The sequence below is a fragment of the Nematostella vectensis genome, chromosome 10 (assembly GCF_932526225.1).
Source record: "Nematostella vectensis chromosome 10, jaNemVect1.1, whole genome shotgun sequence".
Taxonomy (NCBI): Eukaryota; Metazoa; Cnidaria; class Anthozoa; order Actiniaria; family Edwardsiidae; genus Nematostella; species Nematostella vectensis.
In genome coordinates, this window is record NC_064043.1 from 7334763 (window position 1) to 7476019 (window position 141257).

The 141257-nt window shown below is 42.7% G+C and overlaps 11 protein-coding genes and 2 long non-coding RNA genes across 20 annotated transcripts in view; 3 read left to right on the plus strand and 10 right to left on the minus strand.

The window, feature by feature from the left end:
• Positions 1–10548: 10548 nt before the first annotated feature.
• On the minus strand, positions 10549–19199 carry LOC5521917 (papilin). Its single transcript, XM_032367186.2, has 7 exons — positions 16748–19199; positions 14067–14183; positions 13839–13916; positions 12444–12560; positions 11901–12005; positions 11290–11418; positions 10549–10901 (listed from the first exon to the last, which is right to left on the minus strand). Exons 1-7 carry the CDS (start codon positions 16800–16802, stop codon positions 10876–10878), a joined length of 627 nt encoding a protein of 208 aa, XP_032223077.2. The 5' UTR covers positions 16803–19199; the 3' UTR covers positions 10549–10875.
• Positions 19200–19353: 154 nt separating this feature from the next.
• On the minus strand, positions 19354–25312 carry LOC5521916 (tetratricopeptide repeat protein 38). 2 transcript variants are annotated; one of them, XM_001641630.3, is made up of 15 exons: positions 25203–25312; positions 25012–25089; positions 24684–24765; positions 24333–24489; positions 23890–24063; positions 23666–23741; positions 23293–23412; positions 22916–22975; positions 21650–21770; positions 21202–21272; positions 20884–20978; positions 20566–20644; positions 20333–20410; positions 19919–19992; positions 19354–19778 (listed from the first exon to the last, which is right to left on the minus strand). In XM_001641630.3, the coding sequence occupies exons 1-15, from the start codon at positions 25236–25238 to the stop codon at positions 19688–19690; spliced, it is 1392 nt and encodes a 463-aa protein (XP_001641680.2). In that variant the 5' UTR covers positions 25239–25312; the 3' UTR covers positions 19354–19687. The 2 variants fall into 2 exon arrangements, with proteins under 2 accessions (XP_001641680.2, XP_032223076.2); XM_032367185.2 differs by lacking the exon at positions 22916–22975.
• Positions 25313–25429: 117 nt separating this feature from the next.
• On the plus strand, positions 25430–32550 carry LOC5522032 (axoneme-associated protein mst101(2)). 2 transcript variants are annotated; one of them, XM_032367184.2, is made up of 7 exons: positions 25430–25753; positions 26675–26823; positions 27057–27632; positions 29701–29846; positions 30189–30378; positions 31211–31306; positions 31625–32550. In XM_032367184.2, the coding sequence occupies exons 1-7, from the start codon at positions 25692–25694 to the stop codon at positions 32284–32286; spliced, it is 1881 nt and encodes a 626-aa protein (XP_032223075.2). In that variant the 5' UTR covers positions 25430–25691; the 3' UTR covers positions 32287–32550. The 2 variants fall into 2 exon arrangements, with proteins under 2 accessions (XP_032223075.2, XP_032223074.2); XM_032367183.2 differs by having other exon boundaries at positions 25435–25753; positions 29698–29846.
• Positions 32551–33629: 1079 nt separating this feature from the next.
• Positions 33630–40698, minus strand: LOC5522031 (nudix hydrolase 20, chloroplastic). The gene is made up of 8 exons (XM_001641629.3): positions 39913–40698; positions 37923–38179; positions 37592–37655; positions 37076–37206; positions 36024–36142; positions 35548–35680; positions 34579–34675; positions 33630–33723 (listed from the first exon to the last, which is right to left on the minus strand). The coding sequence occupies exons 1-8, from the start codon at positions 40127–40129 to the stop codon at positions 33677–33679; spliced, it is 1065 nt and encodes a 354-aa protein (XP_001641679.3). The 5' UTR covers positions 40130–40698; the 3' UTR covers positions 33630–33676.
• Positions 40699–41453: 755 nt separating this feature from the next.
• LOC5521915 (ATP-dependent translocase ABCB1) lies at positions 41454–65786 on the plus strand. 4 transcript variants are annotated; one of them, XM_048733362.1, is made up of 27 exons: positions 41454–41560; positions 47078–47138; positions 48092–48471; positions 49400–49571; positions 49973–50097; positions 50499–50615; positions 50767–50821; positions 50959–51183; positions 51485–51610; positions 52037–52240; positions 52656–52826; positions 53295–53456; positions 53796–53847; positions 54265–54425; positions 54780–54959; positions 55197–55301; positions 55710–55787; positions 56139–56222; positions 56786–56986; positions 57559–57659; positions 58181–58321; positions 59673–59829; positions 60512–60709; positions 61688–61894; positions 62091–62237; positions 63910–64131; positions 64256–65786. In XM_048733362.1, the coding sequence occupies exons 2-26, from the start codon at positions 47118–47120 to the stop codon at positions 64117–64119; spliced, it is 3780 nt and encodes a 1259-aa protein (XP_048589319.1). In that variant the 5' UTR covers positions 41454–41560; positions 47078–47117; the 3' UTR covers positions 64120–64131; positions 64256–65786. The 4 variants fall into 4 exon arrangements, with proteins under 4 accessions (XP_048589319.1, XP_048589316.1, XP_048589317.1 ...); XM_048733359.1 differs by lacking the exon at positions 41454–41560 and adding an exon at positions 45065–45505; XM_048733360.1 differs by lacking the exon at positions 41454–41560 and adding an exon at positions 45065–45505 and having other exon boundaries at positions 64371–65786.
• Positions 65787–66316: 530 nt separating this feature from the next.
• Positions 66317–95141, minus strand: LOC5521914 (sushi, von Willebrand factor type A, EGF and pentraxin domain-containing protein 1). The gene is made up of 40 exons (XM_032367102.2): positions 94413–95141; positions 93644–93799; positions 92777–92938; positions 92089–92280; positions 91449–91637; positions 88414–88614; positions 87784–88044; positions 86862–87116; positions 86124–86324; positions 84514–84776; positions 84034–84167; positions 83450–83616; positions 82800–82961; positions 82529–82690; positions 82234–82395; positions 81790–81959; positions 81400–81667; positions 81033–81275; positions 80602–80771; positions 79781–79956; positions 78860–79137; positions 77910–78146; positions 76489–76682; positions 75598–75726; positions 74964–75099; positions 74670–74690; positions 74406–74513; positions 73700–73873; positions 73388–73510; positions 72820–72939; positions 72390–72512; positions 72020–72196; positions 71351–71527; positions 70915–71094; positions 70117–70290; positions 69037–69213; positions 68660–68833; positions 67658–67846; positions 67100–67243; positions 66317–66814 (listed from the first exon to the last, which is right to left on the minus strand). The coding sequence occupies exons 1-40, from the start codon at positions 95110–95112 to the stop codon at positions 66459–66461; spliced, it is 7785 nt and encodes a 2594-aa protein (XP_032222993.2). The 5' UTR covers positions 95113–95141; the 3' UTR covers positions 66317–66458.
• Positions 95142–98980: 3839 nt separating this feature from the next.
• Positions 98981–104303, minus strand: LOC5522029 (proton-coupled amino acid transporter 1). 2 transcript variants are annotated; one of them, XM_032367366.2, is made up of 9 exons: positions 103921–104302; positions 103480–103570; positions 102952–103040; positions 102547–102630; positions 101813–101897; positions 101407–101676; positions 101104–101270; positions 100830–100999; positions 98981–99974 (listed from the first exon to the last, which is right to left on the minus strand). In XM_032367366.2, the coding sequence occupies exons 1-9, from the start codon at positions 104139–104141 to the stop codon at positions 99682–99684; spliced, it is 1470 nt and encodes a 489-aa protein (XP_032223257.1). In that variant the 5' UTR covers positions 104142–104302; the 3' UTR covers positions 98981–99681. The 2 variants fall into 2 exon arrangements, with proteins under 2 accessions (XP_032223257.1, XP_032223258.1); XM_032367367.2 differs by lacking the exon at positions 100830–100999 and having other exon boundaries at positions 103921–104303.
• A 465-nt stretch (positions 104304–104768) lies between these two features.
• LOC5522028 (97 kDa heat shock protein) lies at positions 104769–119103 on the plus strand. The gene is made up of 18 exons (XM_001641749.3): positions 104769–105022; positions 105652–105709; positions 106759–106899; positions 108772–108894; positions 109078–109177; positions 109863–109990; positions 111484–111567; positions 111833–111993; positions 112126–112202; positions 112877–113135; positions 113386–113519; positions 114209–114432; positions 114740–114961; positions 115392–115517; positions 115713–115820; positions 117657–117776; positions 118126–118287; positions 118600–119103. Exons 1-18 carry the CDS (start codon positions 104916–104918, stop codon positions 118795–118797), a joined length of 2532 nt encoding a protein of 843 aa, XP_001641799.2. The 5' UTR covers positions 104769–104915; the 3' UTR covers positions 118798–119103.
• Positions 109179–111833, minus strand: LOC125573089. Its single transcript, XR_007313953.1, has 2 exons — positions 111456–111833; positions 109179–110298 (listed from the first exon to the last, which is right to left on the minus strand). It is a non-coding gene; the product is annotated as an uncharacterized LOC125573089 (long non-coding RNA).
• Positions 119104–119498: 395 nt separating the features above from the next.
• Positions 119499–120579, minus strand: LOC116604639. 2 transcript variants are annotated; one of them, XR_007313954.1, is made up of 3 exons: positions 120312–120579; positions 119657–120223; positions 119499–119578 (listed from the first exon to the last, which is right to left on the minus strand). It is a non-coding gene; the product is annotated as an uncharacterized LOC116604639 (long non-coding RNA). The 2 variants fall into 2 exon arrangements; XR_004291159.2 differs by having other exon boundaries at positions 119499–120223.
• A 12921-nt stretch (positions 120580–133500) lies between these two features.
• On the minus strand, positions 133501–134760 carry LOC116604601. The gene has a single exon (XM_032367179.1). The coding sequence runs from the start codon at positions 134758–134760 to the stop codon at positions 133501–133503; it is 1260 nt and encodes a 419-aa protein (XP_032223070.1).
• A 2818-nt stretch (positions 134761–137578) lies between these two features.
• Positions 137579–138838, minus strand: LOC116604600. The gene has a single exon (XM_048733524.1). The coding sequence runs from the start codon at positions 138836–138838 to the stop codon at positions 137579–137581; it is 1260 nt and encodes a 419-aa protein (XP_048589481.1).
• A 218-nt stretch (positions 138839–139056) lies between these two features.
• The window catches only part of LOC116604599, a 4152-nt gene continuing 1951 nt past the window's right edge, over positions 139057–141257 (minus strand). Inside the window, exon 1 of the mRNA XM_032367177.2 lies at positions 139057–141257. This exon is cut by the window's right edge and continues 1951 nt beyond it. Coding sequence (XP_032223068.2) covers positions 139057–141257 — 2201 coding nt within the window.

Consider the following 141257-nt stretch of genomic DNA (forward strand, 5'->3'; position numbering starts at 1 on the left):
GTTTTGTACATGTGAAGGAATATCAGCGAACTGCTTGGGATTTGTTTTCTATAAAAACGCGATAAAATGTGATTGAAAATCAAATTCCAAAAAAGCACGCGCTCGCTATTGCCTAGAGCGCGCGCGTGAAAATAACGAAAACGGAAATGCTTGATATATTTTCCAGACTCTAATTATCATCTGTCCTGTTCTCAGAAATCAAGTATTTACCCACGACCAAAATGCTGATTTATTATTTTTGAAATAAACCCTCGCTCGTTCCTTTCACAGCCATCTTGAACTGAGCAACCAGGCCACACCGCATATATGCGGTGTATTTTCGCGCATGCGCATGCAATAAATACTAGACCCTCTTTCACGCGAGCCAGAATGTCGAGCGCAAAGAGAGTCCCAGGTCTGGACTAGTTCGACGTATAAAGTTAAAAAATACTTTTTTTTCTGTTCGCGCGTTCTTACTTTGGCGCCATTCAATTTTCGACCAATTAGAGAGCGAGGCACCGACACGGAAAAATCCACAAGAATCCCATCGTGACCACGGGAACTTTATCGTATAGCTTACCACTTTCCTATGACTACGGGGCTCCGCTACAAATCATCAAGCAATAAAAAACCTAAAGTATAAAAACAAACTTTACGTTATACTTTCATTTTCTTGAATCCATTGAACCCACAAAAACAAACGAAAACATTTTTTCCCTATTTTGAGTTTCTTAAAACTCATCAAAGTGAGACACTGCTCATTTGTGGTAACATCTTTCATCTCACGCTGCTCTGATAACAACGTAAATTGGCTTGTATTTTTCATAAAAATAAAACAGCTTAGCATTGGGAGAGTGAATTGATTGAGCGCTGTACTTATGCATGTTTGCAAGCGAAACGTGGATTCATGCTAGGACTTTGGATTTGACCTGACGAGAAAATAATTTTCTATTAAATCACCACTGATCTCCAAAATGCTTTCTTTTGAAACTTGTCAGCCTGCGAAGCGCTAAAGGGAAAAGGGGAGGGGTCCGTGGGCAAGAGAAAAACTCTGAGCGAGCGGCCGGGAGAGAAGCCTTCAAGGAGTAAACATTGTGTTTTGAGACCATGGAAATGGACCTTGGGGATCATAATAAAGGTACCTAGTATCTTGTTTCTTAATCTCGTAGTTACATTTATGAGGGTTTTTTTTATTGGTTTTTTGGTACTTCTCACGGCCAGTACAGGCCGGTTGAGGGGTCAATGGGTTTAATATTGATATAAAACGCCGTGTTACCAAATTTAGGACAGTTTCGTATATATTTGGATAAATCAGGCGCGTACACAGGGGGCTGAGGTACACTACACTAAATTACACTAACCTGAAGCGAAGGGAAGTGAAAGAACCACTGGTGACGCACTGTGGACGTGACAGTGCTTACAATGTTTCTTAACAATTTACCCAAGGGGGTACTTAACTTGGAGCCTAGCTCTGTACCTTCTGCACCAGTGGTGGAAATTGAGAAAAAAAAATAATAAAGAAATTGGAAATCCGCTATAAAAAAAGAAATGTAAAAGGTGTTTGTCTCACCATTTTATTTTAGAACAAATGTCAATTTGTTCAATTTGTAAAACAAGCAAAAATCTTTCGTTATTCGCACTAAGACGATTGAGGAAAAAGACAAACTTTAAATCACAACCTATATGGAAACATGCATAACCTAATTGTATCTCTTTTGGGAAATGACCAGTAGGGGCGTAACCTTACGTAACCTGCTACGTCTCTGCCTTAAGTGAAGTTCGGGGGTTAATTGGAGGAAATGAGGAATGAAACTTTCTGAGAACTGTATGTTGTACATAGACCTAGAAGGGGCTTGGTGCTTCTCAAAGGTTATCCAGGCGGGGTTCAGAGTACTAGCGCAGTCACCGGCCACGTATTTTTTTATCTTTTTTTTTTTAGGTCCTTTTAAATCCCTCGAGTAAAGCGAATGCCATCATTTTGTTAAGAGACGCTGCCTCGGGCAATTCCGGATGCCATTTGAAAAAATTTCTTGAATTTCATGGCTTGGCAGTTTTACACAACATGCAGCAAGTCTTTCCCATCCTTTATTTCAATATTTAATTTTGCTCGTAAAAATAAACGAACATGTCAAAAGTTTTAAGTGTACCATCCTTGAATTTGGCAGTTCAGAGTGGTTAGCAGCGAGGTTTTATTCTTCTTAGCCCAAGGTCATGGTATTACTCAAATTAGTGACGTCTGAGTTAAAGAATACTCTTACAAAAGCTATTTTATTATACTTAGACGCTTTTGAATTGATATAGGATCTTTACTAAAAACAAAATTGAATGCAATAAACAAGAAACAAGAAGCTCCTCAGCATTGGTATGAGATTGCAGTACCAAAATGGATTTAAATCCTTCACATACTATTCGGAACACACTTTAGTTTGCTAGGCGCACATAATCGACTCATTGTGAAAATTTAATAAAATAAAGTTTTGATTTAATTGCGCATGTGCTTATGTCCTAGTCATAGCCAAACGCTTGACTAGTGAGGACAGACTTTGATGATTGCCATTGTTCTCTAATCAGAACCAGACTGTTGATCTAATTGAGCTTGTCTAGTGAGAGCCAAACTTTTGATTTGATTACACTTGTGCGCTTGTAAGTCCCAAACATTGGATTGATTGGGCTTGCGAACGAAAGATTTTCACTTGTATTTCGCTAGCTTCTTATTGAGAACCAGCCTTTAAAAAAATTCGTACGGTTCATAATCGGCCAAGATTATCTTGACCTTCTTGGGAATTGAGAGAGGGTAACTCGTTAGATTCGTATACACATCAATTTTGCAATGTTCGTTTTATTGGTCCTACAATCTACAAAATTACTACAAGTTATCGTAAAACTATAAATGTCTATCGCTACAAGCTTTCCTAGTTCCGTTAATCTGTGCCAAGGGTATTGTTCTTGTGGTTGAGACTGATCTGCGTTTTTGATGTGTCTAGGCATTGTGACCATTCCAGCCAATGTCATCATGATCCTTTGGCATGTCAGCGAAATAATGATCTCTGTCATCACTCCGTGGCTTAAAGGCGTCTTCTTGCTTTAAAGGGTTCCTTGGTATGTGGAACCCTCTATTCTCATGGAAGCCTGAAAATAGCGGCACTTGCAATCATCATGATCACTATCATTACGATCATCATGATAATAATCATTATCATTCCTCCTCCTCCTCCTCCTCAGCATCATCATCATCATCTTCCTCATCATAATCATTTTCATAATCAACTTCCTCCTTGTCATAATCATCATCATCATTTTCTTTATCATCATTATCATCTCCATATTATGTCACGAACCATCACCTTCTCCATCGTCCTAATGTTTATATTCATCATTACCATCATTATTGCCATCTTCATGCTATGTGTGCTTAAAGTGGACATAGAAAGTGTTTATAATGAGTTGTGCACACACGATCCTAGATACAAATCCTACTCAAACGGAGATTATTAAGTGAGCATGCAATTTTCACAATCAATCTGATGATGTTGCCCAACATTGCATACAAAAAACAACTAATACTACATGGACAGAGCTAGCAGTACCAGAACTGCAACAGTACTGTTTGATTTTGATGCTGTATGACTTTGCAAAGATTGTATTTCTTTCACCACGGTTAATTAATACTGCTTTTTCAAGGTTAATAATATCAACTGCATATATTGAACACAAGTAAACAATTGAAGAAAAAAAACAACAGAAATCTCAAATGAAAAGTAATTGAATAGTGAAAAGATAAAGTACAAACTATTCCTGTGACAAAACTAAAGCACCATTACTTTTCGTTCGTTAAAAACTCCACGTATCCCAGACTATGCAGTGCAGCTGTCTATATTTAAAATGGGAGTAAAAGGCCTACCCTCTTGTTCCAAGGCGTCCGCGCTGTCTGGTTCTCGTAGCATGTCTTAAACACATTAGAAGGATGGAAGGGAAACCGATTAGAAATAATTTAAAATTAAAAGAAAATAACACTTTGTTTAGCACCACTATTAAAATTTCGTTTCTAAGAGAATTGGAAGCGCTCGCGTAATTCCAAAGTTTATTGTAATTGTGGCTCACAACACCTTATAATACGACAGTGTGAGGTTATTTGACTAAAATAAGGTCACATGAGAGTGGACATCGTACGTACGTTTTTGTCCTTCCACGCAAAGCACCATGATGAGGAGAATTCCCAGGACTGGTAGCAAGGTTGGCGATAACACCTTCATGGCTGCAAACAGAAGTGCGTATTCTTTGAAACTCGCCTAGACGAGGGGCCATTTCTAGCTTATCACCAATTGGCTATAGAAGACTGCATGGACATGAATAGTGCTTAAGGAGCGCCATTATTTCGTAGCTTATAACCAACTGGCTATACCCTACACTAGCTATAGGAAACTAATTTAATTTTATATAGCACTTGCCTACAATGGTTATATTCAACAGTCTTATATCCGCCGGCTATAAATGTTAATATCGTTATATGGATTTCGTATAGCACTTACCTAGAGGATGGAATTGGTATAGCTCTTACCTAGAGGATGGACTTGGTATAGCACTTACCTAGAGGATGGACTTAGTATGGCACTTACCTAGAGGATGGGATTGGTATGGCACTTACCTAGAGGATGGGATTGGTATAGCTCTTACCTAGAGGATGGACTTGGTATAGCACTTACCTAGAGGATGGACTTGGTATAGCTCTTACCTAGAGGATGGACTTGGTATAGCACTTACCTAGAGGATGGACTTGGTATAGCACTTACCTAGAGGATGGACTTGGTATAGCTCTTACCTAGAGGATGGACTTGGTATAGCTCTTACCTAGAGGATGGAATTGGTATAGCTCTTACCTAGAGGATGGACTTGGTATAGCTCTTACCTAGAGGATGGACTTGGTATAGCACTTACCTAGAGGATGGACTTGGTATAGCACTTACCTAGAGGATGGACTTGGTATAGCTCTTACCTAGAGGATGGACTTGGTATAGCTCTTACCTAGAGGATGGAATTGGTATAGCTCTTACCTAGAGGATGGACTTGGTATAGCTCTTACCTAGAGGATGGACTTGGTATAGCTCTTACCTAGAGGATGGACTTGGTAAAGCTCTTACATAGAGGATGGACTTGGTATAGCTCTTACCTGAAGGATGGACTTGGTATAGCTCTTACCTAGAGGATGGACTTGGTATAGCTCTTACCTAGAGGATGGACTTGGTATAGCTCTTACCTAGAGGATGGACTTGGTATAGCACTTACCTAGAGGATGGACTTGGTATAGCTCTTACCTAGAGGATGGACTTGGTATAGCTCTTGACTAGAGGATGGACCTGGTATAGCTCTTACCTAGAGGATGGACTTGGTATAGCTCTTACCTAGAGGATGGACTTGGTATAGCACTTACCTAGAGGATGGACTAGCTCTTACCTAGAGGATGGACTTGGTATAGCTCTTACCTAGAGGATGGACTTGGTATAGCACTTACCTAGAGGATGGACTTGGTATAGCTCTTACCTAGAGGATGGACTTGGTATAGCTCTTACCTAGAGGATGGACTTGGTATAGCTCTTACCTAGAGGATGGACTTGGTATAGCTCTTACCTAGAGGATGGACTTGGTATAGCACTTACCTAGAGGATGGACTTGGTATAGCTCTTACCTAGAGGATGGACTTGGTATAGCACTTACCTAGAGGATGGACTTGGTATAGCACTTACCTAGAGGATGGACTTGGTATAGCACTTACCTAGAGGATGGACTTGGTATAGCTCTTACCTAGAGGATGGACTTGGTATAGCTCTTACCTAGAGGATGGACTTGGTATAGCTCTTACCTAGAGGATGGACTTGGTATAGCTCTTGACTAGAGGATGGACTTGGTATAGCTCTTACCTAGAGGATGGACTTGGTATAGCTCTTACCTAGAGGATGGACTTGTTATAGCTCTTACCTAGAGGATGGACTTGGTATAGCTCTTACCTAGAGGATGGACTTGGTATAGCTCTTACCTAGAGGATGGACTTGGTATAGCTCTTTCCTAGAGGATGGACTTGGTATAGCTCTTACCTAGAGGATGGACTTGGTATAGCTCTTACCTAGAGGATGGACTTGGTATAGCTCTTACCTAGAGGATGGACTTGGTATAGCTCTTACCTAGAGGATGGACTTGGTATAGCTCTTACCTAGAGGATGGACTTGGTATAGCTCTTACCTAGAGGATGGGATTGGTATAGCTCTTACCTAGAGGATGGACTAGCTCTTACCTAGAGGATGGACTTGGTATAGCACTTACCTAGAGGATGGACTTGGTATAGCTCTTACCTAGAGGATGGACTTGGTATAGCTCTTACCTAGAGGATGGACTTGGTATAGCTCTTACCTAGAGGATGGACTTGGTATAGCTCTTACCTAGAGGATGGACTTGGTATAGCTCTTACCTAGAGGATGGACTTGGTATAGCTCTTACCTAGAGGATGGGATTGGTATGGCACTTACCTAGAGGATGGGATTGGTATGGCACTTACCTAGAGGATGGGATTGGTATAGCTCTTACCTAGAGGATGGACTTGGTATAGCTCTTACCTAGAGGATGGAATTGGTATAGCTCTTACCTAGAGGATGGACTTGGTATAGCTCTTGACTAGAGGATAGACTTGGTATAGCTCTTACCTAGAGGATGGACTTGGTATAGCTCTTACCTAGAGGATGGACTTGGTATAGCTCTTACCTAGAGGATGGACTTGGTATAGCACTTACCTAGAGGATGGGATTGGTATAGCACTTACCTAGAGGATGGACTTGGTATAGCTCTTGACTAGAGGATGGACTTGGTATAGCTCTTACCTAGAGGATGGACTTGGTATAGCTCTTACCTAGAGGATAGACTTGGTATAGCACTTACCTAGAGGATGGGATTGGTATAGCTCTTACCTAGAGGATGGACTTGGTATAGCTCTTACCTAGAGGATGGACTTGGTATAGCTCTTACCTAGAGGATGGACTTGGTATAGCTCTTACCTAGAGGATGGACTTGGTATAGCTTTTACCTAGAGGATGGACTTGGTATAGCTCTTACCTAGAGGATGGACTTTCAACGGTAGCTGAGCACCAACTGTCTTAGCGTGTACTAGCTTTTTATAACTATATGGACTTGGTATAGCTCTTACCTAAAGGATGGACTGGGTATAGCTTTTATCTAGAGGATGGACTTTCAACGGTAGCTGAGCACCAACTGGTTCACTGCTCAGCGACTCAACTTATTTATTCAGATCTCAAACCACTTACTGCGAATGAGGAATAAAAAGAGCTCCATGAAAAGTCGTATCATTTTAATTTGTTTGCTCATCACCTGCAAAATGTTGTGTTAAGGTTGATTGTTTAGTTTTGTTTAATAGTGTTGCATTGCTAAATATTTGTATGCCCAATTTAAGATCAACGGGAATGACAATACAGTTTTTAATTGGAAATGAAATTTCTTTTTGCTGACAAATTGTATTCTTATCACAGAGATAAGTTGTAATTGGACTGCTGCTGCGAGGGAGCCCTGGAAACACACGATTTCTTATGATACCTCAGCGGTCTCAGTACGAATTTGAAATAATTTCATTTATTGCAATGGAAAAGTAGCCAATACGGTTATCAATATGCACTAGAGGACTATTGTGGGGCGGTTCCTGTTTAGTGTCTTGGAACACTATGTTGTCTCACTGTGTGAATGTATTTTAATTTTGATTAAAAAAATAACATTTAGAGGTCACCGCAACGAGAGTACTAGAGGCCAATCCTGGGTACGCACCTGTGAATGGGGTTATATACCAGGCCAGCAGGACTTATGAGGCCAAGAATTAATAATTTTAGGACATGTGCGTCAATTAATTTGTGATGCTATAGAGGAGATGGCTATTCTTTAGAATATATACAAATAAAAATAAAAAAGCCTTAATAGCAAATTACCAAAGTACCAGAAGGTGGCTGGGGTGTACTGCCAATGCACTACACTAAAATTACACTAGCCTGAAGCGAAGGGACGAAAAAGAACCACTGGCCCACTGTTGGCGTGACCAACCCCAGTGACAGTGCTTACAATGTTTACTAACAATTCATTCAAGGGGTTACTTGATTTGGACCCTAGCTCAGTACCTTCTGCACCCAGTGGTGGAAATTGAAAAATAAAATAAAATGAATAATAAAGAAATTCGAAATCCGCCATAATAGAAACATAAATGTGCCCCCCCGCCCCCCGCCAATATTTTCAAAAATTATAAGGAAGAAACTCTGAGAACTGTATGTTGTTACATAGACCTAGAAGGGGCTTGATGCTTATCAAAGGGGGTACAGGCGGAGTTCGGACTACTGGCGCATTCACTGGCCACGTAACTTTTTTTTCTTCTTGTTACTCAGAAGAAGTTAAGCGAATGCCATCATTTCATTAAAGAAGAGACGCTGCCTCGGGCAATTCCGGATGCCATTTAAAAAACATTTCTTGCATTTCATGGCTTGGCAGTTTCACACGACATGCAGCAAGTTTTTTTTTATCCTTTTTTTTTCAATATTTAATTGGGTTTTCGCTCGTAAAATTAAACGAACATGTCAAAACTTTTAAATGTACCATTCTTGAATTTGACATTCAGAGTGGGTTGGCAGCGAGGTTTTATTTCTCTTAACCCAAGGTCATGGTATTACTCAAATCAGTGACGTCTAAGTTAAAGAATACTCTTATTTGCGTAATTTCCTGGCTGTAGTTCCTTTTTGTTATGAACATTAGTACAAAAGCTATTAAGCTAACCATTATACCTAGACGCTTTTGAATTAATATAGGATCTTTACTAGAAACAAAATTGAATGCAAGAAACATGCCAAGAGACATTTCACACTACCCCTCAGCATTGTATCATTGTTATGAGATTGCGGTACCAAAATTGATTTAACTCCTTCACATACTAGTTAGAACACACTTTAGTTTGCTAGGCGCACAATGGCCGATCTGTGGGGAACGCCACCTGGTAAATAAAAGCTTTAAAATATAATTGTAGGTTTTGTCGCTTAGATATACAACAGTATTACTTCTATATAACATGTTTAAGGTCTATTATTATATGAGTTATAATGCCATTTTTTTATGGTTTAGTCGCATAACAGAGCCTAGTAGGCTTTTATCAAAGGATTAGGGAGAGTACAACACAAGATAAATCCCGATTTAGCTAAGACGCAAGCGAAATGAATGTTCAGGCTGGTCCTCACTAGAATGCGAATAAAGCAAGCGTTAGCACAGTACAACAGATAAATAAGCAGCTGTGTTCTCACTCAGCTTGCGTTCCAAGAAATACTTTTCTTGCACCTGCGATCGCGTCATGGTGAAAATTTAATAAAATAAAGTTTTGATTTAACTGCGCATGTGCTTATGTCCTAGTCAGAGCCAAACGCTTGACTAGTGAGGACAGACTTTGATGATTGCCCTTAGGGAAGAGGTTTTTTCCCTCTTCTCTCCTTTCGATGGCGCCCGATCACCGAGCGGAGAGGGTTTTCCGCAATAATAACACCGAGTACCGCCTGCAAGCAAGCTAGCATGCAGTCGCGTGCTGTGATTGGATCACCTCTGAGGCAGTATAATCTTAAAACATGTTAACGCGTACCATATTATACGAAGGTTTAAGATGATTTTAAAACGTTTTTCTTTAGCACCAAGTTCCCGCAACAGCAACATCTCTATCCAATTTGAATGTATTGTCACAGTGGTGGATCACAAATTGCTTTTAGAGTGGTGGATCTTCAACCGCTTTTATTGACGAAGAGTATATCGGCGATTCTTTTGTAATTCAGTTAAACACTGCTGTAGCTATGGAATCATTGTGAATTAGCTGGGTTTTTGTCATATATGGACTGCGATAAAACCGTGCAAAAAAGCGTTCAGAAACCATCGACTCTACCAAAAGTTTTTAAACTTCCCATCTTCATTTTTGGAATCAAAGTAATTGTTTAGCAAAATATTTCAAATCTTTTTTGTCACATAATAATCCTGTAATAAATGAATACTACCTAATCTTTCTAATATATTGTCAAATATTTTGTGTACAGCGTTTCTCAAAAACGCAAAACTCAGTAAATATATTCAAAAGACAGGCGTTAAATTCTCCCAACAAAAATAACTTGTTGAGAAATAGATTACGGGAATTCATATATTAGCTAAGTTAGCAAACTAACCTACTAGTAATAGTAAATAAAAGCGGGGGCGAGAAAGTTTATTCTGAAATTTTATAGAATTTTAAAATTTTATAGAAAACACATACTAGTAAACAAAATTTCGGGGCGAGAAAGAAATCTGACAACTCGCCAGGAGATTTGGTTTACTAGTATGTTTTTTCTATAAAATTTTAAAATTCTATAAAATTTCAAAATAATACCACTAAACTTTCTCGTCCCCAATTTCATTTAATACTAGTAAGTTAATTTGCTAACTTAGCTAATATATGAATTTTCTTTTAATATTAAAATATTGATTAAATGCTAGAATCTTCCGTCACCAGAGGACCACCAGCAAAAACACGGATTGCAACTCAAATATACTTTTATTCTTACAATCTTGCATTTGCCTTAAATGGTTCCATAAAGCAATACGATTTTGATTTTAAGTTATGCTTGATTTGCGTACACATTACTAAATCGGTTAATTTTTTATGAAATCGCGTTTTATACTTAAAAAGCAAGTTTTACAATCACTAAGTATTACGAATTAAGGATCTGATCTCATTTTTCGATATGAGTGACCTCTGCAGGTAGACAGGGATAATATTTTTTTTAAATTATTTTCCGCTCTGTCTGTCCTGAAACGTGTAAATCCTTGAGAGATAATTCCTGCATCGCAGCAATCATACTTCTATGCTTTGGGTCCATTCGCTGCCACTAAAAGCACAACAGAATCACAATAAGCGAGGAGAAACGATCGTCAGCTATATCGCCTTTTGAATTCTCGTCCATCTCTTATGATCTCCTATGATCCTGAACCCAGCGACAAACGCCCTTTGCCTATGATAAATAGATAGGTTATCCTCCCCATAACTCTGTCTCATTAGAATACCTCCACCCCTCCCCCCCTTCCCGTATCTGTATTAACCTCCCGTCCCCTCCCCTATGTGTTCCCTTTATCTTGGATAAGAATCCCTCCCCCTTGCCTTTCCTCCATCATATTTGATATTAAAATCCCGCCTCCCTTGTTCTTGTCTATTTTCTCCCCTCCCCCTCCCCCCTTCAAACCCCATCATCCTCCACTTCAAACTCTCCCCAGTCTTACTTGAGCAGAATCCACACGTCTCTGGACAGTAGCCGAGCATAAATCGTCTTATTCCCCATGATCCTGAGCGGCAACCTCCACTGATGTCCTTGAATATTAGGCACGCATTCTTATACACGTCCTCGCACTCTGTCAAGGGAAAATCGATATGCATTTTGAGAATTGATTAAACGAATGTCTTAGAGAAAAATCACTTAGAGATTTTTGTCGAGTGGCAATGTCTGCGCACATGAATAATATAATAATCAAAATTATATGTTATTATATAATAATCAAAATTATATGTTATTATGCGCTTGAAGCTTACATGTGGGGTCTTCCCCAAATAGAACTTTAAATATGCGCGTTATACTTTTTGAATTTCGATTTCTATTTCGCTTTTATTTGCCCTTGATTATATATGACATAATTTTCAGTCTTTTTTATTCGAATGACTAGACGGGGTTCTACTGTATTTTCTAAACAGAGCTGTAGCAGGTCTCAAAATATTGTGGGGCACGATACAAATAATATGGGGGGAGGGGGGTAGCCAAGCTCTGCCCTAAGCTAACTTTAACAAAATACAATAACAAAACGCAAGCTGCAAGCATCACAATCCGAACTTAACTCACTCATGCAGTCCGCTCCATTGGGTTCTAGTGCGACTTTTCCATCCCAGCAGCACCCGTGGGCAGGTCGGCGTCTCAAGCATTCGGTGATTGGCGGAGATTGAGCCTCTAAACATAATAAGTATTACATCATACCTAGTGCCCATCAGCGTCTTTATACGCACTCGCGGGCGAATTTTACATGCTATAGGATATATTTATTGGGAGCAACTGCTCGTTCTTTTTCTCCTGATAAAACCCCTTGCGAAAACCAAATCCCAACGCCCAAGTATACACCTATTTCAAATAAGTTTGAGCTTGAGAACCCATGTGTCGTAACCCGCGGTGGTTCATGGGTAGCGCATAAACGGCTCAATCCTTGTGACTGAAAGATATGTAAACAATGTACAAATGTAAAGTAGAATTCTACCGCTTTTGGAGCCTAGATTTTCATTATATTTACAATTATTTGCTTTTACTTGATACTCATGAAACACTGCGGGTTACGATACACAGTTTCTCCGGGTGCAACCTTATTTGAAATAGGTGTATACTCGCTACACTTACTGCATTGAGCACAACTGAATTTGCAGCCATCCCTATCAAATTTAGAATTGCAGTTCAGCGTTCCTGAGTCGAACTTGTCCCAGCAACTCTGTACATACATGTCGGTGCAGAGAAGAACTAGAAAGGAACAACTAGTATAAATATTCATAATACATTGCTAATAAGTCCGCTTCTTTTTATACTACCCTAGCACCTTAACCCTTAAACACGAGGTTCCGCTATAAAAGGGCAAGCTCTTGCCACCCCCGGGGTCGAGAACAATCAGTTATCAATCAGCCGTCAATGAGTCGACCTGTCAGGACAATTGGCTATGAGCGCTAAATTCAAATTTTATATTCTAATCCAAATCAAATATCTTTCTAAGAGTTGTCCATTTAAAAGGTTCTATTTATAGTAAAACAATGCTATACCAGGCTGTGTGCGCTCTTAAATACGAGCATTTTAATCATAGCGCGAGAATAATTTATCCAGATGCGTTAGATTATGGATATCGCAAAATTTAAACCTGAGTGAACAGCAAATCACTTATGATTTATCAATCACTTAACACAACTGTCTTGTTCCCTGTGCAAAAATAGTTTTATTCCAGCCGACTAGGATCAGAGATAAGCAATTTTACAGGAGGCTTATAATTTGCGACTGCTAGCTTGGCAGTGTTATGATTATAATTGCAAATTCAAGCCCGGGGGTTGGAGAAGTTTTCTCTTTTATAGCGGAAGATGAAACATTCTACTTGGATTATTTACACACATTTGCATTAAATATGGCTCATAGATAATACGAAGTTTGAACATGACAGTCTAAGAAGCATGGGATTCACCCTAAGAATAATTAAGGTATGGTGTCGTAGAAATTATAATTCTATTTTTATTGCGTGGGAAGTCCACTTAAAAGCCTCGAGGAGTTATCTCATAGCGTTTTACGCTTTTTATTTGGCATGCGTATGTTAATAGATTTAGAGGTGTCGTGACTAAATTGTGTTCCAATTAGTAGGGAGGGGAGTGCGCTTGCGTTAAGGGAAGATAGTGCGCATTAGTTAAAGGGAAGATAGTGCGCATGAGTTAAAGGGAACATAGTGCACATGAGTTAAAGGGAAGATAGTGCGCATGAGTTAAAGGGAAGATAGTGCGCATGAGTTAAAGGGAAGATAGTGCGCATGAGTTAAAGGGAAGATAGTGCGCATGAGCTAAAGGGAAGATAGTACGCATGAGTTAAAGGGAAGATAGTGCGCAAGAGTTAAAGGGAAGATAGTGCGCATGAGTTGAAGGGAAGATAGTGCACATGAGTTAAAGGGAAGATAGTGCGCATGAGTTGAAGGGAAGATAGTGCGTATGAGTTAAAGGGAAGATAGGGAGGGTTGTGCGCATGCCTCAAGGGGACGTTAGAGAGACTCACCATCACAACCCTGTCGCTGGGGTCCTAAGGCTCGGGTCTCGCCGTCATTACAACAGCCTTCTCGTGTGAATGCACAGGCTGATAATAAACGAAAGCGTCAGACAGACTGACGGGCAGAAAGACAGGCAGAAAGGGAAAACGACTTCTTGACTCAATAAAACAGACGAACGAACGAGCAAATGGTTAGCAAGACGGACGGAAGGGCATTTTGTACAGTTGTAAACTTACGGGCGGGCTGAACTTTCTTTAAAGGTTTAGGGTCCTGGAAATATCCGAATTGCGAGTCTTCCAACAGTCCCAGGATTTCGTGCTCAGAGTCATAATGGTTTTTGAAGAATGGAACACCTGAAAAATAATTATCAATTAATTACAATGAAATCGTTCGCAAACCCAAATGAACCCTTCGAGCATTGGTACGATTTCGAACATTTGTCATCCATACGAAAATCAAAACAGACACACACACACAAATAGCAAAAACATAAAAAAGTAACAAAAGCAGGAGTTATATTGTACATTGAAATAAGTTCTCCACCCCTGTTGAGTACTCGTTCGGCTATTTTAAGCAACGAATAGAATCGTGTTTTTGATTGCTAGGGGAAACTATCAGCTTTGACGTCATAAATCGATTGTTCTTGACTCTCCCCATCTTGCCGCTATACACAATGGGCAACCTTATTTATCTGGTTTGAGATATCTAGATGCCTATCAAATGGCTAGAAAAAAAGAGGGCAAGCTAACGGCTATAAACACTTTAGAATGCAACCTTGTGTTATCACCTTGTTCCCAGGGTTTCTGGGTAATGTTCAATATGGCGTCGAGTTACTTTTCCTAAAGCAACGTTCTAGACATTGTGTTCTTCTTCGCTTTAACGGTTATATGTTATAAGGGTGGTTTTGTACGCTCCTTTTCAAATTTGTATATCATCTTAAAAAATTTAATGATACCAAGTACAATATGGAATAATTTTCATAACACTACCACACAACGAAAGTGTAGAAATTAGAGAACTTTGCATAATGGAAGACTCCTAGAACCCGTGTGCTAACAAGAAAACATATGATTGAATGCGATTATATCGCGATAAGTTCTTTATTTCACAGAGGCTTATACTACTGGAATCAGTTGTAATTAGCTTTTCAATATTTGAAAGAGAAATAAAAAAATCACGAAAATACTTGTGATGTGTGACAAATATCAACAAATAGGTGCGCGCTACCTTAATTAAATCCGTAAACCTAAAAAGATGTCTGTAAATGACAAACTAAATCAAAGACATTTGATACCACATGGAAGATATTTCCAAACGCAGCCTCCTTCTGTTCCAGGTTTTCTGACGTCACGAGAATTTAAGAGCTTGTTTATGTGTTATCTATAGCAACCTGTTGGTTCTGTAGTTTTTTACTCAGGTAGGTTTATCAAAGGGTAGAAGTTTTGTACATTTACTAAAACAGACGTTTCCAAAACAAAAATAACAGATGATTTCTCAATAGCATACAACGAGTCCCCCTCGCCGAAACACGTTAAAATGGCATATTTTTGTCGTTTGAATATGTTCTGATGCCGAAAATATCAATTTGAACAAAAATTATCTGTTCCTTTTTCCCAGGAGGGACCATTCCTTTTTTCCCAGCCAGCATTGGTTAGGCATTTTAGCACATGAAGAATTACCCGTATATAACCGGATCGGGACGATTTTCTTTCCAAACAGCCGCTCCAGCGCCCCAAAAAATATTCCCAGCACAACTAGTTCGACTCCAAAAATTTGCCAGCAGAACCATTCGGGAGGATTTTTCCCCAGCAACTAAGGGGTCTAACATCTTCCCAGCCAGCAAAAAATAAACGGGCTTTGAAACAGATCCATGACTTCTTATTGATGACATCATATTGAAGTTGTTAAAACTTCAAATCTCCTTTCCAGACATTGTATAGCACACCAGAGACACTCAATTTGATTCAAATATGTGGATGATGTGGATGTACATTCCGCTATAATAGGTATTTAAGTTTAAATCCATCAATTTCCCTTTCGCTAATGTCTTAAATATCCCTCTCTTCCTAATATCCTTAAAGACAAAAATTAAGGGTACCTTTCTCCATCAATGGAGAGTCAGTAATTACAAAGACGTTATGTGCGACATTGATGTCAGAAAATTATCAAATTGACAGACATTCCTTAAATTAAAGATTGTAGATAGCTCAGAACCCCGCGCCTAAAATACAACGAGCGAATGCTTTACCTGTGACTATAGGTATACCTTACCCTGCTAACAGAGGTCTCTTTTCTTGTATTCGCTGGGCTGACGGGCTGGACGTAAAGATAGTCTGACTCCAGCCTGTCAGCCCAGCGAATACAAAGTGAAAGTGACATAGCAGGGTAGGTTATCTTTAATTTAGGTGCTCAAAGATACATAAAGTCCAATGAGCAGTAGTTATGAAAAACCGAAATCTAGGTTTTTTCTATCTTCGGGACATGAGAATTTGTTAGCGTTGTTGTTGTTGTTTTCATTTTCTTGCTGAGTATGAAGTCTGGATGAAGCGTTGAAATTTGTTTACAACCATTAACATAATCAACAAGCCAAGGAAAACAAACTGTATTAAACATACCGAAAATAAACACGTTTATTTACAGCTTATTATTCTATCAACTTAGAATGTTTTAACATTTTTGTGTTTTTTAAATACTTTTTCAGTGGTCATCATACTGTACTCGAAAAGAATTTATTTAAACTCTGAGACAAATATCCCTAGGTATACATGGTATAATTATACTGTATACTGCGGCGTTTAAGAAACACAGCGTAAAATGCACCCGTGTAGGCAATAACAATGAAAACAGTGAAATTTATTTACTGATTTAATATCAAGATAAAACATCAATGAAAAACAATTCTCACTACCCGTCTTACCTTGCACTAGGTGAAACACAAGAAAAAGGCACGTGAAAATGACCTTCCAGACCATTTTGTAGTCTTGCGATTTCTTTCTGTTGTAGTGGTGATAGGGGTTGTTAAATCGCCCTATATATACCCGTTCGTGAGAGGCATTCACCCAACAAGGACTAGGTTTAAGCACACCGTCTGGAAGGCCAAGCCTGTAACCCTGACAGTGCTAGAATTCATGGCATCAGTTTACGTGGTTTACACGCACCTGTTCCAGCTATCTATACTCCTCGTCACTCAACACCTCCACAAAACACGTAAAGGTACTCCCCATAAATGTATTATTCTTTTAACAAGTGTATTCATACTCAAACAAAGCAAGAAGCGTTAGGCTTACCAAAACATTACTTAATGAACGATTAACGCATGTTAATCGCTGCCCAGCTTCTAGAACAGTATTTTAATTAGAACCAAGTACCGGATATTAGTAAATCACCCAATTTTGTAATGGATACGATAAGGGACCGACCATGAGATATTTGACGGGAGGTAACAGATTTTTCTGTTGCTCGATTATATTGTTTTCTCGCAGGGCAATTGGCTTCTATTTTTCTTCTTCAATCTCTGGAATGTCGCTGTGCTTTCTTGCAAAGGACTGCTTGTTCGATCCTTTTTGCTAGATATTGCCAGAATTCATTTTTTGATTTTTGTCACCGACCTTTCGGATATCAAAGGGTCGGTTCCTAAAGGAATACAAAGAATCTAAGACTTGTGAGTTATTCGTGTGGTACTACTTGCAAGTGTCCTGAGGCCCTATTTCTTGCGGACAAATTTGGTCTGAATTATTAACACGACGTTAAAAGGCGGCGCAGTGTCTGTTTGTCAATTAGCACAGTAAGTCTCCTTACACGGGACTGAAGAGTACCAATTTGTATGTTACATGTTAATATATCTGAGCGACAGACTTTAAGAGTGTAAGAGAGCTTTTCGGCGAAGTGAGGCGTTGCTGAAGCTAAGAAGATCAAGTTGGGCGCAATTCGGGCCATACACTGTTTGACATTTCATATCATTTCAAATAGGAGTACTGATAGAATCCGAGACGAGATCTCTAAAAAGATGTCTAAAAAGATATGTGACATGGTTTGAGGCATGTTTGAAGGTCCGGCACAATTCTTCCCTAAGGGCTAAGATACCTGAACTTGAAAAGGTTTGGCAACATTTCAGTGAAACATTAGAGTACTTATGAATACCAGAACTGATAAAGTGTATCATGAACTTATTTTAAATATAATAAGGTGGCAATCTTTTGGGATTTTAACCTGCAGACATTCTATGTTCTAGATAGACCGGAAACTGTGAAAAGAGTTTAGACACGATTTCGTTGTATCCGACACCTCGACAACTCTTGTCGTAAAGTGTAAAATTAGCCTACGGCTTCTCTAAGATGTTCGACGACGTTAAGTCTTAGTGTGTAATTCAGGGCTAAGACATGCCGTAGGCAGGTAGCATACGACTAAATCGTGCTGTCTAAATCAGCATTTAGTCTCCCGCGCAGCGGTCTTTTATGTCGGTCACTGAGAAAAAGGACGGCGATGTAGCCAACTATTAACCATTGTATTTTATACTATTGCCTTATATTTGTTTTTCTTTTTATCGAAGTACAAATCATCCCCACTGTATCGGCTGTTGGGGTTTTAAACTCGTATTCGGTTATCGAGGTAAAAATCACCGCTAGCCCCCTCCACTCCCGCCCCACCCTACAGCCTTTGTGTGGTCGTAACCGATAGAATGACATGGTATACCGCTTGGAACAGTGATTTGGATATCAAAAGAACGCGTTATCGTGTGGTAGATCTGTGCTAGAAGCAAGAGCCAACCGAGGCGAGGATCCACACCCGAACCTACTGACGTAAGCAAGTGAATATTTTAGGTGCAGTGGTTGCACACTGCGCATGTAAAAATACAGAAGACCTGCTTTCGGAAACCTAGGAGTTATAGTGATTCACTTCACTTCACTTTATTTTACTATGCCACCTTGTACGAACAATATAGATGCATAGCGCAGCCTTGGTAAGTTACATAGAACTTATAAGGGCCTCGAAGGAGGGCACATTTCGTGTGTGGTAACTATTGCTTGGTCCAGATTGTTCCAGTGATCCGGTCGTCCTGAGCTTTTTTATGAATATAGGTGAGATGCGGTGTAAGATTATCAGTGAGGACGATTCAAACCTCAGCCTTCTCAGTACTAAAACGGTACTGTATACCCTTTTCTCGTAATGGGTTTATTTTTAAACTATGGTTTGTTTTCTTTATTATTATTGCTATTATTATTGTTGTTGTTGCCATTATTATTAATCATTTTCTTCGATTAATTTCAATTATTCTGCAATCGGTTTGTCATTAAACTAGCATTATAATCATTGCTTTCATTAGTCTTTGAAGAATTAGAGAGATCGCGCGAATAATAATCGTATATGGCAAAGCTTTGAAGATGGATGATTTTTTTCAAAAGTCTTTTTGAACTGCCGCGGGTTCTAATTTCTCGAGGTACACCAAACGTTTTGAATAAATCCACACTATCATGTACTAGCATTAAAAATACCGTCTTTCTAGGGAAAAGATAAATGTCATGATACATTCAAAATTTGTTTATTTATATTTTTATTTTACTTCATATACGCACGATTCGGTGTTGTTGGGTGTAAATGCTATATAATAAAAATCCTTGAAGTCACGCCCGTGATATGAATAGATTTTTTGGAAGAAAGACACGCCGGACAGCCTTTATCTGCGGATATGCGTCGGACCTTAGGGTCTGCGTCGTAAGTTGAATTTGGAGAAGAACTTTAAAAGGAAAATTCTAAAACATCGCAGAGTTGTTCTCCTTGTTGTTTTTCTTTTAAACAATATTTCGGCGGCCAGTACCTTCTTCAGGTTTAAAGTTTTTATATAAATAGAGGCGGACAATCAGCTCAAATACTGTGCCTTCGCCCTGGCCATGAGTCGGTCTGTCATAGGGGCGTTTTCCTTCAATGCTTTTCTTTCGGCGAGAAGACTCCTGACGAAAGGAATGCTAAAGGTCAAATACGTGCACGCATATGCCGTCGTCAACTCAACCCTCAACTTCGCCACCCTCTTAGTCCCACAGTCCATGCTATCTTCGAAACCGGAAATACTACACACTCTTTAGAACCATACCTTGCAAGTAGCTTGTGTTCGTTGCGTGACGACTGTAACGCCGCGTGGATAAGCAACAGGTTGAATACGTCACGCTGAAAACAAAAAAAATAAATCAGAGCTATCATCAAACAAGCGCAATTTGAGTGGTATTTAGAAGAGCAGGAGCTCCTGTGGAAAGTTGCAGTAAATCAAAATAAAGAGCGATGTAATTATAACCCCATTTTCGAGTAAGCTAGAGCAGTATACTACTCAGGTGACCTTCGTCAAGGAAAAAGAAACAAACTTGCCAATCATTATGAAATACTACCCACAATACGATCCTTTCAAAATAAGCATATCTCCAACAAAAAATTGCTAAATTATAAAACGCACTTGCGATTATCGTTTTACATTCGCCCAGTTTCGCAACAAAAGTCAGCTCAGAGGCGTTACCTGTGCATGACTGCCTCCAATGGCGATAAGGCGGTAGCGTATAGGCTTAAGTAACTCCACAGCACCAGGAAAATCACCCTGAAAACATGCAAATGTTAACAGATCTACATTAGAGAAAAATATTTCGACACCATTACTCTACACCTCGCCACTTTACACCATTTAACACTACGCCACCACACACTTAACAACACTCAATACACCCCCTCCCCCCAAGTTACAAGTTACTGTACCTTGTCAGCAAGAACAAGCGCCTCGCAAAGTGTCACGCCGACCTCACGTGACAAAGTGCAATTGTGACTACTTCCCTCACTAGAAACAAAGATAAACAAGTAAATTCGTTATCACGGTGGGAGTGGTGTAGGGCAGAGGCGTTGATGTTGTTGTTCAGGGGTCGCTGCTTGTTTTCCGAGTTGATTTTTGAATAGCTATGGGGATAGTACTGCTGCGATAGATGCTTATAAGGTGAAATGATAATAAGGACGATGACATCAGTAACAATGATAATCATCATCACCATTATCATTCCTAAAAATCCTTCGCTCGTTTACCTCACGTATTCCTGAAGAGACTTCATTAATTTAAGAGTCATTTCTTCATCCTTCGCGCCGAGTGTACACATCAGCATGTGAGCGTCGTTAAAGATCTGTAAGAAACAAGAGCTTGATCATATACGCCTCGCGAGATGATGAAGACGATGTTTGGTAGCAGACATGCCATCAAAGTTCTTTGAACTCTTACAAATTGAAGCAATACAATGAAGGTAGGAGGCATTTTCCCACTTCGCCACCCACTGTCTTTCAAGTGGACCCAGAGTAAGGGCAGGTAGCGGTACCCCGAGCTCAAAAGGATAGATTTGTATTGCTTACCATGTTGTGATCATCTACGTGCGGCGCCCAGAAAGGGAGTAAATCCACCCATCGGTCTCCCACGTTTTGCCCTGCCCATATGAATAACGAAAGTAGATCAAGTTGTAATTTAATAGACCGTTTTCATGATGTTGCGCGCGCATCCCAAAATGCCACAGACTGGCGGGCCACAGCTGATCTAAGATAGTGTACGAAGTGGAGTTTACAGATGAAGATAAATAAAAAAGCTGCCAGAGTGCTTCTTTTGCAGAGTTTTGGCGCTAGAGTATCAAATTCAACTTAGTCCGCATCATTTTGAATCAGCACTGGCCCGCGAAAACGGACTATAGCAGTTGAGGAGGAATAAAAACTAACAGAAGAGAATGAGGTAAGGCATGTTTTTGAGGTATTTTTTTCACTTCTAAAAAGCTATATTATCGCAGGTGTGAAAGGTAAGCAGAGCCATCACCTTCTACTTCCATTCTGTAGAGAAACGAAGAAGCGTCAGTGAGGTCGAGGGTGCTGCCGGGAGTTTTACACCGCTGTGCAAGTTGACTGTCGTAGATATCCCAGGCCGCATCATATTCACCCTGACACAAAAACATGAAACAATAGGTGACTTGCGCTAAGGGATCACATGACCTTTTGGGTGGCAAATTCAAGCCAAAATAAACCAAAAAGTTACTGCGTCCGTCACGCCGGAGAACGATAAAATAAAATAGAATAATGAAATGAAAAAAAAACCCTTTCTGAAAAAAAACTTTGCTTGTAAGCGCTAAATAATTTATCTTTTGTTGCTGTCATTAACTATTATATAAGTCGCTGTTATGTTGCTGCATTAGTTTACCACCCAAAACGTCACGTGATCTTTTAGCGCAAGTATTGTAAAACTCATGTAAAACTCATGGGCAAATCTGCCAATTTAAATCTTAAAAATTATTTATTAAGCTAATCTTTATAATAAAAGCAAATGCCAGGGGACATAAATAGAAAAATTTATGACGAATATTTACAGGAGAGTCAAAAGAGTCGCAACTTTGCTTCTCAATTCACAGGGACCACGTTTTGATTCTGGACCAGGTCAGCTTTCAGGTATCAAGCTCGGCTGTCTAAATTAAAGTGTTAAACCCCGCGTTTCCTAACTCAGACCCGTAGGGGATATAGATAGCCCGCACATATCGCTTTTTTAGTGAATAATTATTATGAAAAAAGTTTACTTCTTAAGCCAATGCAAATGGAAGCTGATAATATTTATACGGCTAAGTGGAAACGCGTTTTCTATTGACAGTTATACTGTATAATTGGATTTTCAATTAGCTAACCATAACAAAATTAATTTGAGTTTTGCCAAGGGACATAAAATGGTACTAAGAAAATGGATTATGCATACCTGTCAACCTCCGAAAATCTCAAGGCTAGAGAGTTTTTTGGGGGGAGGGGTGGGGGTATATTTATTTTTTGGGGGGAGGGGTGGTTTTAACCATTCAGGCGTTTACCGTATACATCCTCGGGGACCCAGGGCGTACTGAGCGGAAACGAGCGGTGAGTGTAACGAGCCAATAAGTGGACGAGCGCGCAGCGGCTCGTGTTTCAAATAGGCAAAATGACGATTTTATAATAGAATAACTTTTCGGAAGCGATAAAAATCGCTAAAACGCGGGAGAGCGGGAGAAGGGGTCCAAAATCTTAAGACTCCTGCCTAATGTGGGAGAGTTGACAGGTATGATTATGGTACCTTTTCAATGTGGTACAAGGCCCAATGCCAGAAGTTGTGCCCTGCCATACCATCCCCTTTCTGACAAAGAGCAGAAAACATATATGTATTTAATGAGCCAATTATCTTTTTTTCACTACCCTGGAATTACATCCCCTGGGTGAGGGTTGGTCCTAAAACCAATACATAAGGCCATCACTATTCTTGAAAACATATAGGTTTACAGCCTTTAAATGTGGTGCCCATTAACAGTTTCTTAGAATTCTATGTGATTTAGTGCTTAAGGTGCAATGCAATCCTTAGGGATGGAAAAAGTAAAATATTGGACAATTCTTTTATAGAAAAGTGACTTGTGGGTCAAAAGGGGAATGTCTGTATTAATTTATGTCAATACTTACCACCCAGTCATTAAGGGTCTTGCTCATAAATGCAATACCCTCGTCCTGGCGACCAGTCATCTCAAGCACATGAGCCCGCGCATGTGTTGCCCAGCAGTCTGTAGGTGCAAGTTCTAACCCCTATGAAAACAAATAGAGGGTTATCCAAAAGCCTAAGAAATAAGAGCCTATGGCATGTTCTTTGAGCATTGTCACTTTGGTCAATGCAGATCTGTAACAGACATTAAATACAGGGCTCTGTCTGAAAAAAGATTCCTAAAACATGTGGGTGGACTATGTGACATACGATACACTTCTAAGGATGGATCTAATGAAAGCATATCAAATCAAAGTTTTGTGAAAAAATGTAGATCATAAGATAATATAACCTTACCCTCAAAGCTTGTTTTTCAGCTTCGTGATAAAAGTTTGTTTCCTCCAGTCCAAAGGCATGCATGCCAAAAAGATACCTATACAGTGTGATAGATAGTACTTAATTATTCAGGAATATGGGGATTATGTTTAGCAGTCCATTGTAGACAGAGAAAAAAACTATTTTGATCAATGGACAGCTTGTTTGACAGAGGGCAAATAAATGGAAAGATGCAATGTTCTTACGGGTAGAGGGGGATGCTTGGTTTCCATCTCGGCAAGACTCTTGCAACAGAATCTCTCATCTCTTTGTGCAGACCAGTAAAGAAGAAAGTCTCTTGGGAGATTTTTATTGCCATCATATCAGTTGGGTATGTAGTGAGTATGTCATCCCAGATTAGACAGGCTTTGACAGGATTCCTGATGGTGACAAACAGAGTCAAACAGAAAAACATTTTTCTCAAGCTGTTTACTAAGCTCCTGATACACTAAAGAAGACACACAGATTTTGAAATTGAAATTTTTACGGTGTTATGCAAAAAGGAACAAGCCTAATGTATTAAAGAAAATGAGAGCTTGTTATTTGGTAATTGATAATATCAACACACACAAGATTTTAAGAGGGAGTGGGTTACCCTCCCCCTAACAAAGTAATTGGCAACTGTCAATCAATCATCAGACATTCATACCCAAGAGAAAGTTCTTTCACAGCTTCAACATGCAGCTTTTCACGAGGAGTAATACTTGTTCTGCAGGCCAGCTCCATCAATTTATCAACTTTTTCTTGAATGACTGGGCTGTTCTTCCCCCATAGTGCCAAGTTCAGGCTTAAAACTTGGCCCATGACTGAGAAAAAAAAAGAAAATCATAGAGATAAAAAGGAGATGGAATTAATAACAGATAGGCACAGGTTTTAGCCATTTAGGGTGTAACCTAAAGATGGTACTGATTTCCTTTTAAAGGCAGAACATCCCCCAGTATTTTAATATTAATAAATTATTTATTTTTATTTTTATAATATACAATTTTCAAACACTTACCAAAATCAGGATCTGCTTCAAGCATGAGATCCAATGCCTTCTGGGGAGTGCCTAATACAGGGTCTACATAATGACCTACCATCTGTTATAAGAAGTTCATGTTATAACTCAAATGATTGGGCAAAAAAGAAAACATTTCTGACCGCCCCACCCCCATGCACACAGTAAATATTGGAATTTTACAGAGGACAAAATGTATGGGAGAAATTGGCATCTGCCCCTAGCATAAACATGGTAATAACTGAGCCCTAACTCCACCCCCCAACAAAATTTTCTAGATACAAACCCAATTCCATAAATCACACTTGTAAGTTTGCTACAATTTTACCTGTGATACTGCAGCATCGTACATCTTAACAGCTTCGTTACTAGGTGTAGTAAAGGGAAGACCTTCATCTTCCCATGCCTGTATGGTTGAAAAAAAGTATAATAACTTACAGGATCTATAACCCAAAAGAAACACCAAATCGCATAAAAAATAAGTTTTAAATGCGTTTAACATCAAGGGTCGTCAAATACCTTTAGATCCCGCCAATGTGAATGAAGATAAGACATTCTTATCGGTCTAAACGCTATGCAACTGGTACAAGACAGTCTGGAGTGACAAATGTGAAATGCGTGACGTTATGTAACGCTTTCGACCCCAGGAACCCCAGTCAAGTATTCTTCTCTCAAAAGGTATTGTGCTGATGTAAGAATTTCTTTATTTTCTTATTATAAGCAGTGAAATGAATCTAAAGCCCCCTCCAGCGTTACTTTTACAATCTTTACTTTGCGAAGAAAAAAGATGGATATACACAGCGCCCTCCGGGTTACCTGTGCTATTGCGATCGCATAGTCTTATGGGATAATATCGGCTCCTTCGCGCCATTTTTTTGATTACGAGAAAGCATTAAGAGCCGCAAGAAGACCATTTGAACAGCGCTTGCTACTAGATTTCACACACCGCGAAACCAAGAGTCTACGTACTTGCTGTACTTGGTCTAGTCTTGAGGAGAAAACTCAAAGATGGATGAGGAAAAAGTGAAGGCGTTTTTGGTGAAGACGATCAAAGGATGCAACGACCCTGAGTAAGTAATAAGTTAAACTGCATTTTTATGATTTTGTAAATGTGTTGAAAATTTTAATCCAAGTCAAGGATACAAATAGTCGTAACATTACATTAGCCGCTCAGCGCAGTAACTCGTCAGAGGGAGTTTTAGGTTAAAATCACAACGAAGACTGGCCGAATGCATTCTGTCTTGCCCCTTTCCCCTCCCCCCCCCCCCCCCCCCCCCCCCCCCCCGCCATCTGCATGACCTAATTCTTCATAAACTAGCATACTGTATTTTGCATCCTTAGAAAGCGGGTGACAGGAAAAAAGGGGACGACTATACTTCCCTGTCACTGTTATTAGTACCATTTCCCGGCTGTTGTTTACCCCAAAACCATTCCCTTCCATAGCAACTCAAAAGGATTAAATTGCCTAAATTCAATTTAAATTTAAAAAATCGAATGCAGTCATGATTGGGTTTGTTTCATTTGGGCAATGAAGCAAAATCATCATATTGTAAACATGTTCAGAAAATCATAATGGTGTTTGTTTGTTTGTGTATGTTTCATTTAATTTGATTTTGATATTTTGACGTTGTTCAATTTTATGTGATCATTTATTGTGGAATAGATGGAATTTATGAATACAAAACAAATAAACTATCAATTGTTTAATTGCAATCATATCTGATTGAATTTACAAATTCTTTAGCATTCAGGCACAATCAAATCCAATCATATGACTGTGTTTGATTTCCAAACATACTAACTAGCTACTAAAGACTTACTCTGCTATGACTAAAATCATGTTCCAACCCAAATCCTGTTTTCCCCTGGCCAAAAAAAATAAGGTTATATCATTTTCCATTCTGGATGACATGCTTGTTATTAGGGTCTAATATTGGATTTTATCAATTTTATCCCTATTGGAAGATATTAATGATTTACTGTATTTGTAGGTCCCTAACAGCCAAGATGCTTCGTAACAAGTATTTGGAGCAACATGACATGAAGAGTTTAGATTCTAAAGAAAACAAGAGATTCAAAATGCTGGCGGCCGATGTATTTGTTGGTCTTATGGAGAACCAGGAAAAACATGCATCTCCAGGTATTATAAATAGTATTAGCCATTAGCAAGGTTCCAATTAGTACCTGGATTATCTTAGCCACTCCATTGTTATTTGCTTTTTTTGTTTGGGTTTTACTTACCAACGAACTTCTGACCAACAGTAATTAAAACTAACTTCTTAAAACTGTGTATGGTGGCCATGGTAGTGAGTTGCTTATAAAAAGTATAATATGTTTGCACTTTAGTGTAAAGATCTTTTTACTTTTCCTCAGATGAGAAAGATGAAATTGAGAATGCTGATGAAATAGAGGAATCAGAAAAAGAATCAGAATCAGAAGGTCCAGCTAGTGATTCTGAGCAACAGGAAAATCTGACAAAAATGCCTGATAGAGAAGCAATTGAGTCTGATTCATCAGAAAGTCTTACTCCTGTGAGAAAAAGACAACCCCAAAAAAGAAAAAAGGTTCAGTCGAAAACAAATAATAAATCAGATAATGAGGAGGAAGATGAGAGGCAAGAAAAGAAAATAAGAAAACAAAAACAAGAAAAGAGAAAAAGGAAAACAGTTAAGGCTGATTTTAATTCATCTGAAGAAGAAGTGAGCAGTCAAAAAACAAAGGCATCTTCTAGAAAGGACCAGAAGAAAATGAATAAACAGATGGCAAATAAAGGAGAAGGTGCAAAGAGTAAAAAGAAAACTATTGAATCAAATTCTTCTGATGAGGAGGGAGGTCAGGTTGCAGAGCTAAGAAAGGGTGCATCAGAACAGTTTTCTAAGAAAAGTGAAGAGAGTGACCAATCAGATGATTCTGGGATTGTGAATGAATCCATCAAACAGAAAGCTAAAGGTATCAACTTTTTTTATGTGCTGATCTTGATGAGAATATAAAAATGAAGCAGGTGATACTTATATTTGATTTTTTTGAATTAGAGGCTTCCTTCAAACATATGTTAATTAATTAAACTATAAAACAAATGGAAAATGGGTGAAGATGGACAAGCAAAAGACATGAGGTCCCACCAAGGCCAACCCAAAACTCCAGATATGCAGTTTACAATAACTGCGTTATACAATGAGACACCACTTTCGAGTGGACGTGGGGGGGTGTAGGTGCCTTTTGCTCATGTCTTTATGCTGTTTTCTATTGCTATAGTCTAAATAAAGATATTGGGTCGAACATTACATACAATATTGACAAGATAACTAGTGCATGGCACTAGATAAACCACAATTTCATACAATCTCAGTGGGTTCCTAGCATGCTGATCTGATTTTCCCTATTTAAGGGTGTACTGACATTAGTGTTGCTCAGTGACGACATTGCTACGCGGGTGGCATTGAGCACGGGCGTACATAACACGGAATTCGCCATTCGCAAGCTTTCTTGAAATAAAAGAAACAAAAATAATATGCACTCAAAGTTCACAAAAAAGGATGTACCTTATTTCCCATTTTTGTAAAAACAAACAAACATTCAGCGTAGATTTTCAAGGCAATGTTTTTAAAGCCCAAGTTTTCAATTTTCACTATATCTACATGCGCTGCAAACACCGGTTGAAGATGCTCGCGCACAAACTGAAAATCTTATTTCAAAGTAGCGCGCGCTGTACCCGAATTTATAGAATACTATTTCAGTTTTGATCATGACATGATGGATAACGTTCATTAGAAGTGTAAATACCACGAAACACCATTGAAATTTGTGTTTAAACTTCATTTCAATTTAATCATCTGATATATCAGCATGTTTGAGCAGGCTGTCTGGGCACGCGCGGGTTTGTTTTACTTCCAGTTATGCATTTTTTTAAAAAAAGTTTAGTATTGTCGCCAAATTATTTCAAAACGTTTTTTTCATTATTCCCTTATTATTGATGTTGAAATCTTCTTTATATAGCCAAGCATGGATTTAGCGTTAATCTAACAGAAACGGAAATTATATGAAGTAATCTAGATTTCAGGACCTTTGAAAAATCGTCAAAAAATAATTCCTGTATCATTTCTAAAACGCATGCTTAGCTTAATACGCCCATCTCTCTAGATTCATAAAACGTATTCAATATTTATTTATAGAGCAAGTTTACTTGAAATAGTTGCTTTTTCTGTATCTATAATGTCACATGATGACGTCACGGGATAATGTTATCAAAAAAAGTCAGCACACTTTTGGTGATCAACTTAGCAAATAAATATCAGACCCTTATTACTTTCTACAAGCATTTTATGCTATATTTAATTTTCCTTAGCAACAGATGTCAGTACACCCTTAAACACTTATATTATAAGGGCAAAATGCATACCTACCTACCTACCCACCCACCTACCTACCTACCTACCTACCTACCTACCTACCTACCTACCTACCTACCTACCTACCTACCTACCTACCTACCTACCTACCTACCTACCTACCTACCTACCTACCTACCTACCTAACTAACTACCTACCTACCTACCTACCTACCTACCTACCTACCTACCTACCTACCTACCTACCTACCTACCTACCTACCTACCTACATACATACATACATACATACATACATACATACATACATACATACATACATACATACATACATACATACATACATACATACATACATACATACATACATACATACATACATACATACATACATACATACATACATACATACATACATACATACATACATACATACATACATACATACATACATACATACATACATACATACATACATACATACATACATACATACATAGTGGTGACTCAATGACACTTTGCCAAAAGTTGCTGTATTGCTGCAAATCACTTATATAGAGGAACCCTTTCCCTTATTTGATGTATATTTTTGATTACTCATTTTGGTCATGCAGTCATTTTGTTTCAAATTCAATGTACAGTATAAAAAAGTGTTGTTTTGTTTTAGAAGTCAAGAAGGATGAAAAGGATAGCAATGATGAAGCTGAAGATGACAGTGATGATGACAATTCTGAAGACGATCAACCCTTAGACAACAAACCAGAATCTCAGGAGGAGAAAGCTGGCCATCATGATAAAAAGATGAAGCAGAAAAAGGTAAGTTAAAACTTAATAAAAGATGTATAGTCTTGAGCATAAAGGGGTCTTTTATTAAAAAGACAAGTACAGAATATAGTTGCAAAAGTTTTGTTTTCTCCCTGCAAATTGATATCCTCCTGCGCAGAGCTTTCTGTGTCGCTGGTTTACTTTGATGTGGAGCAAAGTAAACGAGGGACACAGAAAGCTATGTGCAAGGGGTGAGCAAATGACTGTTTTGTGTTCAAATGTAAATAATGTCAAAAGAGTTGTTGTTCGCCATTCTATTTAAAAATAAAAGAAGATTGAAAGCTAGGCCAGGAACCAAAATATGTAACTTTAGATGTTTTACTTTATCAACAGTCCATAAGACCTGAGGAAAGCAGTAAGTCTCTAAAAGAGAAAGAAGACAAAGCTCTTGAGCATTTAAAAAAATACTGCCGAGCTAGTGGTTTGCGACTCAAGTACGTCAATGTGCTCAGTGGCTGCAAAAGCATTAGTGCCAAGAAGAGAAAGCTAGAGGAGATACTACGTGAAGAGACAGGAATTACAGGTGTAGTATGGTAATTGTTTTCTTATTTGGGGATAAACAGAAGCTAAAGTAATTCAACGGTGTGCACCACTCACTCTATGTTGATTTTTTGCCGGTCCACACACAAAACGTTTTCAACATAATTTAAAAAAAATAAGATTAAAATTTAAGAAAAATGTTTTTTCTTTATTTTTATTTTTTATTTTATTTGAGTTTCTTACAGTATGTCATATGTATTGTAAACCGTCCTTTAGTATTCCGTATCTATAGAATCTTCGTACCGTAAGTGATTAATAAACGCCTGGGGCGTCAATTGAATTTCAATGGTATGAGGGGGGGACGCTCAATAGATAGGAGGCGTTTATTAGAGAGGAGGTTCTTAACAAACTATAAAAATATAACAAACCCAAGTCTATTCTCAGTCCGGATCACGTTAAATTATAGCCTGCATAGCAAGGGTTTCTTGACGTTAAGCAAATCTCACCCAGTAGAAGCCAAACTCAGTTTAATTAAATTTGATTTATATGTCCGAAATTCCTATGTCCTTTGTTCTAAAGCTGGGATGGAGGGGAGTGTTTGGGGATGGAGGGCTTTGGAGGGGGTACGCTCGTTAGAGTGGGGCGTTCATTACAAATTGGTAAGCTAAGGGGGGGCGTTTTTTATATAGGAGGCGTTCTTTAGATAGAGGGCGTTTGTAAGATCATTTACGGCATATAACAGAGGATAACGTAGACTCATGTGTCTTAGATTAAAGTACTGTATCATAGTAGTACAGTACTTCTTCCCCCTAGCCTTTTGTGGCTAATGTTGAGAGGATTCATAATATAATCAAATAAAATAATTTTTTCCGTAGGCAGGATAACTCTGGAGAAGTGTAAGAAGGCGAAAGAGAGTCGAGAAGAGGCTGCAGAACTAGCTGATTTAGATACGTCAAACATCATCACCTCAAGTAAGCAACATCTCTTGGCCCATAGCTAACCGAAGAAATACGGTCAAGTTGGGTTGTAACAAAAATAAGCTTCGTCCAGTGTTTGTTTTGCAATTAGAGTTATCAACACTTGCGCAGCTAGGCGCGCGGATTAGAAAAGCTCGGATTATGAAGGGTTTTATGTCGGTCGTCGGGGTTATTGTTTGTAGAACAACCAAATGCTTTCCGAGACCCAAGATAACATAAACACATGACGCGTAGCATAAACAATGTACTTTCTTTTTATTACAAGCCTCACTTGGCTTGTGTTCTCTTGAACTGACATTGCTCTTTTGGTAGGTTCTGGGCGCAGACCCTCGCGCCGTTGTACCCAGCCCCTCGCGGCTGCCACCACCGGTCCACTCCAGATCCCCTCACCCCGCACATACAAGGAGAAGTTGTTTAGTGGGCTGAAGGGGATCGTGGACAGTGAGGAGAGTGACGAGGATGACAGGGGAACCAAGGTAACTTCACGGAGGGAGGGTGGCGGAGAGGCAAAGAGGAAGCCGAAAAAGCGCATATGTGTGTCCTCAGATGAAGATGATGTAAGTCCAAAAAAGGTGAAAAAGACTAATAAAAAAGATGAAATGATAATGAAGAAAGACAGCGAAGATGATGAAAGGGGCGAGGAAGATAATGATGACAATAATAATGACGATGGTGATGATAATTATAATGTTGATGGTGATGATAAAAATGAAATGGAGGAAGACAACGGTGGGGCAAACGACGGTAAAAGTGAAGAAGATAGCGAAAAAGAAGTTCCCATCAAAACTAAACCTGCTAAAAGTAAGAAAGCCTTCAAGTTGAAGTCGGACGATAGCTCCGAGGACGAAGGGTCATCTGACGACGGTCCACGTGGAAGTAAGTCAAAAAAGCACAGGAAGCGATGTGTGTCTGACAGTGACTCTGAACTGGAAGATAGCCCCGTTGCTCCCAAAAAGAAGAAAAGAAAATTATGAAGTTTATAGCAATTATGCGTTTTAACGTCTTAACTTTTAAATATTGTTGTCATGGATGACAATTGAAATTCTGAGAAAACATTTCTGGGAATTGCTTGATTGTCCCGTCTTGTTAGACGAGTATCTTTAGACGATGCATATATTTGATTAACGTATTTTTATCATTTTCTTTTAAAAAAAGGCATAAGTATAGACATATGTAAATATTTTTTTTTTACATTCTTTATTCGTGTTAAGAAATAATAAACATTGTAATAACTATAACCTGGATTCATAGTCATAGCTTGTAGGCCGCATAGTCTATTCTTTCTTCCCCTTTTAAATATATACACTGCAATTCGAGACCGCTTAGAAACTATGTATTCGAGAATTATTCGCCAATAACGAAGTGGAGAGTGGTGGTTGGACTTTTCTGAATTTTTGTGCAATTCGATTTTACCTACTGTACATATTTTCCCTAAAACGAATATAATCTTTGACGATAGAATAAGCAATGCTCTCACTAACACTTAAAGTATATCGCACTGCGCGCTTCAGATTTACTGCTAGTGCTTCTTGTTGAATATTTTTTATTAATTTTATATATTGTAAAGATGGAAATTTTCGCACTGCAATGAAAATAACGGAAAGAGTGATAAAAAACAGTCCGCCCATGTCTATGGTCGAGAATATTCACGTTAACCCTAAATTTCACCGCTTTACTGTTTGTGCGGTTTCTTCACAAGTACGTTTAGCCTTTATAGTAGGTGTGTAGACTGTCACGTCTAACGACTATTTTGGGCAAGTCGGCCATGTCGGGACTTCACGGAGATTTCGCACGTTGTTTTTGGCTTATGACAAACGTAATTTGAATAAGTTTTTCACGTTTTAAAACTATGTTGACGGATTATTCCGAGTGACTACCATCATGGAAATGAAAATTAAAGCAAGCCACTATAAAAAATAGGGGCCTCAATTCATTTTAATTTTACACTAAAAGGAGGTTAACAGGCCATGTCAATTCGATGATTATGAAACAAAGCTTATAGAATACAATATTATACTAATGACTCAGCAAATGTGCAATCAAAAAGAGTGTTTCTCTTGGTGCTTAGTTCTTTGCTCGATACGTGGGCTGTTAAACTTACAGACTTTCCAAAGTCCCAACATGGTCGCCGCGGTGCGTGTGACTGTTTAGCAACCGCAAAGGGACAGGACAGGTTTTGCCCTAACCTCCCCGCGGTCACTCTTTTTCCCTTTGCACGCTTCCCTATTTCCTCACTATACCTTATCCTAATGCAAGGATTTCACTCCTATCCTTTTACTCGGAGATCCAGCGTTCCCTTTCCAGCGTGATTTTTTTCTCACGGCCAAACAAGAGAACGCTGGATCCTCGAACATGCACTTGCTGCTAATGAGGTCGGTGGGACCACCAGATGAGATCCAGGTAGTGCGGCTCTGTTGAATAGATAAAAAAAGCTCAAACAATTACAACAGAGATCTAAAACCGGATTCATGCGTCGCGCTCTTATCTAGGCAAACGCAATTACTTGGATTTACCAAATGAACACCTCAAAGACTGAGTTAGTTATATTAGGACGCGCGCTGTCGTGGCCACCAAGCCCATTGGCACGCGAGAATAGTAGTTTTGATAAACAGTAACTTAATAGCTATAATACGAGTCGTCCGCCGTATTTGTGCACTAAACACATCTGCTACATGGTGGTTATTTTGCAACTTTCAATGTGGTCACGGTAGCGCGCGTGGCAGTGTAAACTCAGCACAGCGCTGAGAATCGTCGATCATCCACTCCTTTGTTATTGTTCACAATTTAAAAATAAAACGTTTTTTTCTTTTTTTTTTTCTTCAAAATAACAATTCGTGATTGAAGTCTGATAGTTTATTAACCACAATCGCTCACAACCTAATGAGCGCAATTGATTTAGTGCGACCCATGAAATAGGCCTTAGGACTAAGCAACCTTAACAGAAAATGTGGTTATCATAATCAGGAGCGGATCTAGCTTTTCGCTAAAGGGGGGGGGGGGGGGGTTGGCTTAGTCAAAAAGGGGGAGGGGGTAGTTATTTTCTGTTATATATAGCTTTCTGGCAGCCCAAAGGAGGGGGGGGGGGGGTAAACCCCTAAACCCTCCACCTAGATCCGCTACTGATAATCATCATTAACCTGATTTTATAGTTTCTTCATTGCTTTCTGGTGTCCGTGGGGCCACATACCTATCACAGTTATCGATAGGATAATAGCACAGCAAAGCTCACACATCTTTTGAATGAAAATGTCCTCATGTTTACGTACCTGTTTGTGGATTTATCTCACCATGTCGAATCAGGAAATCTAGCACGACCAGCGCGCAGTTCGGTTTGAATTCATTCGTGATTATCTTTTCTTTGACCTACCGAAAAAGAGTTGTAGTATTGCATTATCAATTATCCCTTGTAAAATCATCTTAGGCTAACTTTTTATCTTAGGCTAGCTTTTTTCAGCAGTGTGAAACAGTACATGACATACCACAGGCACCGAAGGCTTTAGCGTCCCGTGCTTACTCTAATGCCTGGTGCACACGAGTGACATAATGACATAGACGCGTGCACCCTTATATTCATATGTTCAAGTGTGAACGCCCAACATAACATAAACATAACGACATAAGAGAAAAATCATTTTTTTTCTTTTTCTTTTATATCATTATGGCCATGTCGGCCTTAAAAGAGTGTGCGCGCCTACGTTGTTATGTCGTCATGTCACTTGTGTGCACTAGGCATACGTAGGTATTTCATGGGTAGCGCCCTAAGGCATCTGATAACCAGGAAGACGCACTTAGTGGAACCCCGTTAATAAGGGCATCTTTTGGGACAAAAAGAACTCATCATTACCGGATTAGCCACATTGTCATCAGTTTACTTCTGGTCGATTACGTAACAATCTCCGATGATTTTTAACGGAAAACTCGAAAAATATTTCAAAATATTGAAAGCAGTGTGTCTATTGGAAGGTTCTTTGAGGATGTGATTGATAAATTAGAGCGGATGGCCTATTAGATATCTTGGATTCTAATAGATTCTTTTGTCTTTTAACAGTTGAGGTTTCCGTTGGACCTACGGAAGTAAACTGGTGACAATGCGGCTTTAAGGGACTTCAGGGTTTTCACTCCATGATGGAAATTCCGTGGGGGATCCTTCGTTGGGGGACCTAAGTATTGGACTTTTTTGGGTCAGAGGTTTTACTCTTGCGCACACAAATTTCCATTTTTCGGAACATGGTTACCTTGTCAATGGGCCAGCAGTAGAAATCGCTCACTTCCCCATCATTCACACTTGGTGTAAAGTCCTCCGGCAGACAAAGATCGTAAATAAATTGCACCCCGGGAAAAAGACCTTTCTCGGTCTCGAACGTAAAACTGCAAGAAGGATATTGCATTAAGATAAAACTATTTCCAAGAAATAACAATGTGGATGTTTATCTCGAAACGCAAATATGTGTATTAAGGACTTCTGAAATTTCTAGCACTGGATTATTTAGGCGGACATACTTTTCATGTTCACTTTTGTAGAGCTAAAAAGGATACTTGAGCTCAAACGATATCCAAAATAGGTAAACTCGAAGAGCTAAGAAATCAAGTACTTTTTTCTCATATCTTCTACCTGTGAATCCTAGTACTAGGTCATCTACGCCCTAAAAGCAAGAAACATGAGGTGTTTTGCCAACCTTATTAAGCTTCCTTTGTGTCCCTATATTCTCACCTAACTGAGCCAACGGGCACCGCGTGGCGCGCAATGTGTTCTGGGACTGATGCCTCTTCTTTACATTCTTTGATCAAGGTTTCTGTGATTGTTGAGCTATATGTAATGCCACCTGCAGCCTGGAAAAGAACATGGAAATTGTCAACATTGCTGATGGTCATAATAATGTCCTAAAGAAAAATATCCCAAGATGGCCTGACCAATCGGATGCGAGCCCGAATGACAAATCTCAACCGAATTTTTGTTTGTGATTAGGGAGATAATTGGCGGCGGCATGATATGGGGGTCGGAGTCGGGAGTAGTACACTCTTTTTTATGAAAACCTTTTTAATAAAAACGTCCAGGCTGAGATTTCGCCAAATTCTAAGAACATGCCGAGGCTCAGATTGCAGAAACATTTAATTTTTTAGTCCTGATGCGTTCTTAAATGCAAAATCAAATTGTGCTTATAGCAACAACCTTATTATTGCTATTGATTATTAGCGTAATTCTCTTTTTGATAATTCATTGAGTATTATATTTTTATATACACTAAAATTTAAGAACATCGTCAAGAACATATTCAGCCTTAGATTGTCCCAAAAATAAGAACGGCCGCTGGTAAATTGGACGTTCTTATAACAAAAGAGTGTATTCAAAGTTAATAGTAATTATTTTTGAAGAAACTGAGGCATTTTGCGCTCAAAAATTCAAAACTTCTCTTGAAAAGTATGCCCCTCTAAACTTGTCAATTTAACTTGGGCCAGTAAGTCCTTTTCATATAAAAATCCAATTTAAATTTGTTTCTGCTTTTCGGAAAACTCCTTACGGCTTTTAGGTGTTTACGTTTTGTAATATTACGTATTATATGTTCACGTATGTTCACGTGTTTACGCTTTGTAATATTACATATTGTGTATGTTAACGTGTTGTAATATTACGTATTGTGTATGTTAACGTGTTGTAATATTACGTATTGTGTATGTTAACGTGTTGTAATATTACGTATTGTGTATGTTAACGTGTTGTGTATATTAACGTGTTGTAATATTCGGTTTTCCTTATGGCGTTACCATCTGGTCCAGCTTGCCAGGCCCGGTCGGTTTGTTGGCGCTCCGCCTCGCTATCCACATGTACAGATCAGAGTTAGCCTTCCTGAAGTAACCATTGATGTGAACTCCGTATTGTGTAACTCCCAATAAACCTGTCACCCAAGAATAACGTTACTACAATTACAGTATTAATGGATATCGTCCAGCAATACTAACGCATTAGCGTCGGTAGAATTGTCACCTCGCCATATTTTAGGGGCATGTAGCCTCCTCCATAGGCGTCTCGAGTGATTTGGAAAAAAGGCTTTTTTTTCGAAATCGGGCTTCATGTGGCGTGTTCAAGAATGAGTGGGTTCTGGTTCAACTTGCCACAGGAACCCAATTCATAAAAATACCGAAAAAGGAAAAAAACTCTCATGCCGCGAAGGTGGCTAAGGGACATGGTCACCTCGGCATCTTCAAGGGACTTAAAGATACGAAGACGGCAACGCGGACTGTTTCAAAGAAATAGCGATGTAAATTGAATTAAATACTCACAGGCGGCCGACCGTTCGATTTTGAAAAATTTTCTTTCGTTGAAAGCTCTTGATACAGCAAATTCCTTGTAAACAAAATAAATTGCAATGTGAAACAGTAGTGAAAATATTTTTTGGGGGAAAGAGGGGTGAAGTATCTTGCCTATATAACGAACGGGACACTTTTTTTTAAACGAAATTATCAAATTGAATTTAATGGCAAATGTGGAGCTGCTTTTAAATGGTGCATGACTTCTTTTGTTTTGAAGATAACATTCTTCTATTACACAGGTCCGTAAAAGCTGCCGTTGTAAAAGTGGTCACGCATTATTTTAACCGATGTTTCCCCTTACCTCTTCCCGCCAACCCCTTAAAGTGACAAACACGTCATTTTTGCGGAACTCTTCCATTACGTCGTTGACGCCTTTCGTCCTCTCCTCGAATGTTTTGAGGCTTGGGGCCAAGGTCACGTGTTCAACAGAGCCGTCGTCATTCATGACGATTGTGAAAACGTCTGGGTGGGATTGAAGGTGTGGCATGACACGTGGTAGAACCGTCCCGACCCGGGTTCCCTCTACCAAAAATGGCTTGCTTTCTGTGTGGGATGAGCCTGAGGCAATAGGGCAAACCATTAAAAAAATTCAGGGACTGTTACTACCAGCGGGTTCTCCACTACCGTAAGCGGGGAAGAATGAATGTCGAAGGGAGGGCGGGCGGTGGCGGATTCGCCGCTTGGCCAATTATTTTAATTCAAAGGATTAAGGATAATTTTTTCAAAAAGTCAAACCCATGACCTGCCGTGCCTCAAACTTGCCGTACCAAAGCAGTACTATCATTTAGAATGATATTGCTAGACAATTTGTGCACATGTTTAAATGTAACCCTATTTAAGTAATTATAATTGTATCGTGTCATCTCGCCCCTCAAACACACCTTTATCTAACCGTGGTCTTTGCCCTTACCTTAGCTGTACAAAGCCGCACCATTATGTGTCTCTACGGGGGTCATGTAGAAATTATCAGAAGATTTCACCACATTAGATTGGTGAGACAACAGACGAAGAACAAGAATACAATGGAACCATGATATAATCTAGCCAGTCCTGTTAGGCCTGTGTTACCTATGTTTGCCACAGGAAACCGACTTACATACTTTCTGCTCTTTGGGATTCCTGTGGAGGAGGCTACCTCTCCCACTTTTCTATACTATATACCTATACTTCCAACGGATTATGTTGCCTAATGAAATTTCAAAATCTGCTGTTTTCAATATTCGCTTTTTTTAGCTTGTTGCAAGCGCCCGCTGTTCTCACTGCGCGCGGGCTCGTTTTATGGAGTGAACTTGTGAAAAGAAAGAGCTGTTTTTAAACGCGTGTCTTTGCCCGCGGTCAAATTTCGAGATATTTTCTAATATAATATGAAAGTTCTTCACCTATTCTTCATCTCAGGATAAGTAAAACAAGTTACTGGATTTTGATGCTAGGGGCACTTTAAAGTCGATCATCGCATGCCTTCCTGAATACCAAGTTTGTCGGCTTCCACCTTAAGCTATGCCCTCGGGCTTCGGGCTTTCATGCTTGGTTTTTTATTAGAACATATTACACAGGGTATCTTAGGTAGTTCAGTGAAGCCACAATTAGAGCAAACAACCTCGATCCAGAGCAAAACAGTTCAAGTGCCCTTCAGGTGAATAATGGTCTTTTGCGGCACTTAGGCTAGACCACGCCCATATTGTTAAAGAGATACTAACTTAATTAAAACGGAAGGCTTATGGTCATAGTAATTCTAGTGTGGCTGTTATTTTGTCTGCGATTTTATTAGGGCTTTAGAATACCATGTCTGTGCTCGCCTCTATGAGGTGTTAATCAGGATAGGACCGCTGTCGGCTTGTTTGCCGCCATCCTAATCTGAAATTTGTTAACCGTATCGACCAAGTGCATGCAATGCCGATAACATTCGGACCAGAACAAGATACGTTCGCATTCTAGCACGACATAGAACAGATATTACCTAACTGAATCACCTTGAAATCATTCTAACAAAATCCTGTCATAATCTAATTACAAATAAAATTATCTTGAGCCACGTCATTTTCTAAGTCAACTAGCAACTGAATGAATTTTTTTTTTTACTGCTGCTACTATTGTCTTCATGGGGAGATGTTGAGAACCTGGGGTGCAATCATTATGACGGGCGTAGTCTATATTCGCAGGGTGCACTACACGTTTTTAAATTCTGAACCAAACGCATAAGACAGAATAGAACCCGATATGGAAATTAATCTAGCTTGTCGAGCTCGAAATGTCGTGACCACATACACGATTAGAAATATGATTAACCTTACCCTCTGTATCATAGAACTTGTTCAATCGAGTACGCAATATATTCAACATGTTTTGGGACCACGAAGACTTATTTTCCATCGAAGGATAAGTTATCTCTCGGAGCAACACAGAATGGGACCCCTTTTCGTCTTGCTTGCTCTCAGGAGACGTCAAACGGGAATTATTATTGTCGACATGGTCTTTTCTTTTAAGGTTCCTCAAGCGTTTTACTTCCATGGTTTGGAAATGGAAGTCTTTCCTATCCAGAGTAGGCGGTCGACAATCTTGTTTTCAAGTGTACCAGTAATTAATGCTTGTGTGGTTTAGCTGGGAATTCAATTCAATATATCTTCTCCTTTGCGGTAATTACGCGAATACGAAAAGTCAATATTTTACCAGCACATTTACCAATCTGTTGCGTTTTTCATAAGCGCGAGCCAATCGAATTGGTGCGATGCTTTGAAAGCAAACAAGAGTTTTCCGTATTTCTTGACCCAAATATCCGACGATTCTTGATTAGATATCACAAATCGGTGACATTTTTCACGTTTACTGATCATCGCATTTTATCATGCATTCGACAAAATGTCGGTTTGCGTTTCTGGTTGATTGGGGCAATCGAACAGACGTTGATAAGACATACAATTACTTTTTGCTGACGTCTTCAAGCGGGAAAATCCAACCGCGTCACTCAACAGGCGATGATACTAGTTTTGACGTGACTAACTCTGTTAACCCAAACTCGGTATAGTTTTGTCTGACGGTTGATAATTTTGTCTGAGGTTGATATTTTTTGAAACATAGAAGTGCATAAACCGTAACATAATACTGAATACTCTACAGAGATCTTTGTGTTCCTCTCCCCCTTCATTACGCAAAGGGGCGAGGGAGAAAAGTAGTGTTGTAGCCAAACTAGTTTTATGCAACTATGTCATCCCCTGTTCATTCAAACAAAGAAAAATAAAGCGTATTATATATCTATTTTTTTATTCTTGTTTTCATTTAGGCCTGATTGCTACTAAATTACATTTTTCAAAAAACAAACTTTTAAGTTCAAAAAGTTGAGTCGTTGAATTTTCTATTCGCTTATGGACAAATCTCTTCCCTTCTTTTTTCCCTTTTATTTTTAGCTGTAATTCATGCCCCAGTTTTCTATGTTAAAAAATGTATAAATTGTCTTCGACTGCCTTTTTTACTTGGGTAGGTGCGAAATCCTAGAAAGTGGACCTAATTTTACTAAAACGTAGGAAGAAACCACCGGACAGCCTCTATCTGCTGGTGTGCGTCGGACCTTGTGGTCTGCGTCGACAGTTGATTAATTAATAAAACCTTTAAAAGAAAAAGTCGACAACAACGCAGAATTAGATGCCGACAATTAGATGCCGACAATTACAATTACAACTACAATTACAATTACAGTTACACAATTAGATGCCGACATTACTAATGACATACAAAAACGAGTCACAGCTTACATTAACCGCACACAGAGGAATAATTAATAAGGACACTAAATCCTACCTCACACCCAAAAACTCTAAACCTGGACGGTTTTACACACTCCCTAAAATACATAAACATGGTAATCCTGGACGCCCTATTATTTCCTCCAACTCCCACCTCACCGAACGCATCTCAGAATTTGTAGACTGCTACCTCCAGCCATTAGTAAGTCAACTTCCATCATACGTTAAAGACACTAACCACTTCTTAAACATTTTATTAACACTCAGCAACCTACCAACAGACTCTCTCCTGGTCACACTCGACGTCTCTAGCCTCTATACTAATATTCCACATAATGATGGCATCAACGCTTGTCACCACTTCCTTCGCACATGTAACACTAACCCCATCCCTGCTGGCACTATTTGTGATTTAATCCGCATGATTCTCCAAATGAACAACTTCTCCTTTAATGACAAACACTACCTCCAGAAGCATGGCACCGCAATGGGCACACGCATGGCACCCTCTTTCGCCTGTCTCTTTCTTGGTTTATTTGAAACCAACGCTTTGCGTGACGCCCCTTACAAACCCCATACGTGGTTAAGATACATCGACGATATTTTTGTTGTATGGACTGAGGGTCTAGACAAATTGAACGCTTTTGTAGATTATCTTAACAATCTACATCCCACCATTAAATTTACAAGCTCCCACTCCTATAACAATGTACCTTTTCTTGACGTTAATGTCTCCCTTGTTAATAGTAAAATAGAAACTGACCTCTACTCCAAACCTACTGACAAACACCAACACCTTCTTTTTTTATCTTGCCATCCTAATCACACCAAAAAGGCCATCCCCTATAGCCTCGCCCTCCGTATTCGCCGCATTTGATCTACAGAAGAAAGCTTTAATAACCGCTGCAATGAACTCTCCAACTACCTCCTCAAGCGTGGCTATAAACCCGCTTTTCTCAAGAGACAAATCCTACGCGTTGCTAACATTTCCCGCATTGACGCCCTACGCCCTAATAATAACAACCACAAAAACTCCCGTCGCATCCCCTTCGTCACTACCTATAACCCTACACTACCTAACATCAACGACATAATCCGTAGAAACTACAACCTTCTATTCTCGTCTAAGCGATGCCATAAGGTTTTCACTGAGCCCCCTCTTGTCGCCTTTCGCCGCTCACCTAACCTCCGCGACATCCTCGTTAAAGCCAGGCTACCTTCCGACCGCTCTCCCACCAACCAACCTCCCGGTGCTTTCCGTTGCGGAAAAAACTGCCTAACCTGCCCCTATATTAGAACCGATGGCCTGACAAGCTACACATTTTTCTCAACAGGTGAAACACGACCTATAACCTCCCACATAACCTGCAATACTAAAAACGTGATTTATAGATTTAATGTAACCGCTGTAACCTTCAATATATTGGGGAAACGAAACGGAAATTAAAAGAACGCTTTAATGACCACCGCAGAACTGTAGACTTCCAATCTCGATCCATACCAACCCACGACGCTGAACACTTCCTAAAACCTTACTACTCCGCTTCTGACATAGAGCTCATACCTATTGAAAAAATAACTCTATCCGCAAAGCAAGAGAAGCCACACTGATAGCTCGCGCTAGCACTCTTGAACCCGGTGGCCTCAACCGGCGTGAAGAAACCGTTTAGCTACTTAGTAATCCACACCACCCTTTACCATCTTCCATAAGTGACTCCTTACTCAATTACTATTTTTACCTTTTGTTAGTTAATAATCAATAAACTTTGTATATATACTAGCTGTAACATGCCATTGTAACTCATCTATAACCTGAAGAAGGCAGGTATTGGCCTGCCGAAATATCATTCTAAAAAACATAAATATGCGTTGTTGTCGACTTTTTCTTTTAAAGGTTTTACTAATTTTACCGGGGGAAAGGGGAGGTAAAAATCTGATCACCCTCAAAAGAATAAAAAGGGATTTATGCCTTTGTAGTATCTCCACGGGACGGTTATTGTCGGATTTGGTTACAAAAATGCACACTTTTGGACTAATGACAAACCAGAGTGATCTAGCTTATACTTTATTAGTTTTGTCTACAAATAGCACGTCTATTGAGAACCGAAAATGGGCTTTTGGCCGTTGTAGGGGGGTGCGTTCGATATAAACGTTCGGGTTCGAGCAAAAAAAAAAAGTTTCGCTTTATTTTGCGCAGAAAGTCGGGTTAGGCGCTTATTGGTAGCTTGTATACAGGTATATAGACCTTCGTAATTCCTTTCCTTTTTTTTCTGCGTGTAAGAAAGGAATTACAGGATTTGTTGGAAGCGGGGCAATAAAACAAGTATTTGGTAATTAATCACGTCAGGGAATTAGTTATTAGGCAGGTTGGAAAGTAGTGCCGTGCAGTGACCGAAACTTAAAAGCGGCTGCGAGTAGACTAGTTGGAAAGATCCTGAACGTTGTCATATTTTTCGTGTCTGTTTTGTTATTTTAGTTTATTGTCTCTACACAACAAGCCAAAACATCTCAGAAGCTCCAGGGAACATAACTGTTTGCTCAAATGATTTATGTTAATTAGCCGAGCCCTATAATTCTTTACAAAGGCTTGTAATGGCTGAGGATACAATCGTGACCCACGGAAATAACCGATGACCGCACCTCCAAGTAAAAAAGTTAGGAACTATGTTGGTAGATTAGACCGAATTTATCAATAATAGTATTATTTGCTCTATTTTCAATACAAAATACAATATATAATACAAATTTAGTATAATATCGTACCAAAGTTATAATAGATAATTGCTCTTGTGTAACATTAGAACAGAGTAAACAGGTCCGTTGAAAAACCTCATCTCGACTCATCCTCTCATAGCATGGTTAGTTTTTTGTGTGTATTCGGATAGAAAATATAGTTTTAGATGGATCTAGTGACCCAGAACGCATTACCTCCCCGGTATGCCCCCCCCCCCCCCCCCCCCCCCCCCCAGGGCCGGGTTTTCAATTGACTAGTGCATTATATTTGGCGTGCAATACGCAACATATTAGGTGAGCTATTGCGTAGTGAAAAAATGCAGCACTCATCTGATTGCTAACCTAAAATATTACAAGACAATTTATTCTTCCTGCTAATTCAGCGCGAAATATGCGGGAAAAATTTATCAACACGACACTGCCAATGCCTACTACACCACAGGAAGCCTACTGCATTGGCCTACTGCACCACAGGGAGCCTACTGCATTTTCCTACTGCCAATGCGTACTGCACCCACAGGGGATCCCTTAAAGCCGCATTGTCACCAGTTTACTTCCGGTCGATTACGTAACAATCTCCGATGATTTTTAACGGAAAACACGAAAAATATTTTCAGAATATAGAAAGCAGTGTGTCTATTGGAAGTTTCTTTGAGGATGTGACTGCTACTTTAGAGCGGATGGCCTGTTAAATATCTCGGATTCGAATAGATTCTTTTGTCTTTTAACGGTTGAAGTTTCCGTCGGACCTCCGGAAGTAAACTGGTGATAATGCGGCTTTAAGTAACTCCACATAAGAAGGAGAGGACGAAGTTCTTTTAATATTTCTCACAGATAGATAAAGAAGATTTGACTGAGGCATTCATCGTTTATTTCATCATTTGAATTGATTTTAAATCCGAATTAGATTCAAAGAAATTGATCCCTACCCCTCCCCACACCTTTTAGTGTTGTCTTTATGTGTCTTCTGGAAATAAAATCTTACGTCATTCTACTTTCCTAACATTGGCGCTTGTATGACCTAAAATAGTAAACTTAGTGCTAAGAAAATATTGTTGACTAAAGCGATATTACCGTTGATTAACTGGGTCAAGTTACGATGATGTAATGTTTGTCTAGAGTACATAAGGTTTTAAAGAAGACACGCGCGAAGATCGAAAAGCAACGCAAACTTTGAACGACAACGAGACGAGAGAATCAAAATGGAAGGGGTCAATCTGCCCACAGGAGAAGAGGGACATGGACAACCTCCTCCTACTTACGCTGAAGCAGTAAAAACTGATACTAAAAATGGGTCCGTTATGAATGGACACGATAATCTTGGGGTGAAATTTGAGCCAGACGAGCTGAATGGCGGACCGAGCAGCGGCGGTCAAATTAACGGGAACGCAAAAACATCTGGAGATCCTGAGGAGTAAGTCCTTATGACAGTCCGATAACATATTTTGCGATCAAAATCAGTGTTAGTAAGTAAGAAATCGAAGAAATCAAGTAGATAAGTCACTTTTTAGTTTTATATAACCTAACCGAACTTGTTTATGCTCTAGTAAACTTTAGTCTTAGACTTACTTAAACTAACCGCTCCCGTGTTTTTCTACACGCTTTTTTCTCTCTTTTATTTGAGGCTGATGCAAGACAAGCCTAAGAGCGTTTACGCTAAGGTCATACCATTTGACCTCACAACCCGAACTTCTGTTAGCACTTGGATTACATCTCGACAGTTAACTCGTTACTAGTACTTCAGCTCCGTAGATCAGTAACCGTAGCCACGAACCCTTGGTTCCTTGTTTGTACGGAACCTAGACATGATTTTATTATAGACACACACAGGGTTGCTAGATTTCCATGTTCTCAATGAATTTAAGGCGTTAATTATCCTGCAATATTCTAATGTTCCTCCTAAATTTGCGGCACAAACATATTTGTAGTAGTCAATATTAATATAATTTATGCAAGAATGGCTGTTATTGTGTTACTAACAAAAGAGTTGCAAATATATGCAATGATGCATTCCTTTAAAAAAATCTGTATGCATGCTGTAAATCCAAGCAGTAAAACATTATAAGTATGGGAACATTATAACTTATCCTTTAACAATACTCAAGCATTAGAATCCATTTTGCCGAGGATCACCCCATCTGATTTTATTGGAGTCCCCCTCTAAGGGCCTAAGTGGTATATCAACACAAAAGAGCTCTGCAAAATGACCTGCAAATGTTAGCTAACTCTCATCAAGCAATAAAATTAATCTCATCCCCGAAGGGGGGGGGGGGACTCTCCAGAAAAGTAGATGGGGGTGCTCGACCTATCTTTTAGGGTATAAAATTCTAATCAACTGCTATCTCTTAGGGGGTGTTTTAGGATTTTTTCGATTGTGCTATCGCTCAAAACATATTTTGCAATAAACCACAAGTCAACTGATCGGTTGATACTTCCAGCTTTATTGTCGGTAACATAACAATACAGAATCCGTCAGACAATTAAGAAAAATCATAGGGTCTTCTTGTGTGCTTTTTAAAAGTAAACAAAAAGAGGTCAAAGTTTTGGGATTTATCAGACCCACTGTCATGTTTAGAGTACCTATATCCTTGGGCACAGGCTTCTGTAAATGTATGTTTCTATTTCTTGTGAAATGTTGGTCAAATGTCAAAACATGATGAGATGAGATCGGGGGGGGGGGACTTCAAGAAAAACAGATAGGGGTGCTCGACAGCAAAATTAATTTAAACCCTAAGGGATAGGACTAAGGCCGTGGTCAACAACAATTCTTACCCCTAATAGATAGCACATCAAGTGTGGTTGAAGGAATTTTTAATCCTAAGACATAGCATTAAAAAAACAATGGCCGTTTTAATTGATGATATTGTTGTTACAGATTGAACCTGAACCCTGTGTGGATCGGCAGATTAGGAGACCCCTGTTTAATCCCCCTTTGCTAGATCCAGAGATACATATAATCAGATATACTAATCCTTTCATTTTTTAGGGATAAGAAAGACGCTAAGAAGAAGGAAGAAAAGCCACCTATGGTTTCATTAGGGCAGCTGGTCAGTATTTGGTTATTTTTTGTACTTTGTAATAGAGAATTTGGTATTGTAGATATCATTTTTTGATGGGCCATTTTCCAGAAAATAGGTCAGAGTTTGTTTGCATAGTCACTTTTTGTAAATAAATGTTAGACAGCAGCGAACACCCACCAACCTCCTTTCATATGCTCAAATTTCTGCTTGTATCATCACATTACCATGTCATCTTTGCATTCTTTGCTTGTATCATGACCATTGCAACATCTGCTGTATCTGATACAGAAACAGGTAAAATGGTCATGTGATGATACAAGCAGATGTGAAATTCGAGTATGAAAAAGAGGGTTTTGGCAGGTTGGTATCTGTTTCACTGATGTTACATGACACCATGTTGTGTATGCATTGTGTGTTGTGTTGTCTTTGCGATATCTGCTTGTATCATGTGACCCTGTTGTCTTTGCACTATATCTTTACGTATTATCTAACCATGTTGTGTTTGCATTGTCTACTTGTATCATCACATTAACACGTTGCCTTTAATCTCTGCTTGTATCATGTGGTGTAAATTATTTTAGTCTTTGCACTTTTTGCTTGTATCACATGACTATGTTGTCTTTGCATTCTCTGCTTATATCATGTGACCATGTTGTCTTTTGCCCTCTAGATATTACTGTATCTGCTTGTATCATGCGACCATGTGTCTTCGCACTATCTACTTTAATCATGTGACCATGTCCTTACATTCTCTGCTTGTATCATGTAACCATGTCGTCTTTGCACTATCTGCTTGTATTCTGTTTATGATTAGCTTGTTATATAATATACTTTACTGTACAAGGCAAACAAAACATATTTTGGAAAAAAGGAATGAGGGAGAAGCACTGGAGAACCTGATAGCACTCATTTTGACCCTTATAAAAATTGGATTGAATAACTCAACATTCACTGTAGAAATACCTTCATTTATTTTCCAGTTTCGATATGCTGATGGCGTGGACAGGATTCTTCTTGCTCTTGCTTTTTTTGGAGCTATGGCACATGGTGTTGCAACTCCTCTGCAGTTTATCATCTTTGGAGAGCTCATTGAAAGCTTTGTCAAATATCAAATTGATGCAAATACTGGGAACAGTACCACCTTTGATCTGGAAGGTGTCATGACAGACCTAGCTATCTACTATATCTACCTTGCCATTGGGGCACTTATAGTAGCATACCTTCAAGCTGGTTTCTTTCAATACACAGCAGTGCGCCAGGCCAAAAGGATACGCTGCAATTTTTTCAAGGCCGTAATGCGTCAAGACATTGGATGGTTTGATACTTATGATGCTGGAGAGCTGAATAATAGATTAACTGAGTAAGTACTAAACAATGGTTTTATCTTTTAAATGTGAATACTGTTTTTTATTGTATAATGCGATAACATGGATAAGCATCTCACATGTGGCCTTGTCAGGGGCATACCCAGGATTGAGTTGAGGGGGGGGGGGGGGTGGGTGGGGGGTGCGCAGTCATTATATGGGTATAGGTATTATATGGAAAAAGCAGAGTATTTGAAGATTCCTTAATAAGAAATGACCAATTTTTTGGCCGCCAAAGGGAGAAGGGGGGTGCGCGCACACCCTGCCTACTGCCCTGAGTACGCGCCTGCTTGTCAGTATAAAATGGGTACTGACTGCTTTACACGGTTTACCATCATGAGTGTGAGTTAGTGTATAAGCACTGTCACTGAAGATGATACAAAGGGCTTGCATCCTAAGCGGTTCTTGATGGCCGTAATAGCGAGTTCAGATAAAACGTCCCCTAATACGCTAGGTTTGACGAATTGGGGTGAGCGATGTGACCTCCTCAAAGACCTCGTGACCTTATTGAAGTAGCCTGTGTAGCAAGCGTTTCTGTTTGCTTTTAGGGCGATTTAAAAACAACGGAGAACGAGGTTTTTATACAATTTGACCGCACGAAATATGGGCGAGCTCGTTATTGTTAGAGAAGACAATAAATTCTCAGTCGCCTATGAATTGCACAACTCTTCTAGTTGTTAACAAATTAACGAATCTTATGATTCTTGCAATCTCCTAATTCCAAACGAAGTGCTCCTATTTTTAAAAAGGGTTAAAAATAGACATGCAGATTAAAGGGACATTATGTAGTAAAAGAAAATCATCTTGATTATGAAGCAAAAACTAATTCATTTATTAAAAAAATAATGTATTATGAAACGTGCTACAATGAGAAGATTAAATTGTTGCTCCATATCGCTTTAAATAAATGTCTGTATCTTGCAGAGACATCAGCAAAGTTGTAGATGGCCTTGGTTCAAAAGTCGGCTTAGTCGTCCAGTTTACCACCACCTTCCTAGCAGGTTTTATCATGGGGTTTGCCTACAGCTGGAAGCTTACCCTCGTGATTCTAGCCCTTACACCCCTCATGGTTATCGCTGGTGGGATTATGGGAAAGGTCTGTTTGATATGAAGATACGCTCCACTGGGAAAATGTACATTTTGTTAAAATACATAAGCTATAGATAAAGCATCGGGAGCTTGGAGGGGCTTATATAGAACCTAAATTTAACAAACTAGACGAGGTGCCAAGGGACTGGGGAAATCTGCTCGTTATATCGAGGTTTAGTCATATTGAGGTTCCTGTTCCATACTGTAATTTTGGCTGTGCTGAAGGAAGGAAATTGTTCCTTATATAGAGGTTCGTTAAATCGAGGTTCCACTAGAGGTGGCGGAGCATTCGGCAAAATTCAATAAATCCCTAGGATTTTGTCTTTAGAGACGAAATAAAACAAATTGCAACAAAGGGTTTCCGGATTCCTGTGCTCTAAAAGCAGATGCTGTCTTATTACACTGCAGGTCATATCTGTTTTCACCAGTAAAGAACTTGAGGCTTATGCTAAGGCAGGGGCTATCGCTGAGGAAGTTCTATCCTCTATTAGAACTGTGGCCGCATTTGGTGGAGAGAAAAAGGAATGTGAAAGGTATTAAAATTATTCAAATCAGCAGAGTTTAACGTCACAACTCATGTTTTCTGATTGAGACAATATGCCTTTACATTACCGTTTCCCGTTAATTTTTTTTCTCACAAAATACCGTGATACAAAAGTGACAAAAGGTTAAATAGTCCTTGTCAGCCACACCTTTGTTATTGCTCCATTCAACATTGGAAGACATGCACAGAAATCTTGAAATGAACATCAAAAACAAAGTTTTATTTTCATTTTAAAAATCGATATATTTCCATTGATAAAAACTCGATAGAACTTGCCGCAATAAATTCGCTAAATTGTGATGGAAATGGATGCTTTCTCACACTTGCTTTTTTGCTAGGATGACAAAATGCCGACTGACAGCGACTCTCTTCAATTTTGTTCTCTTCTAGGTACAACTCTCATCTGGGAGAAGCGCAGGCTTTTGGAGTCAAAAAGGGTCTCTCTACTGGACTGGGCTTTGGGTTTTTCCAGCTTATTATGTTCGGAAGTTACTCATTGGCTTTTTGGTAAGTCCATAGTTGCATCATTTTAAGACCATTATAGAAACAAAACATATTTAAAAAAAGGCCACCGGCTTGGAGGGTTTGGTGTAAGTAACACCCAATCGTGACATTATTTAAGTGGCAGGGGTTAATGTGAAAATTGTTTTCTCCATAGGTATGGCGCTGTTTTGGTGGCAGATAAGGCTATCAATAGTGGAGATCTGCTTGTGGTAGGCATCTTATCTTAAAAATAATGTGCTTTGTTCGCCTTTGCGTGGTAGAAGTAGGTCATTTTACTCTCATAAAGTGGGTTTCTTTTGGGGTCAAAAGTGCGACTTCGTTCTTGTTCTGTTATATTTTTCTTCAGGTATTTTTCTCAGTGATGGTTGGTGCAACTCAGCTAGGTCAGGCGGGCCCAAACATTGAGGCGATCGCTACTGCGAGGGGTGCAGCCTACGAGCTCTACAGCATCATTGATCGCCAGCCACCCATTGATAGCAGCTCTGAGGAAGGGTTGAAACCAGCAAGCGTCAAGGGAGACATAGATTTTACAGACATCCATTTCCAGTATCCTTCCCGTCCGGACGTCAAAGTGAGTTGTCATTCAGGGTTTCTTGCTATTCAAGGTGACCGGCAGTGTGTAGCAATGAAAGTAATAATGCTGTTTTTTGACAGTGCAACCCATCCCTCCTTTGACGCTGGACGTTCTAGAAGAAGTCAGAGCTAAAAAAAATGGGAGATGTATTGGCGTATAGGAGCTAAAATGCAAAGATATACGTTTTGCCATATAGTTTATATAGTGGTATCCGCCCTCTTAGACAAATTCTGGATGGGCACCTTCGCGATACAATTTTCAGAAAGTGTACACACTTACGCACACTGATAATTTGCAGGTATTGAAAGGATTACATCTTACAATCAGAAGTGGCCAGACTGTGGCGTTGGTCGGCGAGAGCGGCTGTGGAAAGAGTACGCTTATCAAGCTTGTACAGCGGTTTTACGACCCGGCTGAAGGAACAGTAAGTGGCTATATTCGAGGGCCACATGCAGAGCAGTCAGTGGGCCTGTGTTGTAGACTTCAACATTATTGTGTGTACAGCAGTACCATGTCTCGCATGAAAAATGACGCTTACATGAACAGGTCTGGCATACAATAACTTAAACCATTGTGTTAAAGAATGTCGATCAAAACCACTCCTTTGCTGTTGTTTACAATTAAAAGAATCCATCGGTTTATTTGGAAAGAAATTTCAATATAGCCACCCACATTTAAAGTTTAATACCTTATTAACGATATTTTGATAAAAGCATATCAGACACTTGCCTAGATTAGCCGATGGAAATGGATTCTTTGAGTCACTTGGTATTGTGCGGGATCGTAAAATGGCGTGATTGGCCGAGATAAAGAACCCATGAGCTTTATTCCTCCGCTCACTCCTTTCTAGGTTTGTATGGATGGTATCGACATCCGCTCGTTGAACCTCAAATGGTTACGTCAGCATATCGGAGTGGTTAGCCAGGAGCCAATCCTTTTTGCCACTACAGTGGCCGAGAACATACGCTACGGTCGAGAAGGTATCACCCAGGCAGAGATCGAAAAGGCCACCAAGATGGCGAACGCTCATGACTTTATCAGGAATCTGCCGCAGGTAAGAAACCATCTATTGTTTGGAAAAAGGGGTAACTGGGAGGTAGAATGGGGAGAGATTTAAAAAAATTATTTGCCGAAACGGGGGAATTAGATAGGACCTGAAGAATAATGGCTCATAAAGAAGGGAAGGGCAACAGGAACGGCTAGTTAAACTCACTTCTGCTTTTCCCAACAAATTTCTTTAAGTCTTTTATTTGCGAGTCAAGTTGCAACTGAAAAGTGTAAGTTTGATATTACCTTAAAAGTCTGCTGTAGGAAAACTAGGTACACTGCGTAGGTGTTGTGGAGACTGGGAAAAAGTAGTGCTGACCTTTCGAGCATTTTAATTATAATTACTGTCGGACGGGGCTTCTATTTGAGTGTGAGTCTGATCTAGACATCATAATACAATCGAAAACAATATGTGTTTTTAGGGATATAATACAGTAGTTGGTGAACGTGGCGCACAAATGAGCGGCGGCCAAAAGCAGAGAATCGCCATCGCGCGAGCACTGGTCAAGAACCCCACTCTGCTTATCCTGGACGAGGCCACGTCTGCGCTTGACACGGAGAGCGAGAAAATAGTGCAGGCAGCACTAGACAAGGTTCGTATAGATACAGACGGCACTACGTAATTTACATCCAAGGTTTGGCGAGTCAATGTCCATTACCTCTAGCTGTTCTTTTATGTTCTGGATACAGGTACAATAGAGTGCGATTAAAGGGAGGGCCGGCGAACTTTAATCATCCGAGAACACGAGATATTCACAGTCCCCAATGTAGAGAACCATTTTGTTATTTATGGTAAACGTCCTTATTCGAGAAGATGAGGGATTAACAGTTCCCTATCGCGGCCTCTTGTCTGGTCTTATGGGGATGGGGGTGGGAAGTATCTTCATTAGGCGTCCTAATATGTACTATAGTCAATAGAAGCTGCGTTGTTTTTTGGTGTTTAATCTATATAAAGCTTGTCCAAAGTATTAAACAACACACTCTCCCCAGCCTTTGATAAAGAGCTCAGTATGTACAAATGAAGTTATTACAGCTGATTTCTTATTTGATTGCATCTGCAGGCGAGTGAGGGACGCACTACACTAGTGATCGCCCATCGTCTCTCCACCATCAGAAACGCCACGGTCATTGCAGCCATACAAGACGGGGTGGTGGTAGAGAAAGGATCTCACAACGAACTGATGGCCACTGATGGCCTATACAGACAGCTTATCACTCTACAGGTAAGGGGGTAATGGTGTGTGTGTGTGTGTGTGGGGGGGGGGGGGGGGGGGGTTGGTGGTAGAGAAAGAATCTCACAACGAACTTATGGCCACTGATGGCCTATACAGACGGCTAATCATTCTACAGGTAAGGGGGAATTGGTGTTGGAGGAGGGGTAAAGGGGGTCAAGTAGAAGCTATAGAACAATGAGGTAATCTAGCCAATCCTATAAGGCCTTACGAGCGGGCTTCTACACTTCTCGGTAAAGGACCCCTCAACGATGGTTACGGGTCAGGCGTAGGGGCAATGTTTGGAGTGTGCTATTTTCTATACAAACACATATAATTATTTTTGCCCAGTCTTTTGAAGAAGAAGGGAACGATGACGCAGACGATGATCCAACGGAGAAAGGTAGGCGTAAGTAGTTTTTATGTCCTCAAAAAAATGTGTCCTCGAAACCTGCAAAAAAATATATATATAATGTGGGTGCGTAATGTTGTCCAACATTTAATCCTTGTTTAGCCGCATCATTGTGTCACCAAGCTTGCCAGCAAATACGACAGCGCCACCTCGCATAAATCTTTCTAAAGTTTACGTTAACTGTGTGTCGTTTCAATAGAACAACGCGTTACTTTCATTGAAACACCATTAAAAAAATCCAGAATCAGGCCCCTGAATTATGTACATTTTAGTAACAAAGTAAATCAACTTCAAGTATTATGAATTCATTGATGTACATAAATTATAATTTCTAAAGTAATAAAATTGCAAATAAACCCCCAAGCAATTCAAAACCAGGAACTTACAAGGTTTATCTTTCTCTTGCAGAGACGCAGGCTGCCGTAAAGTTTATGAGGAGTGTATCCGTGCTGTCGAGTGATGGGGAGCACGAGGCCACCGCCCTGGAACGCAAAGTGTCCATGCGTGCCTCCCGGAGACTGTCCTTGAAACGAGCTCCTTCGGCACTCTCGCGCTCCGATAGTCACGTGGTAAGCAGGACGACTTTTAAGAATACTCCTACATGCTTAATACGAGAAACATATCTAAAAATTATATTTTTTATCTTTTGTTTTTCATTTTATGCCAAGCAAAAAGCTTATATGAGTTAATACGACGAAATGAGCATGAAGAGCAAGCGTATCCATCCGTTGGTTTCAGCGGAAAGTTTGACTGCGCTGGCTATAGGAAGTAAACTAAAAAAAAAAAAAAAAAAACTAAAAAATCGCAGCCAATCGAAGTCCGAAAGATGGTTTTGCAAAAAAAAAGTGCCTTGAAATATATGTTTATTTTGAACATTTTCATGTCGCCAACCCATTTATACTGTTATATTATTTACTGTGTTGATTGAACAGGGCAAGCATAACCACAAGGTCTTAGAGGAGGAGGCCGAGCCTGGGTCAGCTCTTCGTGTTTTACGCATGAACTCAGACCAATGGCCGGTCATGGTAGTAGGCGTGATATCTGCTCTCATCAATGGACTGCTACCAATGTCTTTCGCTCTCTTACTCGGCGAAATATTGAACGTAAGATAGCAGCTTACCTTTTAAAAATCACTAGGTTCACAACGCGAATAATCCAAGTTAAACTGCTAAACTGACTATGGCTAGGACGCGGTCGGTTGCCGTCTGTTAACCTCCCCTATATATTACGCGTAGTTTATTTTCATCTGTTTTTTTTAGCATAATTTTCCACGTATTTTATTGTTAGTAGTATATCTAGTATATCCGCTATCGTTTTCCCCCTTTTATGGTGCTACACAGGTGTTCACTCTGGTAAATACGGATGAGATGAAGAAGGAAGCGACCTTCTGGGCGCTTATGTTCCTCGTGATGGGTGGAGCGAGCTTCTTCACACAGATCTTTCAGGTATTGGTCACAGCTGTTTCTTGGTCAACAGCAAAGGATTGTTAGTTGCTTTCACTCAACCAGCCTTGAAAAATCTGGAAAACTTATTTCACTTTGTTTCTGTCAGGGTAATATCCAGGATTTTTTTTTTTAACTTTGAGCCATAGAAAATTCGCTCAGATGGCTGAGTCTTTCAAATTACAAATTTATCATAATCAGAATCGTCGAAGTCCTTCGTATAACGAACACTTTTCTTCCTACAGACCGGCCAATATTAAAAAATACAAGTTAGTAAAACGTTATGTAACTGAACCTCGATATAACGAATATATTTCCCCAGTCCCTTGGCACTTTTAGGCAGGACACTTTTGTTATATTTGTTAGTGGTACGTTTTGTCCAAATTGTTTGCTGTTTTTATTAACTTTCAGAATTACATGTTCGCGATATCCGGTGAAGCATTGACGGTGAAGATAAGACGACTTTCCTTTAAATCACTGCTTAGACAGGTGAGAAAAAACTAGGCATCATTAAATGTTTGTCTTCAATTCGTACCAATTATCCTTAATTAGAATGGTTAAATTTTAGTTCACTGAAATTTAATTGTAATTTAAGAAGCACACTTACCCCATTGTAGCGAGTTTGAGGTTCTCGTAAAAACATTTTTAAGAGTCCCAAACCTTTTCAGGGGGGTTGGAGTGATTTGAAAGAGCTTGAAAAACTTGCGAATGACACTGAACACCGTATTTGGTTGTCAGGTGCGCGAGCGAACCCAAAATTATATCTCACATCGCCTTGCTGCAGTATTTTATTTATTTAATAATATTTTTTTTTGCGGGATTGACGGCATTTTCTTTCAGGAAATGGCATTCTTCGATGATCCATTCCATACCACTGGGGCCCTCACAACAGCCTTGGCAACTCATGCATCGGATGTGAAAGGGGTATGTATAAGAAATAGGTTCCTCTTTTACATTTATGAGTAATGGCGCGTGTGGATCAGGCTTTGGCACGTTTGGACCAGGCCTTTGCATGTTGTGGTCATACCTTGGCACGTTTGGACCAGGCCTTGGCACATTTGGGCCAGGCCTTGGCACATCCGTTTCTTCTTCATGCATAATAACAGCTTTCCTGGTTAAATAAGACAAGTTTGTTAGACCATGCAATGTTGGCATTGTTTGTTTATGTTGTTTGATGTTGTAGAAATAGTTTGCAAACATTTCTTTGTGGGCATGCTGTTTGTACAAAGCTTTCAGTTCAATGAAGTTCAATGAAGCAACCCTTACACCTGAGAAAAGCAATTGCTCTTACCTTTACTAATAGTTACCGGTACCACAGGGTGACCAAAGTAAACACCATGTTTCATGTCGTGCGGTTGGTTAATCAATTCACAAACAAAGTATATCGCATTAAAGCATGCAATTTCTTGTTGTTATCATGTTAAAATCCCTGGCACCCCGGGCATGGCTCCTCTAACCCTTGTATCTTTGTATTTCTTATGTCACAGGCTGCGGGAAGTCGACTTGGCACCCTTGCCTTGGGCCTTAGTACCGTGGTCGCCTCGGCTATTTACGCATTTTATAACGGCTGGAAGCTTAGTCTTGTGGTGTGTGCGTTTATCCCTTTTATAGTACTGGCAGGGGCGCTGCATATGAAGGCGTTCACGGGGGATCATGGAGGAAAAGACGACTATATAGAGTCAGGAAAGGTAATAAACTATGTACGAATAACACTTGCCCCTCCCACCAACACAATCAGCACTTTAGAGAGCGTTAGAGAGCGTCCTTGCTCTCTACTGGAAACTGTGTCCCTCAAGATGACTACATTAAATAGGTGTCGTATCTTACAAAACAATATATTTGTGGAATGTTAAAGAACCACTCTAGAAAAGCCTGCCCACAAACTTGCCAACAAACTAGAGGACCACTTTGATACTATTCTCATTCATGTAAACTTTGTGGCAGCACAGATCCCATATAAACCAAGGTAATTTATTCCATGGCTGTTGATCTGGATAAAGTCGATCCTGTTTGCTTTTCTTTGTTAACCACCGTGTTCTTGTTGCAAAATGATTCTTGTTTGCTATTTACTTGCTATATGTAGATGTATTCGTGGTATTATGTTCAATCCTTGGCCGGATAATTTCAACGAACGTGATTCTAATGTGATCTCTTGTAACCTGAGTCCAAGCTCGCGGGTTGAATATGGTTTAGATCTAAGATAATCTTTGTCATGATTACAGCACCTCTCACCTTTTTTTCTTTTCCCTTACAATTTAAGATTGCAGTGGAAGCGTTTGAGAATGTTCGAACCATAGCAACTTTAGGAAGGGAACACACGTTCTTCGAACATTACTCTCGGAGCATTGATGGACCTCACAAGTAAGCCCCCTTACTTGATAGGCCCTTAACCAGGGACAGATCGGAAGGATCCCTTTTCCCACCTCCATTCGACTTGAGGTCTGCAAAACTGATAAAAAGCGTCTGGGAGCTTAGTCGTCCACCAAACGGGTAAAGGAATTTTTTACCCTGTCAAAACCCTGACTATGGACCTGAAAGGTACCGCATTTAAAACTGTGGGTGTGTGTGTTTATGCAACTACCTTCGTAGAATCCCCTGGCGAGCCTCCTGTAGAACATACTCGAAGGACCGTCCTTCAAGTACTCAAGGTCTACCCTTTCTGGGATCTTCTTGTTATGGTTACCATATGGCGATGGAGCTAACAGTACTATAGGCTCCCCGAGATAAAAAAGGAAGCCTTCCCATTCCCCTTTCGGGAAACTGTTCATTAGGCCTCTTCAGGGCGCTTTGCGCAAAGTTTAAACAGCGCCCCGTTTGCTTGACACACAAGTGCATTATTTCAGTGCATGGTCTTACTATTAAACTCCTAATTGTCTCTCTAGGGTTGCTGTCCGTCGCGCGCATCTATCGGGTGCCTCGTACGGTCTGACGGAAGCGATTATGTTCTTGTGCAATGCAGCATGCTTCCGGTTCGGCGCCTACTTAATTGTCCAAGGAGAGATGGACATGCCAAGAGTTATGAAGTATGTAATGTTTACTCCTCCAGGTTTTATGAAGTATGCAATGTTTACTCCTCCATGATTTATGACGTATGTAATGTTTACTCCTCGCTAAAGTGTGGTAAATGTACGGTGTTAAAAAGTTTCCTAGCTCTATTTTTACATGATTTTTTAACCAGCAGAAACAAAAATAGTAATAGGACGCTGCGCAAGCATGTAAGTTGAATCAGTAGGTGGCAGGTGAAGACCATCGTCAGTGTTTTTGCTTGACCAACAGAGAAGGAGCATTAACCCTATCCTTTGACTTCGACTGCTGCAGGCAAAAGTGCACTTAATATAGCAGTCCAAATAAGACCCAAAACATTTGTCAACCACTGCCGATGACCCGGCCAATTCTTGTTCAAGAGCTGTCAGCCGCCATTTAGCCATCATAGCAAAATATCAAGTGCGAGAAAGCATCTCGGGGCATTCGGAAAATTTAAAGAAATTGATAAGTATCTCATAAAGCTTTGTTTTTAGATGGTTATTTTGAGAATTTCTCAAATCTTTTGTCTTCCAATTTGTATGAAAACGACAGCAAAGGTGTGGCTGGTAAGGGCTCTTTGACCTTGCATTCTAGATGTCGCCGCATGTTTCTATCCTTTGTTCAAGTTATCAAACCAAGCTGTTCGACAATACCATCGACGTTTTTATATGATAGGCCGGGTTTTCAATTTCGCGTATTCCCCCTCTCTATGGACCTAGCGGTTTTATCAGCAGAAAGTACCATTCGTGTTACATCCCAATCAGGTCAAATTCCAGTCGACCATAAACATAGTCATAATCAAGACCAAGAAGCGTTCTGCCAGGATGTTGTGAGAGAGCGACTGACTCCAACTTTGTTTTCCAGGGTTGTTATGTGTATTGTAATCGCCGGTCTTGTAGCTGAGGAGGTGGTGAGAGAGCGACTGACTCCAACTTTGTTTTCCAGGGTTGTTATGTGTATTGTAATCGCCGGTCTTGTAGCTGGGGAAGTTGTGAGAGAGCGACTGACTCCAACTTTGTTTTCCAGGGTTGTTATGTGTATTGTAATCGCCGGTCTTGTAGCTGGGGAAGTTGTGAGAGAGCGACTGACTCCAACTTTGTTTTCCAGGGTTGTTATGTGTATTGTAATCGCCGGTCTTGTAGCTGGGGAAGTTGTGAGAGAGCGACTGACTCCAACTTTGTTTTCCAGGGTTGTTATGTGTATTGTAATCGCCGGTCTTGTAGCTCGGGAAGTTGTGAGAGAGCGGCTGACTCCAACTTTGTTTTCCAGGGTTGTTATGTGTATTGTAATCGCCGGTCTTGTAGCTCGGGAAGTTGTGAGAGAGCGGCTGACTCCAACTTTGTTTTCCAGGGTTGTTATGTGTATTGTAATCGCCGGTCTTGTAGCTGGGCAGATCTCCAGCCTCTCCCCGGACTACCAGAAGGCCAGGACTGCTGCAGGGAAGATATTCAAGCTCTTGGATCGCACCCCGGCGATAGATAGTGCTTCTGAGAATGGGCTACAGCCGGTAAGTCTAGATAGTCTTTTTTAACCTCTCACACCACATATCTACTCCTATTTTGAAATTGAAATAGGGACTTTGAAGTTCGATCGTGCTATTAAATACTTTTTACCATACTTCCCTGCGCGCGCGCTGAGTACACCATAACGGGCCATGCTGATAACCTTCAAAACGTGGGCCAATTAAAATTGATTCTTTTTTTTTTACATTTTTTATTTACCGAGGCAATAGGATCACGTGACCTATTGGGTGAAACAGCCAAAATAAACACAAAAATGACTGCGTACGCTTACGCCAGAGAGCGACGACAAATGAAATCTTCAAATGAAAATAAATCTTTTTGGCTTAATTCGTCTGCTTTTAGTTGCTCTTTGTTGCTTTGTTTGCCATCCAAAAAGTAACCTGATCTCATAGCGCAAGTCCCCTATTAATATCCTGCGAAAATTCGACTTGCACATGCTTGTCGAGTCAAACTTGGTTTGGGCGTTACCTATCTTATCTCATTGGCCTTTATTTCAAAACAGCCAATAAAATAAAACTGGATGTATCTGTTCGACCGCACAGTCGTACATTTGAAACCTGCAAGCGTTGCGGTAACCTTAAACACAAAACCCTCTATTTTCGGCTGCCGCCCGTCGTCCAGAAACGTTTTTCCTTAAGTTCCCTATTATATCATTATCATCCCCAGGCCGCTGTCCGAGGTACGGTGCAAGTGCGCAGCGTTCGCTTTAAGTACCCCACCCGTCCCGATGTCAAGGTACTCCGTGGTCTGTCCTTAGAGGTGAACCAAGGCCAAACACTCGCCCTCGTTGGACCAAGCGGGTGTGGAAAAAGCACGACCGTCTCTCTGTTGGAGCGCTTCTACGACCCAGAAGATGGCGAAATGGTAAAGATAGTGTAATCCTTTGACATACATAAGGGTTTAAGATATAACCTTACTGACATGCCGCTATTGTTTTAAATGCATTGAGTATGGTTCACGTTCTTTAGAGTGCGCTTATTATATAGGGTTACCGATATTAGACAAAAGATTGGCCAGCAATACATTTGCGCTTTCGCAAGGGGCATATGATACTAATAATAACATATCCTTTTGTGACCATTAAAAATTCGTCCGATCACTAGAGGTTTTATAGATACTAGGTCCCCCTTCTTTCTTTTCAAGCTACTCCAGCCCGTGAACTTATCTATCGGCCCTTGACGTCCGATCACTAGAGGTTTTATAGATACTAGGCCCCCCTTCCCTCTTTTCAGGCTGCTCCATCCCGTGAACTTATCTATCGGCCCTTGACGTCCGATCACTAGAGGTTTTATAGATACTAGGTCCCCCTTCCCTCTTTTCAGGCTGCTCCAGCCCGTGAACTTATCTATCGGCCCTTGACGTTCGATGACTAGAGGTTTTATAGATACTAGGCCCCCCTTCCCTCTTTTCAGGCTGCTCCATCCCGTGAACTTATCTATCGGCCCTTGACGTCCGATCACTAGAGGTTTTATAGATACTAGGTCCCCCTTCCCTCTTTTCAGGCTGCTCCAGCCCGTGAACTTATCTATCGGCCCTTGACGTCCGATCACTAGAGGTTTTATAGATACTAGGCCCCCCTTCCCTCTTTTCAGGCTGCTCCAGCCCGTGAACTTATCTATCGGCCCTTGACGTCCGATCAGTAGAGGTTTTATAGATACTAGGTCCCCCTTCCCTCTTTTCAGGCTACTTCAGCCCGTGAACTTATCTATCGGCCCTTGACGTCCGATCAGTAGAGGTTTTATAGATACTAGGTCCCCCTTCCCTCTTTTCAGGCTGGTCCAGCCCGAGAACTTATCTATCGGCCTTTGACGCATGGTACTATCCGTAATTTGTCTTCCTTAGGCAATCGATAACGCCAATGTTCGCCAGTTGAACCTCAAGTGGCTTCGCTCCAAGATAGGCATCGTGTCGCAAGAACCGGTCCTGTTCGGGTACAGCATCGCGCAGAACATCGCGTATGGAGATAACAGCCGTGAGGTATCCATGGCAGAGATCGAGACTGCTGCCAAGGCCGCTAATATTCACAACTTTATCTGCGGACTGCCTAAGGTACTTGCGTTTGTGTTTTGTAGGTTAAAAGCCGGAATGGCACATTTTGGTGGGTCTTCCTTTATTAGAAATAAGGCCTGATATTAAATTCTCGTTCAGCTAAGGCCCTTCATCGAGAACTTTGATGAATCAAAACAAAAAGCCTATTAGCCCGAGGAACGTTAAAAACTCTTAAGCCACGTCTCTTGTATTTTAGGGCTACGATACAGAAGTAGGAGACAAGGGGACACTGATCTCTGGCGGACAAAAGCAGAGGATTGCTATTGCGCGTGCGTTGATCAGAAATCCTCCCATCTTACTTCTCGATGAGGCCACATCCGCACTAGACACAGAGAGCGAGAAGGTAAGGCTGTAAGACGGTAGGCCACATCCGCACTAGACACAGAGCGAGAAGGTAAGGCTGTAAGACGATAGGCCACATCCCCACTAGACACAGAGCGAGAAGGTAAGGCTGTAAGACGGTAGGCCACATCCGCACTAGACACAGAGCGAGAAGGTAAAGCTGTAAGACGGTAGGCCACATCCGCACTAGACACAGAGCGAGAAGGTAAAGCTGTAAGACGGTAGGCCACATCCGCACTAGACACAGAGCGAGAGGGTAAGGCTGTAAGACGGTAGGCCACATTCCCACTAGACACAGAGCGAGAAGGTAAGGCTGTAAGACGGTAGGCCACATCTGCACTAGACACAGAGCGAGAAGGTAAAGCTGTAAGACGGTAGGCCACATCTCCACTAGACACAGAGCGAGAAGGTAAGGCTGTAAGACGGTAGGCCACATCCGCACTAGACACAGAGCGAGAAGGTAAAGCTGTAAGACGGTAGGCCACATCCGCACTAGACACAGAGCGAGAGGGTAAGGCTGTAAGACGGTAGGCCACATTCCCACTAGACACAGAGAGCGAGAAGGTAAGGCTGTAAGACGGTAGGCCACATCTGCACTAGACACAGAGCGAGAAGGTAAAGCTGTAAGACGGTAGGCCACATCTCCACTAGACACAGAGCGAGAAGGTAAGGCTGTAAGACGGTAGGCCACATCCGCACTAGACACAGAGCGAGAAGGTAAGGCTGTAAGACGGTAGGCCACATCCCCACTAGACACAAAGCGAAAAGGTAAGGCTGTAAGACGGTAGGCCACATCCCCACTAGACACAGAGCGAGAAGGTAAGGCTGTAAGACGGTAGGCCACATCCCCACTAGACACAGAGCGAGAAGGTAAGGCTGTAAGACGGTAGGCCACATCTGCACTAGACACAGAGCGAGAAGGTAAAGCTGTAAGACGGTAGGCCACATCTCCACTAGACACAGAGCGAGAAGGTAAGGCTGTAAGACGGTAGGCCACATCCGCACTAGACACAGAGCGAGAAGGTAAAGCTGTAAGACGGTAGGCCACATCCGCACTAGACACAGAGCGAGAAGGTAAGGCTGTAAGACGGTAGGCCACATCCGCACTAGACACAGAGAGCGAGAAGGTAAAGCTGTAAGACGGTAGGCTACATACACATTGATACAGTGAGTAAGAAGTTAAGGCCGTATCCGCATTTCCATCAAAGGGTAAAAGAGTAAAGCCGTATGCGCGAGAGGGGGCGGAATTTAGAAAAAAAGCAAATTAATTAAAGAGATTACATTAAGATAGTATGTCCGCAAGAGATTACAAGGCCTCATTAAGATAGTATGTCCGCAATAGATTACAAGGCCTCATTAAGATAGTATATGTCCGCACATAACATTGTTGAGGCTTTGAAAGGGCTGAACGCACAGAACTGTACGGTTATGGAGATTGCTTAGTCTTAGTCTTTCAGGGCCGTAGCAGGGGGTGGCGCACTGCGGGCAAGCCTCCACCCAAATATTTTTTTTTAAATATAAAGAAATGACCAGAAAGGGCGTGGCTGTGCCCCCCCCAATATTTTCTTGTATTTCTGTATTCTGCCCCTCCCTCCCCCCCCCCCCCCCCAATCTTACGTGGCTTGCTATGGCTCTGGGCTCTATGTCTACACTAGAGTTTTCTTCTCCTTCAGGTTGTCCAAGACGCCCTGGACGCAGCTAGTGAGGGTCGCACAGTGATCATGATCGCACATCGCCTCTCCACCGTCAAGAATGCAGACGTGATTTGTGTCATTGACCATGGGCGTGTAGCAGAGCAGGGTACACACCAGGAGTTGATGGCCTTGAACGGGATATACACCGGGCTTGTTACTGCACAGATGGTGTCCGGGAACACATCGTGATGCACATAGAACGTAGGAAAAGTAAGCGGAAACGGACAAGGAAAACAAGACACCGTTCAATGAACCCTTTCCTTCCCTCTCTTTTTCCTTTCTCCGCTTACCTCTCCGTCACTCTTCGGATACGCGGTAGGCATAAGTATGCGGAAACAGACAAGGAAAACAAGACACCGTTCAATGAACCCTTTCCTTCCCTCTCTTTTTCCTTTCTCCGCTTACCTCTCCGTCACTCTTCGGATACGCGGTAGGCATAAGTATGCGGAAACGGACAAGGAAAACAAGACACCGTTCAATGAACCCTTTCCTTCCCTCTCTTTTTCCTTTCTCCGCTTACCTCTCCGTCACTCTTCGGATACGCGGTTGGCATAAGTATGCGGAAACAGACAAGGAAAACAAGACACCGTTCAATGAACCCTTTCCTTCCCTCTCTTTTTCCTTTCTCCGCTTACCTCTCCGTCACTCTTCGGATACGCGGTAGGCATAAGTATGCGGAAACAGACAAGGAAAACAAGACACCGTTCAATGAACCCTTTCCTTCCCTCTCTTTTTCCTTTCTCCGCTTACCTCTCCGTCACTCTTCGGATACGCGGTAGGCATAAGTATGCGGAAACAGACAAGGAAAACAAGACACCGTTCAATGAACCCTTTCCTTCCCTCTCTTTTTCCTTTCTCCGCTTACCTCTCCGTCACTCTTCGGATACGCGGTAGGCATAAGTATGCGGAAACAGACAAGGAAAACAAGACAGTGTTCCATAATCCCTTTCCATCCCTCTCTTTTTCCTTTCTCCGCTTCCCTATCCTTCACTCTCTTTTACATACGCGCGGTAAGCATATTTTCAACGTTTTCATGGCCTTCTCCGTCTCCGTTTCCTTTGCTGGTGGAAGCAGACCGTAAAGGAGGTGCGTCCTCTGCTAGGCTTCTAGTTTGCTTAAAATCGGCAACATATGATCGATAATCAATATGGATTCTCCCTTCGTGCTACCGTCTCTTCTCATATTCGCTCCAAACGTGGTTGCTGGTCGTTGGAGCACGGCCGAAACAAAAGCCGTGTGTGGACTGTGTGTGGACCGTGTGTGGACCGTATAGCATTGTCTCCTAATGGCTGTGGCCCACGGAACTCTTGACACAGCCCCTTTAAGTCAGCATCAAGCAGACTGGGGAACTCTGTCGTTAGTGCCACACCAGCTCATTCTGTCCATAACAGCACGCACTACTACTCACATTAATCTAGTGTCACATTATCTAGGACCCTCAAGGGAGACGACAATTAAAAATTTAGCGTTTGCTTGAGACTAAAGCAGAGCACTTACCAGTATTGTGGTACTCGTTACATTTTCATGTAAATATGAAAACAAATAATTAGACTCGAGGCTAGGCTGTACGTTACTGTACGTAATAAATCAAAACTGACTTCAAGAAACTTAATAGCATTTTTTTTAATACCGTCCAAAGGTCTTTGTAAATCTTATTTAATAATTCTTAAGTATTTAATAGATCTTATAAAATACCAAAGATCATTGGAAATCTTATTTAATATGTTTTCGACGTTTGTCTAGTCCTTCCGCTAACGATTCTCGCGAACGATTCTCGAATCCATTATTTGTAGGTTATAAACAATGTACTATATGTGAATCCTCAATAAAACAAAAAGCCCAAGGCAACAAAACCACTTTTTGCTCAGCCCAACTTTTATAATGTAGTCCTTAGCTTAACGTATACAGTTTCCTTTCGTGTCTGTCATTGACCTCCCCTCTTATGAGACTTCGATAAGCCATGATTTTCACATCATCGGGGATCCAGGGCGTCGCGGAGTTCGGGCACACAGGGACACTCTTTCTCGCGCGCTCCCAGAGGATGTGATTTTTATAAAAAAAAAAAAATCGGACAAAGGCTCCCAATCAAGGCAGACCATAAAAACACACTAAAACACAGGTCAGGCGTTAACCCGGTGTTTTTATAGCCGCCATCTTGAAATTTGGGGAAAAATGAAAAAAGGGGGAGGGGAGGGGAAGGAGAGAGAGAGAGAGAAAATCCAAATCCAGCAGGCGTTTCTTCTCTCTATTTTTCTTTCCCCTCCCCCCGTTCTTCATTTTTGCTCAAAATCCAAGATGGCGGCCACGAATCGCTTGAGGCCGGTTTTTCTATAAAAACACCGGCTAAACACCTGCATTGCAGGCTATAAACGTGAGTACTATAGAATGGATTGAGTACTTAAATTTTATTTCATTCCTTTTTAAAAGGGTATTGGAACTAAAGCCTAAATATCGCCCTCTCATGAAACAAGCACTTGTTGCTCAACTAAAGATTTTTTATTGTTTTACACAATTAAATGTCATTCTCACTATCTGCGATTAGCATACGGGTCGTAGGGTTTGTACGTGGCGCGGAAACCCTTGTAAAAACGATCATTCCTCGAGTTGCTATAGAAATGAACCCACATGTAATCCTTAGTGACCACATCACCGCTGACCGGGCTCGGGCCAGACCAGGCGATCTCCAGAGGCGAGGTTACCCAGGGTCCATGGGCTATCTCCAGTCTATCGTAGGCGTTCTCTGTGCTGAATTCAGGGGTTTGAAGTGAGATTTGTGTGTTAGGCATGTGGATAAGCCAGATACAAGAGGCACTGTCTGGGTACTGCTGGGGGAAGTTGGGAGATGTGAAGCCGCCGGTACGTGTGGTCAGCATCCCGCCGCAATCTGAGAAAAGACATGCGCATTAAATAAGAACACGATGAAGACAGTTTTACTAAAAAATGAATAGCGAAAAGAAATTCCATTGAACTTCAAAAGTAACCATGTATTAGTGCTCTGCTTTGTTGTATCATTCAATGAAAACGGTTCCTTGAACTACTTTTTTAGCAGTATTAAAATATGCAATAATATATATTTCGTACCTGGGTGGGCTTTTGAACCACCAACAAAAAAGGCCATATGAAAGTAAAAGTGCAAGGAAAAGCGAATAGCTGAGCCCGCAATACTTACCGGTCTGTGAGTATTTGAGCTTGAAGCCATTGTTGACGTTTTCGCCGTTTGATATGAATCTCACCCGCATTGTGTTGCCCGATGACGTCAAAGCACGTGGTTTGTGAACGAGACCGCTGAACGCAATGATGGGATCGGTTTTTCCTGTGGCATTCAATTACGACAAGTTGTAAAATTAAAACGTTTGGTTTTTCAAGCTCTTGGCCCTCCTTGCAGCAGGAATGCTGAATTACACTTGTGTAGAAAGGCATGGAAAGCACCTCTGGATCTATATTCCTGTTTTTGAAGCATGATTATAATTATCATCATCATAATCGTCGTAATCGCCATCGTCATCATCATCATAATCATCCTTTTTATCATCCCATCCTCGTTATCCTTTTCGTCATCATCATTTTCATCATCACCATAATCGTCATCATTATAATTGTCATCATCATCGTCACCATCATTGTCATCATCCTTGCTTTAGCAAGCATTATGAACATCATTTGAATATTAACAATCGTCATTCCCAAACCTCTCATCAACATTACCATCACTAGTGCACGTACTCACCCGTGTCGTAGATAATCACCAGGTCCTTGCCCTCCTCTGTGCGTAGCTCGGTGAAGTCCAGTCGTACTTTCTTACCAGTAGGCACTCGGATTTCCCACGTACAGTACTCGTTGTTCTCATAGTTGTTAGGGAAGTTTGTAGACTGTATAGTCCCGAATGGACCTGTCACGACTTGACCGCAATTGGATGCTTAAGAAGGCAAATATAATTATAATATAATTACTAAGATTAGTCTGAAAGCATTGCAGGGGTGGGTCCAGGATTTTAAAATATCGGGTGATAATTTCTTCAAACAAAGTGACTTTTCAATGTTTTTTTTTTTGCTCGAGAAGGGGTTGGATATCCACCCAATCCACCTCCTCTGTATCCGCCCCTGTTTTGCTAATGATCGTTGATAGTTATATTAGAACAAATCCAATTTAGTCTGCCCAGTTTGATAACTAAAAAAATTAAGGTATTCATCATCGCTATCGTTACCATCTTCGCAATCATAGTTATCAACAACACCAAGATTCACCACCGTCATGAGCATTTTCATCATTAACATCACATACGTCATTGTCAACGTCATCGTCACCATTCCCATGACGATTATTGCGGCCATCATTCAGCACCAGCATCGATAACCACTATCATAATCACCAGTTTCACCATCACATAACAACCATCAACATTACCGCCATCATATTCACCACAATCATCACAACCATCATCACCATCATTATCACATCCATCATCATCACCACTATCATAATCATCACAATTAAGATCACCACCATCATAATCAGCACTACCACCATTGATAACTGCCATCATAATCAACACTTCCGTCATCGTCACCACCATCAACATCATCGCCATCACCAAAACCATCATCATCATAACAACAGCCATCATCGCCATCATGAAAACCATCATCATCGCCATGATCATTACCATCACCATCAGCATCACCATCATCACCATCACCATCATCATGACCATCTTCATGGCCATCATTACCTGTGCAAGAAGCAGTGCTCCCTGTCCAAGTGCCATCAGCCTGGCACTGCCTGGTGATGCTTCCCTGCAGCTTGAAGCCGGGGTTACAATCATAGGTCACGCTTGAGCCATACGTGAACACGTGACCGATACGGAAACCATTGACAATGGCTCCTGGATCACCGCAGTCACGGACTGAAAGAGAGATAGACAGCGGGTAGTTAATACGAAGTGTTGATTTTCTAATGTCTTGCCGTTACATTGCATCGGGGGGTTACTGATCAAAAGCAAAAATTAGGACAGTTTGCCAGTAAAACGCCGCCATTTTAAAGCGAAATAGCATTTTTTACCGGAGCAATACAAAATCTAGTCTTGCGTTCTTCAGCACTGTCACTTACTTTTACACGTTGGTTGGGACCCAGTCCACTTCCCGGTGGATTCCTCGCATGTCCTGATATTAACTCCCTGTAGCTGGTAACCTTGGTTACAGACGAACTTGACTGACGCGCCGTAAGTATGGTTTGTACCGACCTTGTTGCCATGGAGGGGTGTACCAGGCTCACCACAGGAGCGCTCTCAAATATAAATACATTAAGACATGTGAGTTATTTTTCCCTTACACATTGATTGCTTTGGTGTAACAAAACACCCTACCTATCTACAGGTAGCCCAAGCTCTTTATTTGTCCATAATGATACGGTAAACATAGGGCGAAAAACAAAATGAGTGATAAATTTAAAAAAACTTGTTGAAAAACGTGTTTAGTCTAGTGTTGTGTTCATGTTTACCTTTTGCGACTTCTCTGGCCGTATTAAAAGCGACTTTTTCAAGATTTGAAATTTTACCAGATCTGGTAAAAGTTCAAATCGTGATGAATCTTGAAAAAGTCGCTTTTAATATGGCCAAAGAACACGCAAAAAGTAAATATTATGTTTTTCGCCTATGTTGACCGTAAATATCATTAGCGACAAATAGAGAGCCTGGGCTACCTGTGACCTAGACACGTGAGCATGATGTTTCCCTCTCCCATCTCCCTAAATACTACGTGATCAAGTGCGCTAAACCGCTGATCTATCTTTACACGTGGGCATGATGTTTCCCTCTCCCATCCCCCTAAATACTACGTGATCAAGTGCGCTAAACCGCTGACCTATATTTACACGTGGGCATGATGTTTCCCTCTCCCATCTCCCTAAATACTACGTGATCAAGTGTGCTAAGCCGCTGACCTATCTTTACACGTGGGCAAAATTTGTCCCTCTCCCATCTACCTAAATACTACGGGATCAAGTGCGACGAATTGTTGACCTATACTTTGACACGTGGGTAATCTTTCTTTCCATCTGCTGACCGCTCCTCAGAGCACGTGCTCGAGTGCGGCAAACCGCTGAACTACCTAGACACGTGGATAGCTTCCCTGTCCATTTGCCGTCCGCCCCGCAGAGCACGTGCTCGAGTACGGCAAACCGCTGACCTACCTAGGCACGTGGGTAGTTTGCCTGTCCATTTTCCGTCCGCCCCGCATTTTCTGCTTGCGTCCCCTTCCAGATGGTGTTTCACGCGACACTGGTACCTGACCACGGAGTTGTAGGTAAAGGTGGAGCCAATAAGTGATCCGGCAAATGGCGTGCCAGGATCTCCGCAATCCACCACTGAAACAGTGAAATTCGACATTAGAAAAGAGACGGTGAAACTTAGATGGCGAATGATAGCCACGATAGCTTAGTGTCACGGACTTCGCTTTTTAAACACCCATGCGCGAAATACGGGTCAGTTTAGCTTGGGATTTTTTAGAGGTGTATTAACCTGTCTTTAAAATGGTAATAAGCCAAAGCATGCCGGGTCTAGCTTTTCTCCATTAACCTATATTGAAAGAGAAGTAAAACGCTTGTGATACTGGTTTGTGTACCATATTTAGTGACACTGACTCATAAGAGAGGCTATTTTCGGTAACTAGCCAAAACCACTGCAATACTTGCAGGGCCGTAGCAGGAGGTGGAGCACTGGGGGCATGTGCCCCCCCCCCCCTCCCCCAATATTTCGAGGCATGCTACAGCCCGAAAATAACAACTGAATAATTCTGTTATTAGAGTGCCAAAGTACGCAGGGATAGCAATTATTTTCATATTTTTAATATTCAAAACAAAACTTTAAAAAAATATCGGGTCAACGTTATTAGACGACCGGGGAAACGCTTTACTCTTTTGTAGTCAGAGCACTGTAGACTGAGCACGTGACACTGTAGACTGAGCACGTGATATACACTGTCCACTCACGTATGCAAGTAGGGTCGCTTCCAGTCCACCTCTTGTCTGACCCGCACGTTCGGAAGGCGCCATCTTCAGGCTTCACGCGATATCCCGTAGCACAGGAAACCCTAACAGTGCTTCCCACTTCACGGCGGTTTCCTTCAATTTTGCCGTTGACGGGAGCATTCAGGGCGGGACAGTCGGCGCCTAATACAAATGCAATGATTTGAGCGTGGTCTTTCGTCCCGGAGAGGGAAAGCGGCAGAGAAAAACATCAGAGAAATCACATTTTACGTTCACTATTGCATTTTACTCTTTCTTGTAAATTTGGGATATATGGATTTTCACCACCACCCAGTTCCTCATTCGTTTTTTCCTTGCTCTTTATTCACCCCCCAACCCCTCCCTAAGACACACTCCTGCGCATTGCACCTCATCCTCTTCTTTTACTCTAGATACTCACGGACACATCGCGGCTGCACCCCTGTCCACGTCCCATCCTGCTGACACGAACGCTGAGCCACACCCTCAAGAGCATACCCAGAAATGCACGAGAACTGCGCACGACTGCCATAGGAATGTCCAGCGGTGAGCGTGCGCGCGCCTTTTTTGATCGTTCCAATATCCACGCATTGTACGGCTGGGAAGAGAGATCAAGTTACTATTCAAATTGAAGGGATTATGCAACTCTTCTATTCGAATAAAAGGGAACATCAACTTCTTCCATTCAAATTAAAGGGATAATGCATTCTTTTCATTCTTTTATTCTAATTAAAGGGATCGATACAGCTCTTCCACTCAAATTAAAGGGATAATGCAACTCTTCTTCCATTCAATGGAGTTCTATTAGAATTCTTATTCATTTTCATTTTCTTTTCCATCTCGCCGTGAAAGTTCTCGAGAGATGATTGTTGTTAGGGCCACGACAAAAATAGAATACTTGAACATCACCTTGTACATCCTACCCTAATAATGCCTCTCGGAATACTCTCGACCCATACAAAATCTCATGGATTTGAAAGCGGCATTATAAATACGGTGTGATTGCTTTAGAAAAAGAGTAGTTTCTCTACACCTTATTAAAAAATTACTGCCATTTTAGTAAGGAGAATTACTGTCCTGATCATGCTACCTTCGCATCGAGGCTGGGATCCTGACCATTTGCCGTCCGCTTGACACGTCCGAGTGGATGGACCCACCAATCGGTAACCAGGGTTACACGTGATTGACAGGACGTTACCAAGGATACGAGCACCATGGATGGTTTCTTTTCCACCAGTAGGAGGCGTCGTTACCGGACAGTGGATTTCTTAGTGAATAAGAGAGATGATTTGTTAAAATTTAATTTTTAATAGCAGGGTCAAAGTACTTTTTCAATTTGCTTTCCCTGTTTCGAGAACAATATGAAACCGTTTCCTTAGCCACGAACTGTAAAACTGCGAAACTATTAGATCCATCTACTTATGATTTAACTATGTAGACCGCTGACCTTCACGGCTCACCTGCGCAACTCCTTATATCGGACTCAAGGTTGTAACCGCCCCTGCACTGACATGTACTGCGGAGATAGCCGTTGGCGCATGCGTGTTCGCAACCACCATTCTGGATTGCACACTCATCTTTGTCTATATCATTGATAACAAATAACAAATTTGTGCAATGAGATCCCTCAATGTTTCCATATATTAGTGGAAAAAAAAACAGAAACTTGACATACTCAATTTCCCCCTGCAGGCCATTTTAGAAAAATGTCAGATACATCATTTCTCGTGCCTAGTCCGAATTATCATCTACCCTTATTTGCGCGGCAGAGAGGACGGAGGACGACTTATTCTGATCTTAATCATCTGTTGGGCGAGGGAGCATTTAAAGCATATTGCATGGGAAGAATATCATAATAAAAATTAAAAAGCACGTCGCTCGATTTTGTACCTTGGCATGATCGACCGCCCGCTGCCAGCTCCATTCCCGCAGGACACTCGCACCGGAAGCTCCCTTTAGTGTTGTAACACTTGTGACTACAGATACCAGTCAGCGAGCATTCATTCACGTCTAAGAATATAAAAAAGGGGATATAATAAGCAAAGCATACATCATCAACCTCCTCTCTCCTCGTCTCACTGCAGCAGGTAAACCTTAACGGATACCCTCGTTAAGTGCTACGTTTCCCAAATTACATGTTTCGTTTTCCCCATTAAATGCTCTGTTTCCCGTGTTATGTGTCACGTTTCTCCCGTTTCGTTTTAGTTTCTTCCGTTATGTGTTACGTTTTCCCCGTTACGTGTTACGTTTCCCCCATTACGTGTAGATTTTCCTCGTTACATGTTCCGTTTCCACCGTTATGTGTAACGATTCCCCCGTTACTTGTTACGTTTCCTCCGTTACGCGTTACGTTTTCCTCCGTTACGCTTACGTTTCCCCCCGTTACTTGTTAAGTTTCCCCCGCTACGTGTTACAGTTCACCCGTTACGTGTTCGCAATAGCCTCCGTGTTGACGCACCGTTACATGTGACACCATCTGAGCCGAGGTTGTACCCAGGGTTGCAAGAACACGTGAAACTGCCCTCCGTATTTGTACACTGCTGTGCACAGGGACTGCTGGCGCTGTTGCACTCGTTAATATCTGCCGGAAACGGATTTATCTTGAGTATGATAAAAGAACCGTTGATGAACTGTTGATGATGCTGACAATGTTGTTTTGCTCTTGTTAGTGATGACGACAATGGTAATAAAATAATTTATTTACATATAAGAAGATGAATATGACAATATTACTAATAGTACTAAAAGACCTTTAGATAATGAGACTTACCGACGCATTGTGGGTCGTTTCCAGTCCATCGTCCGTGGTTACAAGTCCGTACACCGTCTCCGGTCAGCTTGAAGCCTGCGTTACACGTGACTGTCACGCTACTTCCGTGACCACTTCCCGTGCTGGACACAATTTTGCCATTTGTTGGAGATTTCGGGGAAGGACACCCAGACGCTGAAATGGAAAAGGTGCTACAAAAACACTTCCTCCTTGAAGCCGCATTGTCACCAGTTTACTTCCGGTCGATTACGTAACAATCTCCGATGATTTTTAACAAAAAACGCGAAAAATATTTTAAAATATTGAAAGCAGTGTGTTTACTGGAAGTTTCTTTGAGGATGTGATTGATAATTTAGAGCGGATGACCTGTTTAATATCACGGATTTTAATAGATTCTTTTGTCTTTTAACGGTTGAGGTTTCCGTCGGATCTCCGGAAGTAAACTGGTGACTATGCTGCTTTAATGAATGTACTTCGCGCATATACGGGGGAGGCGCTTTTTTAAAATCTCTAGATTAGGGTGGGTGCAGGGTGTAAACATATTCCCAGAATCATAACAAAATAAGCAATCCGTTCAGGCGAGGTGCAAACCGTCCATAGGTTTTTCTCTTATGCGAGGCGCTTAAATAGTAGAGGCGCTTATTATTTGGCGACAGCTCTTATTCGAGAAATTCACTCAGAGAGATACGCAATCAATTGACCTTACCGTGCTCACATCTGCGGCCTTCATATCCACTCGGGCAGACACACTTGAACTCGTTTGGCAAATCCACGCACGTTCCACCATTAGTACAGGAATTCGACACACATGTACCTATGCCGCGAATAATATAAAATATTACCAAGAAATGGTTTTATTCTGATCGATCATCAAATACTATCATTAAAATATGTTCGTAAAGAATCCCGGTATTGTAGGATTTATTTTTCTCGCGGAACCAAATATACGAGAAATTTCTTTTTTACTAACCTTTAGCAACAGGAACCGATTCTGAAAAGAAAAGAAATAAAAAAAGACGTAAGAATATTCAAATTTTGTTAGAATGCTGTTGCTATTTCTGTATGACAAAAGAGAGCAAGATTCTGAAATAACCTAGCCACAACATCTATATATCAGGATCTAGATTGCAAGCTTTTAAAGAGTATGATATGTTTTATTTTCTGCATAAAGGGAAAAGCATTCGACTTTTTCGTGACGATTTTTGGAACTTGCTCTTATCCTATAATTTGGTTCGATGAGTGTGTGCAAACAAAAAATGATAACCTTTGCAGCCATAGATCTCAACACGCATCGCAATCTCGCCGCTCCAGGCCTGGGGCCTAAACCGGACGTATCTGGCCGAAAAAGACTGGACCTGTTGCCGTACGATTGTTTTGTCGTCGGTGTTTCCGGTCAGCACCTGCGAGAAACAGTAAAATCACCAACTCTTACCCACCTTGCTCAAATTTAGTTATTAGTAGGGCAAGGGGAGTTTTGAAACGCCTACAGTCCGAGTTAAATCTTGATTCAGAGCTCGTACGTTTTTGCTCTGTAGGTAAATTGAGTATTTTCCCCCTGTGAACTGTTATATTACCAGTAGAAGCGTAGGGTAGGGGAAGACGCCCGTCTTTCAATATATGCATCCCTTCCCTCTCCCCCCTCCGTTAACTTCCAAAACTGTTTGCCTTATTGAGTATCCACAAGACTTGCTTAATTTTTTTTGCACCTTTAGACATCTATACCTACGTCGTAATAATGAAATGATTAAGCAAAAATGACACGATTAAGCATCGGGGGCTTAAAAAATAACAAAAAATATAAGGAAACACATGGAAGAACATTGAATCCGGCCCCCCTTTCTTGAAACCCTTGCTTCGGTCCCCCCTTTTTTCGAGCTCCTGGATCCGCCGCTGCCTACCTTAGCATACATGGTCCACTTGCTGCCATCAGCGCTGTACTCCAGCTTATATGACGTAACCCATTGTGAGGAGCCGTCCGCTCCCTGTGTAGCCACGCCTGTCATCCTTGTCTTCTCCCCCAAGTCCACCTGGGAAGAGTCACGTGATAATCGAGACGAATAAATCAGATAATCGTCTTGTTATATAAATTTAAAATCAAATATGTGATTTTATCTTTAAATTGCGATCAGACAGACATCTTTGCCCACATAAATAGAAGCCGACAATAATGAAACAATTTTTTTTTCATCTGTAAAGTTGCGGTCTGCAGACACGCGCAGTTTTTAATGTCCTGATTTTTTTTCTCTTGTTCATCTCAGCCATGAGTAGCAATACATCTATTAAGGGGGGGGAGGTGAATAGGGGTATGTAAATCCGCCGATTCGTGGATCCGCAGATATTTTTAGATCCGCATGGATTGACAGATAAACAATAGCATCGATTGAAATTCATTTAAAATTCGAAATTCGACCGTCAAAGCAGTCAAAATCCGAAATCCGTGCCCAAATTGTCAACAGATCCGTGATCCGCCGTATTTCCAAAATCCGTCAATCCGCTGAAATAATCATCAAAATCCGTAATCCGTGAGCATTTCGAGGCTGAATCCGCCGATCCGCGAACCTATTCACCCCCCCCCCCCCCCTATTAAGTATACGCGGACACTAAATCTGGATTTTGTCATAAATTATTATTGAAAAGCTAAACAAGAGGCAACTTGAAACTAATGCAAAATCACCCCCAATAAATAATGCCTTCCTCCCTCCTCTTGCATTTGTATGTTATTAGTCTTACAAACAAAAAGACTAATACTGGTACAAACAAATAAGGCTGGTGAAGGAGTTTTCACTCACTTGTAAGAATTGCTGATTGTTGCTAGATGACGGACGCCAGCCGCCATAACTATCCTTTAAACCTGCAACAGCGGCGATACGCGATGACTGTAAGCGCCCATATTCTGGAGCTGCGGTTGGATTAAATGATGATGATGCAGTCATGGCGGAGTCTTTGATGCCCTTAGCACCAACGCCGAGTGGGTCAACGCAATCTGAGGAGAAAATGAAAGAAATGACTAGTGTGCCAAGGGTAGCTTCCTGCAGGCGCCTCGAGTGATTTGGGAAAAGGTTTTTTCGATTTCGGGCTTCCTGTGGCGTGTTCAAGAAAGAGTAGGGGCCTGGGTAAGAGGGAAAGATAGGATCAATTCTGTTGTCCTACTCCCCTCATCCGGCTACGGTTCAACTCGCCACATGATCCCCAATTCATAAAAATACTAAAAAAGGAAAAAAAGCATTTGAGATGATGGCTGCGAAGAAGGCAATGTCAAGGGATTGTTGAGTCTGTGACTAAAAGACTGCGCGAAATAGAAAAATGCGTGATAGAGATAAGCTATCAATGCGTGACTGGAAAAGGCTAAAATAAAACGCGACTGCATATTGAGTGTAGGGTTTAATGTCACATAAGTCTGACAGGACCCATCACTAGTGAGTGATAAAAAATATAGAGACCACCCAATCGCGTTACTTATTGTGCGTAACCTTTTCACAAGCGTGAACTGTAACGTAAGACTGACAAGACAAACTAGTGATGTCTAGCCTGCGTAGCAAGCAAGCCCAAAGTGTTGGAAAAGAAGAGAGGAGACGAGGCGCGCACGCACGTACGCGCTACAATCCGCGATAAAAATACATGATACCTTTTGAAATTTGGCAAACGAAGTAAAAAATTTCTATCCGGCCGGCCAAGACCCTGTCAACATACGAGATCTCCCCTCTCCCCCCCGTTCTAATGTTGAGATTCCAAGTGGGCCATGTTAGAGAGTGGACATCCTGCAATCAGACCAACATTGGACCAGGGGGGGGGGAGGGGTGATTATATCAAGGACAGAGGGGTTTTTTTGTAATGCGTTTTGGTATTCTAATTGGTCCAAAAAAAAGGTGTAGAGGTATCAAAAGTTTTGGAGCAGATTGTAGGTATTCGCTCCATCCTTCTCCCTGGCGAGCGGGATCCCTCATTTCCCTAACCATTTGCGCTTGTTACGCTGGCTAAGTGATATCAGACAAATTCACATAACTGTGTGTCTCATAGTGTGTGACTTATATACTAGCGTAACTAAGTAACCAGCGTAGGACCGTATAACGTAAGACTTACATGATGCACCAATAAAACATCGGACAGACAAACTAATGTGTCATATAGTACATGACTCGTTCACGACTAGCGTGACAGGGGTAGATTACAAGCCTGACTATGTATGTACTGCATTCGTACTGTCACGTACCTGATTGGTAGACATCGATGCCGGACGTGGGGACAATGTCGCTAGACTCAGTAACCACCATTTTACTAAGATGGCAATCTTTATTCGCGCGATTGTACTCAAATGACCGACAGGGAAAGGTGACTTCCTGTTCGCAGCTAGCCGCACACTGCTCAGGAGTCTGGGACGAGAGTGTCTTCTGACGAGATAAAACGCGTGCTTCGTGGTTCATTCGGTAGCCGCGTATTTTGCTGGAGGCTGGAAATAATTTGGATCAGGTACTCGGTTACCAAAGGATTAATCTAAAAGGTCTGGAATGTTAGCAACGACAAAAATTACCCTTTACCATGTTGTCTATCCATTCAAAATAATTCCCTTCTTGAATATACAATGTACGAGCCCCTTTTGAAATAAAATGTATCGATATCCGCTTTCAAATAAAAAAGAACAGAGTCTCCTTATCAAATAAAACGTGCAAGGATTTAGGTCAGAATCTGCGACTTGCATTTAGAATTTACGTGACTTTTTGAGTGGCAAACTCTTGCACAGAAATGGCTGCTAGCAGAGAGCGACGAAAAAAATTAATAAAATCATTTAACTAAAATGCTTCCTGAGTAAAGGCCCTGTCACACGTACGTTTTTTCTCTTGCGACCTGTCTCGCAAAAAAATTGTTGCAGGTCGCACGCGCATTTTTTGCGTGTGACACCCCCTTTGCAACTTGTTTTGCATTTCTCAAAGTCGCACGAAAAGTTGAAAGCTCTTCTACTTTCTGCAACAAATTGTTTCAAGTCGCAGGAAAAACTTCACGTGTGACAGGGCGCGTGCACCTGCAACAATTTTTTTGCGAGACAAGTTGCAGCCGAAAAATCTACGTGTTGTTGTCATTTTGCCGCCAAAGTTGAGCGCGCGAGTTTGCCACCCATTATAACCAGCCCATTATTATAACCAAAAACAGCAAGACATTACTGACCGTCACATGCGTATGACTTCGGTGTGATGACGTAAAGCCCTTGAAGCTCCGCACGGAAGTCGCCCCAGGCTTTTACGTTGCCTTGAAAGGCCTGGCAGCTGTGCACTAAATTCTGTGCGCCCTTATCAGTGAGAAATGTGTTCCAAACATTCATTTGACTGATATCGCCCGTGAACGCCTCTTCAGCGTTAAAACCATCGCCGACGGTGTCCTGTTCTTGTCCAAGTACCATGACCCCTCCACCTTTAATAACCGCGCCGGTCTGGAATCCAAATGAGCTGTTTGTAAAGAAATCAATATTTGTAGATTTTGGGTTGTGCATAGAATAAGACAAAACAGGTGATATTTATTGGAATCGTCGGGGTTAAAATAATGCCCACCTTGGAAACCTGTTTCAAAATTTGTTATTAAATACATATCAATCAGTGGATGTCGTTTTTCGAAATGGTCTAAAAAAGCCTGGGGCGAGCGCGCGGGAGACCTGTGATATTCTGAATAGCTAGAGACTAGGCACCATTTCCAAGATGGCTGCCAGCAAAATCGTAGTAACACAAATTACTGCAAGTTTACGTGCCGATTCTCGACTTGCAAAGTTCTAGAGCGATAAAAAAGCGAAAAAATGATTGAAGCGGACTCCCAAATATGGTATGTAGTGCCTAATAAGGGAATGACCGAGCGAGCTAGAAAAACGACAGCGTTTCTAAAGCAAGATTGACTGATACAGTATGTCTACTCTTAAATAAGATCAAAAGTCAAGATATCGCAATCCTTTAACGACAAAAGACTGCTAATATGGTCATTGAGGGAGCTGCGAGGTTCCCCTGTGCTATTTCTAGCCGCGCGACTTTGTTAAGGGGACTGCGTAGGCATAAAAGTCAAGTGTTGCGATTTCTGACTACGTCTATCTTGCTTTTATCTAACCTCTTCATTTTCTTGCCGTCCAAGTAAAAAGCCCACGCGCCATCTAAGCTTTGCCACGTGACCGCCACGTGGTGCCAATGGCCATCGTTGGCAGAGACGCCGATGAATTGCTTCTTATTGTTAACATGGAGAGTGAAAGCACCGTAATCTTGTAATACAAGGGCGTTATCAATAACCTGAAAATAAATTTGGTACATTTGGTGATTTTAAAAAGAGACATCCAAAGGCATCACTGTTTTATTCCTAATTTTCAGCACAGAAGAAAAAGTTTTAAAGGTTATCACTACATTTTTTTTTGTTCAGTTAGATTTTTAGTTAACTTAAATCCATATTTTCTAATTTACAATACTTTTACACTCTTTTTTATAGGAGAACCTAATTTTCAGTTGAGGCTGGGCCGTTCTTACTTTTGGGACATTTTAAGGCCGAATATGGTTTAACGATGTTCTTAAATTTTAGTGTATACAGTTCTTAGGAAGAGAAGTACACTAATAATCAATAGCAATAATAAGGTTGTTACTTTGAGCAAAATTGTTTCTGCATTTTAGAACGCATCAGGACTAAAAAAGATTTTTTGCTATCTGAGCCTCGGTATGTTCTTAGCATGTTCTTAAAACTTGGTGATATGTCAGGCTGGACGTTCTCATAAAAAAAGAGTGCATGTCAACAACACAATACCCAGCAGGCGCCTATGGCTGGGCAGCAGTGCCCAGCCATAGAGATCATATGGCAAATGTCCAGAGTTTATTGTGCTTTGTGTCTTCATCAACGGCCGTAGTAAGGAGGGAAGCTCTAAGCAACGCGGTCTCTGCAAGCCCTACCTCTCCATTTACGGTTGTTGCATATGAGATAGGCGTGCCGGGGTTTTCTCTATCAGTGGTCCGCATCCAGAAGGCAATGGTGAATACTGTCAAATCCGGGATATTGCTTGTTGAAGATGACGATGTTACCACACGAAGAGGGAAGTGGAGGTCAAAATCTGAAGAAACCTCTGTTGATGAGAAATATCAAATAAACTTTAGCTTTATAATCTATATGAGTGAGTTGGGCAAGATGATAGCGACCTGTGATAATCACCTGTTTGGTCTTTATGCAACCATAGAGTGTGTACTCACTAGGTACTAGTGTATTTACGACCTACCCTAGGTATGTATGTACAAGTCTAAAATATCCATACGTTACCCCTGCAAACCCCCCCCCCCCCCCCCCACTGGGTACGGGCCTGCTTGAAACGGCTATTTGTGATACTCACTAGTTGCACATGTGCTTCCAGAATATCCTGGATTGCAGGCACACTCGTATCCATTCACTTTATTCTTGCAAACTCCATTAACACAAGGGTTCGGGTAACAGTTATCAACATTGCGGTCACATCGTGAGCCCGCGAACCCAGCCTTGCAGGTGCAGGTATATCCGTTGACTTGGTCAACGCATGCGCCGTTGTTTAGACATGGATTTTTGGCACAATCATCGATGTCTATTTCACAGCGATCGCCTGAGGAATCAAGCAGTGATATCGTTGTAACAGTTAGATAGTTGTTGTGCCAATAAGACAATTGATAATCACATTTATTTAACTAAAGCTATATATCCTTTCACAATCCATCAAAATAGAATACCTGAGAAACCAGGCCTGCAGTTGCACTGAAATTTATCCTGAAGACTGCGACAGAGTCCACCATTTTTACAGGGCGCGGATACACAGAAGTCCATTTTCCTCTCACAGAACAGGCCGCCGTAGCCTTCAGGGCATTCACAGGCCCCCGAAGGAGGCTTGGCCACACATTTAGCACCATTCTGGCAACGGCTAGAGCTGCATAGACCGGAAATGACGTCACAGTTTGGACCGGAGTAGCCAGCCGCGCATATGCACTCGTATCCATTGACCTTAGACACAGAGAACGGTTAGATGCCTGTTTGATCCGTTGGGTTACGTCAATAATGCTGTGTTAAACATTATTACTGCCAATGTCTTGTTGCTATTTTGAATCCCTGGTTGAGTAGAATACCTTATCAATACATGTTGATCCCTGGTAGCACGGATCAGACAGACACTCGTCCTGCTCTGTCTCACATCGTCTTCCGGTGAACCCTCCAGGACACGCGCACCGGAAGTCATCCTTCAGACTTTCGCAGCGACCTCCGTTCTGGCACGGGCTCGAAGCACAATTATCGATATCTTATTACAAGAAAGAGAGATGAAACAAATATGAAAAAGACGAAACTAATATTTGGGGGTACAGTCACGCCCCTACTGGTTATTTCCTTAACATTAAAAAAAAACATATCATATGAACAGTGGATAATGTTGGAACAAAGAATGTTTTAAATCTTATGAGATGGAGTCTCGTTTGATTTCCGTTTATTGCAGATATATATTTAATTGAAGGGGCCGTTGTTTATGATTTCAGGGGGAACTCATTCAAGAGAGAGTGATTCTCCTTGAGTTTTACCTAAACACATGTCGTGCGAGTCGGCTCCAGGACCATGAGTTGACTTGGTTCCAGGGCACTCGCTGCAGGACATCTGTCCAATGGCTGTCTGGTATGTGCCTTTTGGGCATGGCAAACATGGCTCAACGCCGCTGCTCGAGTAAGTACCGGGGGCGCACATCACTTTGAAAAGAGAACATCCAATTATATTATTTTGATATTTTGTTTAGAAAATGAAGGAAGCACATTAAAAGCGTAGGTTTCAGAAAAGGAATTTTTTTCATGAATATTAAACCTAGATTAACATTCTACTCACTTCCACACTCCTCTCTGGATGTAGCGGCCGCGAGGACTGAGGTGGTGCCCTGGGGACAAGGTGTACATTTCTTGTTCATGTGGCCCGATGCGTATTCTCCTCGCGGGCAAATGGTACAACGAGCCAGACCAGTCGACGAGTAGTAACCGGGCTTGCACTTTTCTGCAATAGAAACAGTTTACGTATATTAAAGAAATATGACAGAAATAGTGAATAGTGTTGAACGTTGGGGCTAATTTTGTGATCACTTTTCGCGGACACGTTCACGCACCTGTACATGACGTGAAGTTCTTGGCCTCGTCTCCAAGAGTCCATGATCCTTCGGGGCAGCTGTAGCACTTTAGACTGCCCTCGTGGCTACTGTACGTCCCTGGCTTGCATCGCATACACTTCTCATGAAGCGAGTCGTAATAAGTCCCTGCTGGGCAGCGAACTATCGCAAAAAAAAGTAAGAATCAGGAGTTGAAAAGAAATAACAGTGAAACCCAGGCGCGTACACAGGGGGTGCGCAGGGTGCACAGAGGTGCAAAAAGTGGGTCATTTCTTATTAAGGAATCTTCAAATACTATGCTTTATCCATACCTATGACTACGCAATCCTAGCCAATCCTTGGTATGCGCCTGGAACTCTTATGTCGACCTCCATTAACGGAAAGCCCCTGCATGCCTTTAGAGCCTTTAGAGTTTAGGCTTCAGATAATTTAATCAAATAGTTTATAACCTCAAAATAACGGGCAGACTTTTCTGGTCCCAAGAGGGTCCGTTAAATCGAGTTTTAATTAGCTTTTTACCAAGAATCAAAGAAAAAAAATCAGAACCCTGCAACACAAATACAGTCATAAAAAATCTGCAACACACCTGTTCCTTGTGTCAGGGATACCCTTACCACACACATAAAAAGCTTTATGAATATTGTACTTACTGCATTTCTCGATTTTTCCAGAATCTCCGTTACAGGAGCATTGTGACTGGGTATTGGTGTTCAGGCACCCCGAACCATAAGAGTCGCACTTTCCCACAACAGCACCGTCAGCAGAGCAGTATCCTTCCGGCTTTGTCAGTGAGAACTTCTTGAATTCCAGGTCAGAGCTACGAGAGAGTGGCAATAAGTTGCTGGACTACACCGCAGGGCTTTTCTTTCATTGAATCTCCTTGTAGTCTCTTTGAGTCACTGCCCTTCAACCCCCCCCCACCCCCCCACACACACACACACACACCTATTGTAGAACAAAAATTACAAATCAGGCACTCTCTAGAGGAAGAGCACGTGTAGGCATGATTCATACCTCCCGCTCCATGCCAAGCAGAATTATTTTGATAGGGCATATAAAAAGTTCAACGTCTGAAATAATTAAGTTCGGCATGGCGCAATACAGGGATACTGCCGCCGTGCTGCACGGCGCAATAATGCCCCCGTCAAAGTCCAGTCTTCTTAAAACGCTGAGAAACTAATGTAATACAAAAGACCGCCGCTACTAGAGAGCCACTATGTGTTATGAGGGTTACTTAGCGCGTAGCGGAGACCAGTCCACCGCCTTAAGGGTACTATCGAGCCGCGGTGATGTCTGAGTTTCCATCACATTCTCTAGCTGGGATAGAGTCCTCGGCACTGATGATGTCGCCGCGCCAACAAAGTCAACCTAAAAGATCGAATGTTTTGGTTTTTATTAGTAACCGTACACAGTAATAGGTTGTTTAAGGAAAATTTGGAAGTCAAGAGCATTAAACTGCTTTTGAGTATTATTGGTACGCCAACACTTATACTCCGCTATATTTTCCTATCTGCCTCTAAAAATCAATCCAATATACGTTTTTTATCAAATCAAATGCTTATACCATGACCCAACCGTGCGAAAACTTGCGGACCCGACAATGTTTCTATTGATTTTTGACACAAGAGCGAAGCAAGGTTCTCCATCCACAAAACGATGTAACAATTCGAGTTTCCACAAGTTCTCGTTTTCATCCTTTCTGGTGTCAAAGTACCTTGATGTAGACTTCCTTCACAGCAGATCGTCGTCTTCGCTTTCTTTTGTCTGTTTCACCGCAAAACACATTGACGTTCTTCACAGTGCACTTGACATGGAAGTCCGTGCAGTCAGATATGAAAGGAGGGATGAAACCAAACTTAGCCAGATTGAGGAAGTTGGTTTTGATCTGTTCTTGAGCCTCTTCGCTGTTACAGTCGCCGGAGTAGTAGTAGAACTGGGCCATCATCCTTTGAGAGGCTTCTGACGGATCATAGCGTACTATAACAAAGATATCATAGGGTAAGGGTCATAGCGCACTATAACACAGATATCATAGGGTAAGGGTCATAGCGCACTATAACACAGATATCATAGGGTAAGGGTCATAGCGCACTATAACTCAGATATCATAGGGTACTAGAATCATAGCGTACTATAACACAGATATCATAGGGTAAGGATTATAGCGTACTATAACACAGATATCATAGGGTAAGGGTCATAGCGCACTATAACACAGATATCATAGGGTAAGGGTCATAGCGCACTATAACACAGATATCATAGGGTACTAGGATCATAGCGTACTATAACACAGATATCATAGGGTAAGGATTATAGCGTACTATAACACAGATATCATAGGGTAAGGGTCATAGCGTACTATAACACAGATATCATAGGGTAAGGGTCATAGCGCACTATAACACAGATATCATAGGGTAAGGGTCATAGCGTACTATAACACAGATATCATAGGGTAAGGGTCATAGCGCACTTTAACACAGATATCATAGGGTAAGGGTCATAGCGTACTATAACACAGATATCATAGGGTAAGGGTCATAGCGCACTATAACACAGATATCATAGGGTAAGGGTCATAGCGTATTATAACACAGATATCATAGGGTAAGGTTCATAGCGCACTATAACACAGATATCATAGGGTACTAGGGTCATAGCGTACTATAACACAGATATCATAGGGTAAGGGTCATAGCGCACTATAACACAGATAACATAGGGTAAGGGTTATAGCGTACTATAACACAGATATCATAGGGTAAGGGTCATATCGTACTATAACACAGATATCATAGGGTAAGGATTATAGTGTACTATAACTCAGATATCATAGGGTACTAGAATCATAGCGTACTATAACACAGATATCATAGGGTAAGGATTATAGCGCACTATAACGCAGATATCATAGGGTAAGGGTAATAGCGCACTATAAGACAGATATCATAGGGTGAGACAAACATTCGGTCGGTTGGATGGACGGACAAAAAGACAAATAGATAGATGGACAAACCGGACGGGTGTACATACAGATAGATAGACGGAAAACCGGACGGGTGTACATACAGATAGATACACGGACAAACCGGACGGGTGTACATACAGATAGATAGACGGACAAACTGGAGGGGTGTACATACAGATAGATAGACGGACAAACCGGACGGGTGTACATACAAATAGATAGACGGACAAACCGGACGGGTGTACATACAGATAGATAGACGGACAAACCGGACGGGTGTACATACAGATAGATAGACGGACAAACCGGACGGGTGTGCATACAGATAAGTTAAGATTAGGCATAGTACATACAAGAACAGTCAGGCCATGGCATTTGTACAGGATATGGATACGTTTGCCAATTGGCGTTGCTGCAAAGGTAGGCCATGGCAGGTTTGAACGCGAAGTCTCTCGTATCGGTACAGCTAACTGTACAGTACTTGCTCCCTGCACCCCACGCGTTACACGCCAAAGCACCGTTTTTGGGAGGAGGGTAGTTCGGGCATCCCTTGGCTGGAATTGAAGTTATGTTAAACAAGGGTCAATGGAGAGCCAAGAAATGGTATACTCCGGAAAATAATAATAAGTGCTTCTAGGCTCTAAGTACTGTTGATGCAAGCGTGCTTGCAACTTTTTTTTAAGGCGGGCTCGCATTGATTTCAACTTTTTTAAAATTCCAGCTTCGAGTTCCACATTGCCGCTGGACAGAGACACCAAGGACGCATTAATACAGTTGAAGTCTTGGTTTCATGGGAAAATATTCAAATAACCAGTGCTTTCATCAAGAATTCACAAGCTCTTAAATTATTTTATCTAAAGCTATGGAAGATTCTCTTGTTATGTGCATGCCATTTGATTTGAATTCGCCTTCTTCGTCATCTTGTTTACAATTTTCCCCTAGCTTCGGCGCGTTGCAAAGATTTGGTGGAAAACATGAATAAGTTAAATAAGTGTAAAACAAGACTTACAATATTTATATACTTCAATCCCTTTGTTATTAGACATTAGAACTTATTTCCATGTAGAAAAAAAGAGCAAAAAAATACGTACTTTTTAAGTGAATCTTGAAAACGCATTCCCTATTAACATTGCCTGCGGCATCTTTCGCCTCATAGTTCACGAACTTTTCCCCAAGTGCAAACTCGTCCGATGATTCGCTGCTTCCAGTTATCTTGGGCTGCACCTTGGAGTTATCGGTATAAGTCGGGGGGGTCCAGAAGACGCGCATCGTTTGTTTTAGTGGGGGTGGGTTAAAGTCCAGCGTCTGGTCAGCAGGGCAGGATTTGAGAGTCGGTGGCTCAGTATCTAAGTAAAGGGAATATAACTTCTGTTCAATCATTTTACTACCATTCTCGATACCTCTAGCTAACTTAGATTTCCCCAGAGGACTACTCGGTCTCCTTGTTAACAAGTTTTTGCTGTCCCCCCCTGAAGGTTGGGATGGTTCTCGTTCTATTAGAATGCACTTCTGCTCAATGCAGTAATGGTGGCTATTGGCGTGTAAGGACAAGGGCGCAAGCGTCCCAAAAAAAGATTTTTAAGGTACCGATGAAGTTGCCTCAGAATGCCCCCCCCGCCAAACACACTTCAACCCCCCCTCTCTTCAGTTATTTCCCCATCCTGCACAGTTACCCTGAAATTGCAGTTGTTAACCCCCCCTTCCTTTCTATGTATGCCCCACCCTTCTCCCTTTAGGTATTACCCACTAGACTTGCAGGCGGGCATTTCTCCCACCCCCCTTCATTCCTATGTATGCTCTTACCTTCTCCCTTAAGGTATTTTTACCCATGTTGCACAGTGACCCTAAAATTGCAGCTGATCATCCCTACCCCCTCCCCTTTCATTTCTAAGTATGCAATACCCTACTCCATTTAGGTATAACCCACCTTACATAGTGACCCTAGACTTGACTTACCCTCCCCCCCTTCATTTCTATGTTTACCCTCCCCTTCTCTCTTCAGCTATTACCCACCTTGCACAGTGACCCTAAAATTGCAGCTGGCTGTCAGATTCGCGCCATCTTTAACACTATACGTGACCACCTGATTTTTGCCAATTTCAAACTTTTTGGGGGAGGTGTGGGATTTCGTGATTTCGATCTTAGCATTAGGATCGTTTCCCTGGGAGTTGTCTTTGATGATTGGCTCGTCCCAGGTCACCTCTGCATAGCTCATCTGGGGTTCATTGTTGACAGTCATGTCCTGTGGACACGTGATTTCCGGTGCTTCGACATCTGTTAAAAGTCCATAGAATAAGCCCTTTTATGATTTGACTTAGACTTGGTCCATCTGAGTAAATCTTTATCGATTTACATTAACCAGGTAGCCCTATTTTGCGAATAAAGCGAAAACAAGAACTCCATCGTATACAATTAAAACGACGCCCAAACCGAAATAAAAAACCATTAACAACAAAACAACCATTTAATTAAGAGTGTTTTACACATCCCAGTACAAATCCTGTATTGTCTTAGTTTATTCAGTGTGGTCAAGAAACAATTCATTTCCCCTCCTAGATTTATTCAGAATCTTTTGGAACTACACATGTGTGATACAGGCAGTGTCCCTCTTGTGAGTTTGCGAGAGCTGATTGGTTAACTCACCGTCACATGTCTCAGGTTTGCCATTCCATTGACCATCAAGCCCGCATGTCAGTGATAAGGTCCGTAACTTGGACTTTTTCATTTCATATCCTCTTGGACACTCAAACCGACACACCGTACTGAAGCGCTGATCACGTGATACGCAAGTGGCCGGGTTAACTTGCGCCAGTGAGATAGAGTTAAGCATTGGGCAGCGGATTTCTGAAATTTGCAAAGTATTTTAGGTAGGTTAAGTTGATAAGGTGTAAGTAAGGTTAGGTTAGGCTGGAAATAACTGAAGAAATAGACGGGTTCTACGTTTATAATTTAATAATCACTCTTTATCAACATAACAAAAAAAAGTCTATACGATTATCGCCACCTCCTCCTCCCGCTCCGCGTGGTCTCTGCACGCTAGGGCAAACACGCTACTAGTTCATACGCGCTATTAGGACATACACGCTAGGGCATACACGCTACTAGTTCATACACGCTACTAGTTCATACACGCTACTAGTTCATACACGCTACTAGTTCATACACGCTATTAGGACATACACGCTAGGGCATACACGCTACTAGTTCATACACGCTATTAGGACATGCACGCTAGGGCATGCACGCTACTAGTTCATACGCGCTATTAGGACATACACGCTAGGGCATACACGCTACTAGTTCATACACGCTATTAGGACATACACGCTAGGGCATACACGCTACTAGTTCATACACGCTATTAGGACATGCACGCTAGGGCATGCACGCTACTAGTTCATACGCGCTATTAGGACATGCACGCTAGGGCATGCACGCTACTAGTTCATACGCGCTATTAGGACATACACGCTAGGGCATACACGCTACTAGTTCATACGCGCTATTATGACATACACGCTACTAGTTCATACGCGCTATTAGGACATACACGCTGGGGCATACACGCTACTAGTTCATACACGCTATTAGGACATACACGCTAGGGCATACACGCTACTAGTTCATACACGCTATTAGGACATACACGCTAGGGCATACACGCTACTAGTTCATACGCGCTATTAGGACATACACGCTGGGGCATACACGCTACTAGTTCATACACGCTATTAGGACATACACGCTGGGGCATACACGCTACTAGTTCATACACGCTATTAGGACATGCACGCTAGGGCATGCACGCTACTAGTTCATACGCGCTATTAGGACATACACGCTAGGGCATACACGCTACTAGTTCATACGCGCTATTAGGACATACACGCTGGGGCATACACGCTACTAGTTCAATACACGCTATTAGGACATACACGCTAGGACATACACGCTACTAGTTCATACACGCTATTAGGACATACACGCTAGGACATACACGCTACTAGTTCATAGACGCTATTAGGACATACACGCTGGGGCATACACGCTACTAGTTCATACACGCTATTAGGACATACACGCTGGGGCATACACGCTACTAGTTCATACACGCTATTAGGACATACACGCTAGGGCATACACGCTACTAGTTCATACACGCTATTAGGACATGCACGCTAGGGCATGCACGCTACTAGTTCATACGCGCTATTAGGACATACACGCTGGGGCATACACGCTACTAGTTCATACGCGCTATTAGGACATACACGCTAGGGCATACACGCTACTAGTTCATACACGCTATTAGGACATACACGCTAGGGCATACACGCTACTAGTTCACACACGCTATTAGGACATACACGCTGGGGCATACACGCTACTAGTTCATACGCGCTATTAGGACATACACGCTGGGGCATACACGCTACTAGTTTATACGCGCTATTAGGACATACACGCTAGGGCATACACGCTACTAGTTCATACGCGCTATTAGGACATACACGCTAGGGCATACACGCTACTAGTTCATACGCGCTATTAGGACATACACGCTGGGGCATACACGCTACTAGTTCATACGCGCTATTAGGACATACACGCTAGGGCATACACGCTACTAGTTCATACGCGCTATTAGGACATACACGCTAGGGCATACACGCTACTAGTTCATACACGCTATTAGGACATACACGCTAGGGCATACACGCTAGGAGATACTAGCACGCTAGGAAATACTAGCACGCTAGGAAATACTAGCACGCTAGGACATATACGCTAGGAAATACTAGCACGCTAGGACATACACGCTAGGACATACTAGCACACTAGGACATACACGCTAGGACATACACGCTAGGACATACACGCTAGGACATACACGCTAGGGCATACACGCTAGGACATACTAGCACGCTAGGAAATACTAGCACGCTAGGACATACACGCTAGGACATACACGCTAGGACATACACGCTAGGACATACACACTAGGACATACACGCTAGGACATACTAGCACGCTAGGACATACTAGCACGCTAGGAAATACTAGCACGCTAGGAAATACTAGCACGCTAGGAAATACTAGCACGCTAGGACATACACGCTAGGACATACTAGCACACTAGGACATACACGCTTGGATATACTAGCACACTAGGACATACACGCTAGGACATACACACTAGGACATACACGCTAGGACATACACACTAGGACATACACGCTAGGACATACACGCTAGGACATACACGCTAGGACATACTAGTACTCACAAGTGATGCAACACCCCTCCGCCCTAGCGCGTGCTCGTAGTCCTTTATAACAAATGTGCCAATCAGACCAATAACAAGCCTAATTTCGCAAACATTGTCTTCCCTCTTCATGCCTTACTTGTACGCCAGGAAATACCAAGTAAAAGCTTTAAAACAAGTGTCTTATACACGCCAATATTGATGCTTACCGTCGCAAACTGTATTTCCCATTCAATATCTCATACGCCAAGACACAAATACACGCGTCTTCTCCATTCCACATCACACGCCAAGACACATCTAATATAATGCCTACCTTAGCTAACAGTGTCTTCCCCACTAGCTCCATGTTTAACACGCCACGACACGCCATAATTAATACTTTCGCAAACATGCCAATGTTAATGCCTACCTTCGCAGACAGTGTCTTCCCCACTCCATGTCTTATCCTGCTGACAGACCCTCCATGCCGACCCCTTGCGTATGTACCCGATGCTACACGTGATCGTACAGTTGGTGCCGTACGCCGAGGACCCATCAGGGACGCATTTGCCCGACCTTGGAATCGCATTTGCGACATCAAGGGCCTGGCATGTTATCTCTGAATGAAATATAAAAATTACTTTAGAGACGCTACTCTAGTGACTAGCAAATAAATGAAATATAGGAATTTCATTTTAGACGCTGCTTTAGTATCTAGCAAATGAATGATATATAGGAATTGCATTAGAGACGCTACTTGCTTAGTGAAAAGCAAAACGAGAGAGGGTATCTCGTCATTTTTATATTATGGATTTTAACTTGATGAATGAAACGCAAAAAAGATTCTGTTCGGGGTTATATTTTTCATATTCAAAAAATTCTATATTAAACAAATGGCCTGTCAAACATGTACAAGGCAACAGCCTTAGCAAATATCATGTAAAAGTCCAGGAACTTCATAAGCATGATATTGCTTGCCCCCTATTCACACTGTTTTGTTCTTCATTTTGTATTTTATTCATATTAGTGAGATATGATTAAAATCAATAATATAAAACTATATGCCTTACGCCTGCACATGGGCTCGGTCCCGGACCACTGCACCCCGCCATGGCTGTTAAGAACACAACTACGCATTCCAGGAGCAGTGAGCTCGAATCCCTTGTGACACGCCACTTCGCATGTCGCACCGTACTCGTTACTGCAGCTTCCTCCTTTCTCATACCCATTCGCAGGGATTGGGATCGGCTGACAGCGCATGACTGAAAGACAAATCGAGCGACAATGGAGCATTCGCTATTTTGCCAATAAAATATTAGACTTCTATAGCAGGACCGTGCTGGGGGCACGTGCACCCCCCACCCCCTAAATATTTTCAAAAATTATAATGAATTGGCTAGTAGGGCGTGGCTGTATCGTGCCCCCCCCAATATTTGGGACCTGCTACGGCCATGTATAGTAACGTTTTAAGTGGTATTGTGATTCTCATTTATCCATATTAAGGGGCGAAAGACCAGAACAAAAACAAAGGCTTCTCGGCTGCTCTCGAAGTGTTAGAGCGAGACGACTATGACGTATTCTCCTAAACTGTTTTTCGCATTAAACTTTCAAAACTACGTACTAACTTAAATGTAATCTGTTTACCAAACATTGGTCTTTATGCTACGATAAATTTCGCAGGAGGCAATAATGCTTATCGAATCTTGCGCCCCCAAAACCCTCCCCTCCCCCTCCCCCTACCATTATCTCTACACTCACTTGTACAAGGTGTCTCTTGGGCAGGGCTTCCATCAAAGCCTTCTTTGCAAACGCAGTGTGACTTCCGGTCGGAACCAGTCCTCGTGTGTACAGAGTTAGCTGGACATGGAGTACACGTCTTTGCATAACCGACAAAGTCTTTGTACGTCGACGGCCCGCACTCTGGAAACAAAAGCAATGAGACACTTTTAGGTGGTGGCATGGCCGCTAATATGACAAGGACGGGCGATTAGGCTTAGACGATTATCAACCTGCTTGGGTATTTTTAAAAGAGAAAAGGGCAGTAAGAAAGAAGTATAGGGAATTATTAAAATCTCGATAGTGCATCGCTGATGCTGGGCATAACGACCACTCTTTACCGGTCCTTCCTAAAACCATTGACTTGACTAAACGGAACGATAAGGTCTAGATTCACTACTCCCCGCAGTTCTTCACCTGACAAAAAACCTTAGAGCAAACTTGGAGTTTCTTAAAGAAGGGCAATCACGCCGCCATTTTACGCTCCCACACTATACCGAGTGACTCAAAGAATCCATTTCCATCGGCTAATTCCAGCAAGTAACTGACCTTATTTCCATTAAATATCATTTATGAAGTATTAGAGTATTAATCGTGCATGATTATTTTAAAGTTTCCTTGCCGACAGACCGTTGGATTTTTCGATGTAAATAAAAACAAAGGAGTGATTGATCGGCATTCTTTAAGTCACAGATCCCTTTTCTGAACTTCGAGTATAAAATGTGATAAGCAATTTGAGGCAACAGAGAAGAGAACTCTTAAAAAATACAAAGATAAACAAAAGCGAAAATTAACAATTAGAAATAGAAAAAAAAGATAAAAATAGAGCGATGCGGGCAAGCTGCTTACTGTGGCAGTCTTGAGTGTAACCGGAGCCGTAGTATCCCTTCGGACACGCGCATCTATACTTGCCACTGACCAAACCGCAGGCGCAGTCAGCCAGTAGGTCACATGACTGACACTTGCTTTTATCGCCAACTATGAGCCAGTCACTATCATAGGGATCTAGGAATAGAATAAACCGTCTCAGATGTATTTAAAATGTTCAGTTATCTATTGCCCATACATACGACGGAGGAGGGGGAAGAAGTTTAGCACAAAAAGTTAACCATTTCCATCGAAATACACCGTATCTATTCATCTACCGCTGGGTTTATTTAATGCTTCCACCTTCGCCTTTTTTTTACTAAGGAAGCGTTTGTTTAACTAAATCATTAGTTGTGTCAGCAAAATGTATTCTTCATATTTCTTTTGGAATAAGAGTGCGGCTTAAGGGTGCACCAAAAGGCCAGTACGCTGATTTTATATACACAGTAGGAAAAAAAAACCGCGTTTCGAAAGCCACGGAGGATATTCTATTTGGAGTTCCTTCTTTTATAATACTAATAAAATAGAACGTGTTTGTTTATGTAAAAAAAAAACAGCTGCAAAAAATTTGTTCAACAATCCCTGAAGTAATACTAGATCCCAGGCTTTACTATTTTCAATGGACTTTTTCTCATCCTCTACGGTTCGGGGCAAAGGATAGAGGAAACAGAAAACATTGTGTCTTTTAGTGCGCAGTTGATTTAAGAGTGAGTGCATTTCAGTTCTAGTGCTCTTTAGATAAGCCACTCACCACCTCGGATGCACGTTGCGAGCTCACGGAACTGTGTGAAGTCATTGTAGTGGAAATAGTTGTTGGGGGACGCAAGTGATCTCAGGGTATTCACGTTAACGCCATTCGTCACACCAATAGTGAATATCTCAATCCCCCTGTCCTTAAGTCTCTTGGCAATGGGCCAAGGATCACCGTTCCAATTCCACTGACCGTCTGTGAGTAAAAACACGGCAGTCTTCACTTGATGGGTCGGTCTCTTATGCCCACTATACTTGCCGAAGATGATGTCATACGCAGCTTGGAAGGCATCATGCATATTCGTCATTCCGCTGCGGAACCTCAGGTTGCTAAAATCTCGCCTGAAATTACACTTATGGTTGTTTGGGTGTGGGTTGAAGATGTAGTTGATGTCGATCGTGGCGCTTGTGCCAAAGAGAACCACTGAGACGTACGTGGACTTGTAGCTGACCCTGATATGGCTGAGCAGAGAGTTGACGAATACTTTCTCGTCGTCGAACCCGTTCTTCCAGCCTCCTCCAGACCAGTACTGCAAGCTCCCCGATGTGTCAACTAGAAAGATCAGGTCGGACATTGTATCGTTGTGGGTTCGCTGGAAGTCTTCGAGTTCGCGTTGACCATGTAATTGGCATGATGAAGATGCATAGGGAAGACATCCTAAAATCGCCAAAGCGACTGCAACTACACCACCGATCGCCATGGCGGGTGAGGGAGTATGCGGCGATAGAACGTGGAGTCGAGCTTGTAGATCATTCTTTAACGGCTGATTCAACAATGTTCAAAATAAATATGAAAGTCTTAATAAGTATGCGTTGATTGATTAGGACTTTGTGATGTTTACTGCGTCGACACTTTCACTTTATACTTTAATCGAGTCAAAACCCTGATTAAGTAAAGTTCTGGTTTTATAGAAAAATTGATACAGCTCATATTAACATTTTTTAAAGTGGAATAAATAAAACAATATATACAGTTTTTCTTTCTCCGTTGAATAATATTTTAAAAGCAGCTGGCACGATTCCAAGCTCAGGCAACTGAACCAACAACAGATCACACCACCTGTGTTATACCATACAGCGGCATGGACAGCGAAGTCAGTGTCGGCAAAGCTTACCCCATCCTTAACCCACATTATAAAAATATATGACTTTTGAAAGTCCGACTGCGCCCGTCAAACCAGCGAGCGACAAAGAAATAAAATGCTTCAATGAAAATAAGCCCTTTCTAACAAAGAAACTGATTCGTAAGCGCAAATTTTGCCACCTAAAAAGTCACATTATTTCTTGAGGCCCTATTTCTTAAACCTTTCAGTTCCAACTTTTCTCGCAAATAAAATAATAATAATTGCAAGTCGCACGCACCATGTAACACGTGAAGTTTCTTTTTGAGACTTGGAGACATTTTTCGCGGAAAGCAGATGCGAGTTCTTCTTTTTTGGTGCGACTTTGAGAAAAGAAAAAAAAAGTTGCAAAGGTGATGTCACACGTATGAAAACTCGCTTACGAGTTGCGGGCATTTTTTTTGCGAGACAAGTTACAAGAGAAAACATGTATTTGTGACGACAAGGCCTTCTGTGCAATAATCGATAGAAAACATGGCCTTTTACCAAGCCGCTAAAACATTATATTCAATTATTGCCATACTTATCATTATTGTATCATTTGGCGCAATTTATGAAGTGATTTTCTCATATACTTTTAGAATAGATTCCATCATATGGTGAATTCAAAATAATAATTAAAATGACGGTACCCACTTGTTTTTGTGCTGAGGTTGGCCAAACACAGCCTATTTTTTGTTATATATGCCTATTTTGTGAAGACAGCAAGTTCAAGAATTAATTGCAAGCTCACTATCGAAATCCTTTGAAAAGATGTTAAAATTTTACCGGCTTGTTGCTAGTACACAGCAATTCTGTTTTGGTCGTTTCATCTCTTAATGTAAAAACATATAGTAAATTTTGAACTCACATTTGAGAAAAATTGAATGTCATGGGAATTATTGATTATAATTTTATTTAAATGATAACAAAATTAAATCATTTAGTTTTTCTACCGCGCACACTTCTTGACAAACGCATACACTTTGAAGCCACAATTCCCTATAAATTTGTAAACGTTTATTTCAGTACGATGCTACCGCAAAACAACAACGAGCGCACCAAAAGTAATAGGAATTATCAATTATATCTCTCTTTTCCCTAAAATAATGATAGAAAAACCAAAACTATTTTAGTAAACGGAATCCGGATACCCGCGCACACTTGGTTACAAACGCACACATTTTTGAGCGCACATTTCCCCATAAATTTTGAAAGTCTATTTCTTTAAAAAAAATCCGCCAAACAAAAAAGAGCGCATCGAAAATTATAGGAATATTGATTAAAATTATTTTTTGTCTACATGAAAAATCGACACAATTGGTGAACAGAATGTCTATACCCCGCATACTTTTTGACAAACGCACACATTTCGAACGTACAATTCCCTCTAAATATTAAAATTTAATTTCCGTATAAAATGAACGTAAAACAACAAAGAGCGCAGCAAAAGTAATTATTGATTATAGCTTTCTTTTTTCTAAAATAATGATTAAAAAAATAAAATCATTTAGTAAACAGACTTTCGATGTCCGCGCACATTGTTAACAAACGCACACATTTTGAACGCACATTTCCCTATGAATTTTAAAAGTCTATTTCATTTAAAAAATCCGCCAAACAAAAATGAAAACGTATCGAAAATCACAGGAATATTGATTAAAATTCTTTTTTGTCTAAAATAATGATGAAAAATCGAAACCATTTAGTGTGAACAGAATTTCGATGTCCGCGCACACTTTTTGACAAACGCACACATTTCGAACGCACAATTCCCTATAAATATTAAAATTTAATTTCAGTATAAAATGAACGTAAAACAACAAAAAGCGCAGCAAAGGTATTGGAAATTATTGATTACACTTCTCTTTTTTTAAATAATGATAAAAATCGAAATAATTACAAAAAAAAAACAAAAAAAATTTGACACCTGCGCACACTAATTGACAAACGCACACATTTTTAACGCACAATTCCCTATAAATTGTAAAAGTTTACTTCAGAATGATGCTTCCGCAAAACAACAAAGAGCACACCGAAAGTAATAGGAATGATTAATTATAGCTCTCTTTTCTTTAAAATAATAATAGAAAAATCGAAACCAATTTAGTAAACGGAATTTGGATACCTGCGCACATTGTTGACAAACGCACATATTTTGAGCGCACATTTCCCTATAAGTGTATAAAAAGTCAATTTTCAGTAAAGAAAATCCGCCAAACAAAAAACAACGCATCGAAAGTCATAGGCATATTGATTAAAAATCTTTTTTTGTCTAAAATAACGATAAAAATCGCTACCATTTAGTGAACAGACTTTCAATACCCGCGCACACTTCTTGACAAACGCACACATTTTGAACGCACAATTCCCTATAAATTTGTAAAAGTTTATTTCAGTACGATGCTTCCTCAAAACAACAAAAAGCGCACCGAAAGTGATAGGAATTATTAATTATAGCTCTCTTTTCTCTAAAATAACGATAGAAAAATCGAAACCAATTTAGTAAACGGAATTTGGATACCAGCGCACACTTGTTGACAAACGCACACATTTTGAGCGCACATTTCCCTATAATATGGTAAAAGTTCTTTCAGTACAATACGTCCGCAGAACAACAAAGAGCGCACCGAATGTCATGGTAACTATTGGCTTTCTTTTTTTCAAAATAAGATAAAAAAATTGAAATCATTTAGTAAACAGACTTTTGATACCCGCGCATACTTTTTGAAAAACGCACACATTTCGAACGCAGAATTTCCTATAAACATTAAAATTTAAATTCCATATAAAATGAACGTAAAACAACAAAGAGCGCAGCAAAAGTTATTATTGATTATAGCTTTCTTTTTTTCTAAAATAATGATTAAAAAATAAAAACATTTAGTAAACAGACTTTCAATGCCCGCTCACATTGTTGACAAACGGACACATTTTGAGCGCACATTTCCCTATAAATGTAAAAAAGTCAATTTTCAGTAAAAGAAAAAAGAAAATCCGCCAAACAAAAAACAACGCATCTAAAGTCATGGGAATATTGATTAAAATTTCTTTTTTTTTGGTCTAAAATAACGATTAAAATCGATACCATTTAGTGAACAGACTTTCGATACCCGCGCACACGTCTTGACAAACGCACACGCACACATCACAGAAATATTTTATATATCTTTTTTGTCTAAAATAATGATGAAAAACCGGGAAACAATTTTGTGAACAGAATTTCGATACCCTTTCACACTTTTTGACAAACGCACACATTTCAAACGCACAATTCCCAATAAATACAGAACACCCCCAAAACAAAAAAACAGCACATCGAAACTCATGGGAATTATTTTTATAGCTCTCTTTTATCTAAAATAATTATAAAAAAATTTATTAAACAGAATATCGGAATGCGCACACTTATTAGCTTATTGACACATTTTGAACACACATTTCCCTTTAAATATTTTAAAACATTGAGTGCACCAAAGGTCATTGGATTTATTGATTAAAGCTCTATTTTCTCTAAAATAATGATAAGTAATTCGATTAAATAATTCGCAGTTAGATGCAAACTCCAAACTACATACACCAGAAGGACATCAAGAGTGCTGTTACCTGAAGAATTGACTCATGTCATCATTTAGTGTATATATTTTCATGTCTGAGCCTATTATGTGTACATGGAAAGTGTTCGTTATATTTGAAACAGGGAACTATGATAAGTTAAGTTAGAAATACAGATCTGAGACTGTTGTCTTGAGAATAGATTTGGTCATTGCTCATGCAGACAAATTTGTAGGATCTTTAATTTTTATTGAAAAAATTAAAATGTTGGAGTTATATTGCAAAATTTACAGTCATTCCACTACCCATTGATTCAATTTCAATCACGGATCAATAATTTTTTTCTAAAATAAAATGTCTAATACTGATATCATTCTGGTTTCATGAATACACCTTTTTCAAATAAGTGTAATTATAAGCAAATCCAGGTTTGCTATATAGCATTCTTGTTTATGTGCCTGTCAATATTTACAGTCTTCTGTTAATATTTACTGTCTTGTTGAGTGCAACCTCGATTGAAAAACATAAGATATTTATGTCTAATAATAATATTTTTCCCTAACAATTTTCTTGTACATTCTATTAGATCAGCTGCCAATTTTTAGAAAAGTTGAGTTATGCCAGGGTAACATTACTTATTGTGGCATTTGCTTTATGGGATGGCAGGGGACCCCTATACACACGGACAATATTCAATATAGATGTGTATAGCCCCACAACAGAACCTAACAGTCCAAAAGCTAGAATAAAAACGTCCTTTATGATGACAGAGATGGTCAGCTGGTGGGTAGAGTAGAGAGTAAGTAGGTGGATGGTGATGGGGAAGACCAGAGCCAGTGCAGAACTTCCTATGGATCCAACAAGGGAGATAAAGTTGCTCAGCTGAGGTATTCCTAGGGCCAGTGCACCTAGAGAGTAAAACAAGGCAGTAAATGAGGATAACACTATAATAATAATAATATATTATAATATACTGTCACATATACTTTGGATGCAAATTGAGTGAGACTTTAATAACAGATCCCATATAAATCCATGTGATCTTAAATAATAGATACCCAAGAAATTGCTCAGCTGAGGTACACTACTATACAATGTATTGTTCTGATCCAGAGACAACAGAGTCCCTTTTTGATGACAAGATTTTGAAATCCTCCCAGCCTGCCAACACCAAACAGAAGTTCTAAAAAGGGAGGGGGGGCAACATGAGGGTTTTAAGAAAGGGGGACCAGATTCCGTGGATTTCATTATTTTTTTTTTTTGTAATTTCTAAACAAAATATTTTATAATAGGGAGGGGGGGGGGGGCATTTGGGGCACCCCTTGTCCCCCCCACCAAATAACATAATTTTGACCCTGATCTCCAGAATATATGTATGGCTGATTCTTAATCCTATGTAGATATACATATACTGTATCTTGTAAATAAACTATTGTAAATAAACCTAGGACTAGAAAAATTGTTAACAAATAATAAGGGGTTTAACACAAAACTGATATGAAAAATAAGATAAAACTAAATTTGAAAAAAATTAAGGGGTACGATTTTGTGTTTCTCATGGGCCATCATGTAAAAACAGAAGTAGTCAGCGAGCGAATTAACATCTTTATATGATGTACAGCAAACTAGAAAGTCGACTATAAAATACAATGAAGAAATGAAGTGAGAGAGAGCCTTATCAACAGAGGGATTTGGGTACTTTGTACAACAAAAAAAAAGAATAGAAAACTGGGGTTTTTACATACAATAACACTACAACTCACATGTTACACAAACAAGCAGGGTACGAAACCCATAATCTGCTATGCCGTGAAACCTCTCGCCAACACATTGCCGGATTGGTGGCTGCATGATTTCCATGGGAACGTAGAACTGCACGAAGTAGGAGATGAATACCATGACGGAAAACAGAATACGCACAGTGTGGTACAGACTGCAGTAAACAGAGATTGTATACAATACTTAACATGTTACAGTGTATACGGTAATAATGCAAACAGCTTATAACATTAGTCTGCCACATCATAAGTTTCTTACGGTGTGTTGGGTAGATTGAGTGTGATACTCCCTTCACACTTTTGCTCACATGCAAGATAACCAAGAACTCCCATGAGATAAAATATTGCCAGAATTATCCCCATCCCAACATTCAGAACCAGCCTGAAGTGTTGTGGACGAGCCATCTGATTTTCCAAAGGTAGAACCTGAAAGGAATCATAAATGACAAATCAGGGTTATTATGAGGAGTTATCCTGCTTTAACAACTACTGTAAATTCTAATAAAGCTTGTTGAAAATAATTCCAACAAAATGCAGGAGGAACTAAAAATCTTTCACTCACCACACCAATTCCCTCAAACGTGAACACAACCATTCCAAAGAAAAGTGGCAGTGCGGCCCATCCATCAAATTCCGGCAACAGCTTTGGATTGTGAACATTCCTTCCAAGGTATTGGAAGGTTATCACTAGGCCGATAAGACAACAGATGTTGGCCATAGTGGAGAGAACAGAAAGTACACGCAGGGAGTGTATATAGGACAAGAGAATGACAGGTACTAGAAGTATGACAATCCAGATCTTGGGGTCAAGATTAACAACCTCATCAAGAGCCTGAAAAGAAAAGACAGGGGAAGGTAATAAATAACTTAACCTAAAACTGAGATAGAAAGCTTAGGGACCTGGATTTATCACAACTTCACAATAGCCTGGAAAAGGATGGTACCATGTATGTAGCTCTTGTTCTCACCTGCTTGACATTGTCGGCAACAAATATAAAGTACACGCAACAGAATCCCAGCTGAGTGATGCATAAAAATACATTTACCACAACCCTGACAAAAATAAAAGTAATATATTCAAATCAATCAAGAATGTCTCTGAAAATATAGGCATGCTAATTACTGTATATTTATAATTTGATTCATGTCCAACCATGTACATAACATAGCTTACTTACTGTAGGATCTAAAATGTACAATGTACTGTTAATTGTTGTTGTTTTTGTTTAAGAGGAAGGAAATCTGAGACCCTCAGAAAATCCCTTAATAGTACAGTAAAAGGTGAAAACCAACAGATTCAACTCCATGCAGGAAAAGTGAATCAGACCAGGAAACCAGTGGTAAGAGACACAGGCAATGCAAACAAAATATCAAATGCGACTTTTTTTTAAATTGATGCAACTTTTTGTAGTGTCATTGAGAGTTGAGCTTTTCGTCCCGGACCCCATACATGGCGCAAGAATGATCAAGGTAAAAATATTTTAAAAAGCCAAAATTGGGGATATCTGCATTTTGGCCTCATGTCATTTGTGTTTTGAAAATCAATGGCCAAAAAAATGGCTGTGTGTCTCCTTTCTCTATCTCGAATTGAACAATTCCTAGGTTTTTCCGTTATGTTACCACCTACAGTTCTATGCTACTCATACAATAAACTATCAATTACAAGGCATCCTTGTGCATCAAAGGATTTGCAACAACTCACCTTCCAATATAGCCTTTGGTTGGACTATACATTTTGATACATTGTTCAGCTACCTCAGGGTAGCTCAAAGAAAGGAAAGAAGACCTACAGAGAAAAAGTTTATGATATAAGAGTGTGCTGTATCAGGCCAGGGGGGGGAACGGGGTACAAACGCATCCCCCACAATGGTCGAAGGTCCACTTTCGGTTCTCAATAGACATGCTATTTTGTAGACAAAACACTATAAAGCATAAGCTAAGATCACTTTGGTATGTAACCAAATCCGACAATAAATGTCCCGTGGAGATACTGCAAAGGCATAAATATTAGGTCCACTTTTTTTCGAATTTCGCACACACCCCCTAAGAAAAATCCTGGGTGAGGGCCTGTTTATAACAATCATACCCAAATCAAGAAAATACAAACCTTTCACAAAGATAATGGCTGCATTGTACCAAAAGATGCATGCAATGAATGCAAATAAGTGCAATGAAGAAGAGTGAAACCGGGCCAACCTGTGGCAAAAGCAAAAATGCACAGTATAAACATAGGCAGAAGGGTACTGTAAGCCTACTGGGCTCAAAAAAGATAGCACTCTTAAATGATAAAAACCATCATAAATTGCTTTTATGTCAAATTTGAACATGTTCAAATTACACAAGAGTTATTGACCGTTGAAAACATGGAGCTTCGACAATACACACCCTTCTGTTTCATATTCACAGAAAAGTCTTTCTATAAAAATAGTTACTAGTTATTAACCATGCTATAACTCAGGGTTAAAATGTTGACCTAAATAATCCTACTATACAATGTTTTCTTCACTCAACAAAATTTCAAGCAATGTATTTCTATCCAGAGAAATACTTACAGTAAGACACTAATCTTCTTACAAGTTATAGAGTTTAAAAAGTTTAATTGTGAAAGCAGCATTCGGAAGTCTAAAGTACCTACCACTATTCCAGCATTCATCATCGCAGCTGGCAGGCTTAACATGCCAGGTCCAATGTTTGCTTTTAAGATATGTGTAAGGGTTTGCCATTCTCTGCAAATCAAAAATATGGAGAAAAAATTAACACCGCAATTGTATTGTTATTACAAACATTCGATAAGTCAAGAAGTTGTATGCGTCCTCCAATAACAATGGCGTGTCACGACACGAAATAAACATGAAGAAAAGGAAGGTTTTTCCTACAGTACTTTCAAACACTTTTAAACAATTGAAGTATACTGCTTTAAAATAACATTGCAATTCCCAACACTTCTCTCAAAGTATCAATTTTTAAGCTTGTGTCTTATGTTCGTAGGCTAAGGAAATGAAAGATGATATCAATTCACATCAATAACTGGTAAAAACAACAACTTGTTGCATCAAGAGAATTTTATAGCACTTACGAAGTCGGGTTTTTAAGATGGAGTGTCCTATCGATGATGGATAAGCTTCCACCGGCGTCTGCATTCAGGCTCAGGGATCCTCCAGCCGCCAAATACCTTCTTTTGTCGTTTTCTGAATCATTTATTAGCGAAGCACCCTCGCTGGTAGAAGAACTGTCTGCGATAGCATTATCGTTACCACAAACTTCCCTAAATTCTTGCTTCTCGTTTTGAAAATACATCAAGAATCCCCTACACTGGGAGAGATATCACCAAATGTTTTGAACTCTTGACTTTTGACAGAGATCGGTCCATTCAAAGCTAGAAAAAGGCCGTAATCGCGGAAATTTTGTAAGCTGCTTGTTTTCGTTTGGAATAAAACCAAACAGGCGATTGGCAAAATCCACAGGTATCCCTTTACCAGACATTACTTTCTAGCATACTCACAGGAAGCCCAAACTAAGCCTCGCCGCTTCTCATCGGCTGTGATTCTTTTTTTTTTTCCAGAAATATAATAACGCAAGATAACGTTCCTTATTTTTTTTAATGAATTTCCCTTAGAAGCAGCTTGAAAACAGGAAATGCTTGTGTATTGTGAATCCATAGTTCTTGTAGTTACAAAATACCACACCCTTTCGTTATCTTTATGATTTTTTCGGGGGAGGGGGGTTATAGGAAAATAACTTTATCGAGAGTTTTTTAAAAAAGTTATCAGGAAAAATTCCAAAAAAAATGCAGGCTTTTTGTCATCCTTATTCTTTCTAGAAAATTCTAGTAATATCCAGAAAATCAAAGAATATGATGTAATTTTTCTAAATAAGGAGATCCTATCCATATATGGTGACCTCCGAGAGCCGGTATAATCGAGCACCGGGCAGCGATTGCCAGAAGACACACGTGAAAGCCGGCTTTACGAGGAACTTGTCAAAGCTCTTTTCTTTTAAACGGTAGAATCTGCCGTGTTCGTCGTCATAACAGGACAAGGAAATCGCTGAGATCTTGTTTAATATCTAAAGATGTCTGTTGTTGGATTTGATGTTGGAAATCAGTCTTGTTACATCGCTGTGGCCCGTGGTGGGGGAATCGAAACCGTCGCAAATGAATTCTCCGATAGATGTACTCCGTAAGTAATGTACTTCGTTTATGGACCATCTCGGATTCCTCTATATTACATTACGTCAAATGTTGTTTTCTATATGTAAGATTTTTACAATCTCTTGTTCGTTTAACAATTTTTGATATTGCTTTCGTTGCCCATGCCTTGCATGAGGAATACTACCAGTCCGTATGAAGTTTGCATGATCTAAAACATTCTAAATATATCTTATATTTCACATTTTCGTTTTATTCCTTTTCTAGTTTTAAGTATATACTGTCCCTTAATATTTCTTATTTATCTCTTGTTTAGCTTCCGTCTTCTAATGTGAGCTTTTGTAGCCCAGTAAAATTATACCTTTTATGCTTCTATCAAATCAGATAAAATGGTTTTACTTTGGTCAAATGGATGAGATGGAGAATTTATTAAACGTACTTTTAGTCGAGTTAACGTCAACTTTTGTGCATGTGCTACAATATAATGTACAGTTGTGAATTGTTCAGACAATTAAGGTTTTTATTTAGTATACTCATTGAATGCCAATAATTTCTTGTTTAACATATTATTAAAAATCATCTCAGAACTTTCTCATGTTTAAGAATGTTACATCAAATCACTTCCCTGATGTACTATATTGATTTTTTGGACCATTACAGGAGTTTTGTTTCTCTCGGGGACAAACAAAGGCTGATCGGAACATCTGGGAAAAACCAGGTAAGATATCATCTTATTTAACATTAATTCAAGTTCATATCAATTGATTTCAAATAGAAAACAGCAAGACGTAGGTTTGTCTAAATGTGTGTTCTTCTATTGAAAATGTTATAATTATTTTGTTATCTCCTAGGTTGCAAATGAAAAATGAGACTGCTGTCTTTCCAATTTCCTCCCTTTGTCTCCCTTTTAACCCAATCCTATTTTTATTGCATATCAACCTCATTTAAATGGAGAATATTAATGCATTACTTAGTGTGAATATTTTTGCTTCAATTGGAGGAATTCATATAGTTACCCAATAGTATTTCTAATTCACCCTTTCGGCACTGAAAGTCACATGCATTTTACGGGATCAAAGTCCAACAAATCGTAAACAACCAGCGAAAGTTTGGACGAGTGAAGAAGCCTGGCTACGTATGAACAAAATGGTGTCAACAAAATAATTGTCTCATGGCATCTGTAGAAATGATTCTAGAATCCCGCAGTTTTGAGAAACAAATGGCAATGGGGACCCTGTGCAATTCTTCCATTTTTCCAGGAGAAAAAAGAAAAACAGAAAGCTACAGTAGAAAGAATGCATGAAGCGGTGCAAACAAATGTAGATTCATTCAAGTGTGGCAAGGATATTTATATTTGCAGATTGCCTTTTGTTGGCAAAAATGGTACCAGAGAAGATGCACATGAATTTCTAGCGCCGAAAGGGGGAATTGTTGTAGTAGTTACATAGTGAAAATGTTTGTGCTACTTAAAAAATGCATATTGTTATCAACAGTTCCTATTTTCCATTATTATCTCCTGTTCTCAACCCAATCCTGGACAAAGAGAGAGAGGAGGGGGGGGGGGGTAGCCACTTTCCTAGCCTAGCCGAATTTACAAGGTACACTGGAAACAAAATAGTGTCTGAACTCCCCCCCCCCTGCTGTGCAGCAAATACAAGTAATGACTTAACCTCCCCTCCCCCCTCCCCAAAACAACAACAACAACGTTTTCATTGTAAATTTGCTTATGAAGTGGTGCTTACTCACAACTCAATTTTCTTATTCCAGATGATTAGTAACCTGAAAAATACAATCAGCCAGTTCAAGCGCTTTATTGGCCGCAAGTTTAGTGACCCAGCAGTCCAGAAAGAAATCCCACATTTACCTTACAAAGTTGTGGAGCTTCCAAATGATTCTATTGGTATCCAGGTAAATAATTAGTCATTTTCTAGAGCTCTAGAGTTATCAGTAAACAGTATCAGTGGAATGCCAACTGAATTTTTCTTATTGAAATTAATAATCAATCAATCAATGTGAAGAATGTACAGTATCATCAAACAAAAAGAATCACAAAGAATCTCAAACAGTTATTCAAGATGGAACACCCATGCAAGTTGCCGCTAAATCATAACTTTACACTTTTAAGATCTCAAGAATTGCTCTACAATACTGTAAACCTGCATTTTTAGAATGAAGAATTGGAAGAGAGATCCATAAAATTTTACATAAAATCTCGGACGGAGAATAAGACAAAGCATTACAAAGTTTTCCTAGCAATGAGACCCTGGTGCCCATCCAATGAAAGTTGTCAGTTCACTTGCTTCTCTTTTCAAGCCTTAAAGCTCTGAGCACGCACTCCTTCTCATTTCTTTCGAGGATGGAGTGACTGCTGGCGTTTAATCTGGTCTTTTAGTTTTCCAAGTGTAAAAGTTTCTGATATTGGCTACTTCTCGTGGCTGTTTTTCAAATGTGATAAACTCAACGCTCAGGTCACAAGTCACATTATTTTACCCTATTCAGACTGGGCTATTTTGAGCTGTCTGTGACGGGTGGGGGGGAGGCTAAAAGGTCCCCCTCCGTATTTCATGAACCGCTCAGGCTATGACCATCAAACCTACAGACAATAATCATTAGCATGTAAAGAATTGTCACGCCCTATTTTGGGTGTGGTCGAATCAATTATGATGTCACAATGACGTCATAAATTCGATGTCTCGATCTTCTTTCAAATATTGCCTAAATTATCAGATATCAGGTTGAAATCATTTTACATTATTTAGATATGTCAAAATCAACCTTTTAATGGCTTTACAATGCAAAAAGACCCCAAAAACGTTTATAATCAATTTTTTGGAAAAATTTCCGTCATCTTGGGTCCGCCATCTTGGATTCTTATGATTTTTGCAAAAGAAAATAAAATCTGTAATTATTACAAAAAAAAAGTATTTGCATGCATGTTTTACTGCTTATAGTAATGATAAATGCATAATAATAGCTTTTAAATTGTCATCTAGTAAATCTTGTAAAACATTTTTAACAGCAGCTTTGGAAGAGCAAAATTTATCCACCCCTCTCCCCCAAATATCGGAGGTAAAAAACTTCTAGCGGTGTTGTAAAACTTGTCACCTTATAAAGTCAAAGAGGCATTTAAATCTGAGAAACAGGACCAAAATATAAAAAAATTCACTACTTTTTAGTTTTTGGGAAACCTTTGTGTGAAAAAACGGTTGCCATGGTAACATGGAGCGTCCACTCAACATGTCAATAACATGAAAACATCCGCAGATAGATTTTAGGAAAAGTCGCCAAGTTTAAGCCTCTTAGCTTCTATGGTTCAGAAGGAATAGCAATTTTCCCTGAGGGTGTGGGGGCAGTTTGAATAGGGGTAAGGAGAATTAGATTTCGATAATGAATTGTACGCACCTCTTGATTGTGATTGTTCTGATTGTTATTACTTAGTTATTTTATAAAGGCAATAAAATGCATACCTGTGTCTGTCTAGGTTTTTACAGACACTTGAGGGATGTTGGGAGAATTGATAAAAAACTTTAATGTCACGAGCCACACGGGATATGCGTTTTATGACTTAAATACAGCCCGCATTGAAACATTGCAGCACTTTATAATGAAAGTTTTACTGTATAATGCTGTATAGTATTTATCTATTGTCCTTGTTTGCTTTGGTCATATAGGAATGTTCTGTACAATAAGAGCTATACATACATAAAATATGTAGCTGTGCTTGGAATAGCCTTACATTTTGGCCACTTGGGGCTAATATCATTGCCTTCCAAATATCAGGTTCAATATCTTGGGAAACAAGAAGTATTCTCTCCAGAACAAGTCATGGCAATGCTGTTCACACGACTCAAAACAACTGCAGAAATTGCCCTGAAAACCAAAGTCACAGATTGCGTTATATCCGTAAGTTGTGCTACATACGTTTACCATGCAATGAGGAGAGATTGTGAGGTATTCAAAAGGGGAGGGGGTGTACAAATAAGACAAAAAAAGCTCAGCTTTAGGAGAAATTCCTGCTCAGTATTTCTTCAGAGTTAAAAAAAAAACAATTAAACATTATGTAAGTCATTATATGTATATTTTCAGGTTCCTAGCTACTACACAGATCGTCAACGTCGCTGCATGCTTGATGCATCTGCAACAGCAGGATTAAACTGTCTAAGATTAATGAATGACACAACAGCAGGTAAAGTTTTGCATTTATTCACACTATAACCATTTTACAGTAATTGTAGTTTGGTGCTGTATGTCATTGAAAATGGTTGAGTCATTGAGTGGAAATTTACAGTAACATATGTACTTTATTTTAACAGTTTGATATGTATTTTAAGCTCTTGTACAACCCAAAGCATCCACATATTTCCGCTTATTCAAACAAGAAACTAAGATACTTTCAAATCATCAAGTTTCAGACTTCAATCACTTATGTGTGTCTTTCTCGAGTTTCCTTTTAAGTAGACTTTTGTATGAACAATAACAAATGGGGAGTACATAGATCAACATTCTTTAGCCTAAGTGATGAATACATACTGTATTAAGTCATAAAAATTTCTAAGTAGAGCCACATTATCACCAGTTTACTTTCAGAGGGCTGACAGAGACTTCAACCATTGAGAGACAAAAGAATATATTAGAATCTGCCATCCGCTCTAAATATCAATCACATCCTCAAAGAAGTTTCCAATACACACATTGCTTTCACAATTTTTGAAATATTTTTCACATTTTTTTTAATTAAAAATCATCTAAGATTGTTACGTAATAGACCTGAAGTGACCTGCTGACAATGCAGCATTAAGACAGTATTTTTATTCCAAGAATCTTACTTCAGCTGTTTTATTTTTACGTAATTGCTGATCATTTAATTACAGTCTCACTGGCATATGGTATTTATAAACAAGACCTTCCCACTGACAAACCCAGGAATGTGGTTTTTGTCGACATTGGCCATTCCTCACTTCAAGTCTGTATTACTGCATTTCTGAAAGGACAGCTCAAGGTACATATAATTCTGCCCCCTCTTTTTTCATATAGAATTTCTGGTTTTTTATTTAATTAAAGTCCCATATTCCTTTCATACAGCATTACTCTGCTTTACCCTATTTTCCCTCTTAGTCTTACATTTAAGTCCTCCTTGCATTTTACTGCATGTCTTTCCATTTCATAATGTCCACTTCGTGGGCAGTGCCCGATCCTTGTTATTTCAGAGATTGTGCCTTTTGCAATTCCTACTGTTAATATACGGTAGTTAATTTTGTTGGGTTTTTGCCTTTACCCTAAGGGTATTCTTTGAAGTCTGCAACCCGCCTTTACAAAACGAACAACTCTATTATAATTTGAGTATATGTACATGAGGTGCCATCCTCTACTTTTGAATTGAACATGTTATAACTGTGCCTATGTAATTCAGCTTCTTGCTGTAGCTCTCAAAAGGGTTTTTACTGTACCTTTCTGATCTAGTTAACCCTTTCACTCCTGGGAACTTTTGAGCAACATTGTAAGAATAACAGACTGAAAACAGAAACCTCCCCCCCTATTTCAAGTCCAACACTACCAGTTAAGCTAAGCTACCGCTGACCCAAGACGGTATGCCTCAAAGTGTCCAACAATGCACTGCGGTGCCTTTTCTTTCTAGCGACAGCACTGCTACAGCCTGTTGCTTACAACAGTTTTGCTTGTAATTTGCTTAAAAATTACAGCTTTTTCACATCTGGAGAGTGCCTTAGGACATCATAAAGTCTATTTGGGGCATAATTAATGCTGTGCTTATGGATGTTTGCACGCTGAGGTCGATTCAATGGGATAATTCCTTGTCTGGGCTTCACCAAGTGAGAAAGGAATTTTCTGGTGAATGGCCTCATACTCTCCAATGTGGGCCATCTTTGCTACCCAACCTTATTCAAAAATTGTTTTCAGGCTTATTCTGGGTTCCTTGGACCTGGAAATGTTTTGTTTGGCTTCGGGGCAAAGAGACTTATAAAAAAAAAACTGTTATGATTCTGGGGGATGAGATTGCCCGCCTGTCTGTCAAGGTGTTTCCAAGACTCCCATGATGCAGTGCAGGCATGCAAAATAGGCTAAACATGGTGACTCGCTTCTAATGGAGGTTCTAGCATTGATTATTGTGACTGATTGCTGTAAAATGGGACCTGACGGAGCGCAATAACGGTATCTATTTGTGACTTGATCTGTGTCTGCTTGTCTGCTTTGTAGTTCGGAATTTTTGGTAAGAAATGTTTCTAAGTTTAAGCATTTGTTTACGAATTGGTCAGAAGTTAAGGTTGATATTTTGACAAAAGAGTCAATTCTATTACATTGCTTGGATGCGCTTTTAAAGGTCGTCTATGCCTTGGATGAATCTATTAGTATGCGGGTCTGGTGATGTTTTGGAGTTGGGCCTATATTTTACAGGCGTCTCAGGGCGTTATGGCAATCAAAGACTTAATACTGTATTTATTATTTACCTTTCTCGCTTGTTGTGATCTTTTATAGGTCTTGTCAACAGCTGTGGAACCAAACCTTGGAGGAAGAGACTTTGATTATGTTTTAGTAGAACATTTTGCCCAAGAATTTAAGGTAAGCTTTTAAAGAATAAGGGCCAAATGTTTTTGTAAAGAGCCTCTGAAACCACCCAAGTAAGTGGGCTATTAGACACTGTGTACAGTAGATATATAAAAATTAAAATATGTTGTACAGTATATTTAATTGAAATGTACTGTAATCACAGCAATGTAGCTCATTAATATGGATTAATGAAATATCACACCCCCATTTTTTTTTTAATGTTCAAGATTCTTTTAGAATTCATGAGCTACAGATAATGAATGTGTTTTTTTTTCAGACAAAATACAAAATTGATGTACACAGCAGCATTAAAGCAAAGATCAAGCTAGGAGCAGAATGTGAAAAGCTTAAGAAACTTATGAGTGCCAACACATCAGAGATTCCTATTAACATTGAGTGTTTTATGGAAGACAAGGATGTACATGGTAGAATGAAAAGGTATATTTTCAAGATTACTTGGCATTTCCTGTTTTTTTTTGTTTTTTACCATATTCACTCTTATGACATTTGCTTTGCCCAAGAACAAGGATGAGTGGTATTCATTCATATTTTCAAAATATAATCTTTCAGGGCTCAGTTTGAGGAACTTGCTGCAGATCTCCTGAAACTTGTTGAGGCTCCACTCCGCTCAGCTTTAGCACAGTCAGGTATATAAAGTGAATTCTTAGCATACATTAAGCTAATATCTGCACACTGACATATGAGAAAGCTACTAAGTACCATCATTGTCAACACACATTGGACTGTGATGTTCATTATCATTAAGCCTCATACAGATACAGTAGGGTAACACTAGCATCCACCAGCATTGGTTCAGAGGTGGACATTGCTGTTACATATACATGTGCAAATGGGTCCACAAGAGTGTTTTCAAAATGTTTGACCTCAATCAACCTTTTACCAACAACTGATAGCATCCACCAGCACCCCCCAACATGGTGCTTGAACAGTGCCAGCATTGCTAGGCCAATGTCTTGCCAGCAATGTGGTGTGGTGCTGTTTGCTCTGGGCTTTACAACCAACTTTTTCTATTACAGGCACCCTAAGGACCATAAACTACTGTGTGATAATAGTGATACTCTGTAATAACTTAGATGACACAGTATATTATACTGTGCTTTTCAGTCTGTCAGTTCGTATTTGGGTATTGTCTTGTATTTCTGTCAGTAATGATAATAGCAGGGTTTCAGCAAGGCGAGATTTGACTGTACTCTTTAATATTACCATATCTCTGTTTTGGATTGTGAAGAGTTGACATGAAAAAAAAAACTTCCATTGAAAGATGCATTGTCATAATGGTCAATTTTTGTATTTTCTGCAGGACTTAAGAATGAAGAAATTGATTCTGTTGAGATTGTTGGTGGGTCTACAAGAATTCCCGCTATCAAAGATATTATCAAAAATGTGTTTGGGAAAGAGTTGATGACGACAATGAATGCTGATGAGGCGGTTGCAAGAGGGTGTGCGCTGCAGTGTGCAATGTTGTCCCCAACCTTCCGAGTACGGGAATTCTCTGTTAATGACATTACTCCTTATCCTATTGTACTGACATGGAAGTCCCAGTGTGAGGAGGATATTGGGTAAGTTAGTGTAGGAGCATTCCTGTATGTGGAAATTACTGAAAGAAGGCTTTGCAGCTCTTTCTCTAATGTACAATGTTTAAACCATGCAAGCAGGGTTTAAATCTGATGACCCTGTTGTAAGCTTTTTTTTACTGTTATACTTTCTGTATTTTTAGCTGTTTGTTAGTCCTTTATTATTGTACAAACCTTTTTTTGCCTCTGCTTTTGTATATTTTATAAGTTTGAGGTTTTCTATCATTGTTTTCAGGGAGATGGAGCTGTTTGCTGCAAATCACTCTTTTCCTCTGTCCAAGATGTTAACATTCTACAGAAGAGAACCATTTGAGCTTGAGGCCCATTATGGTAGAGATGTCCACCTTCCTATCAAAGACGGCTTCATTGGTAAGCGATTTCCTTACTGTGGTAGAACTCCATGCACTGCAGCTTTATAGGGTTAAGGGTGAGCTTTTGCTGCTAAATAATACAAAGATAATTTATATGAGTGCCAATAATAACAAAGCAAAATTTAAGCACGCTGAATACCAGTAATCAGAGAATCATATTTGTTATACTGGTTTGAGATCATTGTACTGTACTTGGCTACTTTGACAACCAAGTGCAATATACTGTATGCAATGATCACGCAAACATGTTTGTCAAACATTGCGTTTGACGCAAATGTTTGTACGTTTAGCCACCCACAAAACATGGCACTCAATTCAGAATTCCACAACACGTGCAGATGTTTGAATGAGATCAAAACATTTTCAACATTTTTATCGTTTAGCCACTCATCAAACAAAACATTGCAAGCGCTTCATGATTTTATCCAATCACCGCTCGAAATTCCCATGATGCCACTTTGATCTCTCGCGTAATCATAACGGAAAAAGTGCGCGCGCTCATGTTTTATATCAATGTTTTTGTGTTTAGCCCCTTCGCCAAACATGCTGGCACAAGTATTCGGTTTCAATGTTTGATAAACATGTTTGCGTGTTTAGCCAGGCCTTAAGGCTTCAGGTGAAAATGATAATTTATTGAGGGAGTATGGACAGTAACTTGATTGACTTATCTTGAATGTACCTTTTCAGGTAAATATTCTGTGAAAAATGTAGTGCCAACTGCAGAGGGTGACGTATCTAAGGTTAAAGTGAAGATCAGGATGGATGTGCATGGCATTTTTAATGTTGCGGGTGCCTCGTTGGTGGAAAAGGTGAAAGAGGCAGAGCCAGAGGCTATGGAGACTGCACCAGTTGAAGGGGAGAAAAAAGATGCACCCGATGCGCCAGCACCCGATGCACCAGCACCTGATGCTGTAAGTTTTTTAGCTGTCTCAATACTTCAAAATGACAACAGCTACAATCGTCACTGAAAGGGGGTTGCTTGAAAAAAACACAGTTTTGTCCATTGAATAACTTGTACGTAGTAGTACCATCTGTTACATACTTTTTCAATTGCCACAATCTCTTGAAGGTTTTATATGCTTTATTAAAAAAACGCCACGCTTATGATTGTTGGTTGCATAATAGCAGTGTATATTTCTATTGATTTTTATTGAGTTGCATGAGAAGGCTATCTGATCATGTTTTGCAATGATGATTTTCCTTATTTACTTGCTTTAGAATGCAACCAATGATGCAACAACGAACAACACAGAAGACCAACAACAACAGCCAATGGACACAGAGGAAAACAAAGCAGAGAACAAAGAGGAGAATGAAAAGAAGGCAGATGCACCAAAAAACAAAAAGAAGAAACAAGTAGTCAAAAACATCGATCTTCCCATTGAAGCAGTCGTGCCATCACTCACAAAGACTGAGATGAATCTTGCTGTAGAGATGGAGGTTTGTACTGTATTATTATTGGCATTATCATCTACTGAATTCAAGGCGCAATTAAGCAACTTGTTTTAGGTTTTCAGTGACAATTTTCAAATTCTATTTACATAAATAAAACCCTTGTTTGGCCATGAGAATTGATACATTCATTCATAAGAGTTATATTTGTTCACCACATTCGCATATTCTGTTTTACCTGAAAACAGAACATTTCTAGTGTCTCTTCACTCATTTGACCACAAAAAAAATTACACAAAACCCTATCAGTATCATGAAAAGTGGTGTGCAAACTACAACAGGAGACATTGCATTATTAAATCAAAATGCACAATGACATTTGTTAGTCACCCTGTCGATATCTATAAATCACCCTATTACTAAAGCATAAAAAAAGGTGGACCAAGAGTCCTTAGCAGCATGTTTCATTCATTCCCAGAATAAGATGATCATGCAAGACAGACTGGAAAAGGATAAGTCTGATGCGAAGAACAGTGTGGAGGAGTATGTCTATGAAATGAGAGACAAAGTTTATAGCTTGTATGAGAAGTTCATTGAAGAGCAGGTATGTACAGCATATATGAAGGTCTTTATTTTCAAAATGCACCACTAGTTTCTGCATAGCACCTCTAAACATATTTACGTCTCCCCTTCATTGACTATGTAACTTTGGTCATGGTTCGTACACTTTTACATGTGATGTTATTATCATATCGAATCATATTTTATTATTTGTAACATATTGTCTGTGGGCTAACAGGACAGAGATAAGTTTGTGCTTCTATTGGATGATGCCGAATCATGGATTTATGAAGAAGGAGAGGACCAGTCTATTAAAGTGTACCAAGACAAACTAGCCAGCCTGAAGGTACCTACCCAAACACCGTAAAACGACAAATTAGCCTGTCTAAAGGTACTTACCCAAACACCGTAAAACGACAAATTAGCCTGTCTAAAGGTACCTACCCAAACACCGTAAAACGACAAATTAGCCTGCTTGAAGGTACCTACCAAAACACCGTAAAACGACAAATTAGCCTGCTTGAAGGTACCTACCCAAACACCGTAAAACGACAAATTAGCCTGTCTAAAGGTACTTACCCAAACACGGTAAAACGACAAATTAGCCTGTCTAAAGGTACTTACCCAAACACGGTAAAACGACAAATTAGCCTGCTTGAAGGTACCTACCAAAACACCGTAAAACGACAAATTAGCCTGTCTAAAGGTACCTATCCAAACACCGTAAAACGACAAATTAGCCTATCTAAAGGTACTTACCCAAACACGGTAAAACGACAAATTAGCCTGCTTGAAGGTACCTACCAAAACACCGTAAAACGACAAATTAGCCTATCTAAAGGTACTTACCCAAACACGGTAAAACGACAAATTAGCCTGTCTAAAGGTACCTATCCAAACACCGTAAAACGACAAATTAGCCTGTCTAAAGGTACCTACCCAAACACCGTAAAACGACAAATTAGCCTATCTAAAGGTACTTACCCAAACACCGTAAAACGACAAATTAGCCTGTCTAAAGGTACCTATCCAAACACCGTAAAACGACAAATTAGCCTATCTAAAGGTACTTACCCAAACACCGTAAAACGACAAATTAGCCTATCTAAAGGTACTTACCCAAACACCGTAAAACGACAAATTAGCCTATCTAAAGGTACTTACCCAAACACCGTAAAACGACAAATTAGCCTATCTAAAGGTACTTACCCAAACACGGTAAAACAACAAATTAGCCTGTCTAAAGGTACCTATCCAAACACGGTAAAACGACAAATTAGCCTGTCTAAAGGTACCTATCCAAACACCGTAAAACGACAAATTGGCCTATCTAAAGGTACTTACCCAAACACCGTAAAACAACAAATTAGCCTGTCTAAAGGTACCTACCCAAAAACGATAAAACGACAAATTGGCCTATCTAAAGGTACCTACCCAAACACCGTAAAACGACAAATTAGCCTATCTAAAGGTACTTACCCAAACACCGTAAAACAACAAATTAGCCTGTCTAAAGGTACCTACCCAAAAACGATAAAACGACAAATTGGCCTATCTAAAGGTACCTACCCAAAAACGATAAAACGACAAATTGGCCTATCTAAAGGTACCTACCCAAACACGATAAAACGACAAATTAGCCTATCTAAAGGTATCTACCCAAACACCGTAAAACGACAGATTAGCTGTCTAAAGGTTATAGATGTCCTAGGGTGTGAGATTTCTTACGCAGTGAAAAAGTTAAATGACCCAAATTAAAGGTATATATCCCAGCAAATAAAAACAACAAATTAACAAGTTACACGATAATATTATTGTTGATAATGAATTTGTATCATTTTGGAATGGGAATGGTTGGTAGAGAATGTTCAGAATGGCATTCGAGTCATTCTGCTACAGGTAGCAGAATGGGTGGAATGGCCTTCATTCCATTCCGGAATGAGAACGTGGGATAAACGAACGCGCGCTTTTCCTATTCTAATCATTCTCATACCGGAATAACGAGTAAAGAAACGCGCGCTTAGTCGTTTGAATTGGACAAAGAATTTAGAAATATGTAAATAGAGGCGTTCAAGGTGGTATTGGCTAAGAATATCCTAATTGTACAAGCGCTCCTGTTTTTGGAAATCTGCACTTTGATTATATTTCTCATTATATTTCTCATTTGGTATTTTTCCCCTAGAAAATTGGAGATCCCATTGTAAAGAGATTCATGGAATCTACCGCGAGGCCTGCTGCGTTTGAAGCACTCGGCAAGTCAATCCAGCAAATCAGAAAGGTTCTTGGCCAAATTGAGCAGAAGGTAATTTCACCTTACCCTTTTAGATTAGTCTTGGTAGATCAATTTATTATAATGGAATTTAGCAATCTGAATATTCAGTTGAAATGCTTTTTTCGTTGGTTTTTACTAATTTTGTTACTAGTGCAGCGAAAATCCTTAGCTTGTGGCCTGTAGACCGTTGATGGGTTTAGAAATAAAATGTGTAAAATTTAACCAGGAATTAAGATTGGTTGATGCTTGACCTCGCCGCGTATCAGCAAGTACCCACGATTTTGACACTTCTGTACTACAGAAGCAGACAAATGTTTTTTACATCTTTTCTGATTATGTTTGGAATTGCCTCGCTTTGCTAAATAACCCTCTGCCACAGGACGAGAAGTACGACCATCTCGCTGAAGAAGACGTCAAGAAGGTGGTGAAGATGACAAAGGAGAAGGAAGACTGGTTCAACAAGAAGTGTAACGAGCAAGCCAAGGTCCCTGACACCAAGGACCCAGTTGTACTGGCCGTCTCCATCCTCGCAGAGAAACAGGTAGAAACCAAAACTGTACGGTTGATTCGCGATATCTTGAGCCCATGGTAACTAAGCCTTGCTAATCCTAGCCAGTTTTTTCCTGAATTCGTTTCATTCATTGACTGTACTATTAGCCCCAGGAACTCAAACCCCCTCTAACTTCAAAGGAATTTTTTGGTATTTTTAGTGTTTTTTGGATGTTAACCCCTGTAATTCTGTCCAATAAAGTGGATAGTCGGCGATGCTCTAAAGACACGAGATTGTAACGTTACAAGGGAAGGTAGGGTCGCTGTTAGCGTCTCGATGCTCACTATTTTCTTTTTTCCATAGCAACTTGAAAACACCTGCTTGCCCATCCTCAACAAACCCAAGCCCACGAAGAAGCCCGAACCACCACCGAAGGAGGAAGACAAGAAAACCGAGGATGCAGGAGCTAAGAAAGACGGGGAGACTGTAGAGAATGCAGAGAAAATGGACGACGAGGCCCCTCAGGAACAGAACAAGCCACAAGACATGGATGTAGACTAAACAGAGGGTATAAAAAAGTCTATCTGAAGATGCACTCCAAGTAATTGAAGGATTTAAAGAGAATGGTTTGATGGAAAGGACATTACGATTGGGCTCATCGAAGAATTGTTTTACTTGATTGTCAATGTGCTAAATGGTAGCATGCTTTTGCTAGTGTTTTCTGTCGGTGTCTGTGTCATCGTCAAAAGGTTTAGGTACAATGGATATTCTTAGCAACTCCACACTCAACGCACTTGATATGTTGCTGTTTAAATGTGGATGTAATTCGGTAGCTATCGTAGCTTATTAAAAAAATTCCTTAATGTAGTAACTCTCTGTGTTACTTGTGGTCAAATATCTTGTGTTGTCGTCCTGGTATCACTATTAACCCTTGAACAAAAAAAATACATTGATGTGGATAAATACACAACAAGCCAATAATAAAAGGGTATTTCACGAGTTAACGAAAACCACTCCAGTACATTTAGTGCTCTGTAGGACTGAAGTGATTCCAGCCGATTATTTTTTATGTCTATTTCACAATGAATCCTACAATCAATTTTTAATCAATCATTTTTTTTTGAGGATTGACAAATATTGTTTTCTAATCAAGGTGTTCCCCATTTAAATTTGTGATTTGCTGTTATTACAAAAAAAAAAATGTTTTTGTGCTATTGTCGCACTTCATTGTTCCGTACCATAAGCAAAGAAAACACGATCAACACTTTTATACGCTACTTTTATTTATTCTAATTCTCATAGTGGCTAATTCTAGCTTTGTTACTCCTGTCAAGAAGAATACCTGGTGAGGGGAGGAACATTGTTAGTTAAGTAGAACACATTTATAATGTCGTAGGTTGTTCAGAATAACAAAACCAACCATCGTAGTCGGAATAAGTAACGGTTGCAATGTCGCGTTGACCAAGGTGGCCAAATCCAGAGTCGTGGCGTTCTCTGTCACGCAATGTCCTCGAGGGCTTTTGCGAGGTACAGCTGCCGCTAAGGGGAGGTGCAGATTGGCCTGTTATGGTACTTTGTGCATGACCAACCCACTCTGAACAGGGCATAAACGAGATAAGCGATAAACGTTAAAATCAGACCGTACCTGTCTCTCTCTGGAGAGTAGGCACAATTTCAAGTACGTCTGGTTTGTCGTCAAACGAGATAAGCGATAAACATTGAAATCAGACCGTACCTGTCTCTCTCTGGAGGAGGCACAATTTCAAGTACGTCTGCTTCTGGTTTGTCGTCAAACGAGATAAGCGATAAACGTTAAAATCAGACCGTACCTGTCTCTCTCTGGAGAGTAGGCACAATTTCAAGTACGTCTGGTTTGTCGTCAAACGAGATAAGCGATAAACATTGAAATCAGACCGTACCTGTCTGTCTCTCTGGAGGAGGCACAATTTCAAGTACGTCTGCTTCTGGTTTGTCGTCAAAAACCAAACTATCGAGTGAATAAAAACAAACAATTACAATTTTCACATTGTGGGGTAGTTTTTATTTATTTATTCATTTATTTATTTATCACTAACCTTAGAGCCAACCTAGCAGGTCTACACTTATCATTGGACACTTGCACCCAAAACCGACGGGACCTGCCGCTACCATCACATGCGTCTCCACAAAGCCCTGCTCGCACACTGAGTCCACAAACCGCGTGCACAGCGGCTCACAGAAGAAGGCAGGATGTGTGGGGTAGTTTGCATCACATGTGCAGAGATAGGAGCAGTTGTCTTGGGTTATGGATTCGCCGTGTTTGTAAAGCTTGCCGTCATACTCGCATAGCTTTTCAGCTCCTATGGGAAGTAAGGTACCAGTGTCAAGTGAATTATTTACTGGGTAACACTTCCCAGATGAGGGGCGGATCTTGAGCTTCTCTAAGGGTTGGGGTAGGGTGAGACATACCGTCGTTTTGACAAAAGATTGTCGTCAACCGGCTTCGCGACTACGCGACAAGCCCGCATGTAACCATGGGTCAAAACCACTGAAGCGCCTAGCTGCATATATTAGCCAACGCGTATATGGTATAGCTCCGTGCAAACTGCGCCAGCATCTTCCAGCTTTGCTCGCGAATTTTCGATTAACTGACTATAGGACAAAAAGTAAATGTCAAAATAGGAAATGGACTTTCTGACATTTACTTTGTCTTGTGGTCAGTCGAGCAAGAATTCGCAGCAATGCTGGCCGGTGCTGGCTTAACACTGAAGTTATGCGTTGGCTAATATGCAGTTAAGCACTTCAGTGGTGTTTACCCAATCTTACATGCGGGCTTTTCGCGTAGTCGCGAAGCCGGTTGACGAGAATATTTTGTCGATAGACTGTATAACACATGTAAAATAGCACCAGAATGACACGGAATCTAAGCTTCAATGCATATCTTGTAAAAACAGGGCCGTAGCAGGGGGTGGGGCACTGGGGGCACGCCCCCCCCCCCCGGAATATTTTCAAAAACTATAAGGAAATTAATACCAGTAGGGGCGTGGCTGTGCCGCCCATTGTTTTCGTAATGTTTCTGTGTCGTGACCCCCCAATAATTCGAGGCCTGCTACGGCTACGACAAAGATAAATCTCTTGATCCACCACTTCGCCTTATGGTTATATAATTGAGATGGCCACGTAAAGTAAGTTTGAGCCAATACGTCTGCTACTATTAGGTCCTCAACTTAACAAAGAAGAAGAAAAAAAACACTGACCTTCCGATTACTGTAACTCGCACATAAATGCATTTCCTTAAATGTCCAATGCTCATTTATTATGGTGACGACTGAGAATTCAAGACACGATTTTCACGCTAGTAGTCTATAGGGGACGATTCGATAATAATTATGATGATTGTTATGACGTCACGGCACAGAATGTCATCACTTTCTACGAGTTCCATAAATGGGAGGCTAAAGTGGTCAAAGCAGCAAAGAGAATTGGCATTTTTTTCTTTTTCAAAATAATCCACAATTAACAAGAAACTTTTATAATAAGTTAGAGTGGTTTTCAAAAACCCGTGAAATACTATTTAGTTTATTTAGTACTGATACACTTTAATGTCTTCTCTTCTGTGTTCTCTTTTGTTCTGGCTTGCATTTCACACTTTAACAATTACATTTTGTTGCACGGGATTTTGAAAACCACTCTATTTAAGGGGACTGTTTATTGATGTCAGAAAAAAAATAGCTTTCCTGACCGTTCCAACGCCATTCAACCTTCTTCCTTAAGTGACAAGGTATACTTTACCTTTTGGCATTCCGATATAAGCAGCAGAAGTAATTAGTAATGCTAGCGATAAGATGCGATAAGATGAGTCGCCATGTGTTCTCAGTACCTTGAATGAGAGATGACTGTAAAGATAATGCTCATTCGATCATTACTGATAACCGACATTATAAACAGTAGTAAACAATCAAATTAATTAAGTAAGACTAACTAAAACTATGAGTCGCCTGTGCGCCACGAACCGTAAAATATTGTGTAATCAAAACTGAATTTAAAAGATAGCTTAAAGTTTTATAGTCCACTTAACTAAATACATCTTGTGAAAAATCTTTAAATTAACTTTTACAAATGATTTTACCCGCTACTATTAAACAAGTTCCTTTCTGGCACTATCTAACATCGTTTTACAATTTCATTTAATTTTTTAATTTAATTAATTGAATTTTTTAATTTTAATTGTTGAAAAAATACGTTTTAAACCTTACCTTTAAAAATCTTTAACAACCGTAGCTCTCGAAAGCCTAATTTTACTGATTCTTCGAGCAGATTCCTTCTTCGTAAGAGCCTTTCTGATTTTCTTAATAAACATATGGGGCTGCACATGTCAAAAGACAGAAAACAGGAACCCGCGTTTTCAAAATACTTGTCAATTATTCAGCTCTTTTTTAGCTCCGGGAGGTGAAGTTTACTCCTGCAACATAACTTGGTTATTATTTTCGCCCTTCAAAAGCCCAAGTGAAGTAAGCGTTGTTGTATTTCCGGCCCTATGTTAATGGCTTTCTATAAGAACCTAATGTCATCTCAATCTCACTCAAGCAAAACAGGCTTGGGTTTTACCGAATTCTAAAATAAGCTTTAGTGTTCTTGAGGAAGGAGCCCCATGCAAGCATGAATTTAGCTAATGAACAGCAAAAAGGCTATTGGGTCACCTGTGGTGATGTGGGTGTGTAAAGGCTATTGGGTCACCTGTGGTGATGTGGGTGTGTAAAGGCTATTGGGTCACCTGTGGTGAAGTGTAACTGGATTCTAATCGCGGGCTCAGCGGGACTCTAAGAGTGCCACCAACACAACAAAAGAGAAGAAATCAACGCGAAGAAATCAACTTGAACTTATTTTATTTCGATTTGATTATTATAACTCAGAAAAAGTTTTTTGGCTTTTTCCAATCTGCAATATATATGACTGAATGCTATAGATATAAACCTGTCAATAAACTCACTGCGCTAAAAGCCTGAAAACCTGGCGCGGTTGTGCACAAGCACGAAATATAATTAAACTGGGAAGGTAGTCTGGGTTACGGTATATGTAATGTGAAGTATAATTCACAAATGAAACTAGTATGAGATATCTTTAAAGGGTTTTATTTACAATGGTTACAAGAGAAGTAGTAACATGGGCCGTGCGGGTTGACATATGGGCCCTACTGCGCATGTGCAAGAGCATGACGTCAGCAAAGGCGGCGAACCAATCAGGGAGTTACAAGAACCAGTTGACATAATAACCCCAGGGCAGACGCCGTGTGCAATCGTGCGTAAGCCAATAGCGGAAATGGGACGCGGCACCCTAGTGGAGTGCGGTCAAGCGTTAGCCACAACAAAAATAGGGATTGGCTAAGACAAGTAGAGCGTCGCAATGACGTGGTCGTTCGAGAACAGCATAAAAAAGATGGCTGCGGAGAGAAAAACATAACCACCCTATGGGAGGACAAACGTCAGCACCAGTGCTTAGCACGTTAAAATTCTTACGTCACCATTCCAGAAGATTAGGTGAGAGAGTCTCGGGTTGCGCTCACAGCTGTTGGGGGTGTTTAAGTTCGGATTGGGTTGACACATCTCTTGAATACCTAGGTCTAAACGGATTCCACTCCAGCGACACCCGTGGTCTTTGGAGACAGCCTGATAATTCTCAGAGACAATATGGAGCAAGCCAACGACGACGGTGTGATTACGACGGTCCAAGCCGACCGGCAAGACTCTGAGAGCTGGGATGGGATGCAGATCGGAGAGATACATTTGGTGGTCCGCCAAGAGATGGAGGAAAAGCGGGGACGGGACGAGGTTGAAGGGGTAGCCAAAGTGTACGAGACGGTCCAAAGGCAAGGTGCTGAGTTAAAGGCGTTGCACGAGGAGGCGAAAAAGAAGCAAGCGGAGTATCAAGAGTGGCTCCACCAGCAACGGGAGGTGGGGGATACCGCCTCCCCAGTACCACCTATCAACGAGGGTGTACCACCGTATGACCCTTGGCTGGAGATGGAGCTTGCGTCACCCGCAGTTGACCGGCGAGGGCCAATGCGAGAGATGGATTGGCAGGAGCTGGAGGGACGCGAGGTGCAGCTTGCCCTGCGTGAGAAGATGAAGGGGAAGCATAGACTGGAAGCAAAGCTTAAGGCGTTGCGTGAGGGGGCGAAGAAGAAGCAGGCAGAGTGCCAAGAGTGGCTCCGTCAGGTTAAAGAGGGGTCGAAATTGGTCTACGACCCTCCCCCACCTGCCATAGAGGAGGTGTCGCCGACGAGGATCGACGGGGTGGATGGCGAACCTTCACCGATAGACACCTTAAAAAAGCTGGCTGCCACCCACTCTTCTCTCAGCGAGTTGTCGGATGCGAAGATGCCTTACTGGTGGAGCCAAGAGTGGGAGGAGGCTTTGAAGGAGGAGTGGGAGGAGAAGAAGAGGAAGGCGGCCGCTTTTGCTGATTTGGAGAAGGCAGTGAGGGACGAGTGGGAGGGGAACAAGAGGAAAGAGGCCATGGGGCAGGGTGTCGCGGGCGGGGTAGAGACCACCAACACTTCAGCTACAGGCGCCAATCCTGGGGTGGTGGTCACTCTGGCTGAGGGGGTGAAGATGATGTCTTTGGGAAAGGTCGACGAGTTCCTGGAGACTTCTGGGGTGGCGGTCACTCTGGCTGAGGGGACGAAGACGATGTCTTTACGGGAGGTCAACGAGTTCCTGGAGACTCTGGTCAAACCAGCCGAGGGCGAGGTGCCCGAGATGGGGGTGGAGGTCGTTGACGGTCCTGCGCCCGAGGTGGACAGCGACGGTTCTGTGCCCGAGGTGGATAGGGAGTGCGACACCCGATCGTCGTCTCCTGTGTCTCCCTCCTACACCCAACCGGGGGCTGGCTGTCTCGTCCAGTCTGACACAACTAAGAAGACTCCTGAGACCCACTTTGATGCTTTCTTCTGGGGGTGCTGGAACCCTGAGATCAGAGGCGACCTGATGGATTGGATGAATTACGTTCATGAGAGTGACGAGTGGTTCATGGAGGGTCAGCTAGCCAATACCATGTGTGGGGTTTACGCCATGAAGAGCGAGAGGGTGTACGAGGAGCTGCAGGCACGCATGCGGAGTGATCTTGGCGAGGCTGAGAAGGAGAGGAAGGTTGCTTCTGGTGACCCTAACGTCCGCATCGAGGACCATTTCTTTGTGTTCAGTTGGGGCAACGACGGTGATGACCCCAAGTACATGTACGTGTCGTGCATCAAGCGGCCGGCTTCCCCCCTACCCGACTTCCCACCTTTCTGGAGAGGTATCCTTCACCTCACCCATTACCCGTACTACAAGGTGGTGGGTAGTCGTCCGTTTCGTTTCGGCAAGGTGAAGGATTGGCAGCGGGACTTCGCGGAGCGAGAGATGGAGGGGCTGTTGGACTACATCACCATCTCGGTGCTTGGTGGGGTCATGGCGGCGTGGATGCTGAGGGGTCGCGATGCTGGTCGGTACTTCTTTCCTTGGCCCGAGTGGGAGAAGCTGTACCACCATGTGATCAGCCATGGCGTCGAGTCGAGCGTCCTCTATGCGTGTGAGAGTGTGATCAAGGCGTCGCTGGGGATGGGGTTCAAACCGAGGTGGGAGGAGTACGTTCAGCGGCAGATGATGAGGAAGCTGATCACCACGTCGCTGTTTTCCAGGAGGCTGGCGGTGCGGCATCAGCTTGTCGAGACCGAGATGTTGGCTTTCGAGGGCCCCTGCATCGACGGGTCGATGCCCATACCGGATCTCGCCCGTCTGTACCTTCCCGTCACCAAGGCGGTGGTGGATACAGCAGTGGAGGCTTTTTGGAGCGTCACCCCACCGCCTGTTATGGTATTGGGGAAGGAGAGGGAGAAGTTTGGTCCTCGACCCGCCCCTTTTTGGAAGGGACGAACGGGTGGTCGACCCATGGTCCAGCCCAACACTAAGTACTTAAAGTAGAAAAAAAGTCAGGCAGTGCACACCATGTTAAAGATGTTCATTCTTTTATTTGGACAATAAAAAAAGTGCTTAGTTGATTACAAGTCTAAAGTGTTTTTTTTTCCTACTGTTCACCCGGTGGGGTTGGTGGGGAGGGTAGATTTAGATCGTGGCCAGGTGTGCGGGGTGGCGACTCTGACTGGTTTAAGAACAGGCTGATGATTTGCGCCAGCGCCTCGTCTGGCGCTGGTGGGGCTTGTGGCCTCCTTTCGAGGCGCCAGAAGGGCGAGGGCGGGTCAAGGCGTGGCGGGCTAGGTGGGTCGCGTGAGGCTATCAGGACATTGGTGGGTTCTCCCGGGTCACCTCGGTTGATGGCTACAAATTCTCCATCGCGCTGGTGGAGTATGACCCTTCTTCGTCGCTGCTGCCTTCTGGTGTGCGGGTGCAGGCTCCTGGCCAGGGCTTGGGTGACGGCTCGGAGTGGGTCTCTTCCGGCGACTAGGTTGTGGTTGAAGATTCCCTGTGGATGGGCGGTGATGGGTTAGAGAGTACCGAAGGTCAGGCCTACTACGACGATGGCGTCTGCAATCAGGAGGGCAAGGTTTGCTATGACCAGGTAAATCTTCACCATGCGCCAATCGTACTTAGTAAAATGGAAACGTCTGTTGCCCGCCTGTAGGGGGAAAAGGGAAGGGGGCGGGAGTGTTTGGGTTACACCTCTAGTCACACAGTATCTTTTCGCTACATAGCCAGTAGACAGTGGTGAGTGTTGCGAAAACCGCCCAGACCAACACTATGAGTGCATTAACGCGCCATCTATACTGTTTGCGCAGGTCCTGCAGTAATCTGTGGAAGTGTGGTGGGGGGTATTCGCCTACCGCGATCTCGTCACGCACCTCTTCGGGTGCGGGCTGACCGTTGATCTCCAGGGTGACTGCCACATCGTCGCTCTCGTCGCTGACGAACCCTGGGTTGGCGATACCGTTGCTTTCGTCGGACGACGAGGGCGATCGCTCACTAGGGGGTGTCGGTGCCTCTACCCAGTTGCGCTGGTACGGGTGGTCGCGGGCGTTCCAGGAGAGAGGGTCGCGGGCGAACTCGTCCCACAGCGCGTGCCCGATAGGGGGCCACGGGCTATATTCACTTCCCAAGCGTAATTCCCCCGAAAGTAGCTCCGGCTCCACTCTGCATTCTGCATCCTAAAGGCGACAGGGTAGTAGAAAGGGTGGGGCTTCCCCGGCCAAGTGAGGCGCTCTTCGATCTCTTTCATGAAGGCGTGCTGGTCGCCCGTGTACCCCCATTTCTCGTGGAGCTCGGGAGGGGGCGGGGGTGGGATGACGTATTCGCGTTCCCAATGGTGCTTGCCGTTGGCGTCTTTCTCCCAGAGCCACTCCCCGTAGGCGATGAGGAGGTTGTTTTCTTTGAAGGTTTTGTAGGCGTTGATGTCTATATGGTGACTGGGTAACAGGTAGGGGAGGTCAAAAGAGAGGACGAGGTCCCTGTTGGCTGTGTCGGACAACGGGACGTCGCATCTGTCGCACACGGTCCCAATGCGGTAATGGGCCTTGTAGTGGGTGGGGTTGACTTGCATGAACTTGTCGTACCGGTCGAAGGCGGGCTGCATCTTTTTCCTCTCCTCGTACATTATTTGTTCAGCAGGGTGGTCGGGGTAGGAGGGTTCGTAATTGTTCGGTACCCACATCACGATCCCATACTCGGTGGCGTCCGTGTACACGTGGCGGCAGTGGGGGCATATCACCTCCCCCTGGTGTCGATGCGCCCATTTCCAAAAGCAAGGTTTGTGGCACACCTGGTGGCAGCAGGGGAGGTAGGTGTAGTCCTTGATGACATGGGCGAGTTTGTGGATGCGAGGGTCCAAGCAAATGAGACAGGGTTGTGTTCCTGTGACGGTCTCCCAGTCGTCAGGGGGGTCCTGGTCAGGCGGGGTGACGCTATTGTCACGCTTTAAGAGGCACGCGCAATTCACGCCGTGGGTGGTGGGTGTGGTGGGTGTGGTGGCGGTCTCGTCCTCGTGGTGCAGGGTGGCGGGTAACAGCTCCATACTCTCAGCGTTGTCGGCCATGGTTGAGCCGCTGTGAGCTGGCTAGCGCTTGTGCACGCGTATTTATGTTGAATTTTTGGTGACGTAGGTGGTGACGTGTTTAGTAAGTACGAGGTGCGATTGGTTGGTGTGGGTCTTTTGTGGTATAAGGGGGTGTTTGATTGGGGGAGGGCGCATAAACCCATACGATTGGGTGAGTGAGGGTCAAGCGCGGCTAAAAAAGGGAGTGACGTTGTCACCCTCCCTCTTCAGTGTGTGTATGGCCCGGTTGGTGAAGGCGGTGCTTACTGCGTTCGTCAGGGGGTGTTCGTTTGGTGTTGGGGTGTGTTTTGGCGCCCGCCTCGCGTTGCTGCTGTGTTTCCGCGAATTTTCAAGATGGCTGCACCAAAGAAGTGTCGAGCTAGGCTTCACCTTGCCGCCGAACCCATCGTCTTGAGTGGTTGGATGGGGGCGTGTCAAAAGTTGGCGATGTCGCCGTTACCCCCCACTCCCGCGAGGATGGTAGGGGGGTTGGATTGGAACTCTCGACTGCGTTATGGACCCGAGGGGTTGCGTGCAGCGGTTCTACATGGGGTGCAGGCGGTCCTAGACCTGGATGGATTCTGTGCTGGCGACACGTTCATGTGCAAGGAGGTGGGGTTCTTCCACCACGACGACCGTGTGGAGAGTCGAGTCTTCACCCTCCCGTTGAGGTACCGGGACCTCACTCCAAGGGATCGGGACTCTGTCAACCGCGTCACCCAGTGTGTCACTGGGATGCGGTTTGACGCGGCACCGCGGGGGAGTGTCCCCCTCGAGCGTCTCGAGGAGATCGTGCAAGGGTGGTACGACTGGTACGGGCAAGAGGGGATCGTTGGCTACAAGGGGGGTAACGTGGAGCGCAACCTCCTGCTCAAGTTGGGGATCCCCCTCGTGAACCTGGAGGAGTTGGGCTGCCCCAAGTACGAGAAGTTGTACAGACGGTACAAGGTGCTACGCCAGGGGTACATTGTGAGGGCGCGCAACGAGGACTGTGGGCTGCACACCCACGGGGCGGACCCTGATGCCCTGTTACACTGCGCCCGGTCGGAGGTGTTTCTCTTCGGACGGTGGTTGCGGGACAAGCAAGAGGTTGCCCGATGGGCCGCAGGGGTGACCGGCGCCCCACCGGCACCGGACCCCTCGCGATCGACTGCCGCAGTGGCTTAGGCGTGCTAGACAAGTGATTAGACAACAGGTGTACATTTTTTTCTTTAATAAAAAAAGTTAAAAAACATTACAGTGTCACAGTGTCACAGTGTCACAAGTGTCACAGGACCAACCATCGGAAGGGCTGGTCTGGTGCCCCTCCTCCCCCTGTCCTCTTCCTTCTCCTTCCGTAGCCCACTTGTTGTTGGTTTTTGTTGCGCGTCGACCGGCGTACGGGTGGCGGGGGACCCGTCTTCTTCTTTTTCTTAGGTAGTGGGGAGGGTGACTTTAGGAGCCCCTCCAGCTGTGCGGGGGTCAGCACCGGTTTTTTAGGCACTGGCGGCTTTTTCGGCGTTGGGGTCAGGCTCATCTTCGGGAATGGCTTGGCCGTGGTACGGTAGGGTGGTGGTGGGGTGAACACCGGTGCCGGGGGTGGGGTGAACGCCCCCGGTGTGGCCATCCCTGACGGTCCTGCGATCGGTACACCGTTCGCGGGGGTGGCGGGGGTGGCTGGGGTGCCAAAGTTGTTGCTGAAATTGTTCGACGGTCCCCGGCGACCACTCGTGGTCCTCCTGGCCTGGTTCATCCATTCGAACCACCGTCCAGACACCTGGTTGTAGAGGCGTATCTTTTTGTCCGCGGGGAGAGTAGGGTCGTTCAAAATCTTGCTCATCTCTCGGTCCAGACGGTTCATCACCTGCAGTTCGGGGGCCATCGCCATCCTCTCCTGGGTCATCATCATGTTCAGCATGTCTTTGGGGACCAGGGTGACCTGGTAGGCACCCCCTTTCTGGCGTGTGGTCATGGTGCGCCCCTGGTGCTGAACTGAGCGTCGGCTGTCGCCACGCACTTTATTTATACTACCGCCGCGCCCTCCTACGGCCCCCGAGCGCCCTTCCCATTTGTTCCCAAAAAGACAGTTTTTCGCTATCGCCCTTGAGGGCTTTCACGAGGAGGGGTACAGCGGCGTTCCCACCCCGCTGACTCGTGATCACCTTCTTCCGTTCTCTGGCGGTTAACCGTTTGTTGGCCAGCGTGCGGTACCGGCGTTTGTGGGCGGCTAGTTTGTTTCTCTGCTCCTCGGTGAGGGGGATGTTGCCGTGGATTAGGTTTTTGGCCACCTCGGCCAGGGCGTTCACCTGCTCTCCTGATGCACGGTGCAGGAGGTGGAGCCTCTTTTTGCCTTTGGCGGCGTCGAGGCGTTCCAGGAACGGGGCGTTCCGTACCATGCGTCGCGACATGGTGGACTGACGCCGGTGGCCTGGCGGAGCTATTTATATCGCGCGGGTGCGCCGTGCTACACGTCTACGCGGTGGTGCTCTCGCCGGCATGGGCAAGAGTTCCGCGACGTTCTTTCTCCCTCGGCGGTCTACCCAACCGTTGGCTATTAGGTCCACCATCTTCATGGCATTATTTTTGGTCGCCACTTTTTTCACCAGGTCTTTGAAGAACCCACGTCCTCTCTGGGTGTAGCGCCTCTTGGCGCGTCTTGCGCCGACGCGGCGTGTCCTTCTCCTTCGGGCTGCCATAGTAGACTGATGGCGTGGCGCCGGGAGGGTTCGTTATTTATAGGGTTATACCCACAGGGTCCGCCAGCCACTGAACCCCGCGCCACTACCACCACCACCACCAGCACCCACTTGATTGTTCACGCGGCGGGTGGCCACACAATTGGATCGGGTGACGTGGGTTCCGTCGGCGCGCTGTGTCTTCTGGGTGACGCACCGCCGTGTGGTCGTGGTGGTCGTAGGTCTCCCCCTGCCGCGCCCTCCCCTACCGCCGCCACCCCCGCCACCACCACCACCACCACCACCGCCGCCACCGCGCCGGCGACGGGGCCGACGTACGATGGACGAGCCTGACGAGGACCCACTTGGCGTGGGGATGGCTGGCGACCCTGAGGGTGACGAGCGGCGCGACGACGACGACGATGACGATCCCGAGGAGCGGTGTGACGGGGAAGACCCTCCGCTGCCGCCGCCGCCGCCGCCGCCACCGCCGTCGCTGTCACTGGCGCTGTCGTCACTCCCGCTTATGCTGTACACCCCTGACGTTGTCCCTCGCGGTGACGAGGCCAACGACGCCCCCGACACCCCGGAGCGGGACGAGTAGGTCGAGTGCGTCCTTATGCTGGGGGTGCGCGGCGGTGTGCGAGCGGCGTATCCGACGAGTGGCGACGCCGCGGCGCGCCGAGGGGGCGTCCGTGCGACGCGTCCGAGTGGTGCTCGTAGGCGGGCTATGGCGCTCCCGGGTCCCCGACGTGCCCGCACCCTCTCTGCACGCCTAGGGGTCTCGGGGTCGCTGTGTACCCGTCCAGGGGTGAAGGAAGGGGACGTCGGGGGTAGGTGGATGGGGGTCCGCCGACTACCGGGTGTGGACGAGCCAGACGAAGAGAGCGGTGAGAGCGATGGTGCCGGCGACGGCACCCGTATAGAGGGGACGGGACGGAGCCCATCAGGGAGTGGGGGTGGTTCGATGCCCAAACGTTCGTTGTACCGACGCTCCAGCTCGTACCGGCGCCTTTGGCCCTCTGCCCACGCCAGCCGACGGCCAAGGGGCAATTGGACGGGTCCTTGTTGTGGCACGGCGATGACTCTAGCGCCCCCACGCCCCCGCCCACGTCCAGTCCCCCGGCGGCGGGGGGCGCGGCCTCTTCCTCCTCGGCTTGACATGCTTGACTGAGGGGGCCCGCCGTTTCGTGCCGATATTTATGGGTGCGAGGGGTGCAGGGGTGGGGGGATCGTCTGGTGGGGGTGAGCTCAGGAACGCGTCGACGCCCATGTGGTCGGGGAGGACGTTGGTCCGTAGCCGTAGCGTGTCGGGGGTGGACTGATGGAAGTCCATCAGCAGGTAGCCGTGAGGCATCTGGGTGGCCTTCTTGTAGGCGTCCATGGCGTAGCCCACCTCGTCGGGGAACGCTTGTTGAGCCATGATCCGCACACCCAGCTTGTTTCGGGGGTCTTTGAACAGCACAAAGTAGTGGCTATTGATCGAGGCGGTGCGTGATTTACCCCCAGGGAATAGGTTCTGCGCTAGAAATATGGTGGTGACGTCGTGGTGGTGGGACTCTCGGGTGAAAATGTTGATCGCCTTGTCGATTTGGTCCATCAGGTCGTCGATGATCAGTAAGCCGGGGGTCTCGTGCTTCCCGAACACCTTGGTCACGGAGTCGGGTAGCCCTTTGTGGAAGGTCACCCCCAACTTTTTCTTCAAAACATCGTAGGCCGGTTGCCAGCAGCTCCAACACCAAACAATTTTTTTGAATTTGTGGGTGAAGGCTCTGGGCGCCATACGTATCAGCTTGGACACCCAGGTGGTCTTCCCACACCCGCTAGGCCCGACCACTTGGATGGCACAGGGGCATTTGAATCGACGGTCCAGCTCCATCTCGTACGGGAAATGACCCTTCGTGGTGCCGAGGGGGCGGGTTATATATGCGCGCAGGGGGGGGGGGGGAGAGACGATTTGACACACAGGTTACCCAGACGGTGCTTCTTTTTTATTTTTTTCTCTCCTATTTATTGATACACCATTGGTTAAGGCAAGTTTGACGGCACGTTGCGCTAGAGCTACGCCCGCACCGTCGCGGTTCTTTCAGGAAGTACGTGTTCTTGATAAACTTAGCTACGTTGTTATCGTTCCATTTATGCTGCCCTCCAAATCGGTCGACGATCGCCCCTAGCGATTGGCCACGCGCACGGTAGTGCAGGTAGTAGATGCAATACTGGCCACACAGGGCTGAGCTCAGGGCTTGCAGGCGTCGGGGGTTTTCTATCCTCTTCGAGCGCAACGCACAGAAGTCGGCCATCACCCTGCCGTAGGCTTCGGGGGGTCTGCCAAAACTGTCGAACCACTCGCACTGGTTTGGGGTGAAGAACACCGCCAGCCAATGGGTGCCCGGCAAATGGCTCGGGTCGGTGTTGAGAATGTACGCCGCTCTCTCCGGGACCGCCTCAGGGAGGTGGTCCGAAGGCAAGACCCCTTCGAAGAGGGGCTCTAGTCGTGTGTCGCTCAGTGCCATCTTCTCCAGCTCTTGGGTGCTCATCGCTCGCCGGAGTAGGGTCAGGGAGTCCCCCCAACCGTCGTCCATGGGCGCTGTCTCTCTCCTTTTCCCCCTTACGCTGAGATGTTGTACATCACTCGACGCATGTAGTCCATCTCCATGTTGTTGTCGAACTCCGCGTACAGCACGACCGTCAAGATCTGTGTCGTGTCTGCAGTGAAGGTGAGCTCCAGAGAGGTGTTGCCTTTATACTGGGGGTGGATGTAGCCCGACCCGGCGTTCCCCGGTTTGGTCAGGTCGTAGACCAAGAGCGTGTAACCGTTGAAGAACTCGTGGCGGCTGATGTTCAGCCCTTTACGGAGGGCCGTACCGTTCACACCCACGTGCAGCATGTGGTACTCGTCGATCGCCTCGGGGCCCACGTGCCGGATGTCTTTCCACGGCGTCTCGTTGCTGTCCACCCGTAGCGCCACCTTCTCCACGCCGAGGAACTGGAAGTGGAACGGGTTGAGCGTGTAGTCCCCCGTGAAGGCGGCGTGCCTGACCATACCCACAACAAGGCGCTTGGGGACCATGCCATTGAAAAGGTTGTCGAACGTGAACAGCCGTACCCCTTGGGGGACGGCCCTGGTCTTCACCACCACCGTGGAGACGGGGTACTTGGCCAAGGTGGCGAGCTTCATCGCTTTGTTGTGGTCCGTACCGATGCTCGAGAGTGGGGTGACTTGGTAGAGGCGAAGCAGAGGGTTGGCGGCGATGGTGTACGTCCCCCCACCCATGAGGACGAACTCGTCTCTGTTCAACTCAAGCCGGAGCTTGATCCCAACGTGGTTCACGATGTACCGGTCGGTCTGGAGTGTGTCGAGATCCAACGGGATGATGAGTCCAAACTCTCTGCTGCGAGCCGAGTAGCCGAAGCGCTCGACGAACCCCTTGTTGGTCGCCCCGTCCCCCTCCGACTCGTGCACCTCCATGTGACCTGCGGTGTCCTTATGCCAGCCCCCGCATTGCAGGTAGGAATCCTGGCTCTCCTGGCCGTGGCTGAGCAGGTTTTTGATGACACTCTTGTAAGGGTACGAGTCGGTCTGCAAAGTGACCAGGATACCGTTCAACTCCAGAGAGGCGTTTTTGATCAGGGACGGCCCTATGTTGTTCACGAAGCCGATCCCGGTGTCGTCGGCGTCCAGATCGTTACCGTTGGCCTTGGTGACTTTCACCACCATCCGGATGTGCGTCCTCTGGGGGTCGAAGTACTGGTTCAACGGATCGATCCGCCACTCGATGTGGCGCCGGCCCTTGTCGGAGGGCGAGTAACTAACGTACTCTCCCTTCTCGAGGGAGAGGTCGGTGTAGGGGCTCTCGAAGATCTCCATCTTCGCGTTGGAGATGGGCCGCGACCCCGACAGGATGGAGGGGGTGATGAAGGTGTCCATGGCTGAGCGATGTTGGTCTTCCTCTGACGGTGACGACCTCTCGAATGAGGGGCGCGGCGCCCCACTCGCGGCTTTTATCCCCTCCCCAGGTGCGCCTCAGTCGAAGATGTCCATTGGTCGAGACGTTCGGGGCCTTTTAGGCCGCCGTCGGTTGACCGTCTTGAATCGCTGGGGGGTGGCTACCTTGTCGAGCGCGATACGCTTGGGTGGAATAGCCACCCTCTGGGCGAGTTTCCTCTTCAGGGGCGGGGCACCCTCTTTGAGGTCTAAGAGACGCCCCCCGAACGCGTAAGGCAAGTCGGCGTCAAGGTGGTTCAGCCCCCCGCCGGTCTGGATTCGCAGAGGGTAACCGCTGAACACCTCACCGCGGCCCCACCCCAACTGTCCCGTCGGCGCTCCGCTGAATACGGGTCTGCCGAGGCCGAACTGATTCCAACCGCCCATGGTCGCGCCGTTACGTCTTCTCGGTGGGTTGATCCCGAGGCCACGCCCGCTTTGGCCGCCGAAGAGACCCCCTAGGCTGCCCAACAAATTGGGTACCAACGAGGCCGCCACCTTCCCCAGCATAGGTAAGAACGGGATCACCATTACGACGTCGAGACTTGTCTGAAGTGTAGTGTCGCCTCAAAGCTGCCCGACGAGAATGGGATGATGCGCCCTGTCTCGTCGGTTATATACAAGCTGATCTCGTCAATGTAGTGTAGACGTAGCGGGAAGTAAAAGGGGCGCTCGAAGATCCGTTCCACAGGGGCTCCCCCATGTGTCCCCACGTCGGTCATCACGCGCAGGGCGTTCCGAACGTCGCTCCCCAGGATGAAGTACCCGTGCGTGAGGTTGGAGTACACGTACATGTTCTGGAAGGCTTTGACCGGAGGGGTGGGGTGGCTGATGGAGGGGTAGATGCGCACCTCCTCTTTGGGCAGAGAGGCGTCCATCACCACCCACTGGGGTAGCGGTTTCGGCGGGTAGCTGAGCGCCCCCTTTTTCGGGTCAAGGGCCGGGGCCTGTCTCTCGAAGATGGGGTAGTTGTCGTCTGGGAGGGCGCCCACGATCTGCATCGCGTGCGCACCACCCTTACCGTCGTACCAGGGCGCCATGGTGGCGCAGAACCCTACGAAGTAGTGGGGCCCAGCCTTGAAACCGGCATCGCTGTCGCCGTCCTTCCAAGCGGAACCGTCCTCGTGGTGGGTGACAAAGCCCAGCGCCGCGCCGAGACGCCGGTGCATGAGCAACCGGTTGGGCCAACCCACGGTGAACGTCACTTTCTCGTTTATGGTGTCCACGTCGACATGCAAGTCCAAATAGTCCTGGTCCAACGCCAGCCTCTCTGACTGACGGGTGAAGGCGAAGTGATCCACGACCTCCTTGAGATGGGCGGTCAGCTGCCCCCAGTTGGACACTCGGGTAGGCCTCAAGGTGAGTTTGTACCACCGTAGCTCGGGGGTAGTGGGGGTGTTGGCCGCACCCCCCTTATACACCCTGCACATCACCCAAAGCTCGTGCTCCTCCTGCAGGAACGTGTCGTAGTGGGGTAGGTAGTGGACCGACGTCAGCCCGACTTGCCAGCGGCCTCGGCCCAAATTCAGCACTTGGGAGGGCCGCACTGTGAACTCGCCGATGGTGTCGCTGGCGTTCGCCTTTTGGGCGCTCGACACGGTCATGATGAATTGCCTGGTCGACGCCATCGCACCCTCCACCTGGGCGTCTCTAGAAGAAACCCACGCGCCTGAAATGGATGGTGGCGGTCACAGCACCGGATTGGAATGAGATCGGGTTCCCCTTCTCGTCGGTTATATAGAGGCGCATGGTGTCCACCAACTGGGCCCGCACGGGCAAATACCACGGGGGGTTGAAGTTCCGCTCGATGACTTCGCCTGGCGCCCCCGCGGGGGAGATCACGCGCAGGAGGTTGGGTGAGCCACCGTCCATGATGTAGCTCCCCTCCGTCAGGTTGGAGTGCACGTGCAACCGCTCGAAAGGACGCGTGTCCCGCACCTCCAGAGGGGGTTTCTGGGCCGTAAAGGTATGGTGCCAGGGTTCTGTATTGTAGGGGGACGCTTCGTCGTAAGCGAGGGGCGTCCAATTTTTCAAGGTGTCTTCCACGCTCCCTCCGTAGCCCGGGGGTTGCAAGGGGTGGTCCGGGTAGACGAAATCACCTTCCATACCCCCTTCTCGCCAATTCCCCGAAATTCTGTGATAAAGCCCCAAGAGCAGCGCCACCCGAGGCCGTAGTAAAAGGTGAACGTAGTACCTCACATCTATGTCGAACCGCTCCGCCTCGATATCCACCTCGATATTTTTAAAGGGCGGGCGGGAGTCGTTGAAACGGGCCCTATCCACGGCGTGCACCACCTCGAACTCGTCAAGGGCTTTCTTCAGGTTGGTGGCGATGATCGCCCAAGTCCCGGTCTTGAAGTCGTCCAAAACCATGTGGGTCCACATCCATTTTGCATTGGCGTCACTGACAGCCCCCGTGGGGTTTTTGGCCTTGTACGAGGGATCGATGCCCTGATGGTAGATCCAGATGTCGCGGTCCTCGGGGGTGAACGTCGCCCAGGTGATGGGGAAGATCAGTTGGGCCAACCCCGCCTCCCAACGTCCGTCCCGCAGGTCGAACGTCCTAGGGGTGCGTATCTGGAAGTCCCCGATGGTGTTGCCAGGGAGCGCGTCCTTGATCGCATTGCTGTTCAGCATCGCACTGAACTCCACCTCCTCGCCCATGATGGTGCGTCGAGCAAATGCGTCGAAGGTGGGGGTGTCACCCTATTTTATGCACCTCCCGGGCGGGTACCCAGCTGTTGTACTTGGCGGGCCACCCCCGCCATTTCACAAAGTGCTCCTTCTTCCGGCCAACGCCCCGGGTCTTCAGCACCTTCTCGATGCGGTACAACTCCTTCTCCTCGTCGAAACGCACCAACTGCAGCTCGGGCTCGTAGAACCTGCCCTCGATCCACGTCCCATCGTACTCGCGAACCCGGTAGGCGTACGTGTCTTGCTTCTTGTCGTGGTACTGTTGAGCAATGGTGAACACCTCCTCCGTCCAGTTGGGGGTGTAGCCCTTGGCGAAAACGTTCTTGACTTTACTCACCCTCACTTTGTCCCCAACATGGAACTTGGGCGGTGGCCTGCTCTTGCCTTTCTTTTTCGACGACGCCTCGCCACCGTACAGGGTGTGCCACACCTCCTGAGCGTCGTCGGGAGTGACGACATCCGCCGGGGCACGTTTGATGCTCCGATGGTAGGAGTGGTTGTAATTTTCAACCAACTTTGGCAACATGTCCACGTAACGGAATGTGTTCGCCTCGGTGAACCATCGCCACATCCACGTCTTGAGGGTGCGATTGAACCGCTCCACAATCGATGCTTTCATCTCACTGCGTGTAGTGAAGAAATGTATTTTGCGCTCGGCGAGGAACGCCTGGAAGGTCCGGTTTTTGAACTCCGTCCCATCGTCCGTCTGGAGCTTCTCGGGTACCCTGCCTCCTTTGAAGATAATAGTGAACGCCTGGACGATCTGGGGCCCCGTCTTGTCTTTGAGGGGGACGGCCCACCCGTACTTGGACAGCACGTCGATGACGGTGAGAATATACTTGTACCCGTCATTGTGGGACTTCCACTTTTGCATGTCCACCAGGTCTGCTTGCCACTGTTGGTCCTTCCCGTTCACAATCACCCGTTGACGCGAGTAGTGGCGGAGGTAAGGCTTGTGCCGGCTATAGCTGGGTTGTCCCCGCAACCACGCCGCGACACGCTCCTTCCCCACCCCCTCGCCCCGCACGGCACGGAAGAGTTTATCCACTCCCCCCAGACTGCCCGGTTGCTGAGGGTCATAGTAGATTTGCTGGAGAAGCTTGTCAAGGGCTTTTTCACCTATAAATTTCTTCTTCTTCACCCCCTCCTTCGCTCCCTCCTTCACCCCCTTCTTTCCCAACCGCGCTACTACCGCTTTCAGAGCTCTCCCCCTCTTCGATCCACCCTTGCCTCTCAACGCTTTTTTTGGCCTTTGAGGGCCCACCATCGTGCTGGGAGCCCTGGATGTTCAGACGACCCCCGCAGCACACCCACATGCACCGTAGTCGCTCCAACGCGGCTCGAAAGTTAAACCGCATGCGGAAAGGTTCCTCCCCGCAGCATCCCATGTCCAAACTGATACCCCCACCCACAAGACCACCCTTATTTATAGCAAGGGTACCTGGACGCAGCAACAGTCTCATTATTTTATTCAACATCCGAGAACTACAAAAGGTGATGACCGTAAGGGTACGTGCAATGCCCCCTCCTCACCCGCTTATTGTACACCACTTTAAATGTTTTCTCCAGGCCTACAGTGTGAAGAGTCCTCTTCAGAGTGTTCCTTTGAATGGTGTGAGGAATGGGTACCCGCCGCTCGCCGCCAATGTCGTCTTCCAACAAATCCAACATGGCGTCGAAATTCACCGTCTCCGAAGCGCGAACATTTAAGTGGAGCCCCTTCACCTTGCACTCGGTCTTACCCGAATAGGTGGTGTAGCCATTGCTTTTGGGTCCTGTGGAGGCAAAATGGTCGATGAAATCGCCCTCAGCCAGCTCGCTGGTCAACTGACCCAGGTAATCGCCCAAAGGAGGCTCCCACTCCCCCTGGCGCTGGGTGAAGATGACGCTATCGGTGTCATGGTACAGACAGCGTGGCCCCAACCGCCGCAACAGCTTGTACAGCTGTAGTCGGGCCCAACACGTGGTGAAGGCCGCGACCACCACACTAGTGTGGGGTTTGGCCTGTTGGAACTCCTCGCTCATCTTATAGTGGACCTGTAGCAGATCGTCGTTCACAATCAGCACGTCAGTGACCTCGATGTGGTCGTCGAGCAGCAGCGCAAAGAGATCCTTCGCCTCGTCCACGTACCGAGTCTGCCTAGGGTTGATCTGCTCCCCGAACTTGCCCCACATGCAGTTGAGCGCCATCTTAGCCACGCTGCGACCCCCAGGGTTCTTCTGGATCTTGGTCGGGTCCAAGACCACCCCCTCACGCCGCTCGTACTCGCTGACGTACCGCTGTTTCTCCGCCTCGGTGACGCACCAGGTTGGCCACCCCGACGCCTCCTGCTTGTATTTGAGAAACGTCTGTATGTACTCTTGAAAGAGGCAGTCCCACCGGTCCCAGTGCCACACCTCGTACACCTTGACCACGGTGTAGCCCCTGTCCAGTGCCTCGTGAATCTCAGGGTGGCACCAAGTACCGGTGAAAGCCCGCTCCTCATCCGTGTGAAAACAAGACCCCTGCCACTCCAATTCGGCGCATTGCCCACACAACGGGAACATCAATTTAGAGTTGACGCGTAAGGGTAGGACGGGGAAGAAAAGGTCCCGCGGGGGCAGTAGACGGGCCTTCACTATCCCTTTGTACGTGCGCAGGTCTGCAAAACCCTCGGTGACGATGGTGTCAGGGTGGCCGACAGGGTACTCGCATCGCGCATTCACCCACGGGTACAACGAGGTGAAGTCGTAGTAACGGATTTGCTCTCCCCCCTCCAGGTCAGCCTTGTAATGCAGATTGATGGCGTTCGTCCGCCCGCCGAAGAAGGCGTCGCGAGGGTTGAGGGGTTTGGCACTCTCCACGTCCCCCACCTGCGCTTGCAGCTGTGGGTCACTCTCCAAACGTGCGTCGAACTCACACTCCCACACCTCCTCATACCGGTACCCCAAGGCCCGGACACGCAACTCGATGGCGCGCGTATGGTCCCGAAGCTCTCGCATCGTGGACCCCGTCACAGGGTTGAGAGTGTCAGGTTTGTAGCACGTCGAACACCCGTGGTAAAAACACCCCTGGTACTGGTAGACGGTGTTCGTGGTGGAAGCGTACCCGTCCACCTTGATCCCTCCAGGTAAGCGCTTCTCCCCCAAATTCCCTGCGTGCTGAATAAACACCCCCTCACGCTGCTCCACGTGCTCGAGCCACTGCAAACCTTTCAACGACTGCACATCACGCCCCCGATAGCCACGCAACGGGATGGAGGCGACCGCCTCCTTCCCAAGGAAGCGCACACGTAGCACCTTGCTAGTCAACGAAGCGATGGTCATGGAGACATTGAAAGGGTGAAGGTCAACTGCCTCCATGATCAACTTGTCAAACGCTACCACCGCCCTCTTCAGCACCTCCACGTCTTGGTGGCAATACGCGGCCAACTCCTTCTGGAGATCAAACACCACCCCTTGAGCGACCTGCTCCCGGTGCCACTCGGCGACCTCTCGCGCCTCCCCAGCCTTCATCCCTTTCAGATCGTAGTAGGAGAGGTCAGGCATGGGGCCCACGTAGCTTTGGTTCTCAGGGGTGTTGAAAAAGTGTGGGAACACCCCCTTCTGGGCAACGTCCTGGAAACCAAATGCTTTCGGTAACGCCTTCAAAGCCATCTGGAAGAAATTCAGTGTGCACTTCATCTCGATCTTGAGTGGTGGGACAG

Excerpts from the sequence above, each read along its gene's own strand:
- LOC5522029 (XM_032367366.2), bottom strand. The coding sequence starts at position 104,141 with ATGTATTTTCAAAACGAGAAGCAAGAATTTAGGGAAGTTTGTGGTAAC. Across the intron at positions 103,571-103,920 it reads CATCTTAAAAACCCGACTTC|AGAATGGCAAACCCTTACAC; the intron begins GTAAGTGCTATA and ends TTTGATTTGCAG. Across the intron at positions 99,975-100,829 it reads CCTGCTTGTTTGTGTAACAT|GTGCACTGGCCCTAGGAATA; the intron begins GTGAGTTGTAGT and ends TTTACTCTCTAG.
- LOC5521916 (XM_001641630.3), bottom strand. The coding sequence starts at position 25,238 with ATGTCTTATCTTCATTCACATTGGCGGGATCTAAAG. Across the intron at positions 21,273-21,649 it reads CTACAGAATGGAAGTAGAAG|GGCAAAACGTGGGAGACCGA; the intron begins GTGATGGCTCTG and ends TCATATGGGCAG. Across the intron at positions 20,411-20,565 it reads CGCTTGTTCTTGCTGACAAG|GGTGATTTTCCTGGTGCTGT; the intron begins GTACAGTAACTT and ends GCATGTTTTCAG.
- LOC5522031 (XM_001641629.3), bottom strand. The coding sequence starts at position 40,129 with ATGGAAGTAAAACGCTTGAGGAACCTTAAAAGAAAAGACCATGTCGAC. Across the intron at positions 38,180-39,912 it reads CAAGTTCTATGATACAGAGG|GCTCATCCCACACAGAAAGC; the intron begins GTAAGGTTAATC and ends CTATTGCCTCAG. Across the intron at positions 37,207-37,591 it reads AATCGAACGGTCGGCCGCCT|GTTTATTGGGAGTTACACAA; the intron begins GTGAGTATTTAA and ends CTTGGGTGACAG.
- LOC116604601 (XM_032367179.1), bottom strand. The coding sequence starts at position 134,760 with ATGGAGATCTTCGAGAGCCCCTACACCGACCTCTCCCTCGAGAAGGGA.
- LOC5521914 (XM_032367102.2), bottom strand. The coding sequence starts at position 95,112 with ATGGCGATCGGTGGTGTAGTTGCAGTCGCTTTGGCGATTTTAGGATGT. Across the intron at positions 83,617-84,033 it reads TGGTCTCCGCTACGCGCTAA|CTCTGACCTGGAATTCAAGA; the intron begins GTAACCCTCATA and ends ACTCTCTCGTAG. Across the intron at positions 74,691-74,963 it reads TGAGATCTATGGCTGCAAAG|AATCGGTTCCTGTTGCTAAA; the intron begins GTTATCATTTTT and ends TTTTCTTTTCAG.
- LOC5521915 (XM_048733359.1), top strand. The coding sequence starts at position 45,294 with ATGGAAGGGGTCAATCTGCCCACAGGAGAAGAGGGACATGGACAACCT. Across the intron at positions 51,611-52,036 it reads ACGACCCGGCTGAAGGAACA|GTTTGTATGGATGGTATCGA; the intron begins GTAAGTGGCTAT and ends ACTCCTTTCTAG. Across the intron at positions 56,223-56,785 it reads ATGCATCGGATGTGAAAGGG|GCTGCGGGAAGTCGACTTGG; the intron begins GTATGTATAAGA and ends CTTATGTCACAG.
- LOC5521917 (XM_032367186.2), bottom strand. The coding sequence starts at position 16,802 with ATGGTCTGGAAGGTCATTTTCACGTGCCTTTTTCTTGTGTTTCACCTA. Across the intron at positions 13,917-14,066 it reads AAAGAAAGTTCAGCCCGCCC|CCTGTGCATTCACACGAGAA; the intron begins GTAAGTTTACAA and ends GTTTATTATCAG. Across the intron at positions 10,902-11,289 it reads GACGTGTGGATTCTGCTCAA|TGGCAGCGAATGGACCCAAA; the intron begins GTAAGACTGGGG and ends TTGTGCTTTTAG.
- LOC116604600 (XM_048733524.1), bottom strand. The coding sequence starts at position 138,838 with ATGGTGGGCCCTCAAAGGCCAAAAAAAGCGTTGAGAGGCAAGGGTGGA.
- LOC5522032 (XM_032367183.2), top strand. The coding sequence starts at position 25,692 with ATGGATGAGGAAAAAGTGAAGGCGTTTTTGGTGAAGACGATCAAAGGA. Across the intron at positions 30,379-31,210 it reads TGAAGAGACAGGAATTACAG|GCAGGATAACTCTGGAGAAG; the intron begins GTGTAGTATGGT and ends TTTTTTCCGTAG. Across the intron at positions 31,307-31,624 it reads GTCAAACATCATCACCTCAA|GTTCTGGGCGCAGACCCTCG; the intron begins GTAAGCAACATC and ends CTCTTTTGGTAG.
- LOC5522028 (XM_001641749.3), top strand. The coding sequence starts at position 104,916 with ATGTCTGTTGTTGGATTTGATGTTGGAAATCAGTCTTGTTACATCGCT. Across the intron at positions 106,900-108,771 it reads ATGATTCTATTGGTATCCAG|GTTCAATATCTTGGGAAACA; the intron begins GTAAATAATTAG and ends TCCAAATATCAG. Across the intron at positions 112,203-112,876 it reads CTCAGCTTTAGCACAGTCAG|GACTTAAGAATGAAGAAATT; the intron begins GTATATAAAGTG and ends TATTTTCTGCAG.